Genomic DNA, 144179 nt, shown 5'->3' with positions numbered 1-144179 from the left:
GTAGAAATGTTTTAGCTTCGATTTCCTCATGACTTCAATATTTTATACACAAAATTATTTTAATAAAGGAAGTTTAGTAGCTCCAACAGAGGAAATAAAAAAAACTGTCTTCACAGGACACACTAACTGCCTGTATCCTTTCTACCTGCCACGCCTTTTAATCTTGAAACTGATTTCCACAGAAATTGCCAATGTTGTTAATGAGTCTGTCAAGCTTTCCCCCAAAACCATCACTAATTCAGAGACATTGAATCCAGATTTATGGTTGAAGACTGATATATGATGGCATAATTGGTTTTATCCCAGAAATGCAAAAAGTATTTCATTAAAGAATTATTAATATATCACATTACTTGATCAAAGGAAAAAATGATCATCATCTGATTCGTGAAGTCATTGTTACCTTTGATAAATCTCAGGAAATGAATAACACCTCCTTGTGGAAGGTCTCTTTGTCAGAATGAACACTCCCCAGAGTTCTGCATCTCACAGCTTCTTACTCTTGCATAACTATGGTGCAGGACCCAGAGTCCCGCTCTGAACATCACCTATCACTCACTGTTCTAGGTCCATTTAATCTAGGAGCAACTTAACTCGGGCTGCCCTTTCAGTTTCTAAGTATACAATATTTCAGCATAAAATGAAAAGGATATGATTTATTCCCTATCAGTAACAAATCTATACCTGGGGTTTTGTAGCTTGCTTTCTCTCTCTCTCTCTCAAATGCACTGTAACCTTCTCACCTCAACCATCTGACTCAGTAATTCTAGAAGCAATGAAACAGCTTTTGCTAGCACTTCTGCTTTGTGATTATATTTTTATTTTTAAAATATTCTTTCAGATCTCCTTCCTTCTTAAAAGCCCCTACACTTCAACATCTCTGCCTCTCTGTAACATCATGCCTTTACATTTTTTATTTATTTTTTAAACAATCTTTTCATATTTACATACCAATTTTCTTATTACATACCAATCCCAGTTCCCTCTCCTTCCTCTCCTCCAATTCCCCCCACCTTCCACCCACCCCATCCCCCATGCACCCTTAAAGAGGGTGAGGCTTCCCATGGGGAGTTAACAAAATTTGGCATATCACTCTGGGTCAGGATCAAGGCCCTCCCCCTTATAGCTGGGCTGAGCATGGTATCTCTCCAAAGAGAATGAGTTCCAAAAACCAAGTTCATGTACTAGCAATAAATCCTGGTCCCACTGCCAGTGGCCCCACAGACTGTCCCACCACACAACTGTCACCCACATTCAGAGGGCTTAGGCTGAACCTATGCAGGTTCCTCTATGTTAGTCCAGAGTCTGTGAGCTCCCACTAGCTCAGGTCAACTGTTTCTGTGGGTATCCCCATCGTGGTCTTGACCTCTTTGCTCATATTATTGCTCCTCCCTCTCTTGGACTAGACTCTGGGAGCTCAGCCCAGTGCTTAGCTGTGGATCTCTGCATCTGCTTCCATCAGTTGCTGGGTGAAATTGCTATGATGACAATTAAGGTAGTCATCAATCACTCTTGCTTGGAGTCTTAGCTGGAGTCATCCTTGTGGATTCCCAGGAATTTCATTAGTGCCAGGTTTCTTGCTAGCCCCATAACGGCTCCCTCAATCAAGATATCTCTTTCCTTGCTCTCCCTCTCTGTCCTTCCCCCATCTCAGCCATCCTGTTCCCTCAAGTTCTCCTCCCCCTTTCCCTTTTCCCCTGCCCCTCCTCTTCTGTCCTCCCTTCCCCCCACCACCCCCACATTCCCAATTTTCTCAGGAGTTCTTGTCTATTTTTCCTTCCCAAGGGGATCCATGTATGCCTCTCAGGGTTCTCTTTGTTACCTAGCTTCTCTGGAGTTGTGCCTTTACATTTTTAAAGTTATTGTTTATTCTATTTAATGAAAGAGGGCAAAGTAGTGAGTTACCAGCTAGTACATGCCATATTTATATTTCTGAAGACATGAATGAAAGAGAAGATCAGACTAGACAAAGGATTCACATTGGCACAAAAGTCCTTCAGTTGCTTTTCCAAGTCAATGTTTGCCAAGTCAAAACAAAACAAAAAGTCTTCCGTAGAGGCAAGGATCTTTTGGCTGCTCTCCTAGATGCTTTGTATATAAGCACAAAAACATATTCATGCTGAGAACACAAACTGCTCAACTCCTCTCTTCTAAACAGAAAAGCATCTTTGAAGCCTTGTGTTTTCTCTAACGAAAAGAATGTGGTTTAAGAACCAAAAGCCTCAGACATATAACTTCAGCTGCAACCGTATCCTAGAGCACTTTTGTCAAAGTAATTATACTCAAAACCCTATGGAAGCAGTTTACTATGCTTATTCTACTTAAACTAGACCTTGAGGGTGGGAGACCTGGGAAATCACTCAGACAGTGAAGTGCTTAGTACACAGCATAAAGACCTAAGTTCAAATATTCAATACCCACATAAACCACCAGACATGGTGGTACAGTCCCTGCAATCCTAGCACTAGTGAGAGGGGACAGATGGGTCCCTCAGAGCTCCCTGATCAGCTACTCCTGCCAAATCAATTATCCTCAGGTTCAAGGAGAAACTTTGTCTCAAAAAATAATATGGACTCATTAGCTCCACAGAACCAAGTCAGTTCAAGCCTCTGCCCCATCAGGCCCAGCTCTAATCACACAGCTCATGTATCTGGTTTGCCTAGTAAGCTCCCCAGAATCTTGCCTGACAGTACAATGCCTACAAACCCAGTTCCAGGCATGCTGTTCCTACATTGGTCCATCTTAAGGCAGAATAGACTCTCACAACAGACACACAGCCAATGAAAGGAGTTCACATGCCTGGCTCACATTGTAAAAGCACCAACAACATGAAAGGCAAAGATATTTGCCACGCCCTATAAAATCCGCACTGGTCCTATAGAAATATTCTCCAGTGAGAATTACCCTCATGATTCCAAGGACACAGAATTTAAAAGAACCATCACAAACTTCATCAAAGAACTCAAGGAGTTTAGGGAAAACACTAAGAAGCACCTTAATGAACTGAGAGGGTAACAGAAAACACCCGAGTGATGCCCACGAAAATCTAAACATGCACATGACTGAATGAAATGATGATGCAGGTTATGATCTGAAAACTTAAGATATAAAAATATTGAAGAGAACTCAAGCTGAAATTAAGATGGAGTTGAAAAACTCAATAACTTGATTAAGAAACTGACAGGAAAGACTCACCATTACAATGGATGAAATAGAAGCTAGAATATCAGGCCTCAAAGATATAGAAGAGTTACACCACTCAAGAAAATAATATTCAAAAAATTTAAACACAGGAAAGATACATTTGGTAGCTTTGGAACACTGTGAAAGAAGCAAATCTTCCAGTTACAGGCATTCACAAAAGAGAAGAACCGCATGTCAAAGTCATGACTGTATTTAAAACACAAAACTGTCCCTGGGAAAAGGAAACTGGAAAGACAAATGCCTAAGAACCCAGTTAACAGCAATTCTAGATGGAAAAATATATAAATTCTATTGACTTCCATGAAATTGGACAAAGAGAAAAATGTAAAGATCTACATTACATTCTTATGATATAAGTATAAATTCTTCTACAATTTATACATAAACTTGGTGCAATTTCAGTCAGAGACAATATACTATTTCAAGATTATACCGTATTCAGTTTTTATAGATCCTAATAGTCTACCCTGTGCTTTAACTTCGCACATATTATATAGTTATATACCTAAGATATATTGCCTTAATTTTACACAAAATTTCCATCCAAGTGAAGGGTATGCTATAATCTCAAATTCTTAGATACCTTCTTACCCCTTCTATATGGTTGGCGTCCACCGCAAAACTCTCATTCACTAAGAAAGACTGTGGAGAAGAATCTACTCTGCTGTGACTGATGGGAGACAGAGCAAGAGAGAGAGAGAGTGATGGAAGTGATAGGAAAACTATTTCCCTAACATTTCCAAAAGCCACTGTGCCCCTTATCATGGAAGCTCCATCAATTGCATGGTAAAGGTACAATAGTCCATCTTAACCACCTCCATGCCTTGTACATCCTCCCTTGACAATAAAGACTATCTTGTTCAAATGGCCTCTTTCTCATTCTTTTGGATGATGATTGTTTCACGGTGTGGCAGGATGTGAGGGTAGCTCATTTCTTTTAAGTATACAGCTTTAATAAAAGCCCGGTGATGGAATACATGGATATTTGTTGGTCTGGTTGTTCCCAGAGCCATTTAGAAAGACTGAGGCTCTATGCAGTCTGACACTGACTCCTTCATACCCAATCCCAGGTCGTTTTGATTACAGTTACTGAAGAATTGTTTTAACTCACAATAGCAATATATGTTTTTATTCTTAATTAAACTCATAATATGTTAAGCTCTATTTCCTTTTATAAAAACATTACTGAAAGGGCAGCTGAGTAGGTGAAATTGGGGGTGGATATGATATTTCATCCTAAACATGTACAAAATTCTGAAAATAAAGAAAAACTAGAATTAAAAAACACATAATGTAGAAATAGATATGGTGAATATGTAAAGTCAGAAAAGTGTCTCAAGTGTCGCTTTTATGTACTTGTGAAAATGTTTATATTTAGAAAGACTTAAAATTGTATCTAACAATTTCTCTTTCCCTTCTTCTTCTCTTTCCTTCCTTCACTCTTTCTTTCCTCCCCGTCTCTCTTCCTTATTCTTTTCCTTTAGTTGACAAATAAAAATTATATATGTTTATAGTATATAATACGTGCCAACATATATTATAGTCTGATGAAATAATGTACCCATTATTTCACATCCATGTTTTCTGATGAGAAGATATACAATCTACTCTCAAACAACACACCATGGAGGAGGCATAGGTTGACTCATGGTAGGACCCCTGGATGCACAGAGAGCCGCAGCATGTGGCAGAGTTGTAAAAACTGGCAGCACTCTGAAGCTGACTTGAATTAGGGCTCGCAGTGCAAGGGGACACACAGCACCTGGTGACAGAAGCGGGTAACGGGCAGTGTGGGTGTGCTGACCCTGTAGTATGACTGTTATTACAGACAGGGGTTGGTTCTTGGGAGGACGGCTGTGGTGTGACACCAATCCTCTTGTGATTTAGTCTTCTGAACATGGAAAGAAGAAAGTTAAGAGAGGGAAAGAAAGATAAGCAAGAAGCTAACTGAAGGTGTAAAAGTCCCACCATGGAAACAAACAAACAACAACAACAACACAAAAAAAAAACCACCACGTGTCTTCTCCCAAAATTCCCAAGCCCATCGGAGTGGCCTCCATGAGTGGCCACAGGTGCTTCCAGACCGGATGCCCTCTCAGCAGCTTTCAGGTACCCAGCACATTGTTTTTCCATGTTGTGTAATATGTTCCCTGACCTTATTCTTCCTATTTTATAAACTTCTACCAAGATCTCACCATTTACCCCTCTCCCTAACTCCTGGTAACCACCATTCTATTTTTTTGGAGAGGGTGATTTTGATATTTTTACATTACACAAAAATGTGAAATAATGACTTCACAAAAGGAGAAAATAACAATGTTTTATTTAAATATTTCACTGCTTTGAAACTTCAGTTTAAGGTTTTATAGGAGCCATGTGTAGTGTACACACCTGTAAACCCAGCACTTGGGATGCTGAGGTAGGAGAAGGGAAAGGTTGATGCCAGTCCAGGCTATATAGCAAGCTTGATCCACACAATGGGATCATCTCAAATACAGTATTGCAGAAAAAGCAATTATAATTATTTTAACATGATATTATTCATCTTCCTAAAGCCACAGATTCCATACCCCTAAACATCTTTGTTTTAATTATGGAGTTCTGGGAGGAGGAAATTTTAGCAGCTTCAAGAGTTTCTGTTGAAAAACACTCTGTGAAAAATCACCCATCCCCATAGAACAGCTAGATGGTAAGCAGACAGACACCTGAATCTGTCTGATCAACAACTTAAATCCTTTATCCCCAAACCCATAACACTTTCCAGCTCACTGACAGTTGTATCGCTCATGTATGAACAGCACCTGCTGATACCATAAAAAGTACAGCACAAAGTATCCTGTTTGGAATTGCTGTTGCCTGGGCAGTACTTCTATTTTGCTGTATTCAGTTATTGCAACAGAAGAAAATGTGGAGTATTTAACATGGCTCATCTAACAAGCAAACTTTACTTATTGAAACTCTAGCCAGAAACATTTTACAAAAATACAAACTTTATAGGTGGAACAATTTTACATCAGAAACATCAGTGGATAAAGAGGCTCCCTTTGTTGCTCAAGAACAATACTATTTTTCAGTTCCTTCGGCTCCTCAGATCTCACATTTTCAGCTGGAGTGATCGGCAGATGCCTAGTGTATGCCTGGTGCAACATCATTCTTGGAGGACCCATGCAGTATTTAGTGACTTCTATCTTTTTACATTTGAAAATATTTCATAACTGAAAGTTTTATATGAAATATATTAATCATGCTAGTCAGCAGTGCGCATGTTCTTTAAATTAGTGTCTACATTTAAAATCTAATTCCAGTTTTAAAAAAAAACATCCATGTTAAATACATCTGAATAAGCTTCTAGGCAATGGAAATTCAGATTTCCCTCTGGAGTCAGTGTCTCCTTGAATCCTGCATTCAAACCAACCCCAAACAAAGCTCAAAGCAATAAAAAAAAATCTTTTTGCCATTTCAAACATAATTTTGAAGCCCCAGAAGATAAAATGGAGCATGGGTAGTTAAAGTCTACAGAACATGCCAATAGCTTTATCAAAACCTGTGTGTTTGCCAGTTTCAGAAGGCAGCTGCTTACCTGTCTCCTGACTGATCTGCTGCGCTAGCAAGGTTACTGGAAAGGTCAGGGTGTTCGGCGATGACTTGAGCAGTACTGGGAGCGTGTAGGTTTGGAGTGGTTTCACAAAGAGCCATTAAAACTGTCTAAATCAGGCAGCAACTTAAGGAAAACAAGCCAGGAACACACTGGAGTCACTCACTTCTCTCCCCAGAGCCAGCCTTCATGTCTGGACTGCCTCATCATCCCCTCGACACAAGGGGAGAGCCTAAGTCATCCAGACACACTGGATCCAAGCAAAGCTCCAACGTGCTTGAAAGAAGACATTTTTCATCTGTGGAGGAACAGCAACTGCCTACAGAGGCTCATCCCAGCTCCTCTGGGTGTGTACATGTTGATATACTGTCCTGGTGTTCCAAAAGAATTGATGCTGCTTTAAAAAAAAATACTGCCCTAAGACAAAAACACCTATCCATGTTGGAAAAAGGTTTAAGAAATGATTGCTGCTTCTTTCCATTAGAAGTCGGACTATTATTTAAACCACAAGTTAAAGCTACAGGTAAATAAATTATGGCTAAAGCCCAGGTTACAGCAGTACTTCTTTAGACATGATTCTATCCTAACTATGCAGCTGAGTCCTAGAAAGATACTGAGAAAGAGGTATCACCAGTCCAAACTTGATTCTGCCACTACTGAGCCCTTGATTCAGAAAGAGCATTGTTAAAAGTGTGGTTATTGAAAGGGAGCTCACCCCTGAGGGCCAGGACCCAGGACAGGCTACCCCAGAGACCCAGAGCTCACCACTGAGGGCCAGGGCCCAGAGGCAGGACACCCCAGAGACCTAGGGTAGAACCAAACATGACTGGCAAAAAAAAATGATACTGAAATAATTTCTAGTAATACTCTGCTATACACATAGATTGGTGCCTAGTCCAACTGTCATCAGAGAGGCTTCATCCAGCAACAGATGGAGCCAGATGCAGAGACCCTCAGTCAAACATTAGGCGGAGCACGGAGAATCCTGTGGAGGAAGGAATGTAGGAGTCAAGGACTCCACAAGAAAACACACAGACCCAAACAACCTGGGCTGATAGGAGATCTCGGAGACTGAGCAAACAACCAGGGAGACTGCATAGGACTGACCTCGGCCCTGTACATAGAGGATACAGTTATATAACTTGGTCTTCGTGTAGGACTCCTAACAGCGAGAGCAGGGGCTGTCTCTGACTCTGTTGCCTGCTTTGAGGACCCATTCCTCACACTGCATTGCCTCATCCAGCCTTAATAGAAGAAGGAGGTACCTAGTCTCACTGTAGCTTGATATATCCTGGGTGACTGATATCCATAGGAGGCCCTTTCTGTATCTGAATCTGAAGAGAAACAGAGGAGAGAAGGTGGGGGAGACTGGGGGTCAGCTGGGAGGAAAGGGGAAAAACTTTGGTTGGGATGTACAATAAAGCCCAAATTTAATTAATTATTTAGGTATGGTCATGAAAGAACAGGAGTCTGTCCTTCAGTAGGTGGAATTGCAATGCAGTTATCCCTTGGTATCCACGTGTGATTGGTCCCAGGACCCCTATGAGTATCAATAGTGTTTGCACTTGTGCACAACATCCGTATGCTTTCAATCAACTTTAGATTGCTTAGAATAACTGATGTGCTGCCAATGCTATTTAGATAATTGTGATACTGTGTCATTTGAGGAATAATGACAGGGGAAAAGCTTATATATTTTTCAGTGCAGACTTTTAATAATATATTTGGGATACAATATTAATCAAATTCAAAGAGTGCCAGAGAGCCATCTGTTCTTAAAAGCTAAGACTCGGAGCACCAAAATGGGTGGAATAAAAGTATTATATATAATATGGGGAGGGGTGCATGTGCATGCATGCATGTAATCCATATCAGGCCCATCTTGGTATCCTTCTGTTACCGGAGACAATTCTATATGCAGAAGCCATACCATCACACCCCTGATGGAAATCGAGGGGAGGAGAGCTCATCCTGGAGCCCACCCTTACCTTTCCCATCCCTCTCTTTCCCTGGACTAGTTTTGGAAAAGTCAAAGCCAGTCTGCTGGATGATATTTAACTAGTAATATATTTCAGAAGCAGTCATTAACTCAGCTTTTTGGAATTTTGATAGTTAATCTTCTATGATCACTTGACTGAAGTACGGGGAGCCTATTAATCACTATTTTGTATATGTCTATTATGGTGACTCCATGCGAGATTTTTATTTAAATTAGTTTGCTCAGTAAAGGAGAATATCCTCTGTCGTGTGGATATCAACCACTCCAATGAGACATAAATAAAAGTTGAAGAAGGGGAAATAAATTTGTTCTCCTTGTCTGACTGCCTGGATTAGAACAGCTATCTCCTGCTGCCCTTGAATTGGATTTAGTCCCCACTGCGGCTCGCGGGCTAACCGCTGGTTTTCCCTGATATTTAAGTCACCATGGCAGATTCTGAAACTCCTCAGACACAATAACTGCATGGGCCAGTTTTTATATCTGCTATAGTTGTAAATATCCACATTATCAACTCCATTTTACCCAGGAACACTGATAAAAGGACAGCTGGCTTTGGGGAGGAAAAGGAAACCAACGGAGCAACACTCTGGTCCTTTCCGTGGCTCACCCAGGAGTACCAGAGGTCTACTTAAACTTCTTTTCCCCCCAAATACAGGTTGATGAAACCGACACGCATCTCACACCTAACAACCTAGAAGACAAATCGATGGTCTAGCCAAGACTTCCCATGGAGAGATTAGAAACAGTGTATGGATGTGGGGCTGGGATTAGGCCAAGGTTAAAATCCTAGGACAACATTTAGCCATGCCTTCACCCTGGTTTAACGATAGGTGTGCAGTGTGCAAGAGTTCCTCCATTACAACATCAAACCAGCAGAAAAGGGAAGTCCGGGTAGGGTAGAGGGCAATAGAGCTGATAGAAGAGTGGGAAAAAAAAACATGATTTATGTTATCCACAAAAGTGAGCGTAAGTGAGAATGGTCGTGGAAAAATCTACACTGTCACTAGCAAAAACCATAATGTTGCTGCCCGATCCCTGAATCTGAAAATCAAAACAGCTCAAACCAGGAAAGGAAAACTGTGTTCCATGGCATGAAGATCCTCTACTGATATCTCAAATATGCATATTTGATAAACCAGGCCAAGTGCTCATACAAGATTGGTGGGTGAGTCTGTCGGAGCCAAGGGCTTAACTGGTTTAAACATGATTTGGGTTTTATCATATTCATAGTGAGTGTTGTAAATCTATGATGAATGCTCATCCTGTGTCTCAGATATTCCCAAATGTATTGAAGAAGAAACTTTATCAACTCACAACAGAATTCCATAACACTATTCTAAGGCCTTACCAACCCATCTTTCCCTGGCTCTAAAGTCCTGTGCCAGACTTCTTAGACTCTTTAGGACTTGGTTCTACTTTAAATGTCTGAGAGGGTTTCCTAGCCCCAGCCTTTGCACCAAGCATAAAGGCCTCCTTACTACTGTCTAAGTATTGTCCTAGTTCTCTATTTCTCATCAGCCTCGTTCATGTCAAACCTCTAAATAGAATGATTCTGTCTCCTCTCTGCTGGGCCTACTTCACATGCTGATCTCTGGATCACAGGTGGCTGGACACTGACACAGATGTCTTAGGTAAAAATGGCAATGCATTGCTTCTATGACTAAAGGGTACAGAGTGACGTTGGTTCCAGCCAGAACTGGGTACAGCAGCTCACACAATGACACCTCCCCATACTAACTATTCCATGCTCGTTCATGTGACCCCCCATAAAGGAAAATGGATGCACTTAAGAGTTATCATCCATAACATAGAACGTGCTTTTTATCAATCTGGTCATCACTGAGTGACCTAAGTTAGGCCACAACAAAATGCGGCCAGAATAGACTCACTGATAGCTTAGTATTTGGTCTTATGACACCAAGAAGTAAAAACTTTCCAGCATAAAAAGATGACATGAGTGTTGAAGGCAGCACAATCATGATCTTCTCCATGCCTGTGCCCAAGAATGTTCGCCCTCTCCAAGGAGTTACAAGCCAAATGAGTTTTGGGTACAAACTGTTAACAACAAACACCAAATGATTAGTTCATATCACAGATGTTTACTCGTTAGCTGATGTGTGTGTGCCTGCTTCACTTCTGCAACCACACTGGCAAAGACAAGTCTTTCTCCCACTGGTACTTGATATGCCACCAGCTTTGTACTGGCACCATTTGAGGGCTTCAAACAAGTAGCCACATTTTCTTAAAATCTCACAGTCAAGATCTGGTTGCAATAAAATATATATAAAATAAAAAATTGACCTTAAATAAGAAGTCTTTTGGTTTAATTATCACTACCTCCATCTTTTCTATGTGACTTTGCTTAGCTTGTCAAAATCATAGCAAAAAACTGAAAAGACAAATGTCAGTGATGTGTGTGGACAAGGTTGCTCCAAACACTCTACAGGAAAATGGATCTAAAGTGGCCAAAATGTTAGTGATCCCAGGCCCACAATAACTCCTGAATACAGACTAGTCATGGTCTGTACTGATTGTCTAGTACCTACAAGCCACCAACAAACAACCCATTGAAACTGTAGAAACCCACAGGTCTGGATGTTTAAAGTTCTTATGTCAGTGTGCGTGTTGAGGTCAGAGGTCAGCTTCCAGGAGTCTGGCCTTTCCTTCAGTCATGTGTTACGGGGATTGAACTCAGGTCTTCAATCAAGGCAAGTATGCACAGCAGGTTTTTACCCTCTGAGCCATCCCAGCAGCCCTAAACTTGGGAACTGCTCTCCTTTTTAGATTCTCCTTCCGTGTTCCAAAGCCCAGAATATCTAGAACAGAAGCAATCCAGATGCTAGCTTCACCTTTTCTAATTTCCGCCTCTTCTTCAATTTCCCATCTCATTCCAAACTGCCACTGGGAGCTGCCATGTCCACATGCAGAGGACCAGGCTGTATAGACAACACAGCCTGGCCCCCTGCAGAGACACCACTGTCCACCCTTCCCAGTGGCCTGAATGCTGTGTCATTCTGTCTCCTGCATATTTCCAGTTCCTGGTGTTTCCATTAGAAGGGAAAGAGGCTACTGTGGTCAGCTTTGCTTTTCTCTCTCCTAAACTGCAATGTTTTGTTCTAACTTTTCCAAATTATGTTTCTGAAGCAACAGGAACAAAATGTTAAATTGGTAGAAGATGATCAAAAAAATTAAAAACGTCTTAATGGTCATAGTTATTTGGATGAGGGGTATATATATATATCCCAAACCTGTTGAATCTCCCTCAGGATCTGAAGAATACTATTTCAATCTAAACTTTTTTTTTTCTGTGTTAACCACAGAAACTAACCCAAACTACAGGCTAAAGAATGAACGATTTGGAGACTTAAAGATAAGAATAACCCCTCCTGTTTTCTCTATAATCATTCAGTGCGTACTTGGATTCCTCCTGGATGGTGGACACCTTGCTAAGTGCCGGTTGGATATCAGCACTTAGGACATGAGATTTCCCCGTGGCAAAAAGCTTCTACCCACATGTCTAAGCCAGGCTGCGGCTTCCTGCTCCTGCTGTGGGTTAGAGGTTGGTAAAATCACTAACTTATGATATTCTGGCCAATGCTGACTCTGAAGTGCTCAGTTATCTTTGACTCTAAACCCACAGTAAGATACTGTTGCAAAGGGGACTCCTCTGATACAGGAACAGTGTCACTGACCAAGGTCCTAGCCAACTTTTCAAGATCACAGCTTTGGTTTTAAACCATTCAAAGCCACCATCCCTTGAGAAATGTCGGGGGGGGGGGGGGGGGGGCGGCGCCTGGTTTACCGGACTGCAACTTTCCTAAAGACCTCTCTCTCTCTGTTTAGTAATATCCGAAAAATGTATTATTTCCTCCAGAGTAAAATATAAATGCCCAAATCCTGGGGGTGTTTTCACTGTTTGGGTTGCCTTCCTCTCAGTCCTTCAATGTACAGGAATGGAATCTACCCACTGATATGTCAGGAAAAGGAAATAATGGTGTATTTTACTCTTAGACTGACCCTGACTCTCTATGATGGGGATGAGGTCCATGATTCAGAAAGCTTCCTGTGATTAGAGTATTCTTTCATTACATCTGATCTCCCCGGTGGGAGGAACAAAGATGCAGCCTGTTGTTATCAGTGAGGCCCTGAGGTCCTGGCCAAAGGATACACAATGTGGCAATGCCCCGAGTGAGTTTAAATCCCACCCAAGAAGATGGATGGAAACCAAGAAAAGACAAGAAGATAAGTCTTAGGGGACTGGACGTTTATGAGGTACCCAGAGTACTTCAAGGAGACAAGGGTAGAAGGGTGTTGGAGGTCCGTGTGAAGGGGAAACCGGGGAAAGTAGTTTGATGATACCATTTTCAGATTTTCAAGATGAAAGTTATACACCATGTCAAAAAGTCCACACTTTCCTTCCTAAGGTTTACTCTGCCAGGAAAAAAAAAAACAACCAGTAGTTAACAGATGAACAAAGAAAAGGTTAAACCCTGACAAATTTATTGGATTATAGTTTATGTGACCGAGGAGCCTTCAGACTGATTTGAAAGGAATGATTCTAGTTCCTAGTCCTCCCTTAACAAAGTCTGGTTTCTGTGGCTTGCCTCTGAGGAAAATACAAGATGAGGCAGAAGGAGAGGACAGAGAAACGTTGCTTCTGGGGCCTTTATTCTGGGATGTCATGTGTGGGCTCCCAGCTGGTTGCATTACACTTACCCTACTGAACTGGATGCCTCAAGTCAGCTCGTACAGTAAATGTTGTGTTATATATAATGTACACGGTTACAATTATCATCCAGGCACAGCAACTCCCATCTGTAACCTCAGCACTTAGGAGGCTGAAGCAGGAGGATTGCGGTGCGTTTGAAGCCAGCCTGTCCTACGTCTATGTCAGCCTGGACTGGATTGAGACTCTGACCTATTTTTGAAAAATAAGTAATGTTGTAGTGGGCAAGATATCTTAGGAAAGGTATTTCCTTCAGAGCAATGTAAGCCCCGATGACCAGAGTCTGAGCCCCAAAATCCATGAAAAAGCAGAAGAGAACCACAAAGCTGTCTTCTGACCTCCACGCGTGCTGTGGTATGCACCACACAGACACACACAAAACTAGATAAACTTTTTCAATTTAATAAATAAAATATTGGAGCCTGGAGAAATGACTCAACAGTTAAAAGCACTGCTTGCTTTTCTAGATGGCCTGAGTCCCATTCCCAGCACCAGCATGGCAGCTCACAACTGTCTGTGACTCCAGTCCCCAGGGGATCCAATGCCTACACACACATACATGCAGGCAGAACACTTATGCATATAAAATAAGAATAAAAGCAGACACCTATACATATAAAATAAAAATAAAATACCGGTGCATGCCTTTAATCCCAGAACATGGGGGCAGAGTCAGGCAGAGCTCTGTGAGTTTGAGGCCAGCCTAATGTACATAGTGAGTTCCAGAATAGCCAGGGCTATGTAGAGAGATCCTGCCTCAGATAGATAGGTAGATAGATAGATAGATAGATAGATAGATAGATAGATAGATAGATAGATAGATAGATAGATTTAAAGGGGGTGTACATTTTTAAAATGAAAAAATGCTTATATCACTTTATATATTATACATTTATACACATATGTCTACATATGCATATAAAACAGAAAGAGAGTGCCCTTTTAAAGAACATGGAACCGGGTGGTAGTGGTGCACGCCTTTAATCCCAGCACTTGGGAGGCAGAGGCAGGCGGATCTCTGTGAGTTCGAGACCAGCCTGGTCTACAAGAGCTAGATAGATAGATAGTACACATATAATCCTAGCTGTGATGCTGCAGTACACACATATAATCCTAGCACCTACAACCTGAGGCAGAAGAATCAAGAGTCCAGAGTCATCCACTCGTTGGCTTTACTGAAAGTTTGAGGCCATCCTGGGATACATTGAAACCTTACCTCAAAAAGGGGTGAAATTAAAAGAGAAGAATCATGGCGTGAAGAACCACTTGATACAACTGTGCAGATTTTGCAAATGTGCAATGAAAGTATCTGTTTTGCAACACTCAAAAGAGACCTAAGTGTTGATAAATCAAAAATGCTTTCATGAGGGCAAAACCAGAAAGCAAAATCCCAAATAATTGGAAACAGGGAAGACAACGAAAGGGAGCAGACACTGAAATGGCAGACCAAGGGACAGGACTGTTTTCAATATGAGGGTTTTATATTCAAAACTTGCTTCTGTTGTGAGCTGATTGTGCAATGCCATACAGCCATCTAACCTAGAGGCAGTCATAATGGTGCAGATTTAGAGAGCAGCAGACACTGTTATTCTGCACCCTAGGTAGAGACACACCTTAGGGCATGCACACCTTAGGGCATGCGCATTGAACCTTTGAGTCCAACTTGAAAACAGAGTAAAACTTTTCAAATTGCCCTTAACATCTTGTTCCTTTGGACCTCGTGAAATTGGGCAGAGTCCCCGGGAAGAAAAACATTTCTTCCTTAATGTCCTTCAGGGAGCAGAGAGGAAAAGATTAAGATGACATGGAACAAAAGAATCAAGGAAAAATATTGAGTGTTATATTGCACCATAAAAATTTTACTACTTGTTTAGAAACTCTTTGTAATGTTCACAATGTCACAACTTAAAAATAATTTAGACACTGATTTGGAGCAATAAAGATCTTTCAAAACTATAACCCATGATATACCCATCTTCAGAGTAGCAGAAATGTGTTCTCTAGACTTCAAACTCAACATTAGCAAAACCAAATGCAGAACAACATGGTGTTGCTCCTCATGTTTTTTCCCAGCAGTGGCATAAGCATCCTAGCATCACCAATCCTGAGGCCCTGAAATCAGAGCTCCTTTCAACCCACAGTAACGTGGTTGCTAGACTCCTCCTGCTGAGACTCATGGTCACTGGTTACATCTGTCTCCTCTCCCTACTACATCAAGCCCTACTACAATCTAGCTCTTAGTATCGGTCTTTTGCCTGGTATATTCCACATGCTTACAAACTACTCCAAGATTTCATTATGGGTTTCTGTTCCAGTTTTTAAATAAGCACCTGATCTGAAGGCTTATAGTCACTCCTCGCATTGTTTCAATGACTTCCCGGAGTTCACCAGAGTAATAATGCCTCAGTCTCAATTTTGTGTTCCTGCAAAATCTTTTCAAGACCACCTCATAGCCCTCTTTGCCCACCAACCAATGGCCATTCCTAAGACATGCTGGGGAAATGTATGCAGCTGTGCCTCATTCATGCTTCCCTTCCTTTCTTACTCATCATCTCCCCATCCAGAAGTGTAGAAAACAGATCCATATTGCATACAAATTACCCAGATAATCTGTTACAATGCTCGGATGAGAAGACACTTTCCCTCATCCACTAATTATATGTATTATCTTGAACCTTGAATGGGAAGCTAGGGACACAAGAAAGAGAGGGACCGGTAGAGGGTTCTCCCTGGAGGAGATTTGGGGGCCTCCCTGTGACCCACCCGAAGAGGAGTGAAAGACTGGAGAAGCAGTCACCATGAGATGATTATGACAATTTCTCACCACACTCATTCCAAGAATATTACTAAGGAAATTTGTTATATTAACGAACATCACTCTTCCAACACCCACTGTCAACTAAACCACTTTAATGCACTAACAGATGATAGCCACACCAACAAAGAATAAGAAATATTTGTAAATGAAAGGTATACAATATAGTGATTAAGAGAACAAAGTCTACTTTGAGATCCTTTCTATATGTCTCAATTATTTGTGATAATTACTCAGCCTATCCATGGCTAATTTTCTTCATCTTTTAGATGTAAATAATAATAATGCCCATAATGGACTTCCCCACTATTTCAAATGTTATTTGTGTGTGTGAGAGAGGGAGAGAGAGAGCCAAAAAGTATGTGTTTAATTAGGTGTGTAAATAGACAAACAAGGAAGCAGGAAGACATATAGAAAGAAAGATGTGTACATGTGGATAGGTAGATAAATAGGTAGATAGATGATAGATAGATAGATAGATAGATAGATAGATAGATAGATGATAGATAGATAGATAAATAGATGATAGATATAACTACTTGCTAAAGTAAACAATATTGATTTTTATCATCAGCATTAATATAGTTTTAAACATTACAGAGGCATAAAATACATGATGGTTAAAACCAACCATATAAAAACAACATCACTCATATTTTCTTGGGAACATCTGATACATAATTATGAAGACTCAAAAGGAGTAATAAAGTCCAGATCAGTCAGCAGTCATCAAATTATTCTAAAATAAATTCCAGGTGTCTTTATTCACGAAAGCTAAGATACAGCATATCTTCTTACCGTGAAGGACTCAAAATTAATTAACCTAGTGTTTTTATCCTTTTCACAATCCGAGTCTACATGGCTTAATATGGCGCCAACTGTTAGCCTGGAACATTCTCCTCCATTTGCCAATGGCAGTTTCTGGAAGAGGAAGGCAGACCATCACAGCAGTAGTGGATAGAGAGAAAAGACAACAGCTTCCGACCAGACTAAACACCATAAAAACTGCTGCTCAAGCATCGAGCTATTTAAAAATGTGCATTGACTTTGGTAAGAAAAACAAAATGAAGATGTGTTTCAATTCTATTCTGAATTTGGAATAGTTGGTTCTTAAGATTAAATATCTATGTCTAGATGGTAAAATAATCAGCAGGCTTCACCAAATAGCATTAAGAGAAGTCATTTGATTTCTAGAAAAGACAAAAAAGTCTGGCTTCCACAGCGGTATTGGAAGATTGTTTTAGAATAAATTTTATTATCCTGAGGACGACAGTAAATGAAATCCCAGCTGTGACTCTGGAGGCCAGCAATGAGATGCCTTCCTTAGAGCTTTCTTCTGCCTCCTCCTCTTCTTCCTCCTCTCACTCACCCCCTCCTCTCTGCCCCCTCTCTTTCTCCCTCCCTCACCTCATCCTTATCCAAACTTGATTTTTTAAAATACATTAATTTTCTTTATTGTTTTTACTGAGCTATATATTTTTCTCCACTCCCCTCTCTTCCCCTCCACTCCCCTCCCTTCTTCTCCCTTCCCCTTCTACCCTCTCCCATGATCTCCACGTTCCCAAGTTACTCAGGAGATCTTGTCTTTTCTACCTCCCATGTAGATTAGATCCAAAAATACATTAACTTTCTAGAGATGGACATGAGGCGAAGGTGCTTATGTCCTAAAGGAATGAGGCACAAACTATGGCTTGTGCACACATTAGCATCATTGTTTTTCCGTTTTTGAAATATACATCAGAAATTGATCTTCTGTTGAAATTCTTTTTTTAATATTTATTTAAGATTTCTGTCTCTTCCCTGCCACCACCTCCCATATCCCTTTCCCTCCCCCAATCAACTCCTCCTGGATATTATCCTTCATCAGGCGATGAAAGGAGACAGTTAAACATTTGGTTATGTTGTTAATATAATTTAGGAGTCATGCAAATTTTAAGAGCAGCTAACTAAAAAAACCCAACCATAATCCCAATACATAGCTATCCATCTCAACACTATGAAATGTCACTTCTACTGATTTTTCTATATATATACAGATATAATTGCAAAGCCTTTTTAATTAACATGTTGCATCTACTTTTCTGCCATTAACTATTACCTTATGATCTTCTTAAATACTTGTGTGATATCTCATTGCATAGATGATACAGTGGTCACTCACTTGTTGCAATTTAGTATCACCCAGGAAGTGAACCTCTGGGAGGGTCTGGGAGGGTCTGTTTCTAGGTAATTTGATTGAGGTGAAAAAAACACACATTGGGTACAGGCAGACTGATCAATCCATGGGCTGGGATTCAAAGTGAAGAAATAAGAGAAAACAAGCTGAGCACTAGCCTTTGTCTCTCTCCCTTCCTGGCTGGAAGTATAGTGTGGACCACTGCCTCACACCCTCCCTTCCACAGCAAGATAGTTACTCCCTCAAAACTGAGGAAAAGCAAACTCTCTATAGTCTGTAACATGAGGGCCTGCTTGTCGGGGATTTTGTCCTGCCCAGTTCCCATGGTTGGTAAGCCACAAAGAAATCACACAGAGAGTCTACATAAGTTATAAACTGATTGGCCCATTAGCTCAGGCTTCTTATTAGCTCTTATAATTCATATTAGCCCATTATTCTAGTATATGTTAGCCACATGGCTCGGTACCTTTTTCAGTGGGGCAGATCACATCTTGTTTCTTCCGTGGTCTGGGCAGGACTGCGGAGGAATGGGCTTCCTCCTTCCCAGAATTCTCCTATTCTCATCGCCCCACCTCTACTTCCTGTCTGTTTGACCTGCCTATACTTCCTGCCTAGCCAGTCAGTGTTTATTTAAAAACATGATTGACAGAATACAGACAATTCTCCCGCACCAATAGTCTCTAAGCTGCTTGTGTTCAGGTTTCTGTGACAGCAGCATTAACCATTGAACTAGTGTTGCTTGCTTCATTTTTCAAAATAACACTGCATTTAACACCCTTAGGTTGGGGCTGGAGAAAGGGCTCAGTAGTTAGAGTACTTGCTACTTTTCCAGAGCACCCAAGTTCTGTTCCAAGCACCCATGTTGAGGGGACTCACAGGTACCTGTTGCTCTAACTCCAGGAGATCTGACACTTTCTTCAAGCCTCTGATAAAGGCACCTTCACATGTACACACACAAAAATAAATAGAAAGCAAAATAAATCATTAACATCCTTCTGTTCTTGTCACTATATCATTCCACAAAGCTGCAATTATTTCTTTGGGAAAACAAAACAAAAAATAAGCCAATAGAAGAAGATGGGCTGGATCAATAACCATTCAGACTCAGAGCATGTTTCAAACATGTTTCCAAGTTAAAATCCAGAATACACACCAGTTATAATCTGCCCCAGCTTCATGAATGGTCCATGTACCCAAAGACCTCCTGGAAAGTTATAACTGGCACAGTAAACTATGAATAACTTTGATGGCCCTTGGAAATACTACTTAAACTGGTACCGCCAATTTTCAACTAAAAATGACGTCAATGAAGAAAGCGTGCCTTCAGGTGCATCTTTCAGACACTCTGTCAATCAGCCAAGTGATAAAGGGATAGTGAATATGGTGTGTGTTGAAGTTGATGCCACCTCTGAACCTGAACTGCAAGTCTCCTCAACTCACTGAAACCTGCAGTGAGGCCCACAGATATTGAGCTTATCAACTCACCACAATTATGGGAGCTCCTCAAAATAAATCCCTCTATAAATGTGTACCAGCAAATAAATAATGAACAGTGTGTGGTAATTCAAAGTTCATTTGTCTCCAAATTCAAATCAAAATTCTGTTCCTGGCAGGTGTCGCTCCAGCTTAGGTGCAGCTGCGAACCACAGGGAAACCTGGTAAAGCACAGGTTAGCCTGAGAGTTTCCCTTTGAGTTCCAAGACAATGGGACCGTGATGGGTAAAGACCACACTGAACAATAAAGTCTTGATTTTCAGTAGCAGGCAAACCACTGTACCTCTAGCGTCCCTAGAAACATCTACTTCAACAAGATCCCAGTTCCCCCAAATAAGCAATATAAAATAGTATTTCTGATAACATTGTATCTATTTTACAAGGCTGGCTACCTATGTAATGTGCCAGAAAGGCAAACCCAAGACCTTAACAATATCTATTTTTAAAGTAATGTTATGCTAAATGATAAAGCCATGCTGTATCCAGTTTTTCTTATTGGTCCTATTTAGAGATTTCTACAACCACAGCAGAGCATAGAGAAATCAAAATGGGTGTGGGGATGAGTGGAATGGGATGTGTAAGTGTGGTGTGTGTGTGTGTGTGTGTGTGCATGGGTCTGTACGTGCATGTGTTTGTGTGTATATGTACGTGCGTGCATGTGTGAGTGTACACCAGGGAGTCAGAATATCAGATTTAATCCTTCAGTATCATTGTTTGCCAGTGGGCTAAGCTTAAGAAAGTCTGATCACTAGTCCCACCAGAATTCCACCCCCACAACCTGGCTGACAGCTTTATCAACAATCTGGAGAGAAAGCAGTTCCTGGCAGCTCTTCCCTCTCTGTAGTGCCAATTGTAGCCTGAATGTTTGGGCTTCAGCAATAAACAGAAGCAGACACGACCTAAATACCCAAAGTGAGTGTAAAAAATACTTCTACTAAAAATAAAAATAAGTAAAAAAAAAAAGTATGCCACGGGGATAGTCAGAATGTGAATCAACTTTTAAGTAAGTCATTAATGGCTTGAGTAATTAGCAAGTTTTATGCATGAATGATACCCTGCCGAACGCCGTGCTCAATTACCAATAACTGCATTGGCAAACACGTCACTTTCAACAAACAAAAATTTCTTTCATCTATCCAGCAGGTGAATCATACCAAAAAGAATAATTAGCAGAGCAATAGATTCTCAAGGCTGATGGGAAACAATACAGGAAAGCTAGATGAACTCATCATTGCTTGTTAACTCTTTTTATTGAATGAAGTAATATAGTCCCGAATTGTCCAACAAGCTGCAGGCTGCTTATCAACTTCCCAACAAGGATGGCTGAAAACAGCAAGAGGGGAAGCACAAAGCCAAGTCCTCCATGGTGGCAGACAAGTCACGACAACCGGAATGAGCCTTGAAGTGTGCTAAGCCAAATAAGCCAGACATATACAGATGGATGGTGGTGCCCATGATTCCACTACAGGAGGTGTCTTTGAAAATCAGAGCTAAGTTTAAAGTTTTTTTAAATTATGTGTATTGTGGGGAGGCAATGTGCACATGTGTCAGAATCTGAGGACCATCATTGGTCCCCTAGAGCTGTAGTTATAGACAGTAGTAAGCCACCTCTCATGGGTGCTAGCACAACACTTGGGAACTCTGCAAGAAGACTAGAAGCTCCTAATTATATCTTTCCAGGCAGCCCCATAGCTAAGTTTCAACATGAAGGAGTACTTCACGACAGAAAAAGTATTGCCACTAATTTTTCAGTTCATAAGGAAAATAGGAAGCAAATGTCACAAGCGCAACCTTAAAAGAGCAGAGGAAGGCATAAGCCTGATGGTGCCTCCACAAAGATTCATGCTACATAAGTCATTCATGTGGAAATAGAACATGACTTGACTTTAGCTACAAACTGTTTTCAAGAGCTACTGTGCTATAACGATGCCCAGTTTTTTAAATAATCTTTACATTTCAGGCTGTGAAGAAAGCAGATGACTTTTATTCCATTTCTATGCAGAGAGTAGAAGGCAACATTTTCATAGACTTCACTGTGGTGATGAATTTAATTGTGGCCATATATCTGATGTCAGCTCTGGACACAAGACAAACTGTCAAAGTTGGAATGGACAACGTATGTTCTAGCCAAATCTAGCCCATTAGTGATGACCATGTCTCTCCTACTCTTGAGTGTGCCCTACCAGTCTTGTGGGTGGTTTGTGACATATTTGAAAGGTTGGCCTTTCCTGTAGTCAGGCAGTCATGAGATTGTGGAGTAGCGCCCATGTTAGTTATTCCAAAATCAAACATGAAGAATGGTATGAAATCTCATTACTGTCAGCATGACCTTTCCATGTGCAAGCAAAGGAACTGTCAAAACGTGCAATATGTGCAGATAGCCCTCCCTCAAAGACGGAGCACAAAAGGAACCATCCCTTGCACTTCAAAAGGAACAGGGAAATGAGTTCTACCCTGCCTGAGCCCAGTTCTCTGTTCAAGTTCTAATTAAGTCACTTTGCACTACATTTCTCTCAATTTTGAATGTAGGTAAGAATTTAAACAACAATAACAAAATATCTACCTCAAAAAAAATCTTCCCATTATGGAAACAGTGACTCAAACTCAATAATAAGATCTAATACCGTTGATTATAAAAAATGAAATGCTCTTGGAAGTACAACCATCATAAAGGATGTTCTATTATTTGCATTTATTATCAAAGAAACATCTGAAAATTGATTTTCTTTGTGAAGAAGACAATAAAGACATGGTCTTTCCCCCAAAAAAGGAGAGTAAGTAAAAGACAAATAGTTAAGTGTATGCTCAAACATCAAGAAATGTGTAATGATTTCTATTAAGAGAAAAATGAGCTTGGTTGCCCACTTTTGCTGACTCCTTGATAGCATAAGGGGCAAAAGTGGGCAACCAAGCTCAAGTGGAGAGAAGAAAGGGCAATGGCCTTGGCTTCTTCAGGATTCAGTAATAGAAACTGCTCCATAAAAATGGCCAGCCCTCCATGGTTGGGATGAAGACTGCCAATGGAAAGGGTCGCAGAGGAAGTGATCTATAAACAATTAAACCAGAACCTCAAGGTCAAGGCTTGTTCTTGGCACAGTCTCCTCTAAGTGGACAAGAAAACAGCATATCATCCTAAGAAAAATGAATCCATCAATGCCCCAGGCTTTTACACTGCTGGCTGCGTTTGCAGTCACAGCTTCCTGTGCATCAAAGCAAACAGGGAGCCAGCCATGGGCTGGGGTGAGAACAGGGTGTAAAGGAGGTGTCCTTGCATCCACCCCCAACATGAAGGATGCATGCTTGCAGCCCGTGAGCACACTCCACATGGTGAGCCAGCACATACTTCTCTCAGCAGCTGCTCAGAGGCTGAGGGTGGGAACACCTCCAGAGCAGGAGGAGTATATAGCTCTGTCTGTCCAGATTTAGTAAAAGAATTCAAGAAGTATGACACTGATGGGCCAAGTGGATTAAACAGTGTACTAGAATCAAGGCGCTCTAAAAGGAAGAATTTTCCATTGACGTTGCTTATAAAAGATCTCTGGGACTCCAAATCTCCTTTTGTTCAAAATCTACTAAGGCTGACTTCACATCGCCTATCTAACAAATAGTAAATGTGAATGAAATCATTCTGAATTATCCTGTTGATGTCAGAGTTCTTTCTGCAAGCACAGTCACCTCGCTAAGCTGAATACGCAGAGACTTTGAGAGAATCTGTATATCAAGGGGGAAATGTGACCAAATAAAGGAGATATTTTACAAGGTAGCCTCATACACAACAATGCGAATGTTTGTGAGGCCCCTGAGCTCTGTGCTTAAAGGCAGCAAGCTTTATGCAATGTGCTTGTTGTAATATTTTTAAGGAGTTTTATCACATTTATTATTTAATGAGGGTGCACACACATGCTTGTTTGCCTATACATGCCACTGCCAGAAACAGCAGAGAACATTTAGGGGTTGGTTCATTCCCTCCACCATATGGGTCCTGGGAATCAAACTCAGGTCATCAGCCTTGGTGGCAAGTACCTTTACCCGTTGAGCCATCTCACCTGCCCAGGTATTTTTTGAAGCTTGAAATGACACTTGAGATTCTTCATTCATGATAAATAAGAGATGGAAACAATTGTAAATTGGTACTATCATCTCTCTATACAAGGACTTTGGTTCATGTTGCAAAAGCTTTTGAGCCAAAGGCTGGTATTTTTGATGAAATCTACTCTTGTTTTGGGCTTTGTTAGATTTCTGGTTCCTTTTTTTTTAACGATAAAAACAAAGAAAACAAAACCATTAATACATGTTGGTATGACCACACTTTATTTAGCTTTCATAGACTGAAATTTCCTCCAAGTTCACAAGTCTGAGCAGGTGCCATTGCCTCAAGATGTGAGACAGAAGAGGTGATGTGGCCTGTGAATCATTGTCTGCTTCTACAGAGGAGACTGCTCTTTCCTACAGCAGGGATTCCTGGAGTGCAGAGACCAGCTCACGGCTCTTGGAGCTGGTTTGCAATGGCTTTAGTAGCCTTGCCTCTTCTCTGTTCTTCTTATTGTATTCCTTCATCCATGTAATATATATCTGCAGCCCTTAATACAATTTTCTCTTCTCCTCTCTACAATTGCTTTGAAAGGCATACAAATGCCTTTACACAGTGAATCTTAATCATCACAAAACTCACCTTCCTTCCTCTCTAGACTCCACCAAGCCAACAGCCCTGTGTATGGGAAGTAATCTGTGCTTAGAAAGTTATGGGCCAATAGGAAGATCTAAAGTCCTTCTTCCACTGTAGAGTCAAAGCATCATCAAATGTGTTTGTTTAAGTGCTAAAAAAAATAAGGAGCCGGGCGGTGGTAGCGCACACCTTTAATCCCAGCACTTGGGAGGCAGAGACAGGCGGATCTTTGTGAGTTTGAGACCAGCCTGGTCTACAAGAGCTAGTTCCAGGACAGGCTCCAAAACCACAGAGAAACCCTGTCTCGAAAAACCAGAAAAAAAAAAAAAAAGAATAAGGAGGTATGTGGCAAAACTTGTTGGTGTTCTGTTCCCATCTAGGAAGCAAGAATTAAGTGTCAGCAGTGGTAAAAGACTATAAAGATAAAACATAACCACAATTCTCAATGTAACAACCTAGTTGAAAAGACAAAAAAAATACACAAAAGATTCTAGGCCAGCAGAATCAGGCACAGTGAGCGACAAGGTGCTATGTCCCCTGACGGCACAACAATGACTCCATCTGTGACTCAGCTGAACTTGTTTGCTCTTGGGGTTGGCTACACTGACTCCAAGTCGCCCTTGGGCAAGCTCTTGTTTCTGTTATTCCAAGAGTACCCGTTCATCTACTGTTGCTCCCAAACCCGAGAGGTCAAATACTCCATCGCCATTATGCAACTGTATAACAGAACCTCCCCACTGTCTCAGTTGCCCAGCTGACCTCAGCACTATGCTCTTCACTGTTCATCTTGGTGTACATTGTGAACTCTTCTCCCCTGGCTATGTGTTCTGGTAGAGCACTAAGTAACCCAAGAAAATATACTTCACAGGCTGGACCCGCCACAACTACTGATGTGGATGACCAAGTGTCAGTGACCTTGCTGTTGCAGGCTCAATCCCTGGATCTCAAAGTCATCAGTTAAGGCAGAACGAACATGGTCCCACCTCATTTCCCTAAGCGGGTGCTCAAGGCTGAAACTGCAGTGCAAAAACTTCTACTGTCATTGTATTATGAAATAAAAGGGAACTATGGGAAATTCCCTCTACACAAATGTTGCAGTAACCTTTGGATTAATTAAAGAGATATCTAATAATGAATGGAGATGGCCTTAATAAAAAGTCTAAGCCATCTTTTATATAAAATGTTTTCTCAGAGTCAAATGGCCTTGAATAGATATTTGCAAATTACCTTTTCTTTTCTTCTTGCATTGCAGCAGGAACTTTAGATAAATGCTGTCATTTGCATGCATTCTCTCAACCCATGACCTTCCTCATAAAATATAAAAGACCCAAGGTCTTCCAGGGCATGGCTTGCCCTGCTTCAGGGGAAGGCAGATGTCAGAGATGTCCTTAGGAGAAGAAACACAGCAGGGGCATTTCCTTCTGGCTTCCCTTGTTAGCGAAACATGAGTTGTACTATGACTAAGGGTATTAGATTAGGAGGATACTATAGAAGACATATTAGACACATTACTGAAACACAAAAATCTTCATGGAAATTTCCCTCTCTGAGCCATTCTTGAGCCAGTATATACCTGCCTCCTGTGTTTAATACAATCTCTTAAGGTTCTCCAGCCCAACAAATCATTGCTTCCTCTAAGTTATCCTGGAATCCTGAAGAGAATGGACAGTAAGTCCTTGTGGAAATAAGTGGGGGCACTCTTCCATTAGCCACCAAGACTGAGTATGGATACCAACCAAAGCTCTACACTTTCCATAGAAAGAACTCCACCTTCTTCCTCGTGCCTTCTTCTTGTCTGTCATGAATAGTGATACAGAAGAAAGACACAGGACCCCATTTGGATTCCCCCCTGCTGGGGAGCATGCTTCTGCAAAGTGAATTGATTCTTATTTTACACTTGGTCACAATCAGTTTGCAGAAATTAAGTCTCAAAAGACTCCTTTGTTCTTTCTCGCTCACTGATACAGGTATGCACAAGCTTACACTGCCTGCATTTGAGAACCAGAGGAGCACTCATTCAGTAAGTTATCACGAATTGGAAACCATTCCTAGGATAGAGGGGGAAGCCAAGACAGAGTGCTGGCCTGTTTGTGTGTCGAGGCATGGGATGCACAGAGCTCCATTGCTGCATCTGAGAGTCAGGCAGTGCCCACACAGGTGGGACTGGTGGGAGAGGATTGGACACAGGGCTTCATACCAGCACCACCTCCCTAGATCTCCCACACCTTCTGGCAAGCCACCCCTCAAAGACCCGCAGGGTTGTTCTTGTTGTTATTATTCGGGTTTTTTGTTTGTTTTGTTTTTTAGTCTCTACTGCCAACATTCCAGGTCTACAAATAGTTAGCACATTCCAAAATAGAAGCTTATGAATTGCAAAACACTTTAATCACTTGAAGGCTTTTGTTTCAAAGCCCAGGCCTGGAATCCCCTTCCCACTCCCCTTTCCCAAGATTTTAGTTTAATTGTCTGAGGAGTCAAGTCCCCCAGGAACTATAAAATGAGGCATAAATTGAGACAACCTGGAGGGAAGGGCTGGTCACAAGACCATCCCCTGCTCAAATGGCACAGCCTTATGCAAACACTGGTTTCCGAATGGATTAGGGAAGAAACTGAGACACTAATTCCTCACTATATCTCATCCCTAGTTCTGCTTACCTATTATGATTATTTGTGTTTCAACTTAAGCCCAAAAAACACTCAAACTTTTTGTGATAAACAATGTGGTTTTTCTCCACTTACTGCTTTGGTGGGAAGATGAATGCTGATGCAGCCAGCTGGAAAAGATACCACCCTGTGAACACCAGGGTGTGTTCATCAAAACCTTATCCCTAATTCATTAATTTTTCCAAAACCCAAAACAAGCACCCTTGATTTCTAACCTTGTATGGCCTCCAGTTATTATAACTATTAAAAAGTATAAATGGTTAGCTGAAAATTTTATTCTATTAAAAGAAATAAGCATATAATTTCTCCTAAAAATATTAGCGAATAACACCCTGACTCAAAGCCTGCTCCAAGTGAGGACAAGGCCATTTTATCAGATTTTCCTCTTCCTCATAAAACATTCTGCTCCTTCAGAGCCTGTGATTTCATTACAGAAACCATAAACTATCTCACAGAGTGCTAGAAGAAGAATTAGCCATCATCTTTATTTATGGTTGTTCTAGACAGAGAGGCTGGCAAGCATGGATATAGCCAAGGTCTGTCTGGGCACACCAGCCAGACGGTAAAAATAGGGCTACTATGGATCACAGGCAGAATTTGATGGTCTCCTTCTGCCAGGGCTCCAGATCCCTTAGATATGCTCAGAGAATTTTCTGAGCCTCTGAAGATCTAGAGCCTGTGCCTGGGTTTGCTTTTGCAGCTACAGAGCACAGACAAAACAGAGCTTGCTGCAGAAGATTACCAGCTGTGGACTTGTATTTTATCCCAATACCATCTCTTGACCTGCTCTGGACCCAAACCTAGAGGTTGCAGGCAGTCTCTATAATGTACATATCCCCAGAGCAGGTGGCTATTTCTGGGAGACAAGTTCTCTTGAAGATCCCTTGCCTAGAAGTTCATAGAGTCTGGGCTGAACAGCACACCTGAGAAGCATCTGTGCTTTACAAAAAAAGCATCCTTTCACATCCTCTTTCATGTTGTCAAGGTCTTCCAGAACCAAGCATTTTCCCTGATGAAAAATGTTATTGAAGTCTTAAAACTCACCTATTCTCATGGCCTCTGGGCTTTAAAATGTATTCACTCATTCATTCATTAACGGTGCTAGATATTGAGACAACAGAAATGTCCTAGACCAACAGAGGGCTCTTGTCACAGAGCAAGGACTATGAGAAAGTTCCCTTTGGTGAAGTTCAGGATGTTGTGGGAGAGCCAGGGCAAGACGGAGAGAGGGCTGGGGGAATGGGTAAAACCATCCATAATAAAAGCTCAGGGGTTAGGAGGGTCGAACCCATTCCACAGCAAACACTCACATCAAAAGTGTTGGCCTTTCCACGCCAACAACTTGTAGACATGAAGAGTTATGGTTGAGAGCCTTAATCCTTGCTCTCCTGAGTTTTTAAGACAATGTTTATTCAGTAGATACAGCGTGTCTTATCTGACAATACTACTTCTGCCCTCAGAAGACTAGATGTATGTAGTATTGTCAGATAAGACACGCAGCTAAACCTGAATTTTCATAACCAATGACAATCCTACAGCACAAATGTGTCTCCAATGTTGCATGGGATATACTTATAATAAAACTTTTCTGCTGTCTATCTGGAATTCTAATTTAACCAGGTGTACTGTATTTTTATTTGCTAAACCTGGCAGCCTTACATCGTGAATATGACCACAAACTTGATCACTCTCACTGGAAAATCAACTGAGAAAAGCAGAGATAAGATTACAAAAGCAGACATCAATGGTAAAAGCATAAAAAATGCAGCTCACAGGGAGAAGGAAATAAAACGGCTCCATCAGGCCAAGCCATGTCTCTCATTTGAATCTGAAATAATTAAATCCCTCTGTAACAACAACAATTAGAAAGTTCAGGATGGTAGAGTCAGGGTCCCTGGCACTGAGCCCCAGTGCAGCTAGTTTCCATCTCTTTGGACTATGATCCCAATAGTAAGAGAAAGGCGTCCAGCAGTCACGGAGCCTCAAGGCCACCGATTCCGGACTCACACGCAATGAGTTACTCACCACATCTGAAAATTCTATAGGGAATAACGAAGCAGGTAAGAAGCATGTGAGAACACACATGCCGGTGTTCCCGTATTCAATCACAGTGCAGTTCTGTGCTCTTATATCTAGACCAATCTCTGTCTGATTAAAAAGAAAAAAAATGGGTAAGATCAACACATTAACTAAGAAAGGTGTTGTAGGCAGAGGCTTGTTTGTTCCTGGCTGCTCAGCCCCAAAATAATCACTCAGAAACCATATTATTTGAATCACTGCTTGGCCAATCACTTAAGTATATCGCCTGCTATTTCCTAGATCTAATATTAACCCATTTCCAGTATTTTATATTTTATCATGAGGTGTGTGGCCTACCAGCATGGTTCCAGCTGGTAGCTCACGTCTTTCCTCTCTGGCAGCTACATGGCGTCTCCCTGATTCTGACTTCTTCCTCCCAGCATTCAGTTTAGTTTTCCCCACCTAGCTCTGTTCTGCCCTGCTATAGCACCAAAAAGTTTCTTTATTCATTAACCAATAAAAGCAACACATATACAGAAGGACTTCATACATCAGAAAGGGAGAGTAAGTTCACTGGAAACAACAACAACAGAAAAAAACCTGAGAATGCTGAGGAAAGATTTTTGCTGCTCTCTTAATCTTGATCTGAATAACAATGGTTGTTAATGAAGAAATTGAGGAGAGGATTTATAATTTTAATTTCTAGACAAGATTGTAGCTAATCCAAGCCATTAATATTGCCATAAGATTGGCTTTAAGGGTGTGTGTGTGTGTGTGTGTGTGTGTGTGTGTGTGTGTGTAAAAGAGAGAGATTGGAAGGGATGCAATGTTATGATGATGATGATGATGATGATGATGATGATGATGATGATAGGGGTAGGAGAAAGAGAAAGCTTAAAAGGTCAATACTAGACACACAAGCAAAAGATTAAGGAAAGAATATTTTTATTCTGTTGCAAAATGCCATAAATTATTGACTTTAAGTAGAAACACACTAAACTTGAGAGCAAAGGAAAGTAAAACCAATAAATTACCAAGGATTGTAGCAAATGCCAGATGTTAAAAAAGTTCCACAAACTAGTCATCTGCTTTCATCTGCAAGAAAAAAAGACATATACAAAATACAAAACACAAAAACAAGAAACACCAGAGACAAAGACGGCTTCCTCACACCCAAGTCTCCCTACACAGACCCTGGGGCATCCACAGAGACCCACTGAACACAGACCCTGGGCATCCACAGTGACCAACTGCACACAGACCCTGGGCATCCACAGTGACCAACTGGACACAGACTCTAGGCATCCACAGTGACCAACTGGACACAGACTCTGGGCATATGCAATGACCAACTGTACACAGACCCTGGGCATCCACAGTGACCAACTGGACACAGACTCTGGGCATCCACAGTGACCAACTGGACACAGACTCTGGGCATATGCAATGACCAACTGTACACAGACCCTGGGCATCCACAGTGACCAACTGGACACAGACTCTGGGCATATGCAATGACCAACTGTACACAGACCCTGGGCATCCACAGTGACCTACTGAACACAGACCCTGTGGCATCCACAGTGACCAACTGGACACAGACCCTTGGCATCCACAGTGGTCAGCTGGACACAGAACCTTGGGCATCCACAGTAATCCACTGGTCTTTGTTCTTTGCATTCGATCTAAACCCAAGATTATGGGGGTTTGACATCTATCTTTGAAACATCTAAAATCGAAATGCCCAGAAAACAACTGGATCTTGGTTTGTTTGAACTGCTATAACAAAACACTTCAGACTGAGTAAACGGAAAATGAGTATTCCCAGTTTGAGAATCTGGAAAGTTCAAGAGCAAGGCATCAGCAAATCTGGGATCCAGCAAGGGATCGTGTTCCATAGCAGAGACTTTTCAGATGGCGGAAACAGCAAACAAGTCTTCTTAGGTCTCTAGTTCTAGTATTCTATTATTTATTGATGTTATTGTTGCTTATGTGTTTTTGAGACAGAATATCATTATGGAGTCCAGTTTGACCACAAATTTGTAATCCTCCTTCATAAGACTCTCAAGTGCATAGTCCCAAACCTGCCTCCTCTGGCCTTTTATAAAGACACTAATCCCATTCGTGAGGACTCCATCTTCATGATCTTGGCACCTCCTAAAGAACCCACCTCTTCATATTATTGTATTAGCTATCCGGCATCAATATATACATTAGGGGAGATGAAAGTATTCAGAACATTGCATCCCTTCCAATCTCTCACTTGATTCAATGATTCAGTCTTTTCTGTCTCCAACAAACCTATTTCTATTCCCCCATTCCAGAATGAAACAGAGTAACAAGTGGACCATGCATGTTGATCTTTCTACCTCATTCTTTACTTTATACTACAATAAATATATTTTGCTCATGAAGTTCAAAATGTGTACCTGAACTTTTTGTGGCTTTAGTGGCAGAACTAGACAGTGAATGCAGCCACCTACACGTTAGGTTAAAATGTATATTTTTATAGATTTGAATACACAGTCATGCCACCTTTTTATAGCTGAATATCTGTGGATGAAAGCCCACAGATCAAAAGCATAGTTAGGAAGGGATAGGAAGATGATTCCACAGTAAAGTGCTTGGCACAGGAGTGCAAAGATTGGAGTTCAGATCCCGAGAATCCACACAGATACCAGGCAGACATGAATATTACAAATCCATATATAAGGAACTTTTATATGGATTCTTGTAGTTGATTCTGGAACACTTATATCTTGTAGATAATAAGGTACAGTTTTACATTATCTTTTTATGATTAAAAACTAGTATTTTTTCCAGAGAAAATGTAATCAAGAGAAAGAAAAGTGGAAGCTTCACCCCTGCCAACTAGTTTTCTTAGAGTTGTTTTTCCTTCGTAAAAATTATTTAGCAAAATCAAGTCAATTCATAATAACAATTTACATAATAAGCCAAAAGAAGAAACAATTTTTATTCCAAGTTGTACAGAGGACTCTGCTGTTTACTTTGAATGCCATGAGCCGCAGGTATGGACTATACCATGAATGAACTCCACAGTGCTAAGCAGGAAAAAGCCCAAGCTAAGGGCCATGTAATTATGATTGCATTTCTGTTAAGCTCAAGAACAAGCTACACTAATTGAGAACACCACGACAGCAATTACCTACAGGACCAGAAAAATAGCATTGACTGCAAACCAGCCTGAGAGAGGTGTCTGGGTCCTGGAGATCCTCGGCAATTAAGTCGGGCTCAGAAAGATGAATATCACATGTTTACCCTCATTTGCAGATCATACGTCTCGTCTAAATGCATAAGCTTGTGTATATATGACATAAAACTGGAGGAGAATCTGACTAGGGGAATCTAGGAGACTTTGGGCCAGAATGGGTAGGAATGAAAATGGGAGGGGATAGGAGGATAGGAAAAACCATTTTCAAAGTATGGTATGGAAAAATCTTTATGAAACCCAGCACTATGTCCAATGAATATCATCAGTAGAAAAACTGGTAATGCATAATGTAAACAGTGATGACTTACATTTTCATTTTCTAGGACTAGCATAAAAACATACCACAAAATAGGTATTTTTAAACACTTGTAATTTATCTAGAGGCTAGAAATCCAAAATCAAAGTACCAGCCAGGCCAGACCTCTAAACTGCTCATCCTCTGTGAGTTGCCAACGGTCTGATTCTTGGTGGAGAGCTGCAACATTGCAACCCCTCAGTCTTCATAGGGGTTCAGTTCCTGAGGACTCCAGACACATCCTGCTGGGGCTCTGTTGCTTCCACAGAACCTCACCTAATTCTGTGTTCACCAAAAAGGTCATAGTACAAAATACAGGGAGACAGAGACTTGCCGTATACTGTGGGGGAATAGAATTCAATCCATAATATTTTATAATCCTGTTCCTAAGTTTTCCCTCAAAACTTTGATTTCTACAAAGGAAACCAGAAAACAAATATCACTTTATTTTCCTAGACTTTAACAAATAGGGTATTGAAGTAGAAAGGGTCTATTTGGGAAACCGGAAAGGGGCCTGTTAAAGCGGGTGGAGGCAAGAGGGGGAAACGGGGTGGATATAATCCAAGCAAGTCTGTGAAAATCTCATCACTAAACTCATTTTGTACAATAAATACACATTAATAAAGGGTTCTAAGGCACACAAAAAGGCAGAAAGTGGTGTCTTGGGAGGCTTTTCTGTCTGGGTCAACACAGAATGGATTCTGCTTGCAAGGATTATCGTCAAGACTGCAGGCTAGTTCTTAGTTTCCAACGAGGAAAGAGGAGGAAAGACACTTGGAAAAACTGACGCAGTGGAAACTTAGGCGACCAACAGATAGCTCGCTCGAGCGGCAAGGTGGCGCGCGACTTCTCGCTCAGCTGTGCCATGCTTCCTGTTTTTCCAGTGTCCCGCCAGCTGGCCACCTAAGGAAAGCTTTTGGCGGGGCAGAAAGTAGAATTAAAAATGATCTTCCTAATTTTTGTGTTCCAAAGTGGGAAGATGAGGGACAGAGCTCCAGTGCCTTGGGCAAAAATTTGGAACGAGAATATTGCTTCTGCCTATTAAATGCAAGAAGGAATCCTTCTTCAGCCCTGGATGAATGGAAAACAAGAGCGAGGGCCTGCTTTCTAATCTACGGCAGAATTGCATGTGTACGGGAGATAATTGGAGTGGAAAGGAATACGACAGTCTCGTGAGTGTTCCTGTGTCATAGATACGGCCTGTGGCCACACGGAGCAGGCGGTGCTGAAGAACCCCGGGTGCCGTGTGAACAAGTCACCTAAGCAGAAACCCACAAAAAACAAGACCCACGAGCTCCTTACTCAGTTCACAACCCAAAAGAGAAATCTACGACTTATTAAACTAACAATCTCATCTTAAAATGTTTGTCCTATTTATTAAGCATTTCAAATAAGTAAATAAAGGCACAAATCAGAAAAAAAAATCAGCCCTTAACAGAAAAGGCTTTCTAAGTTTAGTCTTAAAGGCATCAAATGGGATCAAAATTGAATCTGTTTTGTGCTGAAACAAAGTGTCTGAAGTGGAATACTTTTTAAAGACGAGGGATTGATTAGCTGGGGGGGGGGGGGTTGGAGGTCAAAATTTCAGTATGGAATTTCTAACAAAAATTAGACAGTGCAAGCATGTGTGAATAGCACTTACACTAACTAATACTGTCCTTTGGAGACGGGGCTTCCCCGTGGCCATTTGTTTGGTTCGCCGTTAGCAGTTCCGCACCGTTAAGTATCTCAGCACCGTTAAATATTTCTGTCTCTCACCAGGCTTTGTAGAGCTGGGATCCAAAAGTTGGGAAATCTGACCTGACGAAGAAGGCTTTTCTCTGGTGTGTGAATGTATTCATTTCTACGATATTTATTGAGAATGCATATGAGGAAAACCAACGTGTCAGATTTTGTTACAGTTTCCATCCTACCGAGATGAGCAGAACTGGGCAGAGTCTATAAACGCCGGGACACACCGTCATCGGAGGAGGTTAAGGAGGCTTTGGCAAGCTGGGAGCAGCAGTCATCTGGAAACTGTCCTTGCTTCTGGCAGCATAGGAATCGGCTTCAGGAAAATTGATTGTTGTGTGAGTGCAGGTCCATCCTGAGCCAAGGAAGACCTCACTCATCTGCTGATGATAATGAGAGCGGAGTGATTCCCCGGGCTGGAGAGGAGCATTTCCTGGGATTCGGTTTCTTTTAGCTGCCCTCCTTACAGCGCGATTCGCTGTCCACAGCTCCCTGTGCTCCCTATGTGGCCCTCTCTGTCCGAAGCACACTTGTGCTATTCCCTAGTTGTCAAGATTAATTTCAATAGACAACCTTCTTTTTTTTTCATGTTTGTCGATTCTGTTAGTTCCATCTTGTGCCTTGCATCTTAAATTAATTCATCAGCAGACAAACATTTTGGCCAGAGTAAGAAGGGGAATATTCCATTTCTAAATAGCAGGAAATCGTTACAAAGAAATAAATGTGATTTCCATTTGCTGGGGACACTCCACCGTGCTCACAGCGCATTTAAAGTCCCCCACCCCATGCAATCAGTTTTGAAAATGAAAAATAAGTAAGCTGCTCTCTTAGTTGAGAATAGGTATGTGGGCCCCGTAACTTTGGTTGAAAGTAAATCATGAAAAAGCAATAGAAATTTAGTTTTTCAAGGTTTGTAAGACAATCTAATAAGATATGGATGTAGAAGAAGAGTAGGGGGTGAATCATATTCACGTATGAAATCCTCAAGGAATTAATAAAAAAAATATGCTTTTAACAAATTTCTTGATTATTCTATTTCTCACAAAAGAGAAATATGGTTTGGCGTGCGGCATAGGTTGAACAGTGTCTCCTCCCAAGTCGTTGTTGTAACTCTTACTCAATGTAATTGAATGAAGGGCCTGTAGAGAAGTTAAACAAAACAAAGCTAAATGAGACTAGAAGGCCCTCACCCTGTACTCACCACGAAGACGGCAGCCTAAAAGCAAAGCATGACACCACCAGAACCAGTGCTGTTGACACACTGATTCTGGACTCCGAGACTCCAGAATTAGGAGGGAAAAAACTCACTGTTGAAAACTTCACATCCATGGTATTTTATTAGGGCCGTCCTATCAGATCAATACCAGGTAATATTGAGCTCATGCTAAAAGGAGACCTGGCAATTCTCTTGGAGAACAAGTATCTTTACTTGTAACTTTTTATTAATAAAAATAATTTTTAATTAATTTTATTTTTTTTACATACCAATCCCAGTTCCCTCCCTCCTCTCCTCTCACTCCTTCCCATTCCCCCGCCCCACTCCCCATCTGCTCCTCAGACAGGGTAAGGCCTCCCCTAGGAAGTCAACTAAGTCTGTCCCATCACCTCTTTGAGGCAGGACCAAGCCGCCACCCCCACCCCATGTCTTCACTGAGCAAGGTATTTCTCTATAGAGAATGAGTTCCACAAAGTCAGTTCATGCATTAGAGTTATACCCTGGTCCCACTGCCAGTGGTCCCATGTACTTCCCAAGCCACACCACTGTCACCTGTATCCAGGGGTCCTAGTTCAGTCCTATGCAGGTTCCCCAGTTGTCAGTTCTGAGTCAGTGATCACCCACTAGCTCGTGTCAGCTGTTTCTGTGGACATCCCCCATCATGCTCTTGGCCCCTTTGTTCATATTATCACTCCTCCCTCACTCTGTTTGTGCTCTGAGAGCTTGGCCCAGTGGTTGGTTGTGGATCTCTGCATCTGCTTCCATCTGTTTCTGGAAGAGGGTTCTAGCTTCTCTGGGGTTGTGGACTGTAGGTTGGTTATCCTTTGCTTTATGTCTAAAAGCCACTTAGGAGTGAACACATGCTATATTTGTCTTTCTGAGTCTGGGTTACCTCACTCAGGATAGTTTTTTTTTCTAGTTCTGTCCATTTGCATGCAAATTTCAAAATGTCATTGATTTTTAAAGCTGTGTAGTACTCCATTGTGTAAATGTACCACATTTTCTTTATCCATTCTTCGACTGAGGGGCATCTAGGTTGTTTCCAGGTCCTGGCTATTATAAATATTGCTGCTATGAACATAGTTGAGAAAATGTCCTTGTGGTGTGAGTGTGCCTCCTTTGGGCATATGCCCAAAAGTACTATTTCTGGGTCTTGAGGTAGATTGATTCTGAAAAATTGTCATACTGATTTCCACAGCAGCTGTACAAGTTTGCATTCTCACCAACAGTGGCGGAGTGTTCTCCTTACTCTACATCCTCTCCAGCATAAGCAATCATCAGTGTTTTTGATCTTAGCCATTCTGTGAGATGTAAGATTATATCTCAGAGTTTTGATTCGCATTTCTCTGATGACTAAGGATGTTGAGCATTTCCTTAAATGTCTTTTGATCATTTGAGATTCTTCTGATGAGAATTCTCTGTCTAGATCTATACCTCATTTTTAATTGGATTATTTGGTAGTTTGATGTCTAGTTTCTTGAGTTCTTTCTATGTTTTAGAGATCAGCCCTCCCTCTGTCCAATGTGGGGTTGGTAAAGATCTTTTTCCATTCTGTAGACAGCCATTTTGCTTTGTTGACTGTGTTCTTTGCTTTACAGAAGCTTCTCAGTTTCAGGAGTTCCCATTTATTAATTGTAGCTCTCAGTATCTGTGTTATTACTGTTATATTTAGGAAGTGGCATTCTATACCAATCAGTTCAAGGTTACTTACCATTTTATCTTCTATGAGGTTCAATGTGGATGGATTTATGTGGAGGTCTTTAATCTATTTGGACTTGAATTTTGGATATGGTGATAGATATGCATTCTTCTACCTGTTGACATCAGCTATACCAGCACCATTTGTTGAAGATGTTTTCTTTTTTTCCATTTTGTATTTTTGGCTTTGTTGTCAAAAACCAGGTGTCCATAGGTGGGTGGGTTAATATCCGGGTCTTCAACTCGATTCCATTGGTCCATTTACTTATACCGTCTTGAACTCCAGTATAAAATTCAGAGCCTTTGAGCTGAGTGTTCAGAGACCCAAAGTTGATTTTAAAAGAAAAGAAAACAAGATTTTGTACCCTTAAGACACAAACATCCACAGCCAAGCCTACTACTGGCAGCCACGGTCTCGGTGTCACCACCCACTGCTTTCTAATACGAAAGGACGGGTGGGAGGAGAGGTTTTCAGAATCTGACGCCGCCTATAATAAATGAGTTAGCTTCTTTTTACCCCTTCATAGAAGGGAAAATACCTTGAGATGATGTTTGTAAAATACGAATTTATCCTTTCATGTTGGAGTCTTTATGCTGCGGTCTGTGGCACCCTGGGTATCTTCAAACACTTTCCAGTTGTGAACATCAAAACTAGTTCCTAATGAGTCTTAAGACACCATGAGGGAACAGAAGCAAGAAAGAATGTATCTTCCATGACTGGCCACAAACCAGGGATCAGCATCAAACTTATTAACAGTCACAGTGTTCTTCATTTCCACACTGCTGGAGAAGTGGGGAAGAGCCCAAAGAATTCCTTTATGAATTAGAATTAGCAAAAAAATAGTTAATTATGTTTAATCTTATTCATTAACCTTTACTCTACATTTCTAAAATTTGGTCTCTGAGAAAATGTATGTGAAGCCCCTGTAAGGTGCACGTGCTGTTTTTTAGGAAGTACCATGTTGTTATCAGGAAAAGAACTTTATGCTTGGGTTATGATGGGAGTAGCTATTTTCAAGAAATAGCATCTCTATTTTTTTGATATTATAACAAATCAATGCAAACACAATACCTTATACCAGCACAAGTTATTTTAAATATCTAATGGTCAGAAATCCAACCGGAGTCCCATTAGGCTAAAATTTAGCAGAGCTGTGTTCCTCTAAGACCTTTGGCATTTATCCCTTTGTTTTTTTCATGTTCAGGAGATTGCCTGCATTTTCTTGGCTCATAGCTACTTACTCTGTCTCTAAAGTAAAAAACGTGACACCCTAATTCCCCTGCCTCCTTGTTTTATTTATAAGAACCCCAGTGATTGCAATGGGCCAGCCAACCCCTTTAACTCAAGATAATCACACACTCTTACAGTTCTTAGCTGAAGTATATCTGCCATGTCCCTTTTGCTGCATGAGGAAATAGTAGCAGGTTCCAGCTAGAACAGAGTGATTATTTGGCTTACCATAAACACCATCTTGACTTAAGAGAATGAATAACAGACCGAAAGAAAAGATGGTTATTCAGTCTTGGTGTGCTGGCAAGATGTTTTCTCAAAATCAACAACACTGTAACTTTTAGGAAATCAGATCATAAATTTTGTTGTGAAAGATAAAGTTCAAGCTTTCACGTGGTAATTAGAATAGCGGAAAACTTGTGTCACCAAGATGAAGTGGAGAGTTTTCTCACCCTTAGAGACCTTTCTGATAAGACTGCAGTGCGAGACTTACAAATCATTGTGGAGGAATGAGATGTGTTCACATTCAGAGGATCTGAGCAACTAAATAAACCAATATTTTCTGATAATGCATGATGTTACAAAATCAGGCATGGGGAGAAGATGACTCAGGACCTAAGATGGATGAATAAGTTTTAATGCAATTATGTAAACATCAGAATATGGTTTTACATTCTATATTTGCATTCGACACCAACCCTTAGAAACAACCCTTCTTCACCAGGTGTGGTAGAAAATACCTATAATCCCCGAATTCGGGAGGCTAAAGCAGGAGCCTGGGAAGTTTGGAGTCAGAGGGAGTAACAAAGAAAGTTAAAGAAGTTGGGAAATCGGTATCAACTTTCTGCTGTTTCCTTTTCCTGCTTTTTATCTTGAAAGCTAGACTGAAACAATTGTTTGTGGGAAGCAGAGAATAAAATGTGACGAGCCCCGGAAGGCTCATTCAAGCAGATGTCTTAGGAGCTGAGCTACTTCTGGTGCTAATTTTTCTTAATAATGTCCAAAACTTCTGGAATTTCTCACGAACTATCCAGAAACTTCTCTAGTGATGATGACGTAGTAGCGTCTGCCTAGAGGACCACACTGGATCCTGAAGCTACACACTGGCTCTTTGGAAAGGTATAGCAACCCCTCAGGAAGGTCAGTTATGGCTTTAGGAGGAGAAACTCTCAGTCTGCCTGTCTCCCACTTCTTGTTCTGATCTTATCTCTGACCTCAGCACAGACACTGGAGGAGAGCTAAACCACTTAAGACCTTCAAACTCAAACAATGCATGCAATGATGAATGCATCAATATCACCCAAAATTTTATCCCTCGTGTGTATGTTCATACATGTACATGGGTTGTGTGCAAGTATACATGCTTGTGTATATTAATATGCCAGGAAGCCAGAATCATTTCTCAATTGTCATCTACCTTTTTTCTTTTTTTAAATTTTGCAATCTTTTTGATAATATTTTTATTGCTTTTATTGAGATATATATACTCCCCTTCTTTCCTCCCCCTGCCCCTTCTACCCTCTCCCATTATCCCCACGCTCCCAATTTACTCAGGAGATCTTGTCTTTTCCTACTTTCAATATAGATTAAATCCATGTATGTCTCTCTTAGGGTCCTCTTTGTTATCCAGGTTCTCTGGGGTTGTGAATTATAGGCTGGTTTTTCTTTGCTTTATGTCTAAAAGCAACTAATGAGGGAGTACATATTATTTTTGTCTTTCTAGGTCTGAGAATGTCATTATTTGTTTTCCACTGTGTAGTACTCATTTTGTAAATGTACCACATTTTCCTTATCCATTCTTTGTTCAAGGAGCATTTAGGTTGTTTCCAGGTTCTGGCTACTACAAATAATGCTTCTATGAACATAGTTCAGCACATGCCCTTGTTGTATGATTGAAAAAATGGTATTTCTGAGTCTTGAAGTAGGTTCTTTCCTAATTTTCTGAGAAATTGCCATACTGATTTCCAAAGGCTGTACAAGTTTCACTCCCACCAGCAATGGAGGAGTGTTCCCTTTTCCCCACATCCTCTCCAGCATAAGCTGTCATCAGTGTTTTTGATCTTTGCCATTGTGACAGGTCTAAGATGGAATCTCAGAGTTGTTTCGATTTGCAGTTCTCTGATGGTTAAGGCATTTCCTTAAGTGTCTTTCAGCCATTTTATATTCATCTGTTGAGAGTTCTCTGTTTAGGTCTATACATTATTTTCTTTTTTTAAGACAAGGTTTCTCACTGGTCTAGACTTGTCAAGTACAATGGATTGGCTGTCAAATGATTCCCAGGGACCCATACCTGTCTCTGTCTCCCCACCACTGGCATTTATGAAGGCAATGCCAATATTCTTGGTGGTGGTGGTGGCGGCGGTTCTCTACATGAGGTGTGTGAGACACACTCGGATCCTTTTGCTTCTGGCACTTTACCAACAGCTATCCTCTCAGCCCAAGAACCCTCTCTTGACAGCAACGTTTAACTCCTAGTGACCTAGAGACCATGCAGGATTTAACAAGCACCGCTAGACCCATAGGCAGTTGTAACAAGTGTTCCTTAACAGTTGTGCTTCATGCCAGTTCCCCCAAATGTTTTAAGCACACAGACCCCCAAAAGGAGATAACAAAAAGAGGATTCAGAGCAGCAGTACTATGAAAGGTATCTCTACTCCTGCTAACCCAGCAGTATTATAAATTTTCCAACAAAGATGCTGATGACATCACCAGCAACAGCACTAGTACTTGTGTGTGTGTGTGTGTGTGTGTGTGTGTGTGTGTGTGTGTGTGTGTGTGTGTGTGTGTTGTGTGCCAGACATTGTACCAGGCACTGTTAAAGGTCATGGTAGCTCTACAAGTTCAGTTATCTGTCCTGCTATAGGGAAAGAAACTAGAAGCCAAAAAGTTCAGGGACCTGCCAAAGTTAGTAAAACTGAGAGATGTGAGCCTAGAGGTTCTATTCTAAATAATGTACTAAAAAAGTACCACATACAGTATTGTTTTGTGTTTCTAATATATATAGAGATTACATCTGCTTTGTAATAAGCCTATAGAAATCACACTACTTCCAGAAAGCTTACTAAAGTTTTTTTGTTTTGTTTTGTTTTTTTTTTTTCGAGACAGGGTTTCTCTGTGGTTTTGGAGCCTGTCCTGGAACTAGCTCTTGTAGACCAGGCTGGTCTCGAACTCACAGAGATCCGCCTGCCTCTGCCTCCCAAGTGCGCTTACTAAAGTTGATACTCTCACGATACCTGGAAGCTTTGGTGCCCTCCCTTGGGGCACAAATACAAAGTCTTGGAGAAACTACATCATCAGATTTTACTCCACTGATAACCTGATAATAATCTCCACAAACTCAAGAAGCTTTTATGATCTTCCTCACATCTTGTCTATGTGAAAGACTGAACAATGGCACAGAAGGTATTAAATGGACAGGAAGGCTAGAATTCTAGGCCAAAAGGGGAAAAAAAAGCCCATCTGATATGTTTCTGTGTAAACAGCTGCTACAGTGTGAACATGTGTATTCTCTCCACGTTTCATGTACAAGCTTTATTGCCAATACGATGGTGTTAAGAAGAGGGGGGGGAGTTACAAGTCACTGGGAATTTCTCACACGTGAATGGGATTAAAAGAGCCATCAAACAGCATCCAGGCCCTTTTGGCCCCTCTGCTTTGACCATGACCTTCAGAGGACACAGAAGGAAAATGTCATCTTGGTACAGAGGGCAGCTCTCATCAAACAGCAAACCAGCTGCCACATCTATTTTAGACTTTCCAGCCCCCAGAACTGTGGGGAAGTGAATTATCTTTCATCTTAAGTTATTTAATCTTGATAATAGTTACGGAGGTCCTTGACTCCCCACAGGGCAGGGAACTCGGTCTGCTCTTCGGGCTGATGAGAGAGGGGGAGTTGATTGGGGGAGGGATATGGGAGGCGGTGGCGGGGAAGAGACAGAAATCTTTAATAAATAAATAAACAAAAAATAGTTATAGTATTGTAAACAGATTAAGACAGTGTTCTGGAAATAAGCACATCTTTTAAAGCAGTGGGCTCCAACTTTTTTCCAGTTCAAGCCCACAGGGTCATTGCCTAATTCCTTTCCTAATATCAGTGACATATTTCACATCTAAATGCTTAGAGGTAAATTCTCTGCTCTGTCAAAACCCAAAGGCAAAAATTTTCGTCTCAATAGAGGCCGTGCATGATACTGCAGGCCAATACAATCAGAAGCATGATATAGCATATGTCAGCAATATGTTCTCTACTGAAGCCAAATCTCTATGGGTAGCATATGCTATATCTAACGTATAATAAAACATTGCATATTTCTAGATATGCATCACCTCCTAAGGTATATAAGATTAACCTTCAATATTTGATGAGTGGCCTTCTGAAATGATATAATTAATCCTTAACGTATTACATGTGGGAAGCCGGGCCAATATAAACTCAAAACCTGAAGCACCCTTTTACTCAACTGTGACAGACGACATTCCACAGGCCAAGCAACTGCATAAAGAAATCATCTCAGTTAATTTTTCTGTTTCTTCAATAAAATATCTTGACAAAAGCAACTTGAGGAAGGGTTTATTTTGACTCTTGGTTCCGAAGCAGAGCCGTCATGCTGGGGAAGTCAAGGCAATGGGAGCTTGAAGGGAATGGTCATTTTACATTCCCAGTTGGGGAATACAGAGAAAGGAAAGTTTACACTCATGTAAGAGTAGAGTAAAATGGCATGTAGAAAATCTGCCCCTAGCCCATGACAAACTTTAGAGGCCAGGCTTGAATGCCAGCTAGCCATTGACTTTGCCCACTGTTTGTACTATCGCCTAAAGCGGCCAAGGCAGACCTCTGATCAGGGAGAGGAAGAATGGGGAGACACAACTCAATACTAACCAGGTCGGGCCCAGGCAGAAAGATAAACAGTGTAAGTCTCCTACCCAAACCTTCTCTTTCTTTCAGCCCCCTCTATTGCACCACTCCCCACTGTTGGTGACTGATGTCACTTATCAATCGATGACTGAGCATTTCTTGCTTACTAACATGACACATTGATGTGATGCTATCAAATAAAGTAGTATAGCACAGGATCACAGACAACAGGATTGTTGTCCTGTCATTTTGGAAGTAGAAGGCTAAAGATGAGTTGGTCCTTCTAGAAACTATGAAGGAACCTGTCTCATGCGTCTCTCCTGCTCTGATGATTTGCCAGTCAGACTTAGCACTTCTTGGTTTGTACATGTAACTCAGATATCTGCCTTCATCTTCCCATGGCATTCTCTCTGTGTGTATGTCTGTCCAAATTTACCCTTTTTATAAGGACACCGGTCAAACTGCATTAAAAGACAACCTTAATGGTGTCATTCCATTTGATTACCGGAGAGACCCTATTTCCAAATAGCCTTACTTAATTAAAATGTACACAACTTTGTGTATAGGTGGGAAAGACAAAAATGGAAATATGGAAACACAATAGCTCCATCAAATGTGGGGTTCCAAACTGGATGCCCGGATGCTTTTGCTATAAGTTACCCACAGGTCAATTGTCTGACATTAACAAATCCAGGAGGTACTGTTGTCAGGGGTAATGTTTCGATTGTAATGGCAACACTGCCCTTGTATTGGGAGAGTGCACTGTTTTCTAAAGGACACGCAGTGAAGTATCAGGAGTGACCCGGCTCATCTAGTAGCCTGCACTCTGTACTGTACTCTCATCTTTACTATGAAGGTTGTGATTGTTGTAATTTTTTAAAAATCCTTCTCTTGAGAGTTTTGGTTTCTTTTCCGTCTTATATATGACTCCTGATTTTTTTTTTTTACTTTTTTTTTAGTTAATAAGCCCTCATAGGCAGATGACCTTTTTTTATCTTCTACAGCTTAAGGAGACTGACATACAGATAGTTAATACCAAACACATACTTGCTGATTTAACCAATGTAAGAATCATTAATCTATTTTGGTAAATTAATGAAATTTGATGGGAAAAGACATCTACCCAACTGACTAAACTGCCTAAGGCAGCACAGCCATTGGTCCATCTTATGGCTGTGGTTGTATATGGAGCTCTGGCTTCAGCCTACCCTTAGCAGCGGTTTTATTTGTTTGCATTAGCTACTAGAAATCTTATTGTCATTGGACTGCTATCTGTCCTTCTCAGAAATCCTGTGAGATAAGCAAGGCAAATGTCTTACCTGTCTTGTAAATGAAGACAGTTTTGCTCAGTCAAGAGATTCATCCCAAGCCACCTATTTAGAAGATGGTAGAGCAGAGACCTGAACTCTTCCAATTTCAGACTTCCTACACACCTCTTTGAGCCTGGAAAGAAATAGGATTGGGGTGTACCTATAAGGGGAGTCACTTGGACACTTGTGTCAAAAGAGATGTAAGTCAACAGCATCATCCCCAGGTATCAAGAACCTCATGCATACATCATGTATAACAACTACATGCCAAAGGACAAAATCTGATGCAGATTTTGCCTATCAATTTAGCAACACAAATTTAATGGTCTCTAGGATAATGTGGGTCATGACGCATTTGTATATATCTCCACTATAAATATTCCTGGACATAAAAAGCACAAATCTGATCTGTGAAATTTGCAGAAACTTAAAGGGTTTTGCCATTTTTATAAATTTAAGGGGAACCGATCAAGAAACACAAACATTATACACTTGATAGTGAAAGATCATGGCTATATAAATGTTTGCATTTTATAGAAAAAAAAGCATTCGTGTATATAAATACTTGGACTAAATTAGATCCAAGTTTACATTCTGGCGAGCTCTCCAGAGTTTTACAGGGGGATCTATTTAACTAATTGCTTTGTCAGCGGTGTCTTCCCCACAGGAATTGGGTTCCCAGAAATCCTAGCTTCATTTCTGTTGCTGTTATAAAAATATCTCGACAACAAGCAGCTTAGGAGAGAAAGCTCATTTTAGCTCACAATTCCAGAATACAGTCCACCATTGAAAGGAAGACAGGCATCTAGTCACAGTCAACACACAGAGGGAATAAATGCTTGCACGTTTACTTGTGCTCCGCCCCTTCTCTACACATATACAGTCCAGGACCAAAGCAATGGGAATGGTGCTTCCCACAAGGGGCAGTTCCTCTCACTTCAGTTAAAGCAATGAAGACACTCCCCCACAGACATGTCCACAGGTCAACTCTATTTAGACGATTCCTCATTAAAACTCTCTTCCCAAAAATTAAAACCAAGATAAAAAAAATACTATCTTCCCTGGGAACTCCATATTGTATCAAATTCACACTGAAAATTAACTATCACACCAAGTGAACATTTAAGTAATAAACCAATAAATAATTTCAAAATAGAATTAAGTAAAAATGTATAGTCTATGTGTTACACCATGTTTTAATTTCACATACTTTTCTTCATTTTCAGTTTGAAAATCAATATTGGTTCAGACTATGACACTCTAACAAGAAATAGGAAATTACTAAAGTTATTATATTAATATTTAATGTGGCGTTGACTACCTTGACTCAAATTTTAAAAGTAGTAAATAAAAATCTGGTTAGTGAATATTAATGAATTCAAGTAGATCTCCAAATGTAAACCAGGGGGAGGGGAGAGAGAGAGGGGTGTTTATTTAGAATAAGACATCTACGCAGTGCCCTGACCCGACTTCCCTTTCTTTCCAGTGGAAATTGAGACCATTTCCAAGAATGTGTCAGCCTGACTCTAGGCCTCACTGATGGCCACAACCTGCCCAGTCCCAGTCCACAGCATTAAATCTGAAGGTGGGAAAAGAAGCACAGAAGAAGAGTATTTGGGAGATATTTAGGCAGCAGAAGAAAATTCAAAAATCAGTCTGCTAGCTGCATTGGAAGTCAGAGTTCAGTCTGTAAGGCCCTGTGTAAAGGAGAGCAGCCACAAGTACAGCCAGACCAAGTCAGGGAACTGGGAAACGCAAGAGCTCCATAAAGCAACTACTATGTCAACAACAAAGATAATCACAAAGTCATAGAGCCTGGAGTCTGGGAAGGACCACAGGTCCCGCCCCATGCAATGACAGCCGGCACTCCACACCATGTGCATTTACGGATGAGCTCATCCAGAGCTAGGGCTAGCTGTGCTCAGGAAAGAGCAATTCACGGCCTGGGACGAGCACACTAGTTACTAATAGAGCAGTCACTAGTACAGTACTTAATAGTACGGTAGTTACCAAATTCCCAATCCGGACTCTGTTTCCACATACTTTCCAATTTAAGTTTCAAACGCAGATGTGATACAGAACAAAGGTCTTTCTACAGAGCAGAAAAATAGTGTTTTAAAAAGCTTTAAATTTTGTAGCACGTATGGTTTCATGTAATCAAAACTACTGAATTCTGCCATTTTTTGCGTGAAAGCCACCATAGACAAAACATGAACAAATGAGTTTTGTTCTAATAAAGCTTTGTTTATAGCACTAGCAAGATGGCTCAGAGGACAAAGGTATTTGCCAACAAGCCCGAGTTCTATTCCCAGGACCCACACGGCAGAAGGAAAGACTCAAGTCGTTCAAAACACCCTCTGACTTTCATGTGTATACAATGGCACACATATATCTTCATACAAATAAATAAATAAATGCAATTATAAAAGCGATTTTTAAAAGCATTTTATAAAAACATGCAGCAGATCTGATCTGGCAAGTGAGCAATAATTGTACCCCTGGTCTACAGATGCAGCATTGTGCTTCCTTGAACTTTTGAATCAATCCCTTCAGCTTCATCCTTCGGGTTACGGGGAGGTGAAAGAAAGGGGCTAGTTTTCACCCATGTTCCTTAAGATCATATAAAAGTCAGAAAATGTTCTCCAATTAACGTAATAAATCTTTGAACTCACACAGGTACACACACACACACACACACACACTCCAGAGGGAGGAAGAGTGGACACAGATTATGGGTAAGCATTGTGCCTATCAATCTTTCTCCCACATTTAATGAAAAAGTTGACATCAGATGTTAAATATTATATATTTATTGGTATGTGGGGCACTCATTAGCTACCTATAAATCTCTGCTGCTCTCTGCTGGCAACACGAAACTCATAGAAGAGATTCCTGTAAGCTCTGAATAAGGGGAAACCAGAGTCTAGATTTCCACATTCTTTGGGATATGAAAAGAACTAAGAGAGGGTAAGAGTGTTTTTAAAAGTAATAGATAGAATCGTAAGACCCAACTCCATAAAATGTTTCTACAAATGGCTTCCCACCATACCAGAATCCTCCTTTCTCTTCCCATCAGACATAAGCATTAGTTTTTCTGCCATTTAAAGGTGTTTGTTTTCTGCACACACCATAAAGCAGGAACACTAGAATTGATGAACAGTGCCTCAAAGGAGGCTTTATTTATTTCTCCCAGAACTCTGGCACAAAAAGGTGAAACAGGGAGTCAACAGAATTTAAGTGTCCACCTGGCAGCAAGCTGACAGAAAAAGAATTTTGGATGCAAATTACAGTTCCAAGTGGTGCATGCAAAATGAACACCAGTAGACTTTACGGCAGTCTCCTCAGTGGTGAGAAGGGCTTCCTCTTTCTAAGGCTTCATTAACTAAAAATTCTGCAATATCTACTCTAGTGATAGTCACTAACCTCAGTAACACAACTCCAGAGTCTAAGGAGACATTTGTAATCTTAAGGGGGCGGGGAGAAGGCACATATAAAAGTAGAAAAATGGAACTCCAGAATGGCTCTGCCCTGTGAGTGGCCACTAAGCTGCCCATAGCTTTGGCCATTTGAACTGTATTTAGTCCTCATTGAGGTGGACGATGACTTTGGAAACAATATGAGAAGAAACGGGGGTGTAAATATCCATTTTTGTGGTGATTGCATGATAAAATCTTAACATATCCATTAAGCTAAATAAGATGTCATTAAAATTGTTAATAACCATTTCTTTTCATCTTTTTATTGTTGTTACTTGAATATGTGTGTGTGTGTGTGTGTGTGTGTGTGTGTTGTGTGTGTGTGTGTATTCAATATGTATTTATATATTAGGCCCCCACTGTAGAGCAAACCTGTAATCCTAGCCCTTAGGAGGCTGAGAAAGGTGGATCATGAATTTGAGGTCAGCCTGGGCTGGTAAGTTCTGGACCAGACTTGGACACATGACAAGACCCTGTCCCGAAATCAAAACAAAACAAATAAAACAAAAAAAATTATTAAAACAATCGTGTGTATTGTGTAATCTCACATTATCTTCCTACAGAATAGTTTTAGTGTTAAGAAACATGTTGTTTGTTTATTTTTTTTGCTTTCCCTCAATTTACCAAATCAATGTCTTGAGGAGAAACTGACATAGGAAAGTTGGTACACATCTGGGATGGAAATAAAAATCCTTTATTCTTGAATACTGTCAACTCTTTCGTGACGCTGTGTCTCTGTCTCTGTTCCTGGCTAGGAAACAAAACTAATATTTTCTTCTCTCTACTACCAGAGAACCACAGACTCATTATGAATCTGTCATAATAACAGCTCCTGTTGTCATGGAAACAGTATATACACAAAGACAGCCCTGAGGCTCGGGAGAGGTCATCTTGCTTGGATGCTTCCCCCAGAGAGCAGCAATCCCCACAACTTATGTTACATATATCAATCACAAGCAGTAACTCTTAGCTGGAAGCACCTGGGCCACTCGGGACAAATACCCTCCTGAGGTGACACAGTCACAATTCCATTCTTGAAAGTCCATCTGAGCATCACTTTGCATTTGTATCTGACCTTGACAAATCTGAGCCTTTTTAACTATTTGTTAAATTTTACTGTTTGATAGTTTCATATATTTATATAATAAATTTTAGCCATTTTGCTCCGTTTTCCTTTCCCTCACCCTTGTTTCTCTCCCCCAAAACCTGACTTCCTAACAAGCCCCCGTATTACTTTCATGTGTGTGACCCACCGACCTTCGCGGGAGTTTCTCGCTTGAGTGTGGGTAGGAGGTTACTTACTGGAGCAAAGGCAACAACTTATTTGTTGTGACATCACTGAGGAAAACAACAAAGCTCTCTGACCACTTGTCATGTTAAAAACAGAGCCTTCTCTGAGTGCGTTTGCATAAGAACTCCACCATTTAGTATAAGATTATTCCACAGGCCTGAACTAATCTAGCGCAGTGGTTCTCCAGCTTAGCAAGCATTGCAATTGCCCAGATAAGATGCTAAAATGCAAAGTATTTGAGTCCATGCCCTAGTTCCCAACCCTCATGCCTTGAGCGAGATCTGAGACTATGCATTTCTGGTGTAGACTGGATGCTGATGCTGCTGCTGCTGCTGCTGCTGCTGCTGCTGCTGCTGCTGCTGCTGCTGCTGCTGCTGCTGCTGCTGCTGCTGCTGCTGCTGCTGCTGGTGGTGGTGGTGGTGATGGTAGTGGTGATGGTGAGCCTAGAACCACATGTGGGAAAACTCTGATCTAGATGCAGATTGTTCTACTAGAGATAAACACAAGCAAGAGTTGTTCAAGCAGGTTGACTCCTCTCTTCTTAAAATCTGTTCAATCATTTTTTTGAGTAATTTTGATCATATTTACCCCTTTTTCCCTCCCAACCTCCTCATGAGCTTTTCAAACTGCCCCCTCCCAATGTCACGTGTTTTTGGTTTTGGTCCTGTAACCCACTTAGTCCAGTTAGAGCTACTCATATATTCCTGAGTGTGGGGTTATCACTGCAGCATGAGAAATCTACCAGTGGCCATTAGCTCCTCAGTAGGGGGTAGAGCCTGGAGCTCATGTACACCATCTCTGCCAGCATTTTAGCTGGCTTCATCGTGTGCAGTTATTGCGCAAGTACCCACAACTGCCAAGTTCATGAGTGCCGTCACCATCTCATAGCCACAGCACTGTTCCCCATCCTCCAGCTCTTACTCCTTTTTCCTTTCTACCTCCTCTTCTGCAATATTCCCTGAGCCTAGGTGAGGGGGAAAATCATCTGAAAATCTTTTCAAACCATTTATTGGGGTTATTTTGCAATATATTAAACCTAAACATGTGACTTGGGTTCAGAACGTCTCAGAAAGATGATGTTTCTGTGTCTAAATGATTCGATTGCAACCGTGAAGAGCAACATTGTCCATGGTGATCATTCCAGCTGGGAAAGCCCCAGATAGATGCACTCTCATCCTCAAAACATAATCGGAGTAAAATTCAATTCTCATTCAGTCATTTAGTACCTCTCTTTGTTCTCATTATACACTGTAGACTTAAATATACTTATCTCTAAGTAACTATAAGAAAATAATTTTATAGCAATATCAAATACACCTAGGGTTTATATTTGAAGTCAGGTTAACCTTGAAATCCAATAATTTCTTCTAAATTTTACACTGATATTTGGGACTAGGTATCTGTAAGACTCTGAACTCAGGACTTGTAATATCATGTCTTTTACTACAACGGGCAACAAAGTTTTCACGTTGTGAACCTCTAAAACATTTATATACCATAAAATTGTGCTGAAGTTACTAATGTCACCAAATAAAGCTCTAATTTGGAAATAAACAATCATTCTAAAATGATATTTGGAACACAGCTTTCATAGCATATGACCAAGATCTTCTACCAGCAAAACACAATCCAACATCCTTGAGGTTCTGTCCAGAAAAACAACTGGAACACAATGAGATGTCCTTCCTAACCACAGAAGACCTAATGCCAGGAATCATCTTGATGTCTGCTGTTAGACAAACACTAAAAATAGGTGTAGTTTTCAGTTGTCCATTACTAACACAAAATTCCTGCAATCAGACTGAGGAGATGGATCAGCAGGTAATGGTGCCTGCGGTGAATGTCGAGCTGTCTGAGTTTGATCCCCAGAATCCATTTTAAATACCATAGATAACCAATGTGTAAGGATGGAAGATTTATTTTGACTCTTGTTTTCCAATTTCTCTGTCAATGGTTGGCTGCCCGTTGGCTTTGGGCCTGTGACAAGACCGTACTTTATGATGGGAGATTGTGGTAGAGAGAGCTGCTCATCTCATAGTCAACCAGGAAGCAAAAGGGAAAAGAGGAAAAGGGAGGGCCAAGTATCAATATCCCCCTAAGAGCATGCTGGTGATCACCTAAGTCCCTCTAGACTCTGCCTCCTACCATCTGACTAAAGGCTGAATCTTCAGTAGACAGGCCTTTGGGAAACATGATCCAAACTATAGCAAAGATTAGGGGAAAGACTGTCCATAGCAACTGATCAGAAATCTGCCTCTCCAGGATGGACCTGCACAGCTTCTAGCCGTGTGCATTGTTTACTCTTTTCATTGTTGTAACAAAATATGATACTTGAGTTGGCTCAAAACTGAAGAAGAGACTAAGCATCCATCGTGGCAGGGAAGGCAGAGTGATACGCAGTTCCAGTACTGTGGGAGAATGAAGCAACTCCTTGCCCACATCTCAGTAACCCATGAAGCAAAAAGAGAACAGGAAAGGGGGACCAAATATAAGCCCCAAGGCCCATCTTCAAGTGCCTCCTGCAAGGTCTCTCTCTAAAGATCCCACGACCTCCCAAAAGAATGTCAAAACTAGGGACCAAATGTTACAACCTATGAGCTTACAAACATGCTTAATATCCAAACCACTACATTAAAATATTTCTGGGGGCTGTAAAGATGGATGGGTGGTGAAAAGCCCTGGCTACTCTTCCAGAGGACCTGGGTTTGATTTCTCAGCACCTACGTGGTACCTCCTAACCGTCTGCAACCTCATTCCAAAGGATCCACCTCTGATGGCCTCTGCAGGCACTGCACATACGTGGTGGTGCACAGACATATGTGCAGGCAAAATACCCATATGCGTAAAATAAAAACAATCTCAGAAGAAGAAAGTAGTCTTTCTGATCATATCTCCTATGAGGTATTATTTAATAATTGTGTTAGTTATAACTAAGGACAAAACCAACCTGCAAACTTTGCTGACAACAGACCAAGTGAGCCAAGAGTATATCTCAAATGCTGCTAAATATCTGATATTCACAGTCATCTTAGGCGACCCCTGTGAAAGGGCCGGTCAACCCAGGGGTCACGGCCCACAGGTTGAGAACCGCTGCTGTAGGCGAGCTAGGTAACCAAAATGGCCCCCTCACCTCACAAAACCTTCAGTGTTGTTAAACAGCACTGAATTTTCTCTTTCTTGTGCACACCACATTTGATTTATGCCGCTATTAGAGAATTTGTCACACTTTTTCACCTTCACTTAGGAACCTATCAGTCTTCCGTCTAGTATGAGCCAAACACCTCGTCAGTATTTGCTTCCCACGAACTTGCCCAGTGCCCACAGCAGGCAGTCCGTAAACACTTAACAAGTGCCTGAAGATGCCTGGGCTCTTGGCTAAGGCTAAGGAAGGTTAGAATGTTTGCAGCTGTGTTGGAGATACTTTTTCGTGTGCATCCATTTCAGGTTAACCAATGTCCCCGCTCTGCGGTGTCAGGCGCAGTGTGAATTTGTGAAGTTTGACCGAATTTGGGATGCCGGGATGTGAGCTCTCCTCCTCCGCGCAGGTCTTGGTTCTGAGTCGAGGTACACACACTCCAGCGCTGTTCTCCTGCTGATAAAATAGTGCGGTCCATACCCATGGCCATCTGCATGTGCATCTCCCTTTTCCTGGACGAGGAGTGTTTAGATGTAAGTGGCATCTCATAGTCCAGTCATTGTATTCAAATCCAACAAGACACCTGCTCTTCTACCAGAAAATAAAAATGCTTGCATAATGGCCAACCCCAATCCTTCCTGTGTCTAAGTTCTTTCCTGGATAAAACTGAGGCATCTTTCAAATCCCCAGACTTATTAACCTTTAATATGTTTGTTCAAGTACTTACCAAAATGTGAATGTTCCCTTGTCCATTCAATAAACACTTGATGAGTAATAACTACAGAATACCCCTCTGAAATAGTGGCCATAGGAAAGCAGCTTTCAGTATGCCTTAAATTACACCTCTGAAGTAGTCAATGCATTTAGAGAAATGGCTCAACTAAACTCAGTGCAGAAAAAAATAAATCTTTAATCCTTCGTCCTCTGAGTTGAATCTGTTTTTAAAGAACTGCACTCCTTGAACTACCTAAAAGTTAGAACGGAATCTGAGTGGAAACAGCAGTGACATACCAGTCCTGGTATGCACAGTGTGCTGCCTTGTGACTCTAAAGACACAGACAGGGAGTCTGCTCTGCACCCAGTGCCTCTGGGGTACGGTGGAGGGAGCATCTGAGAAAGAGCCAGTCTTGGCAGAACCCCGTCATTGCGTTCACATATTCCAAAGACGACAGGTTTGGGAGCACTCAAGTTCTTGACTCTGGGTGTGACTAAATTTGATTTTTGCCAACTTCAGAACTTACAATGGTACGTGCAGCTCTGAGAGCCCAGGACCTGCCTGAGCTACGAAAACAAGAAAGCGCATGCTCTCCCTCGGTACTGATTTCCTCAGCAGCAGGCTGAGATTTTTATGATGTTCTCTAAGATCTCTCTCCTATGAACGATACATAAGACTTTGAGTAGGGAGAATAAAGAGTGCTACAGACTTATCCATGTCGCTTCCTAACTGGCATTTGTCGCAGCAGTTACTTATGATTTTTGTGCTAATTGCGGTGTTGTCTGCCCCTACAAGAGTTCACACAGACACAGACAGCAGACAGACAGAGAGACAGCAGATGAGAGAGGAGAAGAGGGGAAGGCAGAGAGTCAGAGAAAACAGAGTCCACTAGTTTTGCCAAGAATGAATAAAAGGATTTAATAATTGGGACAATTACTAAAAGATCGAATGAGAAAATGTGAGACACTTCATTCAACATGAGTAGCCACCGCATTACTATTGACTCTTGTTTGCTCCTCTTCATCGATGCACGAGGTGACTGATGGGCAGTATGTCCCTTATGTCCCTGTTCAATACAGCCAATGTGAACCAAGTAATTACTGCAAAAGCCTAATGGACTTTCTTGGGCAACACTGTTAGTGAATTATCTTGTTTGCCAAGTCTATCAGTCACCACATATGTAATATCCCAAGGAAGAGTCAATACAATTTTTAGGGCACATAGAAGTTAAATGGAAAGTCATAACATAAATGCCACCCACAAAAGCCAGGTAAAGTGTTCTTGGGAATGATAGAGCATCTGTGGTGGTTTGAAAGAAAATGGCCCCCAAAGGGAGTGACACTATTAGGAGAGGTGTGGCCTTGCACACTTGTTGGAGGAAGTGTGTCACAGTGGATGTGGACTGATGTCCCTTTCCCGCAAGCTTCCCTCAGTGTGACTTTCAGTTGATGTCTTATTGCCTGCAAGATGTAGGACTCTCCATTACTACTCCAGCAGCAGGTCTGCCTGCACTCCACCGTGTTCCCCATCATGATGAAAACAGACTAAGCCCCTGAAACTGTAAGAGAGCCACCCAATGAAATGTTTTCTTTGTAAGAACTGCTGTGGTCATGATGTCTTTTCACAGCAATAGAAACCCTAACTAAGACAGCATCTGAAGATGAACTAAACAGCAGGAGCCTCCATTCAAATGGAACAAGGTCACCCAGTGGTCTGCTTACAAAGACAAGCACCTCTTCGCCAGGAAAAAAGGAGAGGGCTTTACTCTCTTAAGAGAACATCAAGAGACCAGGTGTGGTGGCATCTGTCTTCCATCCCAGCACTCAGGAGACAGGGACAGGGAGATTTCTAAGCTCAAAGCTAGCCTGATCTATGAAGCAGGTTCCACGCTAGTAAGGGCAGCATAGTGAGACTTTGTCTCTAAAGACAGAAAACAGACTATCTCAGCAACCATTGATTGTCTACAGCTCTTCGTCCCCAAGCAGAGACTGTTCAATGGGCATGGGAGGAGTTCAGGGAAGAGGAGTAAAAATGATGCAAAAATGGTACTCACATGTAAAATCCACAAAAAAAGAAAAAAATAATAATAAATGATAAATAATGTCAAGAATTTTCACAGCCCTCTACATGGTCATGAGTGACCTCGACTGCAGCTAAGCTGACTTCCCAGCAAGACACTGGGTTTGTACCAGCACTGTAAATGCCCAGGATAAAGCAGAAGTGACTGCAGCAGTGGCAAAATCGCACTAATATAGCTAACTTTCACAAAGCTCCTATCACGGAGCCCTGTGCCTCCTCAAGTTCACATGCCCCAAACCGGGGTGTTATCATACAATAGAATTTCCCCCAGAGGAAGGATATGTCTTAAGGGTGCTTTTTCTAATGAGAAACGGTTTGAAATGCTATGTAGATACCAATGGAGTCATTTATTAGCAGTAATAATGGTAATGAATTTCCCAAAGCATTCTAACAGGAAGCCCACACACTCAAAAGAAAGAAAAGAGATGACACAGTGAGGTATATATGTATTACTAACTACTAGGAGGCTGGAGTCAAAAGATCATTTGAGCTTATTAGTTCAAGATCAACCTGGAAATCATAGTGAGGCCATGCAATAAACATATATATATAATTTGATAACTATATATATAGTTGTAGTTATAGTTACAATATATAGTCGTAGTTATATATTATATATAATACATAATAATATAACATGTTATATCAATATATGGGAGGAAAATATATAATAAATATATTTTATTTATATATTTATCCATAAAATATTATATATATTTCATATTATATATTTATATTATGTGTAATAAAAATAAATAAGATATTTGTATATTTTATTTTGTGAATGATATAAAAGAATTTATTATATATAAAACTCATAATTAAATGTAAATAAATATATATGGGAGGAAAGTTGTCGGCTTGTTTTCTCTTCAACTTCTAATTTCCTTTTAAAGAATGATGAAAACATCCAACAACAAAGCCTGAACATCAGCTTTGGGTAGCTGAAGCTCACGCTGGCCACGTTATCAACAAATAAAGATGGTAAGCAACACTGAGGTGTGCTGCAGGAGCGAGCCCCTCGGGTGCCAGTGCCCTGCAGGAGCGAGCCCCTCGGGTACCAGTGCCCCGCAGGAGCGAGCCCCTCGGGTGCCAGTGCCCTGCAGGAGCGAGCCCCTCGGGTGCCAGTGCCCTGCAGAAGCGAGCCCCTCGGGTGCCAGTGCCCTGCAGGAGCGAGCCCCTCGGGTGCCAGTGCCCTGCAGAAGTGAGCCCCTCGGGTACCAGTGCACCGCAGGAGCGAGCCCCTCGGGTGCCAGTGCCCTGCAGGAGCGAGCCCCTCGGGTGCCAGTGCCCTGCAGGAGCGAGCCCCTCGGGTGCCAGTGCCCTGCAGGAGCGAGCCCCTCGGGTGCCAGTGCCCTGCAGGAGCGAGCCCCTCGGGTACCAGTGCAGCGCAAGAGTGAGCCCCTCGGGTGCCAGTGCACTGCAGGAGCGAGCCCCTCGGGTGCCAGTGCCCTGCAGGAGCGAGCCCCTCGGGTGCCAGTGCACCGCAGGAGCGAGCCCCTCGGGTGCCAGTGCCCTGCAGGAGCGAGCCCCTCGGGTACCAGTGCACCGCAGGAGCGAGCCCCTCGGGTGCCAGTGCACCGCAGGAGCGAGCCCCTCGGGTACCAGTGCACTGCAGGAGCGAGCCCCTCGGGTGCCAGTGCCCTGCAGGAGCGAGCCCCTCGGGTGCCAGTGCCCTGCAGGAGCGAGCCCCTCGGGTGCCAGTGCCCTGCAGGAGCGAGCCCCTCGGGTGCCAGTGCCCTGCAGGAGCGAGCCCCTCGGGTACCAGTGCCCTGCAGAAGTGAGCCCCTCGGGTACCAGTGCCCTGCAGAAGTGAGCCCCTCGGGTGCCAGTGCCCTGCAGAAGTGAGCCCCTCGGGTGCCAGTGCCCTGCAGAAGTGAGCCCCTCGGGTACCAGTGCACCGCAGGAGCGAGCCCCTCGGGTGCCAGTGCCCTGCAGAAGTGAGCCCCTCGGGTGCCAGTGCCCTGCAGAAGTGAGCCCCTCGGGTGCCAGTGCCCTGCAGAAGTGAGCCCCTCGGTTGCCAATGCATCGCAGGATCGAGCCCCTTAGGTGCCAGTGCCCTGCAGGAGCAAGCCCCTCGGGTGCCAGTGCACCGCAGGAGGGAGCCCCTCGGGTGCCAGTGCCCTGCAGGAGCGAGCCCCTCGGGTAGAGTATGTTCCCAATGCAGTAAATCTAGATTGTTCTTCTCAGGATCTTTGCAAAGCCTGACCATGTCAGATGACAAATAAAGGGAGTTGTGTTGAATAAACACGTCTTCCTTATTCTGTGAACAGTGTTCCCAGTCAAGGAATGCTCCCCTGGGAAATTATTTTCCTCTTCGAAACCCCATTGCTTTATACCATCCTCATTTTTCAGGATTCCAGATCTGTTAGTGAATAGTAGGTATTAATATACCACACATGCAGCTTACACAGCTAAGGGTGGATATACCATTATCCCCATTAGTAACAAAGGCATGCAGGTTCAGAGAGGTGACTTATCTTCCCCAGCAGAGCACAGTCTATGAAGAAACTAGAATTTGAATTCACAATTTTTTAGATTCTTGTGACCTTTTCTTTACACTGTGTTGTTCTCATTGATGATAATATTTGGGGCACTAGAGAGATTGCTCAGTGGTTAAGAGCACTGGCTGCTCTTCCAAGGGACCCAGATTCAGTTTCCAGCACCCACAAGGCAACTCAAAACCATCTGCAATTCTAGTACCAAGAAATCCAATGTCCTCTTTTGGCCTCCATGGCACCAAGCATGCATGTGGGGCATACACATACATGTAGACAAAACCCCACACACATGAAATAGAAATAAAGGAAGAAATTTAAAGATTTGTCAAGTTTTTAAGCAATCTTAAAATAGGCATACAATATTTTTCAATGCATTGAAGGTAAGATCACAACTCAGATTGCTGCGCTTATTCCTTGAGACAAACCAGTAGTTTCCAGACTTCTTGCTGTTGCTTTATTTCCACAATATCCTCTCTGCACAAACAGTAGCTATAGTCGGTCGCTATACCTAATGGGGAAAGCTAGGCCTGCAGGTCTGTGCCTGAGGAGAAAGTCCATCATGTCAAGTGAGTTATTGTTAATTCAAATTCTGCACCAGCACTTTCAGCATGAGAATAAATATCTATGTCTTACCACTGCCATTTTATCTAATAATACTGGAATTGAGCTCAATTCAAAATTCCAGCTGTCATGAGCAACTCACGCTTACGCCTCATGAATAACCTCTCATCAGAAAAAGCAGTGCAATCAGACTGATGGAGCAGTTCCTGTGGTTTTCATGGGAGGCAGGAACTGCCCAAACATCCTAGTATCAAATCTTGACAGTTCTCTCCTCGAGCTGTCGGTAGATTTCTTTTTTATAAACAGTAATCCATTCCCACCACGTTTGCTACCTTGTGGACTGTGCTGGAGCTTTCTGCGCAGAGCCCATGAATTTTTGCTCGCGTATAAACCTAGGATGTCAGAACTCATCGCTGCTGCCTTCCGTGTTGTCGTAGGAAGCAGTGTTGGATGTGCAGACTTATGTAGAGCCCTTAGGTGATCAGGGCTGACTAGTTCACGTCTTAAACTGAGACTGGTTGAAGACTCCAGTAGAAACCGTGACAGGGACTTAAGTTTTTCAAATATGAAACACAGCTCACCTGTTCCTTAAAGGTGTGAAAATGTTACACAGTTACCTAAAACACTATTGCTTGCAGTAGTAGGATCTTTCATGCAGACATATTTCTTTTAAATGATATGTGGAGACCTGACCATTGATTTATATACAAAAATATTCTAAATCACTAGGAAACATGAGGTCCATCACTGTAGTCTGTGAAACAGTCCGCATAAACTGGCAAAGTATGTCCATTCAAGAATGTGTTACTGGTTTGAAAAATCCTACCAGAGGAAGAAAATTCCTGTTGCTAAGATGCCTTAAAAATAGCTTGAAATGATCCTAGCTTGATTTTGTGGAACTATATAGAACATATCGCAGGCTTCTGGAATGAATGAGACTAGTGCTTTGCCCGACCTCTTTGAGTGAATGAAGGTGATGGTACAGCACACTTTTTATTTTTATGGGCATTCCTTTCATCTTCATGGATTACTTTAAACACATTCCAGGTAGGGGAGTGAGCGCGGGAAACTCTATGTGAGCCCCCACTCAGCCCAGCCAAATTCCCAGTCCTTCAGATTCCCTTATTTCCCATAAGGCATTCACAATCCAGAAAAGTAAGCTCGCCAGTGATGAGCTGGGTTATTTGGTGTCTGACTCATGACTCCAAGCTGAAAGTCTATTCCTAACTGCCCACTCTTCTCCAACGCTGCTTCCTCTCTGCTCTGTCTCAGGCGGTCAGGAACTTTATTCAATCTGTCACTGTTTTACCGTTCCATCGTCCGCAGTGCTGTTATGAACAAGTGGTGCAAAAGACCAAGGACGTCCTGACCAGAGAACATTCTGCCAAGAAAGTCTTTCCAAGCACGTCTCCATGCACAGCAACAGAAAGCAGCTCTGCAGACATGTAGAAGGCTCTTAGCTGTCTTCTAAAGATGGTAACAATGACCAAAATGCATGTTTTGGTTGGGTTTGGGTTTTAACTACTTTTTCTTTACTTTTTAAGGAAATAAATCAAAGCAGGGTCATTATTGATTTAGGGTGGAGTTTTTTCCAGTTTTATTGTCCATCTATTTTCTACATCAACCCAAACTAGACAACGCATAATTCTTCATCCAGTTATCAACAGGTCACAGCCACCCCTACTCTATAAACCCAGAGTCCTTCTGTTTTGTTCCAAACTTACTCTTGTTCCATTCTTAGTTCAGTTAAGTCTCGATCTATATCTTACTATTTGTACTCTGTGTAGTGGTGGCTAAAGTTCTAGTGTTTAGAATCATACATGGATTTTTCTCATCCTATATAAACTACTTTGATATCTTTGTTTTTGAAGGTACAAGCTTCCAGAAGCTTATTCTTGCTGGTTAGCTTTCATAATGCCAGAAGTGGCTATGCCAGAAGCTGGAGGAAAAGAAAAAGTTAACAATCAACTTCCTCAACTTTCGATTTTGCATGCTATAATGCTAGACAAGATAAGCCTACTGGTATAGTAATGACATGACTGTTGTTGGGATTTAACAATTCAATGTCAACTTATTTCTGATTGGATCTAAGTGAGGCCTTCTCCACAAGACGGAGTTCATGCTAAGAACTGGGGACCTGGTCAAAGGCCCAAGGCTAGGGAGGTCATAGACACCAAAGAGAATTACTGCTTTTGTTTTGTTAAATGAAGATGTTGTCAAACTGCCTCCTAAACATTTATGCCCATAGACTAGTGCTGCCCTCAACCTTGATCGATGAAACTTCTCATTGAACTGAACGGAAACAATAAAGAGATCCATGGCTTATCAAGGTGTTGAAAACAAGTGGCTGTTCTCAATTTTAAATAGTTCGCCTATATTACCCTCTCCAGGGTTCAGGAGCATTTCAGAGGAGGACATGTAAAGAATGTAAAAGCCACACTATGAAGAGAGCTGTAAAACACTGTGCTGTGCAGAGAACAAGGCTGTGGCCCTCATGAACTCACTTCGGTTGTCGTCACCTACCTAGGGTTTGCACAAGACTGAGCTCATAAACTTGCATAGATAGAGAAGGGACTCACAGGTCCCAGCCCCCCCTAGGGAGTCATTGGCAGTCTCAGACCGCTGGAGAAACGATGTCATTGTCCTCGGTGATGTGAGTTACTTAAGCTCCGGTGGATGGTTCCACACCCATGCCCATCCAGGAAGCCCTAGCTGAACAATGGGTCACAAAACAAAACTAAAAAAGACTAGGAGGTAAAGGGGGAGAGGGGTCAGTGGAGGTTAGAGGGAGCAAGAAGAGGCTGAAGAATGTGTGACCAGAATGTATTAGTTATGTCTATAAGAATATCAAAGAAAAAAGAAAGTAAAATAGTTAAGTGAAGTGTTTTTAACCTTTTATTAAAAAAGTGAATTTCCTCTCATCCTGACCCTTAGTGTCTGACTCACTCATTTGCTTGGCATTTTTTGGACCCCAAACCCTCACAGAAAGGGAATTAGGAATATGTTATCCATGGTCAATGCTGCAGACAGCAGTGTGTGGCAGTGCCAAGTTTATAAGCTATGAAGTCATCATCCCTCCCAGGGAAACTTGGCTGTGACTGCTGTTTAGTGATGTGTTTACACTTAGGCTAACCAAGAGCTTGCCTGCCCATAAAAGAGAAGAAAACTGTCTTCTTTTCCTGTCCTACAATTATTGAAGGTAATAGAGACATTGACATCTCCTACACTCAAGGATAGACTAGGAACAGCCTTGAAATGGATTCCAGTATGCTGATTAGTTTAAATTGCTCCTCTTATTCACTAAGACATTAAAATTAATAGTTTTGTTCCTCTTAAGTGTATGCAATAGTATGCTACTGTGGTTTTAAGTAATACTGTCCAGAATAATGCCAACAATAAAAGGATTGTTTACACTTACTTCCATAGCTACACCGGCTTTAAAACATTGACACATGAGCATACTTTATTTTTAGTCATTTCTTATCCCTTCATTGACATCTATTTTTAAAGATTGCATTAGTCAATGAAGAAATAGCATACTAAAAAGTATACTAATCCATTATGGTCCTGGGGCTCTGAAGGTATGCATGTACAGGCATTAGTGTTTAGAATCATACATGGATTTTTCTCATCCTATTCTTTCAGATCCCCAATCCTTGCCCCCACCCACAACAAGAACATGAATTGGTAGAGTGGTGAGCTCTCAATTAGAAGCAGAGTCTTTTGTCAAAGAATAGAGTGGGATAACTAACCCAGAGTGAAACAAAAGGAAATCGGAACCATGGTCTTTCTTTTAGTGGGAGCATGCCAACCAGCTAGCTAACTGGACAGAATGTAAGCAGTTAATTAATCTTAAAAGAAAACCTGATATCCTTTTAAACCAAACCAGTAGCCCACCATTCAGCTCTCATCTCACTCACAAACCTTCACATCTAGTATCCAAATATCAAGAAAATGAGCTGGGGAAGGAGAGATGGCTCAGCAGTTGACAGTGCTTGCTGCTCCTCCAGCGGCCCTGAGCTCAGTTCTTAAAACCCATGTCCCATACCTCCCAAACATCTGTAACTCCAGATCCAGGGATTTCTGATGCCCTCTCCTAGCCTCCACAAGTATGCACCCATGTCACACAGGCATGCACACATGTGCACAGAAATAAAATTTTTTACTATAAATCTATTTAAAAGAAAACAAAATTAAAATCAAGGAAAGAAGGGCCCATGAAAAAGCAGAGATCTCTTCTAAAACTAAGCGTACAACTCTTTCCACCATAAGTTAGGGCCCAATCTAGGCTTCCGTTTCTTGCTAAAGACTCTTTTATGATCTTTTAGTGCCTGTGATTTGAGCTATTTATTTTCTTTTCCCTCCTCTTCTTCAAATTTTGTCAGCTTTCCTCATAAAATTCCCTAAATGCATTCATTTCCCTAAAATCTTATGTTTGTGGATCTTCAGCACACAGTGCTAGGAATTATGACGACATTAACTGGTCTCCTTAGCTCCATTCCTTATCTACTCTAACGCTGCATATCACAGTACACAGAAGGAAAAATAGTCCAAGTTCTGCCCTTAGCAGGTTTCTCACCAACAAAAGCTCCTTCTTACCTATCAGAAGAAGCTGAACGTGCTATCTTATGAACACAGAAGGGCAAGTATTTGGGGACAGTGAGGGAGCCAGTTGGAGGAGAGGGCATGAGAGGACAAGGGGGCGTCAACAAAGTACATGATATGCATATGTGAAGATGTCATAATTATTATATCTTACGGTAACATATAAAGGTGGGTGTCTCTCTATGTAGTCTTTGCTGTCCAGGAACTCACTATTTAGATCAGCCTAGCCTCAAACTCACAGAGATATGCCTGTCTTTGTCTCCCAGTGCTGAGATTAAAGGCATGAGCCCCCATTTTGGGCATTTATGCCAATCTTAAAATTAAATAAAAAACAAAAGTTCTCTATTGCGCCTCATCTGACAGCCACGTCTGCTCCTCCCTGCTAAATCAATCCTTCCCACCACATTCTACCCTGTGAAATGAACACCCAGTCCAGTTACCTGCTGCAAACAACCCTTTCCTCCAACTTACCTACAATGCCTACTACAACCGCAGTTTGGGGCCATGTGTAGAACTATCTCCTTCATTTAACCTGTTGACTCTTGAGCAAGAAGGCAGTCTATTGCCCTGATCTAGTACTTAATTTTAGTATTGGAGTCATTTTGCATATTGGACCCCTTAATTCCAACTAGATCATCAACTCCTATTTTGTTTTTATTTTTGTAAGCGTGTGTATGAGCATAAAACGGGTAAGGAACATGCATGCTACTGCGTGCACAGGGTGGTCAGAGAGCAACTGTGTGAAGCTGGTTCTCTCTTCCACCTTTATGTGGGCCCCTGAGGTCAAATCCAGGTCACAAGGCTCACACACACACACAAAAAAAAAAAAAACTTTGCCAGAGTCATCTCATCATCCCTGAACTGCAAACTTGTAGAGCACAGGAATTGTGCTTCATCCATCTTTGACTTTCGACAACAAGATGCTCAGTTAGAAGTCAATTCTTTAGAAACAATGGTTTAAAAAATCTTCTCCATTGGGAGGGAAATGGAAGGTGAGGAGGAGGCAGAAATTTTTAATAATAATAAAAAATAAATAAATATTCTCAAAGCATTGAGTTACAAGAAAGTTCTAAAGAAACACAAAATTAAGATATGATCTAAATTAACAATGACAGAAACTAGGGATGCCTCTTCTATACAAATCATTTATACAATCCCGTCAAACTTTTCCTTTTCTATAGTGTGTATGATTGTAGTGATAAGAGCAGTGGGGCTGCGTCCCCAACACCCCAGCTGCCTGCTCAGCTAGCTTTTGCCCCGAAATAACAACACACAAACTGTATTCATTTAAACATTGCTTGGCCCTTTAGCTTTAGCCCTTACTGGCTAATTTTGATATACCAATCAACCCATCTCTAATCTGTGAGCACCAGTCTTACCGGGAAGATTCTAGGTCAGAGCTTCATCGTGTGTGTCTGCCTGGGAGCAGGGCATAGCATCTCTCTGAGGCGTCTGCTCCCGAGAGGAGAGCTGTTGAGTCTGAGCTCACTTCCTCTTCCTCCCAGCATTCTGTTCTGTTTACTCCACCTACCTATGTCCTAACCAATAAAATGGACCAAGGCAGTTCCTTTATTAGCCAATGACCTTCCTCCATCATATGATTGTTTTAATAATATTTGGCGAGTAATTTTTTAAAACATTTTATCCATAGAGCAAGGGAGAAAGTTGGCTACATCCCAACAATGGATTTGTTGTGTTTTGTTGAGCCTATTGTAAAGCATTTGAATTAGCTGCTAGTGTTTTAAAATAAGACTTCATGTTCCTAGCTTACCTTGTATATCTAGCTGGCAAGTCTGGGTCAAGGTGGATTATGTTTTGATAGTTATGGGAAATATGTACTAAAAGTGATATTAACCATTCACTTATTATGCATTATATTAATTTATTTACATTTTTAAATTGCCAGTGACAATTGTTAAAAACACCATAGCATTTCTGAATGTTCATTAGGAAGTACCTGTAAATAGGTTTATTATAGTTGGTTTTTTTTCTTTTTCTTTTTATCACACTTTGAATTTCACCTCAGATTATTCTTTCCATCTGGCCAATCTGCTTGTGTCAGAACACTGACTTTCAGATTCGCTGCAACTGCATCAACCAGAAGGGGTCTCTGGCTTGCCTGATATTGGAGGGGCTCTTGGCAGCAGCTTGAGAGGCCTAAGCTTTCTTTAATTTGTTATTTTAAAATCAAAAGTAAGTCAGGACAAATGAGTTTTGTATGTTTATTTGCTCTTTACTTATATATAATGCCATTTCAAAATGAGACATTAGAATCCTAAACATATACTCACAAGACTCTGGAGCAGCAAATTTTACAAAAAGCCTACTGTTGGCCTTCAAACCACAGACTTACCCCAATTCGATAATAGCAGGTGAAAAGTAACCTCCCTTTCTCAAATTGATGGTTTATAAAAACAAAAAATAAACAGAGAAGCACCAGAGTTAAAAAACATCATATATCAAGTGGATCTAACAGATATGTATAGAATATTAAACACCAAAAAAATACATTCTCAGCAACCATGAAAGTTTCTCTAAAATAGACCACATATTGAGACACAAAACAAACCTCAGCAAACATGAAAATATTGAAATAACTTCATGTATATTATCTGATCACAAACAGTAAAACTTGAAATCAATAGCAAACTCATAGAGATTAAAGAACACTGCTGAATGATGAGGAATACAAAAATAAATTAAAATTTCCTGGTAATAAATGAAAATGAAAATATAACATGAAGTAAATGAAAAGCCTCTGAGATGCATCAAAAGAGTCCTCAGAGAGATCGTTATAGCTCTAAATGCCTACATTTAAAAAGATCAGAATGAGCACAAATAAATAATGCTGCATTTCAATTTTTTAAAATATTTCTTTATTTATGTATACAATATTCTGTCTGTGTGTATGTCTGCAGGCCAGAAGAGGGCGCCAGACCTCATTACAGATGGTTAGGAGCCACCATGTGGTTGCCGGGAATTGAACTCAGGACCTTTGGAAGAGCAGACAATGCTCTTAACCACTGAGCCATCTCTCCAGCCCCATCTCAAAAATTTTTAAAAATAAGAACAAAGCAAACAAATCTAGTCAAAAGAAAGAAATCGTAAGACAAGGGTAAAAATTAATAAAAAAGAAACAAAAAAGTCACAAATCAGTTAATCTAATAGATAGTTGGTTGGAAAGATAAAAGGGATTGACAGACCCTTAACCAAATTAACAAAAAAAAAAAAGAAAGGAGGCCAAATTAATAAAATTAGAGATGAACAGGAAAACATTACAAGAGACACCAAAGAAATTCAGAAACTCACAAGGTAATACTCTAAAAACTGATAGATAGTCCATTAAACTGAAACCCTAAAACAAATGGATGGATTTCTGTATACATCCAAATAGCCAAAGTTAAAAGAAAAATCAACAACTTAAACATAGCCGCAGCAAATACAGAGAACGTGATAATAAAAAGTCATGGCTGGAAAGATGGCTTAGCAGTTGCTCTTTCAGAGGACCAGGCTTGATTCCCAGCACCCACATGGCAGCTCACAGCTGTCCATAACTCCAGTTTCAGGAAATCATATGCCCTCTTCTGGCTCACAGGCTTTGCATACATGTGGTACACAGACATACATGGAAGCAAAGGACCCTACATATAAAATAAAATAAATCTTTAAAAATAATAAAGTCTTCTGACAAAAATAATATAATATACAACAACAATAACAACAGGTCCACATAGATTCACTGTAGAATTCTACCAGACTTTCAAAGAACTATCAACAATAGTTCTCAAATTGATCCAAAAAGCAAAAACAAAAGTAGCACTTCCAAATTCTGACTACAAAGCCAGGCAAGATATCACAACAAAAGAGAGCTGTAGACCAATATTCTTGGTGATCATAGAAGCAATAACTCTTTTTTTTAATTTACTCTTTACTCATATATTGCATCCCAACTATGGATTTTCCTTTTTTTTCTCCTCCCATCTCTCCTTTCCCCACATCCCCTTTCTCCTCCCTCCTCCTTTTGACTCCTCTAACTTTCCCTTCAGAAAAGGCCAGGCCTCCAAGGGATATCAACCAAACATAGCATGTCAAGTTAAAATAAAACTAGGCCATTCTGGTGAGGATGTGGAGAGAGAGGAACACTCCTCCACTGCTGGTGGGAATACAAACTTGTACAGGCACTGTGGAAATCAATATACCTCAATATACCCAGGTATACCACTCCTGGGCATATGCCCAAAGGATACTCCATCCTACCACAAGACAAAAGCTCTTAATAAAATTCTTGCAAGCCAAAATGGGACTCAGACATGACCAAACTGATTTATCCTAGAGACACCATGATGGTTCAAAACACATTAGTTCAATAAATGTAGTAAATCATATAAATAAATTTAAAGACAAAAATCACATCATCGTCTCAACAGATGCAGAAAAGGTCTCTGACAAAATCCAACATGCTTTCATGATAACATTGTGTCAAGTGGGTGCCCCCCATGAACAAGCAAACACACAAAATAAATACATAATGAACAAATAAAATAAGAAAATGTATTATGGTGATAAATATGAAAAGTAAATTTTCGTATATTTTTAAGGTTATAGAAGAGTAGTTAACACAAAAGTAGCATAGAAGAACCTAAAGAGATGGGTAACTCTCATCTCTGTTTTTGTTAATGTTTGAATTGTGAGTCTACATTCGTATATAAAATAATCAACCCTTAATACCTGAGACTGTGAGCTTACTTGGACAGAAGATTTTAAGAGGGTGATTAACAAAGGCCTTTTTTACATGGAACTTATCCAACATGAGGGTGTCATATGACAGGTGCAACCAGAGCCTGAGGAACCCAAGGTGCCAATATTACTGCTCCTTTGAGCTTGGACTTCCAACCTCAGAGTTGAGAGAAAATAAAACCTTTGTTGTGTAAATCAATCAATCTATGGTATTTTACTATGACATTATAGACAAATTAATTCAATATTCAAGTGCAAAATGTCATCAGTGAATTAGCTATGGTGTATATACTTTGGTTAAGCAGTAACTTTATTTTTTATTTTGTTTTATTTTATTTTATTGAGGTATACATTTTTCTCTGTTCCCTTCTCTGCATCTCCCCTCACCTTAAAACCTCTCCCAAGGTCCCCATGCAAACAATTTACTCAGGAGATCTTGTCTTTTTCTATGTCTTATGTAGATTAGATCTATATATGTCTCTCTGAGCTGAAACCATTTGGTCAAGGGCTTTATTTTTTTGGTTGGGAGACTTTTGATGACTGTTTCTTATTTCTTTAGCAGTTACAGGTCTATTTAATTTGCTTATCTGGTCTTGATTTAATTTTGGTAAGTGATATTTATCCAGAAAATTGTCCATTTCCTCCTCTAAGTTTTCCAATTTTGTGGAGTACAGGTTTTCAAAATATGACCTGATGATTCTCTGGATTTCCTCTGCATCTATTGTTATGTCCCCCTTTTTATTTCTGATTTTGTTAATTTAGATATTCTCTCTGTGTGTGTTTTGGTTAGTTTGGATAAAGGTTTGTCTATTCTGTTGATTTTCTTGAAGAACCAACTCTTGGTGTCACTGATTCTTTGTATGATTTTATTTCTATTTTGTTGATTTCAGCTCTCAAATTGATTATTTCCTACTGTCTAGTTCTCTTGGGTAAGTTTGCTTCTTTTTGTTCTAAAGTTTTCAAATGATCTGTTAATTCACTAGTGTGGGATTTTTCCAACTTCTTTATGTAGACATTTAGTGCTATGAACTTTCCTCTTAACACTGCTTTCATTGTGTTCTATAAATTTGAGTATATTGTGTGGTCATTTTCATTGAATTTTAGGAAGCCTTTAATTTCTCTCTTCATTTCTTCCTTGACCCATTGATGATTCAGGTGAGCATTGTTTAATTCCCATGTGTTTGTGGGTTTGCTGGAATTAATATTGCTGTTGAATTCTAGTTTTAAGCCATGATGACCTGATAAGAAGATACATGGGGCTATTCCAATTTTTTTGTATTTGTTGATGTTTGTTTTGTTATCGAATATGTGGTCAATTTTTCAGAAACTGTGAGGTGCTGAGAACAAGGTATATTCTTTTATGTTTGGATGGAATATTCTATAGATGTCTTTTAAGTCCATTTGAGTCATAATATCTGTTAGTTCCTTATTTCTCTGTTAATTTTTAGTCTGATGGACCCTTCCAGTGGTGAGAGTGGAGTGTTGAAATCTCCCACTATTAGTGTGTGGGACTTAATGTATGATTTAAGCTTTAGAAGTGCTTCTTTTACATATGAGTGTACCCTTGTATTTGGGGCATAGATGTTCAATATTGAGATGTCCTATTGATAGATTTTTTTCTGTGACTAATATGAAATGTCCTTCTTTGTCTCTTTTGATTTGTTTTAGTTTGAAGTCTATTTTGTTAGATATTAGGATATTAGGTTAGATATTAGGATAGTTATACCAGCTTGTTCCTTATGTCCATTTGATTGGAAAATTTTTTTCCCAACCATTTACTCTGAGGTGATGTCTGTATTTGAGGTTGAGATGTGTTTCTTATGTGCAGAATAAGGATGGATTCTGTTTTAGTATCCAGCCTGTTAGCCTGTGTCTTTTTATAGGTAAGTTGAGTCCATTTATATTAAGGGATATTAATGACCAGTGATTGCTATCTCCTGTTAACTTAGTTTTTGTTGTTAGTGATGTTAATTTGTGTGGTTTTTTTCCCTTCCTTGGGATTTGCTGCTGTGAGATAACCAATTGTCTGTGTTTTTGTTGATGTAGCCAACTTCCTTGGGTTGGAGTTTTCCTTATAGTACTTTGTGTAGGGTTTGTGGCTAGGTATTGGTTCGATATGGTTCTGTCATAGAATATCTTGTTTTGTCCTTCTATGGTAATTGAAAGTTTTGCTGGGTATAGTGGTCTGGGCTGGCATCCGTGGTCTCTTAATGTCTTCATAACACTTGACCTAGACCTTTTGACTTTCATTATCTCCTCTGAGAAGTCAGGTGTGATTCTGATAGGCCTGCCTTTATATGTTACTTGGCCTTTTTCCTTTGCAGCTCTTAATAGTCTTTCTTTATTCTGTATTTTAGTGTTTTGATTATTATGTGGCAAGGGAACTTTTTTTTGATCTATTCTCTTTGGTGTTCTGTAAGCTTCTTGTATCTTCATAGGCATATCTTTCTTTAGGTTAGGAAAAATTTCTTCTATGATTTTTTTTCTTCTATGATTTTTTGTAAAACGTATTTTCTGTGCTTTTGAGTTGAACTTCCCCTTCTTCTATAACTATTATTCTTAGGTTTGGTCTTTCCACGGTGTCTCATATTTCCTGGGTATTTTGTGTTAAGCTTTTGTTAGATTTAATGTTTTCTTTGGCTGATGAATCTATTTCCTCTAATGTGTCTTCAGCACTTGAGATTCTCTCTTCTATCTCTCATATTCTGCTGTTTATGCTTGTGTTTGTGGTTCCTGATCATTTTCTCATGATTTTTTTCTATAATTCCTTCAGCTTATATTTTCTTTTTTTTTCTCTATTTCAGTTTTCAAGTCTTGAATAGTTTCTTTTGTATGTTTCATTGCTTTTTCTTGGTTTTCTTTTAGGGATTTATTGATGTTTTTCAATTTTTTTGTTTGTCTTTTCCTCCATTTCTTTGATGGAATTTCTCATTTTCTCTTTAAGGGCCTCAAACATTCTCCTGAAGTTACTTTTTAGGTCATTTTCTTCTTCATCATCCATATTTGGTTGTTCAAGTCTTTCTGTTGTAGGGTCACTAGATTTTACTGGTGTTGTGCTGTTCTTTGAGGAGTTGTAGGTGTTCTTACCTTGTCTACCCATCTTTTCTTCTAATTGGTGTAGTTAGGGCTGTGACTCTGGTGATCAATCTTCCAGGTGCCAGTGGATCCAAGGCTCAGATGGTTGTTCCTCATGGTGCAGTCAGTGCCACGGTTCCAATCACCCCATTGGTCCCTTCCTCTTCCTGTAGGTTGCTCGGTGCTCCCAGGGTTTGCTCTGCTACCATGGAGCTCACTGTCTCAGGCCTGCTCTGGCCTAGGTTGCCATCTCAGAACTGTTTCTGTAAATGTCTCTGGTCTGGATCCACTCCTGTAGATGTCCCTGGCTTGGGATTGGTCCTGCTGGAGTACTGGCTCAGGCCTACTCCCTTGAAGGTCCCAGACTCTTTCCTGGACCCACAGAGGTCTCTGGTTCCTACCTACATACTCATAGATCCCAGACTCATGCCTGAACCCAGAGAGGTCTCTGGCTCCAGCCCACTCCCTCAGGGCTTGTTCCCTTGTACCTGCTTCTGTGGAATTCACCGTGTCAGGTCTGCCCCAGCCTAGGTCAATCAATGGCTCAGTCCTGCTTCTGTGGAGCAAGCTGCCTCAGGCCTGCTCTGGCCTAGGTCACTAGACCAGTCCTGATTCCGCAAATGTCCCTCGTATGAATCTGCTCCTGCTCCTGTGGAGTTCTCTGCCTCAGACCTGCGCTGGCCCAGGTCACTGGCTCAGTCCTGTTTCTGTGGAGTCTGCTGCTTCTGCTTAGTTTGGGTTTCTATTGCTGTGAGGAGACACCACGACCACAGCAACTCATATGAAGGAAAACATTTCATTGGGGTGGCCTCACTTACCGTTCAGAGGTTCGATTCATTTTCATCATGGTAGGACATGGCAACATGTAGGCAGACATGGTGCTAGAGAAGGAGCTGAGACTCCTACATCTTGATCCATAGGCAAAAGGAAGTGAATTGTGTCACGGAGGCCTCAAAGACCACCTCTACAGTGACACCCATAGACCAACAAAACCATATCTATTCTAACAAAGTCATACCTCCTAATAGTGCACTTCCTTTGAGCTTCTGGGGGCCAATTACATTCAAACTACAGTAGTTACTTCATCTGAGTATTATAGTCCAATATATTCTCTTAGATCTTCCTAAGATGCTTACTCTGTTACAATAGTAAATTGTTCAATAAATCTAACAGATATAAACATGTAAATCTAATTCTCAAAATACTTTTAAAAGTGTTTTCTAAACTAGACCAGAATTTTAGTGGTTTCTAATTCATAAAACAGGTCTAACTAGTGAGCACCTTGAAAAAAAACTAGTAATTTGCTTGCTAGTCATAAAATGGGTATCTACCAATCTATCATTGAAATAATCATTGTAGACCAGTTCTGCATCAAGTGCTCTCCAGTCTTCAAGATAATAAGTAAGCCATGGCCCCAATGTCAAAGAATTCTGTTTAGTGGGACGACAATGGTGTAAGTTAAAAAATAGTCACAACCCAAAATGTGTAATAGCAGAGAAAGGCATGAAAGGAATTTGGGGTCTTGTTGCTGGCTCACTGAAAGGTCCATGTGCCAAAATGCTCTTGCCCAAATCTGCCAAGATAAAGTACCATATTGACAAAGAATTATTCTTTCAGGATAATGAAAATCTTTCCAGAAACCCACATGCATTTTGATATTACTTATAAAAGACTTATTCCTCAACTTTTTTTACATTAAAATAATCACTCATTCTAATAAAAAAGGGGGTGGGCATGATACAAGATGTGAGGTTTTGGTGACAAGTTCAATGTTATTTTATGAGCTCAGTCCATCAAAGACTAATTTGGATGGAAAATGAGGTCATAAAGCCCAGAAAGTAGGCCAGGTTGGTGAGGTCTGAGTTCAGAGTGCTGGGCTCTTCCAGACCTTCATCAGGACTCACAGCCAGCCTATCATTCACTATTCTAAAAATTGGGTCACAGATTAATCAACAGATGTTTATTGGGCCTACTTCTCTCATCTTGTGGGTTGTTTTTAAACATGGTTTTTGAAATCCAATCAAAACTACCTTCCTACCCTTTTACTAACATTTATTTAGAATTTTCTCCTGTCCTTTTGCCAGAAAGACAGCATACAAACACAAGAGAAAAAACCTGAAAGCTGAGGTTTCTGGCTACCAGCACATTAGAAATAAACCGCCCAGATAACTGTTTGCTGATTTTCTCCCTGCCGTCTCCCATGTGGCCATGTCTCCTCCGTTCTCTTTAGACAGGTCACCAAAGACTGGCACCAGCCAACCCACCCAATCTTCCTTTAATCACTCATCAGTCTTGGTTCCATTGATGAGTTAAGCATATGAGGAAAAAACGAAAGTGTTTAAAAGAGTAAAGCCAAATCATGACTCAGTGTCATTAACTATCAACAAAATTCAGACAGCAGCTAGGCTCCAGCTCCACGTCTGATTCTCCTAATCTCACTTCCTTAAGATCAAAGAGTCATTTTCATCTCCTCAAGGCATTCACATCTTGAATGGTGTCTGCAGTTCAGTTGTTGCTAAGAGATACCATTGTTTTTCTAATGGACAAGTGAAAGGCAAGTTCGTGAAAGACATGTTTATTACTAATGAATACAGCATGGTTATATACATGAGAATTGAAGGATCCTTATACATACAGAAAGTCTTAAATTTTATTTCTAATCAACTAATATTAAGACTATAAACATTCAAGAAAGTAGTATAGTAAATTGAATTTGAACACATGTTGGATAAACTGCCATAAATAAAATTAAAAAGAACAGTATGCCATTAACCATACTCAACATTAATTATGTATTAGGATATGCACATTACTATTTAGGAATCACCAAGTAGTTCAGACATATAATTATACCTGTCTCTTATAACATGATTTCTCTCCAACTATACCCTTAATTAATCCAAATATAAGAGAAAAAATTCAGGATTCATAATCATTTGGCCTAGGCTGTAGTACTAACTATGTAGTTGAGAGAAATGTTTTAGCCAGGGGCTTACTGTCATGGGGGAGTGGCTTTACTTGTCTTATTGACTTAAGAACAGTCACGTATTACAAAATGCATGAGTCAAAGAAATTTGCAGGCAAACTTTTACATCATCGACTATGCGATAAGACCCTCCCATCTCCCCACCTCCAGGAAGGGTACTTTGTGGGACACAATACTCTCAGTTTAAGGATTGTAACCTTTACATCATTCTTCTGTATTGACGGCACACTTGGGAACAGAATGAGCTAGAATACTGACTCACCGCAGCTGGGTTATTAATGAAGGCTGGCCCCACCTATTTCTACTGGGAATCATTGGAAACATTTTAAGGGGAAAAAACTGACCCATAATTTTTCTTGGCTAAAACCTCTCAATTTAATGAAGGTAAGTTAGTCTCCTAAGTCCCTGTTTTCTTATACTAAGTTGTTTATTCTTCCTATTCCAGTTTTTGCTGATCTCCTAATTAGTGAAACTTACAACAACCAATTTAAGAAAAATAAATGAACCAGGTATTTTATCTTGTGGCCATTGTATACCTGATCCAAAATAAATAATGAACTTTAGGACAGTTTTAGCAAACCTGAAGGTGTCCTCATAAATTGCTTGAATTAATGATGATCTTTTGCCTTTAAATTAATCATCATGATTATTTTGCCTTTACCTTCCCCACACTATTCATTCAAAATAACCATGGGTAAAAAGAGAAAAACTTCCATTTTTAATTGCAGTTTATAAAGTATGGACTTTTCCAAACTAGACAATTTTAAGAATATCTTAATTGCCCCAAAAGCATTATCCTGCTTGGGTAGGTGGGATTTCACCTAGACAACAGCATTACACAGAGAAGTAACAGATGAGCTCACTGGTGATGTGTGAGATCGGTAAGTGCTGTTTTCCAAATTCACACACCAGGAGCTACAGAAGATCCTAGGATTGCTTGAGACACAGTCCCACCTCGAAAGCCCTCAGGGAACATTAAGTAGTGGCTTTGTCTGGTCAGTCCATCTGCAAAGCATGTCTGTCGTGTCGTTTATCTAACACTCACCCCTTCAATGCCCACACGATTCCCTTTGTCTAAGACTAAACGTCATTCGTGGGTACTACTCCCGAAAGCTTAAAGAATAGGGTATCACAGTCCTCTGCTTCCTCTATTGAACACTAACTTAAACTAAAAGCAACTTTGGGAAGGAAAGAGTTAATTTGGCTTACAGGTTACAGTCTACCTTAAAGGGAAGCCAAGGCAAGAGCTTGAAGAAGAAGCACAAAGGAAAGTGCTTACTGGGTAGCTTCCTCTGGCTGCCTCCGCTACCTTTCCTGTGCCGCTTAACCCCACCCCCTGCCTAGGGATGCTATCGCCCACAGCGGGCTGGGCCTTCCTACATCAACTGGCAATCAAGTGGGCCAATCTGATGGATGTAGTTTCTTGATTTCACTCTTCTCAGGTGTGTCAAGTCAAAGACAAAACTGTAGCCCATATCAGCATAACTAACAACACTGTGGTCTCGATTGTTGTGCTCAGGGAGATACAAAACTAGGCCACACGCCAACAGCTAAAGATTGTTTAGTTCAGCAGTTTGCTCCAAAAGTCTAATTGTTATCTGTGTGATGATTAGGTCATCAGTTTGCTAATTTTTATCTAGTCTAATTTTTATCTAGGTGAATATTTGACTATATTAAACTATACTAAAATTACTTCATAGTCTCCTCCATCCCCATTTGACTTTAACAAACATGCCACAGCAGTGACTTACTAAGCTTGACTCCTTTTTGTAATAGTCTCACCCTACGTTCTTAAGAGAAAGCCTAGAGCATAGTTCTCAGAGAGGCACAGTCAGAACACTGCAGCCCCAGCTCATGGGTCTGGATTCAGGTTTTTGGTTTGACTCTGGTTTGTTTGTTTTAAAATACTTCCCAAAATCAGAATTCACACAGATTTAAAATTCTTTAGCTACATCTCTTGATCTTCATAGAAATGAAATCTATCACAATTTCTGCTACATTCCAAACCTTAAGCTGCGGCTGGCGGGGGGTGGGGGGGAAAGATGAACAAAAAAAAGTCCTTAAGCTGCAGTGGGGATAGGAAGTATGTCCCACATTTATTTATTCTTCTTCAATAAAAACTCTTCTTCCATCCGTGTTCAAACTCCGAGTTAATGATATAGCAGAGGTAACGAGCCTTCTCCATCTCCCCCAAGCATCTGATTGGTGTCAGTAAATGGGCATTTCAGTTAAAACTCCTCCCTGCCGTGAGAAAATAAAGAACAGTTCATTGGGAAAGCAATAATGTGCTGAAATATATTTCTACTGTAGTGTATCACCACTACATGACTCCTTCAGCAAACCACCCATGTTTCCTATGTTTTCTTAAAGGCTGTGTGTGTATGTGTGTGTGTGCGTACATGCTCTCTCTGCTAATTCTTTTTAAATTTCTACAAATGCCACAAGTTTTTACTGAATCCCAAATTAATCCCATGAACATATTGTGGGGCCACGTGCTTGGTATCTGGGAAAACAGAGAATGGAAATGCTGTTTGGAGCATGTGCCTGAATGTTTTCAAGGCCACCTACTCCCTACCAGCAACCCTGGTTTTTCTTTTCCTTTTTTATTATTCTTTTAGTCTTTGGCAATTCCACACATGGTACAATCTTTTGATCCTATTCACACACACACACACACACACACACACACACACACACACACACGCCACCCTCTCTTGCCCACCCCCACCATCCCCTTCTTCCCAACAGTGCCCCTCCCATTTTCATCCTTTCTTCTGTTTACGCGTGGGCCACTCGGTTGAGTTAGAATTGCTTGCGAGAGCATGAGTAGAAGGTTATTTACTGGAATGTGAGCAACTCTGCAGTGGTTAGATCACTAAAGTGAATGACACCCCTCCCAAGGCAATCCTTAACTGCCCATAGTCCCTTAGGGGTGGGTGGGACCTCGTGGGACCGTCCTCCCCTGTGGAGCATCCCTCTTAGGGCTGTAGAGCCTGGATCCATTGTCCTTAGTTTCCGAGGCTATTCTTGTTTCATGGGATTTTAAAATATACTTTAATGCTGTGCAGTCCACCAGAAGAAACCAAAGCCTGTAGTCATAATCCTTAATTATAATGAAACCTTTCTTTCACTATCTTAATCTAAATCTGATACATTTTATTTAGTTACTTACTTATTTATTTGATAGGTTTGTAGCACACAACCCAGGCTGGCCTCAGCCTTGCAAGTGCTGAAATTACAGGCATGTATTTTCATACCGTCGGTGCGATGCATTTTTTAATTCAGGAAACACACTCAGGCCAGTGTCTCTGAGGGACTTAGAGAAGGTCTTGGGAAATAATACAACACACACACTTGAATTCTTTCTTCTGGCTACTATTAAAACGGACTGATGAGCCTTGTTCTGCTCGGCGCTGCAGGAAGGAGTGGGTGTTCTGGTTTGAAAGGCAACTCCTGCTACTGTTGCTCTGACAGCATTTAGCGAGGTATCAGCACTTCTCAGAGAGACTTTTAGAAGCATTGCTACCATGAATATGAAATCTAAGAATCATCTCACTCAGTTTCTTTGTTGGCCATGTGTCCTATCGGAAAGAGGCTCTGAGTGTCTGCTCAAGGCCTCAGCTGTGATCCTCACCCTAATTTTTTACAAAGACATATCGATTGCTCTGGCTTGGAAGCCATCCATGAGGGACCGGAAGGAGCAAATACCAACATCAAAGTGCAATGTCACCCACCACAGTCAGCCACTGCCCATGGGGTCTCTTTACAGGCTGATTTATCTCTGTAAAGAGAGAATTACAGACACTTGCCCAAGAGATATGATTAAAACAAGTAGAAAGAGACAGAATGGAGCCTGAGGAAAGCAATGGGCATATTTAATAAAATGTAGTCCAGAGCCCACTGAAAGTTTCTGTAGAGGAGCAAATGGAAGATTATGTTTAAGCATGGGAGATTTATGGATACTCCATAGAAACCCCCTATGGAAGATACTGTATAGCATCAAATTCCTGGTGAGATCTATGGTGGCAAGAGAGAAATGATAACCTAGCTCAAGGCTCTAGGCCAACATCAATGTGAGCTGGTTTTTAATCTTCTCTGCTACTTACTGCCAATATCATCTCTTAAATAAAAATCATCTCTCCAAGGTTTCCTTTTTCACACGAGATAAATCTATCTCATGGAGCCATTTGAAGACTTAAATGAGATAATCTCTGTGGACAAGCAAAAACTCTGACGAATTTAATAAAGGTTAGTTATTACCAAGACCCCTGTCATGTGGGCAGTAATTACTTGCTTACACTGGCAGCATTAGTTTATAGCAAACCACTAAGGCCCAGCATCACAGGGCTGTTGCCATGCTTACATCTGATGCTCTCTCACGAAAGCCGCAAACTCAGGATCATTAGCATACAGTTCCAAAATCCTCATTCTCTCTTGAATTTCCTTGAATAAAGAAAAAAGGAAGGCTATGAATTGCATCAGAAAAACCCCAGCTGCCTTTTAAAGGGTATCTAATTATTATGAGGGATTGTGAATGTCTGGGATACCCAAGAAAGAGCTGAAGAAAGAATCCCCCCTTAGCAAAACAGAAGGCTCCACCTATAGAGTTCTAGATACTCTATGAACGAAGACTGGCCATGTACGACAGTGGTGAGCACTTGCTTAGCATGCACAAGGCCTTGGGTTTAAGTCCCAGCACCACTGAAAAGAAAGGAAAACTGTTTCTGCATAGATCCTATGTAAACCGCCCTAACTCTAGCATCTATTCCTAAGAGAGGAATGAAGAAAGCATAGAGAATTTTCTAATTGCGGAAAAATAAGTTACTGGGTAGGGAGTAAGGACCAGCTCAAAATTTCATACCCCCTGCATACTCTGGGAAACACCATCAGGTAATAACTAACCTAAATATTCTTCATCATCTCTTCAGGCCTGTGCATATGCACACCCACCCACACACATGCTCACACAGAGCAGCCCCATGCATATGCACACACGCCCACACACATGCGGTGATGGAAATGGAAGTCTCCTACCTCTTTGGAAAGGTCACTGCTCTCATACATCTGTCTGATTTCTTCTCTGCTCAGCCCCCCAAGCACCTCTTCACTAGCTGAGCTATAGAACGGTCGATGGCTACAGGGCCTCTCATACTGCTCACATCCAGCCAGGTGGCTTTCGTATGCAGGGTTGTACTTCATAGCATTCTCCACAGACGACAGGCTGTCGGGCTGGCTGCTGGAGCCACGGGAAGAAACACATGATTGATTCAAGAGCTCCCCTGGATGCTCAACTATGTGAAAGGCTATTTTTCTGGGACAAGGTTTCTGTTAGGGAAAAGACAGTGGACATAGATGTGGGCTCAGGGGAACTATGAGACAGGTCTAGATGAGTCTCAGGTGTCTCTACTACACCGTTTCACTCATGAGATTTCCCCACAGTATCTGACACATATTGGTTGGGAACTACATCTGCCAGTGAATAGTATTTCATTAAATAAACACAGCTCCATCATTTCCAGAGCAACATCTATGAGATAATCATATGTAACCACATAGAAAGTTCTCACAAAAACTCAAATACTGGAGGACCAAAAGCCCTGGGCCTCAATTGAATTCAATTCAATTCAGTTTGAATTTGCTGAGCAGAGACTATGTGCCATGACATCTCTAAATGCTGATGAGCCAAAGAATTCATTGGCCTTTGCCCTAAATAAGATCTCAGTCTGTTGAAAATTCAGCTTAAGAGTGATGGACGTCTGTCTTAGTGCTCTCGGAAGGGGTGTCCCTTAGCTAGGACAGAGGCAGGGGAGACTGACCTAAAATAACTCTTGTGGACTCTAGCAGTACACCAAGACATTCACATGGGCCTCTTTGACCTGGCTCATGTTCCCTCACTAGTACAAAGAGACCCACCCATTCCCTGCAAAGGGACTTTCTTCTCTCCCACTGTCACGAAAATCACCAAACTCTCAAGACTCTCTAGTTCAGTCCTCATCCAGGCCTCTCAGAATCTTATTCACAGACTACCTAGATGTCTTCAGGTGTTTCCTTGAACTTCGCAGCTCTCTGTCTCCACCCAGCTCTCTGCCCAGTATTTGGTACATAGTAAGCAATTAGTAAACAGGCATCCAGTCCCATTAGGAAGCTCTTTCCTTATTTACCTGGTGGGCCTCTGCCTTTCTCTCCTGATATTATGAGCCTGAAGTGTCTTCACAGTGAAGAAGACGACAGCAGAAACCACAAGGAGAAGGCTAACCACAGAGGCTATGGTGATGCCTATGACAAAGGGCTCAGATACAAACTCCTCACAGTGCTGGCCTCGATACCACCAGTTCGAACCAACCCGGCATCTGTAAAAAACAGTAACCAAACTCAAGATCTGAATCACTTTGCTCTAAATGACAGCAAACAGAATCTTCAATGGAATGGGAAAGGTAGATATATAAATTCTGATCATGTGCATCTTCATTAAAGACTTGAAGGAAGTGCTGGACTATAGGCCAGTAGTAGCGTGTTTGCCTACTGCACATAAAACCCTGGGTTCCATTCCCAGCAGACATACAAGTTAAATGAGCCTCTGATCAAAGTCAATGTGCAATGCTGGACATAGACCAGCAGATCCTGAACAAGTCTTTTTAAATGGCTGGTTAAAATATGAAAGGCTTAAAGAAATATCACATTCAACCTTCTCATTTACAGACGACAAAAGTACACACCCAGGAAGAAAGGTGACTGCCCCTCAATTACTAGTAGCTTCTAGAATGCAGTTTTAACACCTCACCTGTCCCTGACCACCCTAAGGAGATTCTCAAAGTTTTAAGTCAACAGACTTGCACTAAAATGTCTTCAATCCCCAAAACAGTAAAGAAATCACTGCTTTGTAAAATAATGTTAATTTTCCTGGCCATTAAGAAACTGTAATTGTCACTAGTCTCCTAGTTAAACCTTACACTTTTTGTATAAAAGCATTGAATCACCTCCAGCTATTTTCTCTATCTGTAGTGTCTATACCAATGTTTACATTCATACATTAGCATCTTATTTATGTTCCTCCTGATTATTCCCAGAATTCCCTCCTCTTTCAGCTGTGCATCTGTGGTTATGTGTGACTAGGAAGTCCGTATGTTTGGATTTTTTGTTTGTTTTTGTTTCTTTCCAAGCAGGGGTCAGAAAAGGGTCATTGATCTATTTGGGTTGTGTGTCTGTGGTTTCCTCAGAGGTTCTGCCTTTACAAACAGATCTCAAGCTTGATGTGGGAGTTCCCTCTGTGTGCTGTGATTATCATTAATGAATAAAGAAGCTGCTTTGGACCTATAGCAAGGCAGAACTTAGGTATCCAGTGAAAATTAGGCTGAATGTTGGGAGGAAGAAGGATAGAGTTAGAGAGAGATGCCATGGACCTGCCAGAGTCAGACCTGGCGAAAGTTTGCTGGTAAGCCACTGCTATGTGGCAGTACACAGATTAATGGAGATGGGTTAAACTAAGATATAAGAGTTAGCCAATTAGAAGTTAGAGCTAATAGGCCAAGCAGTGTTTTAATTAATACAGTTTCTGTGTGGTTATTTCAGGGCTAAGCTAGCTGGGCAGCCAGGAAACAACAAGCAGCCTCCTCCTACACAGACTCAAGGAAAATACATTTGCCGTCACTTTGAAAACCTTACTATCTGTGCTACTTTAGTCTTATTCAGTATGCTAAAAGGAACACAAAGTCATTAAGAGCTGGAAAGATGGCTCATGACCAGTTAAAAACACTTGACAGGTAAAAACTCTATGGAGGACTAGGATTTGGTTCCTAGAATCCACATGTCAGTTCATAACTACCTGTAACTCCAGTTCCAGGGGATGTAACACCTTTTGACTTACCTGGGCATCAGACATGTATACGATGCATATATTTGAAGGCAGGAAAACACTCATACACATAAAATAAACAAATCTTCAAAGAATAAATTATTTTGCACGCAGAGTGTTGATCTTACATATAAATCTTACCTAAAGAATGATGGTCTCATCATCATAGCAGCCTACAAAGATCTCCAGATAATCCAAGTACTCTCAGTAGGACACATTCAAAAAATAAGTTTACAACTTCCTAACAGTGTAAAAGCACCCTCATGAGTATGTGATTCAGGCCTATTGAATGACCCAGTCTTCATATGAAAATCAGACAGTGTCCATCTAATTGCCAGACATAATAAAGTGGTGGCACACGCCTTTAACCCCAGCACTTGGGAGGCAGAGGCAGGTGGATCTCTGTGAGTTCGAGACCAGCCTGGCCTACAAGAGCTAGTTCCAGGACAGGCTCCAAAACCACAGAGAAACCCTGTCTCGATAAACCAAAAAAAAAAACCATTATTGTGATTACCCCACAATTATTCTGTCAACCTATTTTCTTCAGAATTATATATATATATATATATATATATATATATATATATATATATATATATATCCTTGAAAGCCAAAATCTCTAATTGCAACATACCTACAAATGGCCCCATGCCCAGGCATAATGTCACACTTTCCATCATTCAAGCAGAAGTCGGGCTGTAGATCACAGAGACTTTGACAGGGCAGTTCATCCACACTCAGGTACCCAGGGTAGCATTTGCACTTTGCTTCTCCACTCCATGGATTTACCAAACATTCAGAAAATTCATTACAGGCTTGAAACTTGCAAGGGTTGGCATCATCACCTAAAGCATCGAAAGAATCAGAGAACACGAGGAAAATCAAAGTTCAGGAGCTAAGGTATGTGAAGAAAGTTCTTCCCTCAAACCACCATAGGAAAAATCCCAACCTGCATCATAATAATACACCATCACCTCTACACACACTGTTGTGTGCCTGCCCCATGCTGAGCTCATGGGATGAGAAGAGAGTCTAGAAAATATGGTGATATTCTAGGTGGGGATATCCTAGAGCAGCATTGGGAGTGGTTGAGATTTGCAGGAACTACTGATAGAAAAGGAAATCATCCCTCTGCCTCCTCAGACCATTCTAAACAATATTTTGTCTTCAGTAACTTATTCTTTCACTGACTGGGTAAGAGACGAGGACAAAAAATAATTAGGAAAATAAAACCAGTCAAAAGTGATGTAAGATATTAACTATGGATGGGTCTACTATGGTCCCTTCATATTTTCTTCCATAGTAAACAGCAAGGGGTAAACAGCAAATGGGGAAACAATAGCAGAGATATTGAAAATAGAGCTAATAGCTAGAAATGATCATAGACATATATGTGAGAAAGTATGAAGTTTATCTAGAAAGGATTGAAAATTTGTAGTCTCTTCATTTCCAGAAAAATTGATATCTTTTTTTAATCAGTAAATGTTTCCACTGTTCTGGAACTTATAGACGATATACAGAAAGCCTTATCTAACACACACAGGCAGTTTCTATAAGAGACTACACATCAGGATCCCACTGTGCATTCCCTGGGCACTCGCCTCAGAGCCTAGTAATTATCTAGTGACTCTGTAATCATAAAATAATCTAATTCTGAGCCATAATTAAAAATAGAAGCATATACAATAGGCGTTGCATATAGTCTCCTTTTATTAATAAAAGCAAATATTTTGGAGATACCAAGTGTGAAAAAGTTAGGTAAAATACAAGTTGCACTTACCTAAGCCAATGTTGACATAAAGCAACAATAATAATTTAAAATATACATGTAGTAGAGCAATTCTATCTGAAAATTTTAAACTTTGTGACTACTTTATGGGTGTAGGAGGAAGAAGATAATAGACTCTCTTTTCTATAGAGTAGACACTACGAGGCAATGTGCTTATCTATTGTAATCCTTTTTAAAAAGAAGTTGACTAGGAGTTAAACATATAGCTCAGTGGCTGGGCACCAGCCTTACATGTTTGAGGCCCAGGGTTTGAACTCCAGAACTTTGAAAGTGGAAGGAGAGCGCCATCACAATAACAACAATGAGTCATACTGCTCATATATAGAGAGCTAGTCAAATCCTCTTACCTATTTGTTTAGTCCTGGGGCACACCTTATTAGCTATATAGGCCGGGTAATAGAATGCCCATATAATACATGAGCAACTTAGAGTTCACATGGTTTGTTTAGGGCCATGCAAATGATAAACGATGAAGTGAAGGCAAACATTCTTGCCTTACAAATTATAATTAATTGCTTCTTCCACACACCACACAGCAAAGACTATGCAAACAGCCTCAGAGAGCTCATGTAACAAGAGGTTTGAATATTGGAAGATTAGCGAAATCATTTTCCCATTTGCAATGAATAATGATCCTTCAAAGATTTCAAGGGAAAGAAGGCTTGCATTTTCCCCCAGCTTAGAAAAAAGTAGGTCTCATTTTCAAACAAGTTTGGGAATAAAGGGGCGACAGAAATATGGTTCTAGACATTCCACCTGACTTCAACTCAAAAGCACCATCCCCTAGTGTGTAGAAGGAAAAAATAAAACAAAATTTCAGGTTCCAGTGGTATTCTCTGCATCAAGTTCTTTCAAACAAAAACAGTGGTTCCTTTTGAGAATATTCTCTCGGGTACTTAGAGTACTGTGCTATGTTTCGGCTAAGTGCTTACTACAACAGACACACATCCTCATGCAAATTTCAGCTGGGAAATGGTTGTTACGCACTGTCCACACAAGATAACACTATAAAAGTGTGCTACATTCTACAGAGAAATGACCATAGTGTTATAAGAAGACTAACTCCAGGGTGGAGCATGGGGATTTCTAGTAGAAACATTTGAACCAAGGCCTAAACTAATCGGGAAATATTTTGGCAAATGGGGTAGTAATAAGCAAAACCTTTAAGGCCACAGAAAGATCTGGGTGTCTGAGGACCTGAAACACACAGTCTGACTGGACTATGGTGGGCCAAAGGTTAGATCACTGAGTATACTAGGAAGAAAGATGGGGTTGAACCATGCAGCCATTGATACACATAAAGCAGCCATGTAAGATCATCTAAAAGCTGATTTACAGAGTGTTAGGGCTGCTATCTGGAGAAGAGGCAGGTGGAGGAGCTAAAGAAGTGAAAGAAGTGGTCAATTTGAGATATGGTGTTCATTTGGATAGGCTAGTAACCTTGGCAACAGAGATAAGAGCCTGGTTTGGGGATATTTTATAACTCAGTATTAGTGTAAGTTTGGTGAACAGCTGAATGTTGCGGTGATGGGAACTACCAAACCAAGAGTGACTTCCCAGATTTTCCTACGTTTCTGGTTGAGACTGAGAAGCATAGATTAAATGAATAGTAGAAGGATGCACAAAGTATGAATTCGCTCTTAAATACTTTCAATTTAGTATACGTAGAGTATGTCAAATACACTCCAGCAGGGATTGTCCAGCAATTAAATAATACATCTCAGAGAAGCCTGATCAGTACAGAGAAACATGGAGTTCAGTAAAGCAAGGCCTGGTGATTTGAGACTCAGGGCTGTAATCCCAACTGCTTAGAAGGATGAGACAAAGGGTTGCAAATTTATGGCCTGCTTATCCTGCAGAGGTAATTCAAAGCCAGCCTGGACAACTTCGGTGAGCTGTCTCAAAACAAAAACAGATGGCTGAGGACGTAGCTCAGTGGTGGTTTGTCTAGCATGTGGAAGCCCTAAGTTCAACAACCACACACAAAAATGCAGAGATACCGATACAAAACTTAAAAGGAATCAATATAGAAGCTTAAAGTGTTTATCTATATATCATCTATTGAAAGAAGAAAGGACATATTTAGGGTCATGGCAACACAGAGACAAAGCAAAAGCAGAGTAAGTGAAAGAGACCTGGAAAGAATGTGTAGAAAAAGGCCTGGGAGGTAAACACAATGGTTGTTTTGTAAATCTTTGTAAGCAACCATTGTCTCCTCGACATGTGAGAGTCCCTTGAAACACTTATTGCACTAATTTTCAAGACCGTGTCTGATGCAGTACTTTTTTCTTCCTGTAAGTATCAGATTTACTTTGACTCAATGAAAAAGAAAACACACAAGAACAGTTACTGGATTCTACTAAGAAGCCTCAGATAATAGGCACTATGGTTACCTGATTCCACATCCAGGGAGTACTTATCAATATCCAAGTTCATGGTTTGGTAGGCAGTAGTACAAAATTCTTCCAGAATCATATACATGGCATTGTTGACGTCTGGAGGGACAGACTCAGCGAACTTCACTCGGCTGTTCACCACGATGCTGCCATTTCTGAAGTTCAGGATTTCTAAGTTCCGGAACCCTGACAGATTGGACTGAAGATAGGGAACCAACTGGAAATGACAAAATGATCATGGTTACTGCCACTCCTTAACGTTTAGTTGAATGCACACCAGAAAGGCAATAAAACATACAAAAGCAAACATGTATGTATTCGACAAAATATAAAACCTCCTGTCCCTACAGGAGAAAGTATCCAATTTTCTTCATCTATATAACTGGATTTAACAGCATACACATGTTATATGTACATACATATCGTGCATGACTGCTCCCCATGTCCTATGCATATACAAATAAGACATACACACAGAAGAGGCCTATTGGGAAGATGAGGTAGACTAGTGAGAGGGGGATGAAAGACAGAGAATGGAATGTAAGATTGAGTGTGAGCAAAATATAATGATATGTATGCATAAAATGCCATAATGAAAACCTTTATTTTATAGAGCAACTAAAAACACAATAAATAGGAATGGTTTAATTGTATAAATTATGAATATCATGAGATCTTCATGATGCATTTATAAACTTTATGTAACTCATAAACCATTCTAGATGCTTAGAGTTTATTCCCTCTGTTTTGCTGAAGGGCCCCAACAATGAAGATATGAACAATATGAACACCACAAAAGATGGGTCTCACAGTGAGTTTGAGATTTCCTTTCATATTTTAGTTCGGTCACAGAATCCCTGCCACATAATCTTCAGCATCTAACCTCACATCACTCTAATGCCATGCTTCCAGCTCTTGAATTCACCTGTCTTATTGTTCGCCTATCAGCCAAAGCCATGGTGCTGCCTGGTAAGAGGAAATGAATGCCCACAGAAAAGCACTTCTCTGGACTCTGACTTAGTTTGCTGAGGATAGGAAGGGATTCACATAACATTCACTAATACTCATGTTTTACAATCTATGCTTACCAGTTCTAAGAACCTTTGCTCCAGGGCTTTATATTCCAAAGAGTTTTTATTAAACAAGTCTTCTGAAAACATCATGTTTGTCACTCGGAGGCTAAAGAACACCACCAATGTTCCTGTGGTCTGGGTGTGACTCAAGTCACCTCCTTTTGTGGGCTGAGCCACAATAGGCATCTCTGTGTAGCGAACATTTGTAGACATTTCCACATAGCTACCAACCTTGCCATTTTGTTCTGCTGTTAGCTCAGGCTGATAGTAATCTGTGCCTACCCGATCTAGTTCTAATGAAATATCCTGTACGCCCATTATTACTTCATCTTCTAGCTGGGTGGAGCTGGCTGTTGGAGGCAATTCAGTAGACTGTGTCATGGAAGCTTTCAACCAGAGCCTGTCAGTGCTCGCTCGGGTACTTGCCAATGTGCCTCTGGACAATTTCCCTGAGGACGAAGTTCGTGTCCAAACTATATCTGATTCTGGCAATACGGTCCACACAGGTTGCATATCTGGTTTCTCCACCGAAATTTCACCGCGAAGCCCTTCATGACTGGATGGCTCTGCTTGCACCATATCTTCCTTTGGAACGGTATTCTCTCCCTCTGTTTGCTCAGTGGAAGCAGAGGTTGTTAGAGCTGCCAGCAGAGAGGATGCTTTGGTAGCTGAGTAAGAATCAGTGTCTGGTGCATCTGATGTGTACTTGGGAAAAAACAGAGATGTGGCCTGAGTTGCAGACTCTACCAAGATGGGTAGAGTAAATCCACCAAGGGGTTCTTCCTCTGCAAAACTGGTGGATCTGTCACCATCTCTATGCTCTGAAGGTTCAGTAGTTTGTTCCGTGGAATCTACTCTACCATCTATATGTAATTTTTCTAAGCCTTCAGTTGGCAAGAGTACATATGCATCTTCAGGCCACGACTGTGGCAGTGTTTCAGTGGTCTTCTCTGGTGAAGTCTCACTCTGTGGCCAAGTGATCACATCCACATTTTTCCCAGACCCAGAGCCCAAACCACTTTCAAAACTGAACTCGTTTTCTTCAGAGGTGTCTGGAAACCATGGGCTCACATCCAGTCGGTCTGCGACTTTGGAAGTCAAGGAATCCAAGCTAGAAGGTGCAGTTGTGTCTTTAACAAGGTCTTCTATGACCGAAGAGGTCAGATGTGGTGAAGGTGTCAAGAGAGTCATGCCAGAGTCTTCCATGGGTGGTACTGTTTCTTTTGGCACAGGCTTAACTAATGAGCTTGAAGGCACTACATCCATAGAAGCATCTTCTGGTTCTTCAATATTAGCTAATCCTAAAAAAAAAAAAAAGGGTTTTCTGTTAGTTAATCTACAAAATGAAACCCTTGTTCTCCAATAAACCTAGTTACCTATTTTCTCCAGTTACCAGGGACAATTCTGACCTTTAATATCTATACTGCGGGAAGATGTGATCAAAAATTCATAGGGCAGGATAAGAATTCATGAACATAACCCACTTCTCTGAGCTGAAGATTTAATTATTGAAACAATCCTCAAGCACTTGCCTCTTTGGAAATAAATGGAAATAAAGCATTAACCATATTGAAAAACACAGATTGAATTCACTGGAAATTTATGGAGAATTTTTTCTGGATCTTGTATTTCTCTTTTATGTTTATTGTCTTTATCCTTTATATTTCCCTCATGTTCAAAATTCTAGACCCATTATTTATATCTTTATTCATTTTCTCTTTCACACATACAGTCTATCCCACAACATTCAGAGCAATTGTTCTCAACCTTCTTAATGCTGTGACCCTTTAATGTAGTTCCTGATATTGTGGTTGCCCCCAACCATAAAATTATTTTCATTGCTACTTCATAACTGCCATTTTGCTACAATTATGAACTGTAATGTAAATATCCATGCTTTTTAATGGTCTTAGGTGACCTCTGGGAAAGGATCATTGTCACAACCCTCATACTGAGAATCACTGATCTAGAGGATTAACTATTTTGTTTCCACCTCTATTGCTCTGTGACTTTCCTAGTTTATATTCTTCACAATATTACTATAACCTAAACTCCTTAGAGCTTCTCCCATAATCTCATTAGAACTGGAATAATCTTCTTTGATGTAGTTCACTATATTCAAGCAGGCAGAGTTCTTTGTTAGTAGTAGGAACAGTAATTTAATTACATATCCTTCAATATGACCTTCAAAATATCTTGCAATTGATCTCCACCCTACTTCCCCAAGTCCATTTCTTAAGATACAGTGATTGTTACTTTCCAGTCTTACTACTTAAATCTGTTTTTTCTTCTCAGGCACGTTTCCCAAGACATTTTCTCCCTAAGGGATGCTACCTTGTTTTCTGCTCCACTAGAATCTCTCTAAAGCCTTTGCCCCCCAAGTCAGAAGACAATTATGAAAAGTGATTCAAGTTTCTCACCATCTTCTAATATGGAGGCTCCAGAAGTCCTTCCCTCAGAAGCCACAGGCAAGCCCATCTCAAGCACTGCTGGGGTAACAGAATGAAGAGTCAAGCGGCTACCCTCTAAAACCTCCAGGGAAGAACTGAGGACCACCTTCGAGGGAGAGGCTAATTTAGATGTAGACCCTGAATCACCCAGAGCAGTTGCTGCCTGGAGTTCCCTGCCAGTGGCTGGGGGAGGACCAGAGCTGAAACCAGGTGGTGAGATACTGGTGGTGGTGGACTCATCTGCTGAGGGCCATTCAGCTTGAAGGGTGTTATCCTGGGGAGGAAGAAAAAGGCTACATCACATCAGAGAGAAAAGAACCACATGGAAAGGAAATACTGGGTGGGAGGAACACAAGAGTCCTTGATGGATGTAGTCTGGGATCGAATCCCAGTTCAGCAAGCTACTAGTCTGAAAATCTACAGAGAACCCAGATAGCCTCTTAAAATCACCTGCAACAGGGCCAGGTGAAACACCATAGTTAGAAGACTCAAAACAAAGTGAACACTTGAGAGAGAACTCTGTTTCTCCGGCTTTGGGTGTTTCGTTTCCTTCTATCTTTTTGGCATAAATTACTTTAAATACATAGAAGTTAGCAATATATATATATATATATATATATATATATATATATATATATATATATCTTGGCACAGACCTCAACATACTACCCACAACAGGAAGAAATAATTAACAGTTTTATTCATCATTTTGAAAGATGTTTAATTAGAGGCCTTTATTTTTTCTGAAAAATGTCACCATATCACAATGTGGGGTGTTGTCTCAAATAAAAAGACATACTTAAGAAGTTGCTGCATGCCACAAATGCACTTTTCTCTTTCTCCAAACTTTATATTAACATTTGGCTTTAGAAATAGAAAGTAGACAGAAATACAACCCTTAAATGTGCTAATTATTTAATCTTATGAAAGCTACTCTATATAAAAGAAATTAATTGATGAAATTGTTAATAGGTCAAAGAGTCATAATGCAGTGGTAATTTGTGTATTTTAATCTATGTTAGACATTAGCCTGGCATATAATATTCCTCTTTTTTAAGATTTCTTTGTTTTTAGTTTACGTGAATGAATATTTTGCACCACATGGATGCCTGGTCCCATAGAGGCCAGGAGAAGGCACTGGATACCCAAGAACTGGAGTTAGAGATGGTTGTAAGCAGCCATGTGGATGCTGGGACTTGAACCCAGGTCCCTGGGGAAGGTAGCAAGTGCTCTTAACTGCTAAACCATCTCTCCCATCTCCGGAGTCCAATATTCTAATAAGCTGAGTTAGCTGAAGTAAAATGTACGGTACAAGTGAAAATGCATGTGTGTGAAGGAGGAAGCGGAAGGCCATCCTCAAATGATGAGGTGCAACAGCAAACAAGGTAGGGAGGAAGTGAAAGATTCCAAGACAGGGAGAAAAACACCCTCCTAGGGGCTCTCCAACAGGTGTGAGCCTGAAGAGAGGAAGACTGGTCATAGAGCGGATGGATCTCATCAGACAGACAGCGTTCAGCACTCACATAGTCAACAGTAGCATTTTGGGAGTCTGGGACCATGGGTAGCACAGTTAGTCTTGTATAACTGTGCAGTGTAAGTGACTTGCAATTGCTGACCTGTTTGCAAGGTAACCTGTGTAACTCAGCACCACATAGACACACAAAGCTTCCCTGGATTTTGCCTTAAAATCTCTAAGTTATTCTGAATGGATTTGAAGGAGACAGTAAAAGTTTAATTAATAAACAATAGAATAATGAATTGCAATCCTGAATATGAAAGAAAAAGGAAGTCAAGGAACTATATTAACTTGTGAAAGGCTCAGGGAGTTTACCAACCCATTCTTCAGGAATGGGAGGAGAGCGGAATATGCACATGTATGTCAACATATAAATGTATCAATTTTAAACCTAGGAAGACTCTAGAATCAGGTAATTCAATCATGCCTTGTGTGTTACAGGTAAAGAGATGTTCATAGGAGTTAAATGGCCAAAACAATCACAAAAAAAAAAGAAGAAAAGAAGAAAAAAAGAGGAACCATCAGAATTTAAAGCCATGGCTCTGGGTTTCCCAGTACTGCTGTTTCTCCCACTCGAACTTAGATGGGTGACTTCTTTATTGTATCAATAGATGCTTCTAGTAACAAATTCAACTCACAAATTCTTTTTAATTCAGCATTTAATGTTCCACTGGTCAGTTTCACTGGTTCTAATTTCCATGTGAAAAACTTCCTAGTTCTGAAGAAATAGTGAAAAACAAGTGATTTTCATAACTGGGATGCCAGGAGCTTCCAAATTTAATCTTCCCACCTCTCAAGAAGTCTAAAATGTTAATCTTGCTAACAAATGTCACTTCTCTAACAAAGTAAAACATTACAGATAGGAAGCAAGCAATAACTTTATATTTGAAGTCAGTAATGGTTATGTCTTATTGCCACTCATCAACATTACAATGTCGAACTCTTTCATGTTCCCATAAATCCTAGAAGCTAACAAATCAACTGGGTTTTATAGATGTGGTGAATAAAATAGTGGCACCAGAGGCTGGGAAATGTAGGAGAAGCAGGGATCTAAAGATCGAGGTTCATGGTATAAAATCACAGTTAGAGGGGAAAAGATCTAGTACTCTATAGTATAGCAGAACGACTATAGTTAACCAATAACCTGTGGCCCATTTCAAATAGCTAAGGTCAATTATCTCCAACATATATAATGATGATAAATATTTGGTCATAGATGGCCAGTTACCCTTATTTGATCATGTCACATGTTGACAAAAACTCACATTTACTCCACACACATACATGATATTATGTATTAACAATTTTTTTACATACTCTAGCATTCTTAAATGGTTACTTAATTTCCTGCAGCTGTCACTCTCATAAAGAGTTTGGCCGCAGGGACAATGGAGCATCATAGCGTAACTGAATGATAAGCCCAGTTAGTCAGTGCCTGCCATCCTTGACAGCCACAGCAACACTCTAACAACTTTGGGACAGAGGGAAACGGGGACTTCATGGGATGAGTTAGTCCTAGTTCTCAAAAGAAGATAAAAATCTACATTCTTATGTAAAAAAAAAACTAATGTTTAGACACTAACTTTTTAAAATTAGTTTCAAAATATATGTCCCATTCTGAATCCAGCTAAATGGTACCAACTGGCAACCTCTGGCTGATAGAGAAAATCTTGTCTTTTCACTGTGTGTGTGTGTGTGTGTGTGTGTGTGTGTGTATATGTATGTTGTGTGTGTGTGTGTGTGTATGTGTGTGTGTGTGTATGTGTGTGTGTGTGTGTGTATGTGTGTGTGTGTGTTTGGGGCTGGGAGTATGTTAGATGTGAAGTCTGGAAGCTGATGCTACATATATTCTTCTTTCACTCTCTATCTGAGCTTGTAAGACAGGGTTTCTCATTGAATCTAGAGTTCAACAGTCTAGATTAACGAGCTCTGGGGACCCTGTTGCACCCCTGTTCTAGCACTAGTGTGGCAGATGAGCACAGCCACACCCACTTTTATGTGGATGCTGGGAATGTGAACCAAGTTTGTCATGTTTGAGTGGCAGGCCCTTTATAGACTGGCCTCTATGGTCATCCCCCAAATCTTTAATTCGTGCTTGTAAACTACCATCACAGCTCGCCTGTGGTTAGAGAGGTCCCGGGATGATGGGATTAGAAGCGGCGCTGTAGGTAGCCTTGCGTCTACATTCTGGATGGACTGCAGGTAAGGAGCTATTGAGATGGGGACAGATAGGGCAGAGGTTTCTCCATCTTGTGCTGTTGCTGAAGCTGTGTCCAGGTTTAACTAGACTCTGATCTTCTTGATGTAGAATCCCATGGAAAACTACCCAATGCCATTCTAAGAATCAATCGTAGGATGTCCTAGCTAACTTATCTTAGCCTTTGCTAAAACTGCCTGTTTGTGCAGAACCTCCTCTAGCTCACCGCTCATCTTAGCTGCCTGTTTGGGCAGAACTCCCTCCTGCTGAACTTAGCTTCTCCTTCAAACTGCTTATTCTGCAAAGTCCCCTGCAGCTGCTGAGCGAGACACCTGGACAAGATCTCTGCCTTCAAAACCCGGGAATTGTGGACACTCGGAGCCACACCTAGGTCCCCGAACACTTGGTGTGGCCCCAGCTGGCTGGAATAAAGACTCTTAATTGGCTCTCCTCTGTGTCTGAGTGGTCATCTCTGGTGACCGCCCGTAACACTGTGTCATCTTATTTGTTTGGAAATCTGTCTGCCACCCGTCTGCGAATGTCTCATGGGCAGGACCACACCTCATTCCGCTTAGTTTCCTTGGTACCTGGCACATAAAAAGCACAAAATAAATATATTTGAATGGAGAGGTAAGCAAACACTAATTAATGTGCCATCTGACGTCAATATCCGCAAACCGTTCTTCCTCTAATACAGCGCTTGTTTACGTCCATACCTCCCTGAATGTGCCCGTTCTTGTCTGATCTCATCTCTAATATGGTACTCAGTGAAAAGTATATTTCTGTGCTGCAGAGATGGCTCAGATATTAAGAGCACTGGCTGCTCTTACAAAGGTCCTGAGTTCAATTCCTAGCAACTACACGGTAGGAGAAAAAAAAAGTGTATTTCTCATGACTCCACACTTAAAATTAAGTTGCTCAGTAAAATAGATGGTTATATATATGAATGATCAAATAAATTTGCTTTCTAATATCTATTGTTGTCCTGAAAGAATACATATAAACAAGTAACATTATATAGACTGAGTAAGTTGTGTTTGTGCATTTAGGAGTGTGTGTGTGTGTGTATTGTGTGTATGTGTTTGTATATGTGTGTGTGTGTGCGAGCATGTGCACATGCACATAAAAGCAATTAAAGGTAAAGAGTCCATGAATTTGAAAGAAAGCAAGGGTAGTACACAGGAGGGTTTTGAGGGAGGAAAGAAAAGGGGTAATGATATAATTTTAATCTCAATTTTTTTTGAGTTTAATCTCAAATTTAATCTCAAATTTTTCCCATTTGAGTTCTAATTTCAAGAACTAATGATTTCAAACAGCTGGTACAAAGACATTTTAAGAAAGTAAGAACATGTGACTTGATCGGGGGAGGGGGAGGGAAATGGGAGGCGGTTGCGGGGAGGAGGCAGAAATCCTTAATAAATAAATAAATTTAAAAAAAATTAAAAAATCCAAAAAAAAAAGAAAGAACGTGACCTGTGGCTGTTGGATGTGAAGAGGCCCCCACCCCCACCTACGTGTCCCTGTGCTAACACTGAACCATCCCCACACAAGGAGTCCTTGTGTTGGCATTGGTGGTGTCAATTCGCAGCTTCACACACATGAGGAAGTATTCTTTTCCCCTCAATATCTCTGCATAAGTGAAATGGGGAATAGAGATGTGGTGGGGAAAGGGGATGGTAAGAACAAAAGGGAGGATTCATTCCGTTCTGCTTCTGCACAGAGGAAATGCTGCACTCCGACTTAAAGGAAGGCTGTGAGCAGGAGAGACAGCTCTCTGGGTAAAAGCTTGCTGCACAAGCCTGCAGCCCGAGTTCAGAGGCATGCCTGACCCCACAAAAACAGAGAAGAGAAGAACCACTGTGAGTGATGATCCAGGTACAGGCAGAAGAATGCATGAAATGGAGGCAGTGAGGTAAAATCTAGATGCCAAAGTGGCAGAGGCTGCGAAGAGGAGAGGTTTCGGGGATAGGGCTGGCCTAAGGCACAGTAGCTTACCAGAGCAGAGGGTGCTGTCACCTGAAGACTTGAACTTTCGGTGTTCCAAGAAGCTATGTCTTCTGTTTGGGGGAGCAAAACTCCTCTCACTGAGGAAAGACAATGTAAGGCATCATTTCTGAGCCACTGCTGTATCTGAGATCTGCAGCATACAGGCACACACTCGACCGTAGATGGAGGCTGTTTGAAAGGTGCTACAGCAAATTAACACGGTCTGAGCAAGCTGCTGTGCTCACGAAACTCGGTCCCTCCGACCCTGATCTGCAGTCTGATTTAATTAGTGTATAGACAAAATGTAAACCAAACTTGGAAATCTGTAACACAGCGCAAATGGTAAGCCAATCACAATAGCTGTGCTTCCATGAGACCACACTCACATGAGGCAAAAGCTAAGTTTCAAACAATCCCTCTCCATACCTCGGTCCTGTTTCTTATATGTCACTTCCAATTTTCTATTCATAAACATTCTGGAGAGTCATAGAATATGTCCTGGGTCTTGGGGATGCATTACTCACAAGTCATTCTTTGATAAATTAGAGTGTTACCCTCTTCCTTTAAGAATGAATCGTTAGGGCCAGCAAACGGCTTAGTGTGAAAGGTCCCTGCTACCACCAAGCCAGACAACCCAAGTTCAGCCCCCAGGATCCAAATAGTATAAGGAAATGACAGGCCCCCACATATCGGCCTAGGACCGCCACACAGACACTGTGATGTGCACACATCCATATAAATAAATAAACAATTTTAAGACATCGTTATAAGTATGTTTCTAGTTCTCCACTTTAGCAACTTACATTTTTTTCCCCTCTTTTCTCGCTTCAGTTAAATATGTTGTGCTGGAAGTTTTAAAGGTTAAAGGGCCCATACGTGACAGCATCGTGTCAAAGCAAACAGAATATAGGCAATATCGGCAAATAAGTTAGAACTCTGTCCCCCTCTCCTGTATGGTCCCAGCTCCATCTGCTCATTATGACCCATGACAGGATTGCCACAGTTATCGAAGGTCGAACTTAGTGTTGAGCTTTCTGGGCTCAGCATTTGGCTCCTTAAGCCAGCTTCCCTTAGCTTTCCTCCATGGTTCTTTTTTGCCAATTTTTAAGCCTTGGCCCACTGGCCTTTTCAACGGCTCACACTGCGGTTGCCATGTAGCGCTGCAGCCTACTGTGGTTCATATTTCCTTTTTCTTACACTCTGTTCCCCCCTCAAGCTGCTTCTAACTGCCACGCTGTTCTCCACTTCCCCCCTCTGTGACCTTCCTGGAAGACACATTCCAGGAAGCCCAGGACTAATCCATCCCAAATGACTGTAGGATGAAGCTCCATTTATCAGCATGGGTCCTGTCTTGTGCAGTCTAAGAAAGTAGAACCATATATATTAGTGAGGTGAATCTTCACCAGACGATATCGGAAAAGGAGGGAAATTACATATGGCTGTCAGGAGTGATATTCAACTCACCATTGACAAGCTGGAGAGACTTGGGATCTGGATTCAAAGAGGAATTTCCCATCAGAAAGTTTTGGTGCAGTGTCTCAGCAATATACTCTCTGAAGTTGCTAATTGTGTAAACAGCAGTGGGCTTATCATCCAGCTCGACAAGGCCGTGGTTTTCCACCTTATTGGAGTGAAGGCTTATGAGGTCCCAGGTGGTATTGCTGATGGCCTCACCATTGAAGGTAGCCTCATAGAGAACGTCAATCCCACTATGGATGATAGGGGAACAGATTAGGTCCAGCTAAAACATCACAAGAAAGCAGCTTTGGGTCTAGAGACAACATTAGGTCAAGAAGGGGATTCTATCAAAACGTGGCACCTCTTCCCCTCCCCAGAGAGTGGAGGGCCATAGCTCCAATACCAGGACAAGAATTCTAAGGAAGCCACAGAGTTAACCCTACCACAGCATCAGAGGCTCTTCATGCCCCACATTTTGAACCATTTCCCTTTCTTTCAAAGCCAACTCCCTTCTTTTCAATAATTCCCTTCCTCCTTCCTCCTCTATGTGAGCAACAGTTCCTGGGGAGAAAATTTAACTGTCGAGGCTGCCAAACTAATCAGAACTTCAGTGGTGTGGAGAGGCTGGGATGTTGCAAGGCCAGAGCCAAAGTAATAGCCATTTACTGCCCTCCTCTGTGGGTGACCTAGCGCCTGTGTTACTATTAGATAAATCCTTCAGAGTGTGCAAACAGAGCCCCAGCTCCCAACAACCCCAAAACTAAGATAATATCAGGGGTCTACAACAGAGATTTCTCCACTTTATCATGACCCACCTCCCTGATATCTCCACCACTGTATTTTAAAACTATGCTGACTTAGGACTTTCTTTGCTCTAATACCATGAAAAGTTCATGAAAGTACTCTCACGTTGGCACATGGATTTTGATGCAACCGAAACCTATGTTCCCAGGCATAGTCACTTTATATATGGCTCTAGAATGTATTATCTCTTCTCTTCTCTGGGAGATATTTCTTGCATCAAGATTCGTTACAATTTATACTTCTGTTAGAAAAGATATACTGGTCTGTTCAGATGACTTAGACAATGATGGAGTTTGCCAACAAGCCTGATGACCTGAGTTCAATCCCTGGACCCACAATAGTGTGAAGAAGAGAACCAACTCCCACAAGTTGACCCTAACCTCTGTTCACATTGTATGGTATGCATGTGTGCACATGTACACATGGATGTGCGCATGCTCATATACACATGTACCTTCTAACTCCTCCCCAAAAGAATATAAAAATTTTCTCGTATTTTCTTATTATTGCTATTAGAAAAGTTAGGTACTAAACCACAGATATTTATTGAGGAGAAAAAAATTTCAAACTTTTAGGTAAAAAGTTAAATGTTTTTGAAAAGAAAGCAACTTGTTTTTCCAAAATAGAAAAATGATAGATGATACACAGACAGGCAGACAGAGAGCAGGCTAGGATATTTTCTGAAATGACAGCTATGTGAATCTTTCAGGAGACCTACTTCTGAGTGACGGGCCAGAGAATTTAGAGTTCAATCAATTTAAGGCAAAACTGAAAAGTGTGTTATGACATGATTTTTTTCTTTGACCTGTTTACAACACTCTGACGCTTACTAATTCTATTTCTAACTTAGAAATCCTTATGGGTTTTTTGATTTTTCTCTTTTATCTCTTTTTCTTTCGATGATTCCTTCATTGATGAATGGAATGGAACAACAGGAAGTGCTAGCAAACAACTATTTCCAAAGTAAGCTTGTTCACTGACCCTTTGTACAAGCAAGTGAAAAGGAGGTGGGATAAAGGAGGGAGAACAAACAAGCAGTAGCTGGTGTGTTGTTTTGCATTTCCTTAGCCATTTGAAGAAATAACATGAGAAGATAAAGTTGGGAGCCGATGAGAACGTGTCTCCTGGACAGTCAGGCACCCACCCACTCAGGCATCTCCACAACTAAACGCTAATAGCTTTTATGTGCTCTCAACATGCCTTTACCTCAGTTAGTTTTCACAAAGGCTTATTCAAGGTTTTATATTTTCAGAATATTGTTAAGGAAACAATAATAAAGTTAGAAGAGAAGGCAAAAGGCTCCTTGGAATTTTGCAGGGAAGATGTGGTGAGGCCAGGCTTCCGCTTCCGCTCCAAGCAATCACCTGACAGAGTCATTATGAGGGCATCTCTGTGTCCGTCACCACCACACTGCCCCCAGCTTGCCTCTTCGCACAGCCTGCACATCTGGTACACAGGATGCCTCCAGGGCCAAGAACAAAAACAGCACTCAAGCCAGATGTGTAATGGAATATATCTATTTCAGACATTCCATGGCAGCAAGTGATTACCAACTCAAAACACAAAAACAGACAGCTTCTTCCCAGGAAATTAAATATTTGTGTGCACAGATGTCGATATATGCATGAGTATATCATATGTGTGTGAGTATATCATCCATAATTGAACGGGTACCTACTCGATTACAACTTTCATGTGCTTGTAAAAAGATTTTGTTATTGTGACTGCCTCTCCTTCCTCTTAAGTTTCCAGTGCCAATATTCATCTTGGCAATTCATACTGAGAGCTGCCCTGTGTCTATTACATAAGCAGAAATCTAGACATGAAATGAAGTTTCTTGAATGAATGTCATCTTGACTGAACCTTCAGGAAGGCTGATTAACTGATTAGGACTTCAATGATGGGAAAGTTTGGAATATTGCAAGACTAGAGGCAAATTATCTTAGGTCATCTTTAGTCCTATTCATAGACATGTACTAGCCTCCTCTGTGTGTGACCTAACATCTTTGTGACTAGGAGGTAAATTCCTCAGATTGTGCAAACAGACCCCTAGTTTCCACCACTGAAAGGCTAAGATGGCCATCAGATGCCATCTAAGGCCTACAGCTGACATTTCCTGTTTTTCTGTGCCCATCTGTCCATGTTTCTCTCACTGTATTTGAAAGAGCGTCTGTTACTGTTTATCCTGTTACTATAAATCTCCTTGAAATATTTACCGCATCAGAACATGGAACTTGGGTAACATGGAGTCTGTGTTTCTAGGACACAGCCACTCACATTTGACTCCAGAATTATCAATCCTATCCCCTTAGAGGTGAGAGCTGTGCTTTCACATGGGCACCAGTGTACTGGGGCTTCTTTAAAGGTATCCCCCATAGGTTAAAAACAAATATAACAAACTGCCCTGGTTTGATGATAGTGGTCATTCGCATCACCCAACTTCCTCTGAGTTTGAGCTTATGAAACAGACTTTTGATTGTAACTTCTCATGGGTTTTCCTATGGGGAAGGAATACATGAGCTAGACAATGCAAAACTCACACAGTTGGTGGTGCATTCCTCATTTGAAAAAGATCGATTGAAAAGAATTGTCTTTTGTGGTTTAGGGAGCATGCAGTGGTCTTTAGAAGTCTTCCTTTCCTTCCTGTAAGTACTGTCTAGTCCGGGCCTGTCCTGATAGACACAGTGCAGATGATACCCTAGTCTATAGAGGATGCCTGTAAGTACTGTCTAGTTCAGGCCTGTCCTGATGAACACAGTGCAGATGATACCCTAGTCTATAGAGGATGCCTGTAAGTACTGTCTAGTCCGGGCCTGTCCTGACGAACACAGTGCAGATGATACCCTAGTCTATAGAGGAGGCCTGTAAGTACTGTCTAGTCCCGGCCTGTCCTGATGAACACAGTGCAGATGATACCCTAGTCTATAGAGGAGGCCTGTAAGTACTGTCTAGTTCAGGCCTGTCCTGATGAACACAGTGCAGATGATACCCTAGTCTATAGAGGAGGCCTGTAAGTACTGTCTAGTCCGGGCCTGTCCTGATGAACACAGTGCAGATGATACCTAGTCTATAGAGGATGCCTGTAAGTACTGTCTAGTCCGGGCCTGTCCTGATGAACACAGTGCAGATGATACCCTAGTCTATAGAGGATGCCTGTAAGTACTGTCTAGTCCGGGCCTGTCCTGATAGACACAGTGCAGATGATACCCTAGTCTATAGAGGATGCCTGTAAGTACTGTCTAGTCCCGGCCTGTCCTGATAGACACAGTGCAGATGATACCCTAGTCTATAGAGGATGCCTGTAAGTACTGTCTAGTCCGGGCCTGTCCTGATGAACACAGTGCAGATGATACCCTAGTCTATAGAGGATGCCTGTAAGTACTGTCTAGTCCGGGCCTGTCCTGATGAACACAGTGCAGATGATACCCTAGTCTATAGAGGATGCCTGTAAGTACTGTCTAGTCCGGGCCTGTCCTGATGAACACAGTGCAGATGATACCCTAGTCTATAGAGGATGTCTGTAAGCAACCAGACCTCTCCAACCTTCCTCCCCACCCTGCCTGTTAACATACATAATTGATTACATTGAGAAAAAGAAATTCTGGATCCTTTCAATATTGATTTCCTCCCAGATCTGACAAGCATCCTATTCTAAAGGGTGACTTTGAGTGCTTAAAAAGTGATGACTGATACTCCAGTAAACAGACCCTCAGCCACATTCCAAATAGAAGAGGCATCAAGGTAGCAGGGGAGCTAGTTAGATAGCGTTAAGTAGAGAAAGGGCACTAGTGGGAATATGAGGGGGACAAAAGAGGGGAAGAGGGTGAACATGACTGAAAGCCGTTATGACATGTGAAGGGCATTTCCTCAACTCCTCAAGCAATCAAAGCCTTTCAATGTTTTAGGCTAAAAGGTTAGTCTGTGAGTCATTTTCGATCTTTCTCTTTAAGGAAAGGAACTATATGATGATTTCAAGGCATAAAACAATAAGAGGATACCTTCTCGTTCAAACGTACCATGCCACACTCCCCATTTCTCTTTGGAAACCTCTGGTCTTTTGATGTCCAGCCACACACCAATCCTCAGATCTTTGCATGCCCATTTATTTCCCCCAGTCCATTCATCCCGTTATACTCATGAACGGACATGCGCATGCCTCCTTCACCTTCCTATGCCTTTTATGCTTCAGCTTAACTGGCACCTCCTGGGGGAGTTTCTTTCTCACACTGACAACATGGGTCATGTTCTTTATCTCCCACCATCTGGACGGACACAGTTGTTATTCCAAACATCAGAATAATGCATTCCAAGCATCCAGAACAATGCCTAGCTCATGGTATCTCAATAAATACTTCCAAAAGTAATGGCAAAGTGATGGATGCTATCACTAATATAAACAGATCAGATCATTTTAAGTTTTGCCACTTAAAGGGTACTTCATCTTTAATATTTAGATATATTTAGAAATATTTTCTGTCCCGAAATATAAAAAGAACAACTTTTACCCTGAAGAGTATGTCTATTTTCTTCGTACATTTGTGTTCAGTACTCATTTAGAGACATTGTTTCCGGGTCACCCACAACTCAACACCACATTCTTTGAGAGCCTGGTGGGATAAATCACATTTGTATATTCACAAAGTTGGGCTCCTCCTCAAAGTATCCGTACAGCATATTATACTTTCTTGTGGTGTTAGCATGACTCTATGACAGGACAATGCAAAAATTAAGAAAAGGAGGAAGGGGAGAGGAAAAAGAGTAGGGGGAGGAAGAGGAAGAAGATGAGGCTGTGCCTAACAGAACTCCAATGGCTTCCTCATTATGTGAAATACTGGGCCAGGAAAGTCAAGCACAAATACTGACAGGCTAGCATGTGCCTTGCATGGCTTTTAAACATGAAGGAGAGAAGATCATGAGAAATGTTCTTGGATGAGAAGTCTATGCAAATCGGGAAGTCTGCGTTAGATTACCAACCTTGTTCTTTGCTGACAAAGTATCATTGTGCTTCCCAGTATTCGCCTTGCTCATCTAAAGAGAATATGTCTTCTATAACATACCTTCTCTAGTAAAGACAAATTCATTAAGAAAGATAAAATGACCCAGAAAGATACTCTAATTTATTATCATGTTTTTGTCTTGGAACAAGAGCTCAAAGAAATACTTGGAATACCAAGAAACCATGTATTCTCAAAGCCAAGAACTTCACTGTGACCCAGGAAAGCTGCATTTTGGCAAGCCATAAAGTGCAAAGACTGCTCTGGATGAAGGAAATTTTTTAAAATTTCAAGATGCCAAGGAAGTCCACAAGAGAGGTAGACAGAACATTTCTGATCGAAGAAAGCTGTGCTGGGCCCACACCCAGTAACCTGAGGTGCATTTCAGTGTGAATCACCCTGGCACCCATCAGTGATGCGTCAATCATATGGAGGAAAGATTCGCCCTTATTCTCTCACCCCAGATACCCCAATCAGTTATTTTGCTGTGCACATTTTACTTATCATCACTCAAGTTTAATAAGAGTAGGGTATTTCAGGGAGATTCAGACAATGCCTCTCTAGTAATGTTTCTCTTCTAGAAAGGAAGTGTATGCTTGCTTACAACGCCTGAAGCTGAAGTTAGGACATGTGTCTGCCAGATCAGCATACTATCTGTTCCTTTCAAATGGGTTCTGCTGAGTTTGCACATAGTAAAAAGCAAATCAAAAATTTCACACTCATCTAAAGGCTGGTGGCAAAGGAGGACAGAGTGTAGATTCTCTATTTCTGTTCTACACGGTTGCTCATGCACGACTCGGAACATCAGCATATCAAATTTATAATTCAGTTCGGCCAACTAGCTGACACTACCCAATAACACTACACGATTTTGGAAATCCTGTCTTGGCTAATGTTCTACACTAGTGTAGTAACTTCATATTTAATTGTTTTCTGTGTTCTACACAGGACTGTTAGCAGTCAGCAAATGGCTACTACCCATCCGTTCGATACTAGGGCTAACCTCAAGATTCAGGGCTGTTTCCACAGTCTGATCACCATAAGAAGGAACTAAACAGCTAGATCTCTTGAATGCATAGTGCAGAGCAGGTTACAATCACTAAAAGTAGAAACCCAAATTCTGATTGGTCAAGATATCTGATAGCTCCTAGTCATGTAACTTTCAACCTGACAATCTGTCTCTCTAAAACAAAATGTCCTCATTAGCCAAAAGATACAAATATAAATCCTCATTTTACTATTGTACAAGGGTACTAAGATGATAACATTTTAAGGGAAAAAAGGATTATCACCCTACACATTCCTAAAAGACAAAACACAAAAACTATTCATTTCTCTATGCATGGTGTTTGCCCAATAACAAAGCATTTCATAAATACTTGTTATAATAATGTAAATGAGATCAGAAAGACCTTTTCAAACCAAGGTGTCAACCCTAGATGTTTATTGGGGTTGGTTGCAGTGACCTCCCTTAATCCATGCACACCAAATCCCATAATATTCAAGCACCTTAAATGCAGTGGAATACACACTGCATGCATCTTTCAACTTACTTCAGGTTAGCAAGAAACTTGGCACTAGGAAAAGTCTCAGGAATCCACAAGGATGACCCTGGTTAAGATTCTAAGCAATGTGACATAACTGTATGTAGAAAAATAAAAATAGATCCATATCTATTACCATGCACAAAACTCAAGTCCAAATGGATCAAAGATCTCAACATAAAGCCAGCTACATTGAACCTCACAGAAGAGAAGGTGAGGAGTACACTTGAATGCATTGGCACAGGAGACCACTTCCTAAATGCCCCAGTAGCACAGACACTAAGAGAAACAATTAACAAATGGGACCTCCTAAAATTGAAAAGCTTCTGTAAAGCAAAGGATATGGTCAACAAGACAAAACAATAGCTTACAGAATGGGAAAAGATCTTCACTAACCCCACATCTGACATAAGTCTGATCTCCAAAATATACAAAGAACTCAAGAAATTGGTCATCAAAAGAACAAATCATCCAATAAAATAATGGAGTACACTTCTAAACAGAGAACTCTCAACAGAGGAATCTAAAATGGCTGAAAGACATTTAAGGAAATGTTCAACATCCTTAGTCATCAGAGAAATACAAATCAAAACAACTCTGAGACTCCATCTGACACCTGAAAGAATGGCCAAACCAAAAACACTGATGACAACTTATGCTGGAAAGGTTGTGGGGTACAGGGAACACTTCTGCATTGCTAGTGGGAGTGCAAGCTGGTACGGCCCCTTTGGATATCAGTATGGCGATTTCTCAGAAAATTAGGAAACAACCTTTCTCAAGACCCTACAGTACCACTTTTAGGTATATATCCAAAGGATGTTCAATCATACCACAAGGACACGTGCTCAAGTATGTTCATAGCAGCTTTGTTTGACATAGCCAGAACCTGGAAACAACCTAAATGCCCCTCGACCAAAGAATGGATAAGGAAAATATGGTACATTTACATAATGGAGTACTACACAGCAGAAACAAATAATGACACCTTGAAATTTGCAGGCAAATGGATGGATCTAGAAAACATCATATCAAGTGAGGTAACCAAGACCCAGAAAGACAAAGATCATATATACTGACTCATAAGTAGCTTTTAGACATAAATCAAAGAAAACTAGCCTACAATTCACAATCCCAGAGAGCTTAGACAACAATGAAGACCCTAAGAGAGACATACAGGGATCTAATCTACATGGCAAGTAGAAAAGGACAAGATCTCCTGAGTAAATTTGGAGCATGGGGACCATGGGAGAGGGTTGAAGGGGAGGGTAGAGAAGGAGGGGAGCAGAGAAAAATGTAGGGCTCCATAAAATTAGTAAAAAGAATAAAAAGAAAAAAAGAATCTAAGCAATAGTGGAGAGGGTGCCTGAATTGGCCTTCCCCTCTAAGCAGATTGATGACCTTAATTGTCATCATAGAACCTTCATCCAGTAACTGATGGAAGCTGATACAAAGCTCCCTAGAGTCCAGTCAGAGAGAGGTAGGAGTGATAATGTGAGCAGAGGGGTCAAGACTGTGATGGGGACACCCACAGAAACAGCTCACCCATGCTAGTGGGAGCTCACTGACTTCGTGCTGACAGCTGGGGACCAAACTAGGCCCTCTGAATGTAGGTGACAGTTGTGTAGCTTGGGAAATTTTGGGGGTCACTGGCAGTGGACATGCGACTTATCCCTGGTGCATGAACTGGCTTTTTGGAGCCCATTCCCTATGAAGGGATACCTTGTTCATCCTAGATACAAAGGGAAGGGCCTTGTTCCTGCCTCAAGTGATATGACAGATTTTGTTGACTGCCCATGGGAGGTCCTACCCTCTCCAAGGAGTAGATAGGGTGAGAAAGAAGGTGGGGAGACTGGTAGGAGGAGAGGAAGGGGAAATTGGGGTTGGTATGTAAAATTTTAAAAAAAACTGTTTAAAAAATTAAAAACAGTAGTCCTCAAGCTTCCTAATGCAACCTTTTAATACAACTCCTCATGTTGTAGTGACTCTAACCATAAAATTATTTCATTGCTGCTTCATAACTGTAGTCTTGCTACTGCTATGAACCATAATGTAAATATCTGGCATGTGACCCCTGTAGGTTAGATTGAGAACCAATATTTTAAATCCTCTCTAGAATGCTTCTCAATGTAAATGCTATCTGGGGCATAATGACAACCCAAAAAGGCCTGTATACATTCACTACAATATCTTTGTTTTTGAATTCTGCTCTATAGTGTTTTCATAAGCAGTATCTGAATACACAGATACACAGGTATGGAAGACAAAGATGCCGAGCTGACTGCAATGAAGAAACATTTCTGTAATCGCTGAACACTGCTATAGTTAGCCACGAATTTGCTTCCCGGACTCCATTTGTAGTTACCAGACTTTTAAGAGAAGTAAATTAAGAATCCATGGACAAAACCAGTAACTTTCAAAAAAGGGGTGACTGATTGTGTCTTTGCATTGTGCTTCCTAAAATTTCAAGAACAACTATCTTTACAAATAAGCTATCATCAAGTTCAATAATACCACCTTCATCAAATGCACCTTAAAGTTCATTTGATTGAATAGCACAGAGGACTTGAAAGCGTGTTTGCTAATGTGTTTTTTTCTTATTTTAAATTAACTTATTTAAAATAGTCAGTCAGCTCTCAGTCCTAGCCTATGAGTGAACTTCAGCCTAATGTCTCTGGAACTCCCATTTCAGTGTTCATAAAATGGTTTTCATTGGGCTGGAGAGATGGCTCAGCAGTTAAGAACATTGGCTGCTCTTCCAGAGGACCCAGATTCAATTCCCCAGCACCCACATGGCAGCTTATAACTGTCTGTAACTCCAGTTCCAGGGGATGTGACACCCTCACATAGATATACATACAGGCAAAACATCAATCACCGTTCATAAAATAAAAATCACTTAAATTATTTTTTTGAAAAAATGATTTTTGTCTTGGCAAGTTTTTTTTTTTTTTTGTGGACAGAGAATTTCACTATGCAACCCAGGCTGGTTTTGAATTGGCAATCAGCCTGCCTCGGGTCTAAGAACTAAGATTATGGGTGTGTACCACCACAGACAGTGACCAAATAAAGCTTCACTGGGGAACAGCTGTCCTCTCTAGTTAACAATGTATCTCCTGTGTCTATGGCATGAGAAGTTGCAATAGGGACTCTATGGCCTTCAAAGGTTAAAATGTTTATCATGGCTCTTTGTAGCTTGCCCACTTCTGGCCTATAAGGAGTAGCACAATGAGACTAGGAGAGACCAGAGACCTGAGCTGTGCTCTTCTGTGCCCTAGCACTAGATACTAACAGTGGACAACACAGAAATACCAAAAATACCAGGGACTTTTACCTGCCATTTTCCTGAGGAGACCTGGAAATAACAAAAGTATCGGTTAGAGTTCAATTATCTTTGTAATTGTCACATCATTCATTGTTATTTGAAATGTCTTCTTAAGGAAAATACGTAACCAAATCAGATCTACACTGTGCTAGAAGTTAAAACAGAAAGGGAGCTTGAGGCTAGCCTGTTGGTCTACATGCTAAGTTCCAAGACAGTCAGGCCTACATAGAAAGATTGTGTCTCAAAAAACAAAAGGAAATGAAGGTGAAGAAAAAAAGAAGTCATCTTAAAGCCAAGGATTTTACAGGTTTTTTTTTTAACTTACCCTAAAAATACTTCTTAAGTGTGTGATTCATCTCTGTAAATCAACTTACTGGCAGATCATCAGAAGATTTCAATTGCTGGTATTAAAATCAGGACTGGCAGGCTGGAGAGATGGCTCTGTAGTTAAGAGCACTTGTACTAAGACCATTGGTAAAGGTCTGACCAGCTAGCCTCCGGTACATTGCATGGTGTTTAGTCTTTGTTTATTTTATAAAACATGCATCAAACAGATGACCTTGGTCTGGAAAGATGCTTAGCAGTTCTGGAAGAGTACTGGCTGCTCTTCCAGAGGACCCATATTGGATCCCCAGCACCCACATGGCAGCTCACATGCTGTAACTCTAGTCCCTGGGGATCCTATATCCTCTTCTAGCCTCTGGGGGTGGGGGCTGCACACATGCAGTATATAGTTACACGCAGGTAAAACACCCATATACACAAAATAACAAAAATTAAAAAAAAATAGAACATCTCCTACAACTAAAACTGTACTAAGCGCTTTTCAAAAATTAGTTCACTTAATCCTCATGAAGATTCATTAAGGACTGCTAATATCCACCTTGCATGTGAAGAGACTAAAGAACAAAGACATCGTTAATTTCCCCAAAGTATTGCAGAAGCATTTTTAAAGTGGTACTCATAGATGAATTTATTTTATTCAGAGGAAAAGTTGAGATCAAGTACTCCACTCAAAACCATCAGCCCAAGGTGCACAGGCAGCATTCCCGGCAGACAAGCTAGACAAAATGACTCTAGAGGTCATGTGTGCCACAGGCTATCATATGAGTGTGATCGTCATTCTGGCCATGTGGAGGTGCTGCAGTGCTCAGCTGGAAGGGCTGTTGTGGCATAAGGTCAAGTAGATAGTGCAGCAGGCATTGCCTCCCTGAACTAGGTAGTTATGTGCCCTTGGGTTAGTGATTTCAATTTTCTCTGTTCTGGTTTCTTTACAGAAGGAAACTGGGCACCATACACACACACACACACACACAGAGAGAGAGAGAGAGAGAGAGAGAGAGAGAGAAACACGTGTGCATACACACACACACAGGCACACTATAAGTGCTACATAAATACTTGCTGTGATTGCTGCCAGCGCAAGTACTGCTGAGAACATGAAGCACAGCCCCAACTTGTGTCCCCGTATCCAACATCCAGGCAAAAGCAATTGCCCAGCTCCCAAATAGAAGACTCTCACGTGGAGGTAAAGAGAAAGCCCTGGAATATGAGCTACTTCATTTCAAAGTCTCTCCTCCACCCTCAGTGAGAGCTGCTTGTCCACAGTAGGCTAGTTGATTCCTTTAACCTGTTTGTCCCTCCGGAAAAGGAGGGTTGGAAGTGTCTGCCCTGAGGATTGACAGTTACCTCACTACAACACTGAGAAGCTTCAGAGAAAGCCTGAAGTCACTTCTAGTCTGACTACAGGGTCCAGTGCCTAATGAGAACTGTATAGCTGGTCTAAACAAAGCCTAGGTTCTTACTATAGTCCAGCCTCAGACCGAGCTACATCTCCATGGATACATTACTTTGACTCTCATTAACTCAGTTTCACTTGCACAAAACTAGTATTAATTAATTCACCAGAAGTAACATTATTGCAGCACTCCATTCATGTGCTGTTAGAATCTGTGTGGGGAACACCAGGCTAGTCCATTCAGACAAAGAGCAGCACGGCACACTCGCGTTATTAGAGTACATCTCTTTACCTGAATTCAAGAACACGCATGTCCTTGTATCCTGGCAACCCTGTGAATGCGTTTCCAACCTGTTCAGAACACAAATATAAAGAAGATAACTATGTAGACTATGCGAAAGAATATTTCAACGCTTTGAAGAACAGAAGAAAAAGTATTCTTGTGTCTGACAATTATCAGAGCTCATCCACATAGATCGAAGATTAGAATGTTAGAAAATGATGTTTACTGCAATATTATCATCATCTCTTTTGCATTTTAGCTTTCATGACTTCAGTGTGCCTTGATTTTATTTTTGTAACCTAAAAAAGCATACGTCTTATTAGTTAAAGCAACATTTTCCTCCTTTGTGTGAAACATTAAGAAAAAAACATCCATTTCAAAAGAAGCTATAATAGTATTTGTATAACAGCATTTTTAAATGTTATTATTCCAACTGGAAATCTGGCCCCAGCAGGCACCCTGGCAGAGTCAAGTGTCTGTTTTCTCTGAGTGTGAATGTGTCTGAGAGTCTGCTTCCTGTCCCCACATCACAAGAGAACTAGAAATACACTCAGCAGTCAACAAAAGTCTACAAGGCCCGAGTTATCCCCAACAGACTGGTCGTTACAGAATAGATGCAGAAGCAATGGTCAGATAACTCCGCTGGCTAAAGTATCAATATATGAGTGTCACATCCGTGAGAGCTGGTTTCAATACCAAGTCTTTAAAATGCAGCCACATCTGTCCATACAAGCTCAGCAACTGAAGAAAGGAAAAGAATATCACACTGGGAATGTAAAAATAATCTAATTATATAAAAAATATGTATTTAAACAAAATTTAATATTTAATCCATAATAATTCCAAAGGTGGCTCACCAGATGGATAGGGCAAACACAAGAAAAATGGAAATGTTAGGGAACTTTATAGACTTCTCTGGAGAGCTGCTTTTAACCACAGCCTCACTAAATCAGGGGAATAAAACTATTTGGAATCATGGTTCACTGCAGATCTTCTTGTTTGGTTTTGTTTTGTTTAATTTATTTATTTATTAAAGATTTCTGTCTCTTCCCCGCCACCGCCTCCCATTTCCCTCCCCCTCCCCCAATCAAGTTCCCCTCCCTCGTCAGCCCAAAGAGCAATCAGGGTTCCCTGCCCTGTGGGAAGTCCAAGGACCACCCACCTCCATCCAGGTCTAGTAAGGTGAGCATCCAAACTGCCTAGGCTCCCACAAAGCCAGTACGTGCAGTTGGATCAGAAACCCATTGCCATTGTTCTTGAGTTCTCAGTAGTCCTCATTGTCCACTATGTTCAGCGAGTCCGGTTTTATCCCAGGCTTTTTCAGACCCAGGCCAGCTGGCCTTGGTGAGTTCCCAATAGGACATCCCCATTGTCTCAGTGTGTGGGTGCACCCCTGCGGTCCTGAGTTCCTTGCTCGTGCTCTCTCTCCTTCTGCTCCTGATTTGGACCTTGAGATTTCTGTCCGGTGCTCCATGTGGGTCTCTGTCTCTGAGATGCCCTATCATACAACAAAAGTATATGCTCATTTATGTTCATAGCAGCATTGTTTGTAATAGCCAGAACCTGGAAGCAACCTAGATGCCCTTCAATGGAAGAATGAATGAAGAAAGTATGGAATATATACATATTAGAGTGCTACTCAGCAGTAAAAAACAAGGACTTCTTGAATTTTGCATGCAAATGGATGGAAATAGAAAACACTGTCCTGAGTGAGGTAAGCCAGACCCAAAAAGAGGAACATGGGATGTACTCACTCATATTTGGTTTCTAGCCATAAATAAAGGACATTGAGCCTATAATTAGTGATCCTAGAGAAGCTAAATAAGAAGGTGAACCCAAAGAAAGACATAGAGTCATCCTCCTGGAGATTAACTTTCATCAGGCGATGAAAGCAGACAGGGACAGAGACCCAAATTGGAACACCAGACTTAAATCCCAAGGTCCAAATCAGGAGCACAAGGAGAGAGAGCACGAGCAAGGAACTCAGGACTGCGAGGGGTGCACCCACATATTGAGACATTGGGGATGTTCTATCAGGAACTCACCAAGGCCAGCTGGCCTGGGTCTGAAAAAGCATGGGATAAAACCGGACTGTCTGAACATAGCAGACAATGAGGACTGCTGAGAAGTCAAGAACAATGACACTGGGTTTTGATCCTACTGCACATACTGGCTTTGTGGGAGCCTAGGCAGTTTGGATGCTCACCTTACTAGATCTGGAAGGAGGTGGGAGGTCCTTGGACTTCGCACAGGGCAGGGAACCCTGACTGCTCTTGGGGCTGATGAGGGAGGGGGACTTGATTGGGGAAGGGGGAGGGATATGGGAGGTGATGGAGGGGAGGAGGCAGAAATCTTTAATAAACAAATAAAAAAATAAAATTAAATAAATTTTAAAAAGAAAATAAGGAAAAATGCAATGAAAAAATAAAAATAAAATAATATGTGTATTTATATATCACATATAAATATATATAATATTTAAAAAAGAAAAGGAGGAGTAAGAAAACAAGAAGAGGATGACATAGCAGCCACAGAGTAAGAGTGAAAGCAAGACGTAGAGAAGTAAGAAAAGGAAAAGGCCCAGAGGCAAAAGGTAGATGGGATAGTTTGAGTTAGAAAAGCTGGCTAGAAACAAGGCAAGCTAAAGCGAGGCATTCATAAGAAAGCAATAAGCCTCTCTGTGATTTATTTGGGAGCTGGATGGTGGGCCCCAAAAGAGTCAAAGAGCAAAGAACAAATAGTAGATCTGGGATAAAAACAACAACAAGAATCAGAAGTCTAAGGTCATGCATTTGCTGGTCAACTGAATGAGCATCAGCTTTCCTCTTGGAACTAAGACTGCCCTGACTTCCACCATATCCGCCTTTGAACATTAAAATGAATGGAGCTGAAAGCATCCCATCAACTGCACAATGCCATTATTACCAAGGGGGCCCAGGCCTGGGATTGGGTCCAAACATATACAGGTGTTCTAAGTCACAGCATACAGTTAGCTACTGCACAGAGATTCACTGCAAGAAATCATTTCATTTTGTCAGCACCCATATTAGGAACAGGTACAACTTACTGAGCAACTGCTCTATCTGGGGCTCAGGAACTCTACTTCTAATCTTTGAAGTACCACCAAGACATACATACTACCCTGATTTTATAAATGACAGAACTGAGACACTAAGATGGCACTCACTTGGCCAGGATCACAGAAAAGCTTTTAACCAGTCCCTCATAATGTCAGGCTGTGGATTTTTTTTAATCTTGGTTTACTGAAGATCCTGTTTGAAGAATGAAGAATTGGAGGATGGCTGGCTCAGAAGTTACTTGCCAGTCAGCTTATCTCTAATGCTGCCGTTCACATTTGCCCATTGAACTATACTGCCCTTTCCTTTTTCTCCTGCCTCATAGTACATTTGAAATGGAGAAACTCATAGTTTCTGAAGGAGTCTCTGTACAGGAAACAAGGAAGGACCACTTTGAAAGGCAAATGGAGGCTGGAAGGATGGCCCAATGGGTGAAGGGTTTGCCATGCAAGTGTGAAGGTCTGGATTCAAATTCCTAGAAACTGACATAAGGCCAGATGCCATGAAGAGCATCTGTGATCCCAGTGCTTCAGACAGGAGGTAGAGACAGGAGGATGCCTGGGAGCTAGCATGCCAGATAGCCTGATACACACATCAGCAAACAACAGGGACCCTGTCTAAACAAGGCATAAAGCAAGAACCAAATACTGAGGCTGTCCTCTGACCTCCACATGCAGGTTGAGCCATATACGTGTACAAGAACACAAATGCACACACACGTGCATGAGCACACACACACACACACAACCTTCCACACAAAGAAATAGTCGTCAGAGCACATGTCACTCCAGGTCAGAAGGTGAAGGTGGTACAGAGGCTAATCAGAAGGAGAAGGGGTTGCTCATGGTTGGCCCAGACCATTCATCACCGTCAAACTACCTCAGCTCAATGGCCACATATTTCATAAAGTCGTTACTGAGGGGACACCTTTCAGAGTGTTTATTAGCTTTTTCTCTAAATCTCCAGTCACTTCTGCAGTTGTTTACTGAAACACTGAAGCTGGTTAAAGACTCCTTAATCCAGGCAGGAAGACCAGACAGCCAACTCAAGACAGATCTGATGCCAGGTGGCCACTGGCCTGGCTGACATTTCTCCCGCATACCATACAGCCTTGCAACTTGGCCGCACACTTAGGAAAAGAATCGTCTGGCCTAGCCTCCTCCCCATGTCTGAAGGCTGCAATGATGCTATTTGGCTGACAGACGCATATTTTTGTTTCTCATCTGGATACAATGACCGGGGAAGGAAATTAAGCCAAGGTAATGGAATTAACAAACTTGGTCAAGAAGAAGTCAATCAAGTAGAGATGGAAAAGAAACAAACAGGAAGAAATGGTGTGCCCGGTCATCACATAGATGAGCAGATGGCACCCAAGGCGATGCTACAGAAGAACAAAGACACTCTAGAAGGGTATTGGCTGATGTGTAATGGAAGAATTCTGAGTTCAAGCTCTATCCAGAATTCTTTCCCAAGGTAAGTAACAGCACGGTTTAGCACATGGTTATTTAGAAAATCCCCTTAAAAAAAAACCCTCTCACCAGAGCCAGAAGACAGAGGGATTTACTTTCCACATCCCTCTGGTGCTTCTCAACTTTGCACACTTGTACCTGTGAGTTAACTACTTAAAAGTGTCCAAACAAAAGAATAAAGATGAAATTTTAAAAATTAAAGCTAATGTTCTCTCCAGGAAAAAGATAAGCAGCACATAGCTATTCAGAGACATCCATTCCTCCAGACATTGACGAGTCGAAATTAAAGCACAGAGCCCGCGCATCCTCTGCTGCACTGAGTTGCAAAGAGCATTTGCTTGTTAACGGGCAGAAAGAGGTTTCTGTGAGAGAGCTGACCTTTCTCTGAACATTTCCCAACATTTTCTGAACCCTAAGAACCCAGCAGATGCTCAGCTTGAGTTCTCATCTTACCTTTACTGTCTCGAAAAAAACCAAAAAAAAGAAAAACTTAATCCCCAACAAACAATCATGTTAACCAGTCAAATAAACCACCTGCATGGTGATGTTTGTTTCCCATAATGCACAAGTTTAAATAAATAAATAAAAGTTTCTTTAAAAACATTAAAAAGAAAAATCACCCACCTCTGAAATAAACTCTTCAACAAGGAGCCGGTAGAGGGCACTGGCGGGGTCCCGCAGCTCTTCGCTGTATTGCTCCCCCAGAAGGTGGATGCTGAATTCAGCTATCTGTTCCACAGCAGGCTGTGTGGGCCCCTCTGTCACCTCCTCAATTTCATTGCTGATCTGGATTTAGAAAGAATAATAAATATCCGTATTTATTTATTCAGTCAATAAATATTTACTGATTACCCTCAGTGTTCCAGATACATTTAATGATAACTTTTTATGTAGTATTTAATTTTTACAATAAATTGAATAACTTTTAGGATATACATGAATGTTATAATCACTATACAATTGTATATTGTTTCAGCACACATTGATGAGGAAGAGCAAGCATATTTCCATAGGAAACTATCAAGATGAGTAAGAAAATAGTTGAACATTCTATAATTTCATCAAAACATGGCTTACAGAGATAGTTCTCAAATATTTTGATTCAAAAATCCATTTAGACTTTGAAAATAACTCAGCAACTCAGGAAAGTTTTATTGATAAGTATTGTAACTCTAAATATTTACCAACAAACTTTTCATTCAAAAGATAAATTTGAAAAACATATACTAATTCATTTAAAAACAACAGTGTAGTTGAGTATAGTGGTACATGCTTTTAGCTCCAACACTGAGAGGCAGAGGCAGGTAGATCACTCTGAGTTCAAGGACAGCCTGGTCTACATGGTGAGCTTCAAGCCAGCCAAGGCTGCATAGGGACACCCTGTCTCAAATATAATAATAATAGCAGAGTAAGCAAATTTCATGCAAAAGTCAACAACACATACTATAAAGCTGAAAATAGTGGGAAAGTGACATTGTTTATACTTCTGTAAATTCCTGAATGTCTGGCTTAATACAATATGGCTGAATTCTCATGTTTATTTCTGTATTAAATTAATCACAATGTACTATTCTAACAAAAGCAACATGAAGAAAATCTGGGCATATAAATATGTATTAGAGAAAAGGAAACAGAACAATAATCTTTTCTGATAACTGGGAATATTCTGTAATGATACTACACCAGCTTAAAAACAGGTCATTCCTTAAACAATAATTGCCGTTGATCAAAACCACGACAAATTTTGTGCTCCATTCTGTGATATTAAAACGTAAGTCTAGCATTTGACTAGCATGTTCAAGACCCTGGGTTCAATCACAGAAATCACACACACACACACACACACACACATACACACACACACAATCAGAAGCTGGTGTGGTAGTGTGCGTCTATATTCCCACAATCAGAAGGCTGAGTGAGGCTGGACAAACACCAACAGTTCAAGATCAGCCTGGGCCTCATAGTGAGTTACAAGAGCTACAGAGTGAAGACCCAAGATGCCATCTCAAAAAGAAAAAAAGAAAAGAAAATAATTCCAGTGGCCAAAGCTGATATAACATGGGCAAAAAAATTAATATTGAATTATAACACAAATAACAAACTATAAGTCTACTCATATGAATCAAGGACTGAATAAATGAAGGTATCAATAGTTTCTTTCACAAGTTTACTTAATAAATCTAGAAGGAATGAGGGAATTCTAGCATTACTACTAGAACACTACAGTAATAGTTGCTGTATGCAGTGCATTTAAATGAGCCCATTCAAGGCGAGTGCCTCCACTGTACATACAGAAACATGGGGAGGGTGCACAAGCAGCCTGAAGATGCTGAGCGAGCCCATGGCCTGGCTGAGACTAGACACACCGGGTGTGGTCTTTCCTTTGCCCTGTACACCTTTCATCTGATGGCTATCAGAAGCCTATCAAGTTTCAGAACAGGAAAGAACCTTGACGATCACCCCCATTCCCTCTGGTGACTGAATTCTCTCCACGACATCCCTGCAAAAAGGCTGCCCCTCTCCACTTAAAGAGCTGCCGTCAGAAACAGACATGCTTTTCAGAGCAGGCTCGCAAGCTTTCAAAACGCTGCCAAAGTTGGGAAAGTAAACCCAAACTGCCTCCCTATAAGTTCCATTATTGATAAAGGTTGTGTGCTCTGGCTCACAAGAAAACTACAATCACAGAGGGCCTTTCACAGATGCCAGGAAGCTATCAAACTTCCTCTGACTCGCCACTGGCTCCTCTCCTCCTGACATTTCCACTGACCTTAAATTTACCTCAGAGTGTGGCATCCATACATGAGTTCTAATTAAGATATGGTAGCACTATCACCTACTTAACAGAGAGTTTATATTTTTATTAATGCAATCTAATATTACATGACCATTTACTACATTTGGGTATTTTTCCAGTAAAGAACCTTCTATTTCCTGCTCAGTAATGTTGAGACGACTAATGACAAAACTTGTTATGTGTGTGGAGTTTTATACAGACTGCCTTTCTGTTTATTAAATTTCATCTTGGGGTTGGAGAGATGGATCAGCAGCTAAGGGCATTTACTACCTTGTAGAGGGCTGGGTTTAGTTCCTGGCACCCATGTGAAGCAACTCACAACCACTTGTAAGTCCAGTCCCAGGGGACCTGGTGCATTGCTCTGCTCCACAGGCCCCTTCACACACATGAATGTAAAGCACACACATACAAATTCACACACACACACACACACACACAATTTTTAAAATAAATATATCAGGCTGGAGAGATGGCTCAGCAGTTAGGAGCACTGCCTGCTCTTCCAGAGGTCCTGAGTTCAATTCCCAGAAACCACATGGTGGCTCACAACCATCTGTAATGAGATCTGGTGCCCTCTTCTGGTGTGCAGGCATATATGCAGACAGAATACTGCATATACATAATTAATAAATAAGTCTTTTATAAATAAATAAATTTATCTTTAAATTTCATCAGAGTAAACTGGACAGAGACTTCTACTTCTAATATTTTTATTTAAAATATACTTAGTAACCTTAACTCTGAAGAACACCTAAAATGCTGATTGCTTTAATGTTTTAAAAACCTAGGTGGTATTTAAGACAGTAAAAAACAGAAACAAAGATACCAAGATGTCAAGATGTTCAAACAGAAATTACAAGACACCAGAAAGACAATTTCATATAGATGGTGTCACCTTCCATGAAGCAGATACTATTCCTTCATGGCATAAGCTGTAATTTTAAAGACCACAAAAGGTTAAAGTACCAACTAGAAGCCCTGTCCTTGTTGAAAGTCAAATCCATAGCAGGGGTTCTTAAATCTCTGGAAACATTTGACAAAACATTAGAAAAGATTGAAGGAAGAACTGAAGAAGAGAAAAGAACTGGATAGATACAACATTGAGTTCCAACAAAGAAAAAAAAGTTACTGAAATAAAATGAAGACCCCTGGTGGGGAAATGAGGCAGTCAGGCTTACAACTGCTCATGAGAGGTAATAGCTAAGACAGTCTCGGAATTTATATTAAACATAATGCTTCACACTAAGTAGATATAACAAACTCAAAACACAATAAGTAACTCGTCTTTTCTGTACTCTGCTTTCTGGAACTCTGCAGGCTCGGGGTCTGTACAGATGGAAGGCAGTGTGAAGCGAGTCCACATGGGGCGTTGATCTAACAACGTGTGTTCACATTAGGGGTCTAGGCTATATTGTGGGAATCTGAAATTATTCTAAATGTTTTATCATCATTGTGTCTGATACGGTGACAACCTGAGGTCACTGGCGTTGTTACTCCAGCAGTTCTGCAGCACCGTGAGTGACACCCACATAAAGAGACTCTTTCCAGTAGACTTACTAACTAGACACATGTGTTCTGACTGTCCCACTAGCTTGCTCGTCCTCTCCCCGGTCTAATCCAGAAGAAGGCCTGAATTTTCTTCAAGTCTATGAGAGCTGAGAAGGGTAAGGAAGCAGTGCAAGAAGTCTGAAGCTAACCGAGGTTGATTTGTGAGCTTTAAGGCAAAAAGCCACACCTATAATATAGAAGGGCAGGTTATTTAACAGTATGGGAAGTCTCCGTCACTGAAATGAAGCAAAGGAAGGAAAGGAAAGGAATCCAAGCTGGAGGAGGGGGAGTTAAGACACGGTGTGCGTTTACAAACGATGTGGCTATATGTGTGTGCACAAACATGGAAGACACCTGCAGAATAACTGCTAGAGCTCACAATCAAAGTCAGTAAAGTTGCCGTCTACAAAATTAACCAACAAAAGCCAGCAGTACTTTAAAACGAATAATAACTTTGTTGCAGAAGGCAGCCTCATTCTTAACAGTTACCAAAAATTCAAATTCTTAGGAATATATTTACTTAAGGAAGTGAAGGAGCTCTACAATGAAATTATAAAACACCAAAGAGGATGATGCACACACAACGAGGAAAAATATCCAATGTTTATGGACTATGAGAATTAATATTGCTAAAATTCTGTACTCCCTAAAGAAATTTCAGGCTTAATATAATCTCCATCAAAATACTGGTGTTTTTCATAAAACCATAAAAAAATTTCAGAATCAAAAAATACCCTAAATAGCCACAGAAGTCTGGAGCAAAAAGACAAAAATTGGGTCACAGGACCAACTTTGAAACAAACTACAAAGGTGCAATAATCAGAAAGCATGGACCAAACACAAAAACAAACATATAAACCCATGGAACAAATACAAATTAGTCCATTCCTTTATGACCACTTGAATTTTGGCAAGTCCCAAAAACATATAAGAAAGAAAACTGCATCAATAAAGTGTTTCGGGGAAACTGCATGTCATTATGCCAAAGAACAAAACTCCATCATGCATAAAATCAATTCAAAATTGGGCAAAAGCCTAATGTAACTAGCCTGGACTAAGAAACTCCTAGGAGAAACTTGGAGAAAACCATTGGAGACATCTGTATAGACCAGTGTTTTTATGAGATCCTGAAGTGCAGGCTACAGATGTAGACTAATGGCCTTAACATCCAACAAAGGAGCTACCAGACAGCAAAGTAAGCAATGATGAGAACGAAGAAACAACCTACAGGATGCACTGACTACTGCCAAGCACTGGGCTGAGCTCCTGGAGCTTACTTAGTTGAAGAGAGGGAGGAGAGACCATACGAGCAAGAGGTGTCAAGATCATGATTGGAAAAACCACAGAGACAGCTGACCTGAGCTAGTGGGAGCTCATGGAGTCCAGACTGATAGCTGGGGTTCTTGCATGGAACCCAACTAAGCTCTCTGAATGTGGGTGATAGTTATCTATTGGAGGGCCACTGGAAGTGGGGCCAGGACTTATCCTGGGTGCATGAACTGACTTGTGGGAGCTCATTCACTATGGTAGGATACCTTGCTCAGCCTTGATACAGGGAGGAAGGGCTTGGTCCTGCCTCAATATGGATACTAGACTTTGTTGACTCTCCAAAGGAGGCCTTACCTCCTCTGAGGAGTGAAGGGGGTCGGGAGAAGGGGAGGAAGGGGAAACTGGGGCTAATATGTAAAACCAAAAATAAATAAATAAAAATAAATTAAGCAGAAAAAAAGAAAGAACATGCAGAATAGGAGAAAATATCCGCACTCCATACATTTGATTATGGATCGATATTTAAAGTTTATAAAGAGCTCAAGCAACTCCACAGCAACAAGACAAAATAGTCTGACTTTAAACAAGCCGAGCAACTGAACAGATGTTTCTTCAGGGAAAATACATAAATACTGACCAAGGAAGAGAAGGAGGCAAACGGAACTCCTCCCCCTGACTTCACATCAGTTATAATGTCCACACTAAGAAGGAAGAATGTAAGGTAACCAAACCTCACCTTTCTGAAGAATGTCTTCATCATTTGCTCCTTAATAAATAAGTCACAATACAATGAGTCCTTAAGTTTTTTTTTTAATTCAGAATTTAAGGGGGAAAAAGTTATGGTTGTGTGTGTGTGTGTGTGTGTGTGTGTGTGTGTGTGTGTGTGTGTGTGCGCGCGCAGTGGTATGTGTGTGCTGACGTGTGTGGGATATGTGCCTGTGTGTACACAGGTCTGCACGTGCATGTGCAGGGAAGCCAGAGGTTGACAGCAGGTGCCTTCCTCAACTGCTCACCGTTTCTCTCACTGAGGGAGAGTGTTTCACAAAACCCAGGACTCATAGATTCAGTTACTCTAGCCTGCCAGCTTTGGCTGAGGAGCCAGCTCTGGGATACAGGGGGCTGCGGTGGCTGCCTGCCTTTCTGTGAGGGTGATAAGGTCAGGCTGCCTGCCTTTCTATGTGGAAGATACAAGCAGGTTGCAAGGCTGCCTAGCTCTCTATGGGGGTGATGCAGGCGGGCTGTGTGACTGTCTGGCTTTCTATTGGGGTGATACAGGCAGACTCCCTGACAGCCTGCCTTTCTGTGATGATACACGAGGACTTCTGTGCCTGTCTAGCTTTCTGTGAGGGTGAAACAGCAGGCTGCCGTGCCTGCGTGGTTGTAGATGAGAGTGATACAGATGGACCGTGATGGCTGCCTGGCTTCCTAAGTGGGCACTGGGGATTTGAATTCATTTCTTACTTCTGCATCTCTAGTGTTCCCTCTACTGAGCCATCTCCCAACCCAGAACTGAACACACCTTTCAATAATTTGCTTCCATCTGCCTGGGCAGGGTACACTCCTTTATTCCCCCTGTACTCTTTGGTAGTGGACCCTCATCTCTAGGTGCCTTTAGTAGACAGGCTCCTGTTGATGGGGGTGCATTTAAAAGGCGCAAGCACTTTCAGAATTTTAAAGCGAATAAAATCTATTTCCTTTCTCTCAAAGGATGTTAAGGCCCAGTCTGCTAAGGGCTAGAAGGTCATTTGTTTATCAGCCTGAGAGGTTCTCAGAAATCCTCTATCAAAAATTTACCAATTAGACAGACTTATTCAGCTCTTCCAAGGGACATCAGACATCTGAATTGCTGGATTTAGAATTCATAATATTTTTCAGAGCCACGCACTGTGTGAAGTCCTGTGTAGTCTAGAAATGGAATAAACACTGTTAATAACCCACATCCTCCATGTTAGAAAGCAACAAAGCAGAGCTGGACTTACGCTCTCCTCTGGCGACACCACACTGCTCTCTGAGGCCACCCCTGGATACGAAGCACTGGGAACAGTACCTAAGCAGAGAACAAAACACACATGGCATTAGTCCTTGAGTAATCCAGAATTCACATCAGGAATTAAAGACTTACTTCAAAAGTCATTCTTAGAAGTCCTTTGCTTTCTTATACTGAGGGTTTTTTTAGTTATAAACTCAAGAGACATTTGTAGAGGCTTCCTAGAATCTTAATAATTATGATTCACTAAACGAGTAGGTTTTTTGTTTATTTAGTGTGTCAGGCTCTAATATAGATATGAAGATACAAAAAGAAAGTCTCTATTTCTCGGGATATCTAGTTAGCAAAGGAAACAGGCACCAAAGTTCATAAATATGCTTGACTTATGAAACTGTAGCTTGGCCATTATTTAACAACCATCAAAATGGAGCCGCATCATGCTATTCTATTTTTGTATCTGCTCAAAATTTCTAACAAAAAGAAGTTTATACTTTTTATTAAAAATAATAAAGGCTTGGCTGTATCCTTTGGTAGAGTACCTCCCTAGTATGAAAAATGCCTTTGGGTTCAATCCCTAGCAAAAAGAAAGAAGAAGGAAAGAGAAGAAAAGAAGAAAGGAATGGGGAAGGAGTGGTGAGAAAGGAGACAGGAAGAAACAGGGAGAGAAAGAGACTGACTAATTTACAAGAAATACAGAACTTGGGACTGGAGAGATGCATCAGCAGTTAGATTACTTCCTGTTCATCCAGAGGACCCTAGTTTGGTTCCTAACACCCACATCACACAGCCTGTAACTCCAGTTCCAGAGGATCTGACACTGCACTTGGTCCGATACCCTCTCTGACCTCCCCAGGCAATACATACACTTTGCATACAGACACACACACACACAGACCACACACACACGAGAGAGAGAGACAGAGACAGAGACAAAGACACACAAGAAACAAAATTAAATTTTAAAAAGTCTAAATTAAAAATTATGAAAATCTTTTAAACTTTAAAAAGAATACAGAGCTTAAAGGATGTTCTACACCCCCGGATGTGTCAGGAAACCCTTGTACTGGAACAGTCACACAAAGTTGAAGGTTCTACCTTCAACCTAAGTGTCTGTCTTAAAATAATTCATGCATCACACTCATGTTTTAAGGTATTTTCTGACTCTTAAAGTACACACAGCATAATATCATGAACCAAGTAAAAAATATTTTTTTCTTGAGCAATACAAAAATAGAGGGGGAACTGATATTTATAAAATGTGAGCCAAAAACCTATACTTGCTTAAAAAACCGTCTTAACTCATCAATAGCTAGGAAATAAAGGTGAATGAAAGCAAAAAAGCATACCTGTAAATGTTGAGGTATCACCAGCAGGAACCGGGGATGACAACTCAGGCCTAGAAGGGGAAAAATGCAGGTATTTAAAATTACAGAAACCTGGGAAAGTATTATAAAATTTGGAACTTGGGTTCTATGGTGGTTTGAAAGAAACTGGTCCCCAAAGAGAGTGGCACTGTATGGAGGTGCGGTTTTGTCGGAGTAGGGGTGGCCTTGTAAGATGAAGTATGTCACTGTAGGGGGGGGGTGGGCTTTGGGGTCTCCTTTTAGACTCAGTGTGGCAGACAGTTTGCCTCCTGCTGCCTATGGATCAAGATGTAGAACTCTCTGCTCCTTCAGTAGCGCCATGTCTGCCTGTGTGCTACCATGTTCCACCATCATGATGAACTAAACCGCTGAAACTGTGAGCTACCCCAATTAAACATTTTCCTTTATAAGAGGTGCAGGTCATGGGGTCTCTTCACAACAATAGAAACCGTAGCTAAGACAGGTTTCCAAAGGAATTCTTTAGCCAAATAAGGGTTCCCACGCCAACATACAAAGCTGTAAAGTAAAAAAAAAAAGTTATAACTTCATAACTTACTTATGTTGTATTTATTGATGCCTCATCAACATAGCCATCCTATATAAAGAACCTTCCTAGTTATAGCTCATTGCCCATTTTTTTTTCCTCCAGGTAAAATCATTATGTGAAACTATTCTGTTGCCTACGTTATCTTTGTCCCCACCCGCTTAATCCTCTAGAATGTATCATCGGTATAGAAGTCTTGCACTCATTCGACAGTTAGATTAAGTGATATTATACAGCTAGAAACTTTCCTTATTCCCAATGGCCACACTCCAGGTATTCAGTGTTCACATGTGGCTAATGGCCATCACATTAGACAAGACAATTAAGAGCATTTGCAGCATCACAGAAGGGTCTGTTTGAGAATCTAAACTCCAGGCTCAGAACACAGTTCAATGGAAGAGTATATGCCTAGCATGTTTATGGCTCCAGCCTTGATCCTAATCTCTACAATTAAAGGGATGGGAAGATAATAAGAAGAACTTCACAAGATTAAAAACTTGCCTACCATATCCCTTTCGTTTTCCAATGTCTAAAACTTTAAAAGGGTATTTTTATAGGGTTAAGGATGTAGTTCAGTTGGTCGAGAGCTTGCCTAGCACACATGAAGCCCTGTGCTCACTCACCAGTACCATATTAACTAGGTATGGGAGTTCTTGCCTGCAACCATAACTCTCAGTGTAAGATTTGAAGGAACATTAGTATAAACCATGGTAATAAAACATTTGTGATTGAAGGTAAAGCAGAGGCATGTTCTCCACACCCTCAGGAACACATAGAAAATCAGAGAAACTGATTTTTAAAGTATCTCACCAGAAAGATTATTCCAGTTTTAAAAACACCATCTGACAGAGTAACTTATTAAAATCATTATACGAAACCTATCCTTATTCGTTGGTTAGAACATTTCTACCTGACATCACTTACTAAATGAGTAATCACTAGAAGAACTTAAAGTCATATGACATCTGGACAAGTGATTTAGATAAGTACAGGAAGGCCTCGGTAACAGAAACCATCAAGAGGCATCTTGGGTTACAGGATGTGAAGGGAAAATAAAATGAGGTTCAGAGGCATTTAGAATACATATTAGCATAATCAAACCTGAAGAGGTCCCTCAGTTACCCACAGGCAATACCTTCGTGCACAGACAGAAATAATAACTGATTAGTAATTATTAATTATTACTATAGTAATAATTTGGGAGGCAAATTCACCAAAGTCAGTCCGAACTGCTCAATGCAGGAGAGCAATGTGTATGCTAACATGTGCAGTGCCAGTGTAGATGGATGTGTGTGCAGTGCCAGTGTAGACCTATGTGTGTGCAGTGCCAGTGTAGGCAGATTGTGTGTAGTGCCAGTGTAGACGGATGTGTATGTGCAGTGCCAGTGTAGACCGATGTGTGTGCAGTACCAGTGTAGACCAATGTATGTGCAGTGCCAGTGTAGATGGATGTGTGTGCAGTACCAGTGTAGACCTATGTGTGTGCAGTGCCAGTGTAGACAGATTGTGTGTAGTGCCAGTGTAGACGGATGTGTATGTGCAGTGCCAGTGTAGACCGATGTGTGTGCAGTACCAGTGTAGACCTATGTGTGTGCAGTGCCAGTGTAGACAGATGTTTGTGCAGTGCCAGTGTAGATGGATGTGTATGTGCAGTGCCAGTGTAGACAGATGTGTGTGCAGTACCAGTGTAGACCAATGTATGTGCAGTGCCAGTGTAGATGGATGTGTGTGCAGTACCAGTGTAGACAGATGTGTGTGCAGTACCAGTGTAGACCTATGTGTGTGCAGTACCAGTGTAGACAGATGTGTGTGCAGTGCCAGTGTAGACCTATGTGTGTGCAGTGCCAGTGTAGACAGATGTGTGTGTAGTGCCAGTGTAGATGGATGTGTATGTGCAGTGCCAGTGTAGACAGATGTGTGTGTAGTGCCAGTGTAGATGGATGTGTATGTGCAGTGCCAGTGTAGACAGATGTGTGTGCAGTGCCAGTATAGACTGATGTGTGTGCAGTGAACATGTGCAGTGCCAGTGTAGACCGATGTGTGTTGCTGCTGAGACAATTAAACAGTAGAATAAACACTTTACAGAGTGAAAGGTAATTTTACCAGAGATTATAATCTGAATATTGAGACTCAGATGGGTGTGGGTTTAAATCCTAAAATGCACTCCTTGCTCAGCTGGGTTGTCTAAAGTTATTTAAACTGATTTGTTGTATATTTTTTAAAATATATATATATATATATATATATATATATATATATATATATATATATATATAGTAAATGCTCCATAACTTGGAGACACAGCTTGATCTCGAGGGCTAAGCACAGGCTGATTATGAAGACTCGAGTGAGGCAGCTTAATCTTGGTCTTTGAAGAGCAGCAAGTAGCTAGTCACTTGTCTAGCAGAGAAGAGGGACACGGTCTAACTTTTTTATTCTGAAAGCTATTTGGCTGCTGCACAGCAAGTGGATCAGTGAGAGAGAGAGAGACCCACTAGCAAACTTTGTACTGAAAGAACTGCTTACTGGTTGTAGGAATTGGGGAACTATGAGAAGACAGGCAAAGAAAAAGGTAATTGGAAACAGAAGAGAAACTAAAAAGCAAGAGTGATGGTGGCTGTGGGGAGAGGGATATTCATTTTTCTTTGAGGGTGTGGCCATCAGCAGCTGCCCACGCTCCTGCAGAAGATAGCACACCCATGTGCATATGAGCAGCACTAACTGGACAGCGGGGAGGAACTGAACAAGAGCTGGAAAGGGGTGTGCTGGAGGGGATTCAGGGAGAGCTGGAGGCAGAAGTGGGAAGAGGATGTGATCAAGCTATGCGTGATACATCAGTGAAATTCTCAAAGAATAAATGTTTTAATGTTTTAAAAAAATAGAGGACATATTACTTTAAAAATCAAAAATAAAAGAGAGGGAGGAGGGAGCGAGAGAGTGTGTGTGCACTGGGCAATAGAACGAAGAAGAGAAGCAAAGTAAGGCACCTTGGGTCCAGCAGATTGTGGATGTGAAGAAGATGGTTTCTCCAGCTCTGTCATTAGGATGGAAGTTTCACAAATAGACTAATAGCCAACAGGCCAAGAGGGAAAATAGGTCCCCCACAATGCCTAATCTCAAATCTTAACACAGACTCTGTGGCATCATGAGACAGATAAATGAGGCCACAAAGTTCACTCTCCTCCTGCCTGCCTGTGTTCTATTCAAAAACTCCTGTGTATATATTCCAACTATGTCTTGACTTTGTTGTGGAAGCTGGATGTCTGGATCCTGGCATGTTAAGTTAATTTTTTAACCTACTAGTGATTTACTATGTAGTCTCCCACATGTTGGTATACTATTGATATTCTGAAGATGACTGGAATTTAAACTTCAGTCACTATCCTCACCTTGTGAAGTCTGCTTTACATAACCGCTGCTTAGAAGCCAGAAATCATCCTGGCCTATGCCTAATGGACCAGACGTGAAGTACACTAACAGATCAATCTACGGTGTACTGTTTTCCTTCAAGACCATACTCATAAAGTCAATAAAATAATCCAAACAACTACCAAGCGTCTAACAACCTAACCCTCTCTAAGATAAACCTTTTTAGTGTCGGTGTTAGCCCTAAGCTCAGTAGCAGCAGGTCATTCTCATGAAGGCAGACTTCCATTGAATTATCCAGGAAGAAACGAGTCGGCTCCTGGTAAAGTCAGACAGTGAGTGAGCCTGGTGGCTATGGTGGTGCTCTGGGAAGGGAGATGGCCTCAGAGGAACAGCATTTGGGACTTACCCACAGGCCTGGTGCTTGCAGGAGCTGAAAAGACATAAAAAAGGAACGGCAGTGTAAGTGTTGGCATTCATGTGACACCCCTATGTTGCCAGGCGTCAGATGAGGAGGAAAGACATACCTGCTTGCAGCTTCCTTCGTGTAAGCCAGCTTCTGAAGAAAACAAAGACACGATGGCTGAGTTAATAGCAGTGATTGCACGGTGGGTAATAAGATCTACTCCACAGAGGTCACCAATGCCCTAACGAGCCAAAAGCTAGGCCACTAATCTCTAAGGACAAGCAAATCATGAATGCAGGTGTTGTGATTTTTAAAAAGTGGTGCAGGAGAGAAAGATGCTATGAGACAGAGTTCAGTGGAGAGGTTATTTTTATTGGGGAAAAGTGAATGGGAAAAGGGGGAAGGGGAGAAGGGAGACCAGCCTCTGGGGACTGGAGTGGCAGAAGAGAAGAGAGGGAGAAAGACAGACAGACAGACAGACAGACAGACAGACAGACAGAGAAAGAGGGAGAGATAGGAGGTGGGCAGGGCGAATGTGCACGGGAGGTGCTCTTAGTGGCTACAGCTAAGGACGTATACTCCAAAATCAGGGCAGCACAGATGCCAGAATACTAACAGCAGGTACCGATGATGTCACGTTTGTTTCTATAACCGTGCAAACATCCTAGCATTCTCTCTGCTTACGTGCCCTGATGTTCCTGTGTACTCTTACTTCAAAAAAAAAAAAAAGTGTGTACAGAAGATTAAGATGGATCCAGAAGGTCTAGTTTAAAGTTCCCATTTCTCCTCCCAGTTACAAGCACACACCCCACGTCCTTTCTGATTCAAAGGATCAGTGTTCTCATCTGTTGATGTGGGCCCATATTTCGATATGGCACAAAAGCCATTAGCCCGGTCGGAGCTGACCACATAGCTCTGCAGACAAGCTGTCTCTGCCCTTAACAAAGGCCAGGATGCCTGCTCCTAGCTTCTTTTGTTAAGATGTGGATTACCTGAGAAGAGATGTTTGACTGAAGCTGATGACTTAAGAGTTCAGATATTTGGTGCTTCCTTTCTTTTGTAATTTGGAAGGATGTCTTATAGAGATGCTAATTCAGGGCCTACCTGACTGCTAGATGCGGATGTGACTTGAGCCCAGGCACTAGTTTGCCTAGGTGATGGCGTAATGTGTTTTTCCCCTTCCCCGCTCAATTTGGTGTGGGTATATAAAATGTTTGGAGAATAAACGGCAATCGTGCCATTTCCATGATGACGGTGTAAGCTGTGTCAGTTCTTTTCCTCGCGACTCCGTTCCAGCCGGTTTGAGGAATTAGGGAATTTATGTTGGACCCTCACGGGCCACGACAGTTGAATGGAAAGAAAATTACCTAAGTCACTCTGAGATATCATTAAGTAATTTGCTCCTTTTCTTCCTCTACGGTCCCTCCCAAAATAATCTGTCACCTCATGCATTCAGTCAGTACATCAAAGCCGGTGAATATTCCTATAATTAAAAACCCAGACCACCTCCTTTGCTTCATATGAAAACATCAAACCACGAACACTTCTTGTGAGCAGTTAAGATGAATGTTTCAAAATAACTTCACCCTTCTTGCCTCATCTGCAAGGAGCACAGTGACTTTCCTGCCTGAACTCTGATCTTGTTGAGTCCCATTAGGGACTGGGAGGCTCCCAGCACTATTATCCCACCCTGTTCCCACCTGATCTGCCACAGTCTGTTGTAGAATATTTGTTTTGTTTAAGTACGTAAATATATGTTCATTGTATTTGTTTAATAATGTAAAGAGGAGTTGCTGTTTTACCTTGCCTGCCTAAGGCACCTGCTTGGTCTAATAAAATTCTGAACAGCCAATAGCAAGGGAGGAGGTATAGACAGCACTTCTGAGCAGGGAGAGCAAGTGAGAAGAGGAATTTAGTCTGGGGAGGGGGTGAGAAAGAAAAAGGAAAGGCAGGGAGACACCAGGGACCAGACAGACAGACATAGAAGAAGCAGAAAAGTAGGACATACAGAGTGAAAGAAAGGTTTAAAAAAAAACCCTGAGGCAAAACATAGATGAATAGAAACAGGTTAAATTAAGATAAAAGAGCTAGTGAGACAATCTTAAGCTAAGGCCAAGCATTCATAATTAATAATAAGTCTCGGTGTCTTTATTTGGGAGCTGATTGGTGACCCAAAGAAAATGGCAACTACAAGACCCCACAAATCCTATTTCTTTACTTTTGTCCATCACGTTCTTTCTCTGTCCCATGATCTGGTTAGGAGTCTCAGTGGCTTCCTACCCGGTCTCTCTGTCAACTGACTCTCTGTAGTAACCCTTCAAACAACCTTTAAGAGTTCAAAATTGGGCCAGAGACTCAGCAGGTGAAGGCCCTTCCCCCCAAGCCTGACAGAGGTCAATCCTGGCAGCCCACAAAGCAGAAAGAGAGAACTGACTCCTACAGAAGTTCCATAGTTCCTCCCTTGTTCTCACTCTCACAGTTTATTAATTAATAAATAAATAAATAATAAATAAATAAATGTGAATTTTTAAGACCAAGCTTTTAAGCCAGCTCCTTTGTCTTATCCCCTTACAACCCTGAAGTTTCCCGTCACCCACAGAGCCAAATCCAAGCCTCTTAAAACTCTCCCCTCCTCCCGTCTGACCTGTCATTTCTAGCATATCCCTCTACTACACCGGCCTAAACCATACCCTACAAACACAGTTTGTGTTGTTCCCTGCATCTGCCTGTCCAACCTCGCCTTTTTTGCCAACTCACATTTACCCCTTTAGACTCAAGCCAGACAGCGCATCACCTGTCTAATCTACAAGCTCTAAGTATTCATTGAAGCATATTTCCTAGACTTTCAAGTTAAAACTAAAGTCCCACTTGTAAGCAACACATTTTAGTGTAACATCACAAAATTCTGTTATTAAGTTAATAACCCCTTGTATATATTTCTTGCTTTAGTTGCTGATCCACTATTGTGGACACAATTTGAAATACACGGGGATGATACAAATATGAATACATGATTCTTTTCTTTGTGGAAGTCTTTTGGATCAATAACAACTGGAATGGGAGCTCCATAACACAGGGGAAAACATGCTTTGAGAGTTTTGTTTTGTTTTTGCAGTGCTGCTAATCAAACACAGGGCCTTGCACAGGATACCACGCTCTGTGCTGCTGAACAATATTTATATCCAAAAATATAAATTTTGGGAAAAAATAGTTCTGGATTACAAATGATTTTGTAATAAAGGGCAAGCAATGTATTTATTGTCTTTATTTACAAAATGAATAACACCTTGCAAGGTTGCTGTCCGTTAGCTATAAAATATGGGCGGTAAGGTTGCTGTCCGTTAGCTATAAAATATGGGCGGCATGGATGATGCATCTATTTTCATAATTTCTAAAATGAAGCAGTTATAAATATGACAGGGAAAAGGCAGACACCGTGTCTTCACTTGAACTGTGACACACCATGGCAAATAGATGAGTTCATTTTAAACACATAAAAAATTTGCACGTCTGCAAAATGTTTATGACCCTATAAAATCTGTCTTTGGTCCACCCATGTTTAGTAAACTATCCGCCTACCCAACTTTCTCCCACGTAATGAGATCACCACTGTAAAACCAAATGTTAAAAGAATATGGTACATCTTCTTTACTAGAAATAAAATTTAAAAATGAAAAAACGTGATGATTCATCTTGTTTCTTTTAGATACACTCTTATTTCATAAGGATCAAACAAAAATAACTCAGAGCTATTTGTTTAATAATAATTTTTCAGACCTACTTAAACAACTGGTTTTAGCTATTCATCCAACAATTATTTTCAGTATGTAATACTTGCAGCCAGTACTTGAAAATGATATTCATAAACTTCAAAGATTGCAGGGAGTAGAAAAATACATGAGGCTATTACTTTTATAATTTTATTTCAACAAATATCCATTAAATAATTTCTATAATTTCTGATAATAAAACATAGCAAACATGGCTGGCAAGATGGCTCAACAGGTAAAATCATGTGTCCTGCAAACCAGATGACCTGATTTGGATCCTTGGAGCCTATGATAGCTAATCTTGGTTGTCAAGTTAGTTATGTCTAGAATTAATTAAAACCCATACAGCTGGACAAACCTGTGAGGGATTTTTCTTGTTTAGAAAAACTTCAGTTAGGAAGACTGACCTTAAATCCAGCTCATTTGAGGTCAGAAAATCCATCCTAACTCTGAGCCACACCCTCTGGTAATGGCCCATATAAGAGGACATGGAAGAAGGAAGGGCCTGGTTTCTTGCCTGTTTCCCCTCACTCTTGCTGGCAAGCTTATCTGTCCTGCTGCTGAAGCATTCTTTCACTGGTTTTAGAAACTCTTTCTTTGAGATTCTAACATAGAGACCAGCTGTAACATCCAGCCTCATGTTGAACAATTACGGGATTTTTGAACTTACTGGTGGCAGAGAACCATTGTTGGATTAGCCAGACCGCAGGCTGTAAATCACTCTAGGAATCCTCTTTTAATATATAGATCCATTCTAGAAGATCTGCTCCTCTAGAGAACCCTGACTAATACAGAACTCATGTTTGAAAAGCCACGTACAGTGGTCTGCCTCTGTAACCCCAAGATTCCTAAGGTGGGATGGGAGAAACAGAAGAATCAGTCGGGAGTTCATTTATTTTGTGCAGGAGCAAAAAATTAAAAGAGAGACCTTGCATCAAAAACAAGGTGGAAGGAGAAAACTGGCTTCCAAGCTCTGCCCTCTGTATGTCTGCCATGGCACACGTGTGTATATATGCATGCACGTCCACATACATACACACAAATAAAAACAAATTGAACTAAAACCACATTCATACTTCGCTACATGTGCTAAATAAACTATATCCTCTAACTTAGAATGACTAGGATCCATTCTGAATGAACATATAAAGCAATTTGGCAATAAAGTTTAACTCACACAGTCCTTATCTTTGAATTTTTGCATAACATTATTTTGATACATTTACATCTATAAACAAGGCTGCGGCTGTTTCTGCATTAACAGTGTTCATTATGAAAGGCGAGACCTAGGGATATAAGACTAAGCTATACCCTAGGGCAGCTCACTCGGAAACCTTAAACCATGTTATCTTCTCTTCCTTTAGCCATGTACAACGATGCCTACAACAATTTAACAATTTCTCTCTTCCTTGCGACACTTACCTTCGTGATTAAGCTTCTATGTTCCATAGACTGACTGAACTGTGTGCCCATTTCAAATACACTTGTGGTTCCAGCCTCACACAAGTCCATCCAGTAACGATATTCCTCATGCCCAGGAAGTCGATCCCAAAACGTCCTGAAGGCTTCCCAGATGGCTTCCTGGCACACTGGAAAGTAGAGAGAGATGTGTAGAAAAGGATAACATGTTCTGTGGCTCTCATGATGATCATGGGACAACTCACTCCCCTTTCTCTGAAACACTTTTGGCCATAATATCTTTTCTGGAGGGTCATGAGGATGGCATTCAGCTAAAAACATCCTGTTCAAACTTTTCAGTTCTGAAAAAAAAATGGTACTCCCCAACTATTCCTTTATAAGGGGCATTAACTCACCTCTTAATGAACATGTTCCTTGTTTATTTTTTATTTCATGTTTATGTCTTATGAAAATGAAAGTTAGATTTAATATACTGTGTTAATCTGATGAGGGTCTCTGTCCCTCATCAGAGCAACGGACTGAGTTCCCAAAGTCCAGTTGAAGAGCAGAAGGAGGGAGAAGATGAGCAAGGAAGTCAGGACCGCGAGGGGTTGGTTCACCCACTGAGACAGTGTGCCTGATCTAATGGTAGCTCACCAAATCCAGCTGTACTGGGACTGAATGAGCATGGGATCAAACTGGACTCTCTGAATGTGGCTGACAATGGGGGCTGACTGAGAAGCCATTGATAAAGGCACTGGGATTTGTTTCTATTGCATATACTGGCTTTTGGGGACCCTAGTCTATTTGGATGCAAAGCTTCCTAGGCCTGGATGTAGGGGGGAGGGCCTTGGACTTCCCACAGGGCAGGATTCCCTGCCCTCTCTTAAGGAGGGAGGGGGAGGGAGGAGGAGGAGGAGGGGGGAGCAAGAGAGGAATGGGAGGGGAGGAAATGTAAATTTTTTAATGGAAAAAAATTAAAAATATATACTGTGTTGAATCTGTTTTATTAATAGACACTGCAATTTTAAGCTCCTGTTTTTAAACTGAAGTCATGACTTCTCAGCTTTTCAAAAGATGATGCTTTTGGACACTGCAGTAAAAAGACGCCTGATGACTTAAAGCCGGAAGAGGTGGATGACTTCAAGAAAACTGCGTCCCAACACAACATGCAGATGCACATATGAACACATGGCTGTAATAACATGTATAAGACATGCACAAGCCAGACAAAACCCCAGCACAGAGAGGGAGATCAGACAAAGTCCTGCTTCTAGCTCAGAGCTATTGGCATTCATTTGCTGGTGTGAGGGGAAGTCAGTTTTCTTCAATAGAGTGCCATTTGGTATACCAACCTCATTCCAGGACAGGCCTCATAGCCAGGAGTAGTGAACTTGAGGGGTTTTGGTTTGGGTTTTCTTAAGAGAGAAGGAACATGAGATAGGGTAAATTGAGAGTTGGGGGGATTGGGGAGAAGCTGAGGAGGAATAATACGGTCAAAGTACATTTAATGAAGTTTTCAAAGAATACAAGCTTTTGAAAAATAAAAGAGAGAAAATGACATTTAAAAGAGCCAGGAGGTTTTTGGGTAAAATGCAGAAATGCAAATGAATGTGATCTATTCTTTGGAAAACTTATTGGACATTTTTAAAGGAGCATTTGGAACTCCTCAGGGCTTGTAGGTTGAGGGCACACTGAAGCCGGGGAGAAAATGTTCACTTTGAGTAGTCACTCTCCAGCAAACACAACTCATGCTTGAAAATGGGAGATAATAGTCATTCATTTTTATACAGAAAAAGAAACAAATCCAGTTCAGGTGCACTCCTTGGCATCCACGCAAGCAAAGAAAAAAAATATGATTGCGCAAAAACTTGTATGAACATGTTTGAAATGGCTTTATTTACACTTGCCAAAGCCTGGAGGTCATAAAGACAGCCTTCAGTAGAAGAATGGAAAATAAACTCTGGCAAATCCACACAATGGAATATTATTCAATTATTATTTCAAAATGAGATTTCAAAGCACTAAAATTATGCACACTGCCAAATCAACAAAACCAATCTGTATGAGCCCAATAAAATTTGTGGAACGGCAAAAGTATGGGGACCGTGAAAAGATGAGTGTTCCTCAGGGGTTGGGAAGGAGGGCAATGAATAGGTGGAGTTGTTCTGAAGAACGCTGTAATCGTTGGTAAACATCATCATACCTTCACCAAAACCCAATGAATACACACCACAGTGAACTCCAGTGTAAGCTATGATTTGTTAATAATGTGCCAATGTTGGACTATCGATTGTAGCAAATGTACTGTATTAATATGAGATGTTAATGCTAGGCAGTTTAAGGAACTTTGCACTAACTTTATGGACATCATGCTCAATTTTTCTCTGAACCTATAACTACTCTGAAAACTTCATTGGTTTTAGAAACACATTAAGTAAAAATTATATCCAGGAGGTTTGAGATAGCTCAGCTGTTAATAGCAGTGGCTGGCTGCTCTTGCAAAAGAATGTAATTCAGTTCCCAGCACCCATATGGTACCCACAGTCACACTTAACTACAGTTGCAGGGAATCCAGTGCCTTTTTCTGGTCTCCAAGGGCACTAGACACATGTTGTCCATACAGGCAAAAAGAACCCCTCATACATATAGGATAAAAATAAACATTTTCTAAAAAGATTACTTGCTGCTCCTAGAGGCCCTGAGTACTATTCCCAGCACCCATATCTGGCAGCTCATAACTGCCTGGAACTCCAGCTTTATGGGGTTAAACACCTTCTCCTAGCCACTGCATGCACCCACACACATGGCATGCACTCACACAAATACACACACATATAAATTTTTAAAAATTATATAATATTTGTAAAACTTTGCTGTGTGAAAATAAAAACTAATTAAACGTACTGGCCAACCATCCCAGAGCATAAAATCTGAAGGGCCATTAATATATCTGTTACTTTTGCATCACTGTGAGCACTGCACACTTAAAGGAGAAAAGATTGACACTGGGTCAATATTTCAGAGTTTCAGACCTCATGGGTGGCAGCATGGTGGTATGAACATAGACATCGCCACAGTATGAACATACATTGTTCAATGCCTATGCAGCTTTATTCAAAGTAAAAATTAAAACAATCTAAGTACTTACTGATATAAAATGAAGGAGAAATTGGCCATACAGTTAAGTCAGAAGAAAATTTGTTATCTTAAGTTAATATTTTGTGTCTAGAATCTATTGAAATGCAATACCCAGAGATTTATGTCCAGCATCAGAAACCATAAAACTATGCAAATCTACTTTCAATTCAGATGGGCCAAAGTCACTTTAAAGACAACTGTTGACAGTCTCTGGGAATGTTCCTGAGCCACACAACAGATGAAGACATGAGAAAATCCAACAAAAGTGGATAAGGAAAGTGAGTCAGCTGCTGTAGACAACAAGGAAAGGACAGAGCAGGCATCTAACCAGGAGAGAAGAAAAGCTTCCTTCACCTGCAGACAAGAGCTGTGTGCACAAGTCCTAAGGAAGCCACTTTAAGATGCTCTGAACTAGTAAGTAATTACAACTAGGTTTCAGAATACAATACTGTATTATAATTTAAAAATTATATAATATTTGTAAAACTTTTGGTCATGGTGTTTATGACAGCAATAGAGACCAAGCTAGGAGCTTCTTTTGTTAGATTTTGTTGTTGTGTGTGTGTGAATAGTTGTTTGATGTGTAATCTATGTCCCACGTGGATCTTACTACACATTTAATATAATCCTATCAGAATAATGGTTGACGTCTTTGTGTATATTAATGAGTTAATAGTAAAATTCATTTTTACTATAAGGATCCCAGCACCCGGGAAGCAGAGAGGCAGGCAGACCTCTGTGAGTTCAAAATTAGCCTGGTCTACAAGAGCTAGTTCCAGGACAGGCTCCAAAGCTACACAGAAACCCTGTCTTGGAAAAAAATACAAAATATAAGCAATACGTTCCTCCCACTCAATCAGCAATACTGTTGCTTTCTTAGGATCATCAAAGGCCCTACAAGTCTTAGTCAGTGTTTACTAAGACCCTTTGAAGATATTACTATTATTAATGTCACTCCCATTTCAATGGTAACAAAATAGAAGTTTGCTGCGCTTAATGGCTTGTGACAGTCATCCCAGTACCTGGGACACTGTGCCAGGAGGATTGTCACAAGTTCAAGGCCATCCTGAGGCACATGATGAGTTTCAGGTCAGCCTGAGATAAAAAGTGAGACATTTAAAAGTATTTTTGAGAAACAGTATAATTCTCCTGGAGGTTGGAAAGACGGCTCAGTGATTAAGAGTATTTACTGGTCTTGAAGAGGAGCCAGTTTTGGTTTTCAGCACTAACACAGTGGCTCACCACTGTTTGTAATTCCAGTTCCAGGGAATCTGATGTCCTCCTTTGACCTTCATGAGCATCTGTCACAAACATGGTACACATACTTACATGAACAAAACACTCAAACCCTGTGTGTGTGTGTGTGTGTGTGTGTGTGTGTGTGTGTGTGTGTGTGTGTGTGTTTGAAAAGAAAAGAATAACTTTCTTGGAGACACAGAGCCAGCAAACCTACAGATCAAATATCATATGGGTCCCACTAACACTAGAATAATCATTTGTTGTTCAGCTGAAATTCAAGTTTTAACCGACTGCCCTACATTTCTATTTCCTAACCTGGCAGTGCTATACATACTTCATGAAAGAGTTATGGAGGGCTTCAGCCCATCCTACATTACTCCTGCAAAGAAGCTTTAAGCAACTAGAACCACACCCAGCTTTTGAGTTCCCATACCCTCCATGGCCACCGGGAAGATGTCGACTTGTTCTTCCTAGTAGGTACGGATGGCTCGTCTGCGTGCTTCCTGCAGATGTACCTCGCTTCTTCGAGCTGTCTTTGCAGAACCCCGGTGATTCTGGGAAGCTGTGCCTTCATTTCATATCGTTCTAATTTACGGAGTTCTACCTGCCTCTGCCTCCTGACTTCTGGGATTAAAGTCATGTACCTCTTGGCCCAGCTCAGCTATTTGATTTCTTGCTTGAAGTTCTGAGTTCTTTATATATTTTAGATCTAAATTCTTTGTTACCTATCTATATGTAACTAGCTAATGTTTGTTCCATTCTGTAGATTCTTTACTTGAATAAAAAATTCCTTGGTATCTGCATATCTTATTCTTTGTGCCTTGTCAGTCGTGGGTCTCTGTGTTACCCACATATACTGCAGATAGAAGCTTGTCAGATGAGGGCTGAGAGATGGTATCTAGCTCTTAGTATCAAGGTGAGCCATCAGAAGTGGTCAACCACTGTGCCCATGGAGTAGCATGATAGTAATAGGTTCTCCCTGGGGCCTATAATGTGTCCGGCCATAGCTTAACCTTCTAATGGTGCCAAGTATGGATTTCATCTTGTGGTGTGAGATTTAAAGTCCATTAGAAAGTGATTGGCTAGGCCAGCCTGGTCTACAGAGCAAGATCCAGAACAGCCAGGGCTATGAAGGGAAACCCTGTCTCCAAACAAACAAAAAACAAGGAAACAAAAAGTAGTTGATTGCTCCCATGATGTTCATGCCACTACTGCACCAGTGGGGATGTCTGGGAACAGAGTTCCCACAGCAGGCTAGTGTAGGAAGTCTGTCGCATGGTGGCTAAGACTGATGATTCCTGTTTCTTCCGATAGTGTGCATAGCACCGTCCAGCACTATGAAAGCTGGATAGGAAGGGATGAAGAGTCCAGGTGGTACCAGCTTGATTCTGCCATGTTCTATGATTCAGTCGTGTGGTGTCTTCAGTAATAGGTGTGACCGTGGAGTCTGGAGGATAACCACGAGCAATGGCAATGCCAGCAGTGATTGCTTAGCCTAAAGGAACAGATGTATTGCAAAACTCCAAGGCTCAGGGATCATTATGGAAAAGGGGCCGAAGCCAGAGGTGGTAAAATGACTACAGGAGACGTTGGCAGAGCAGGGCAGCTGCACATGGGAGCTCACAGTGGTTGTGGCAGCATGCAGAAAACCTGTGCAGGCCCAAACCAGACCAAATGCCAGCATGGAATGTGTGCACCTCCTGTGTGCCTGGTGCCCAGGGAAACCAGAAGAGGGCACCAGATCTCCTGGGAATAGAGTTACAGTTGGTTGGGACCCACCACCTAGTGCTGTAAATCACTATGGTCCTTTGGAAGAGCAATCTGCACTCTTAACACTGGGCCTTATCCCCAGTCCTTCCCCAGTTTTCAAAAGCATAAGAGGTAAAATATATTTTTATACTATGATCATAATAACAACCACAGTGTAATGCCATAGTTTAACTTACTTTTCTGAGGTCCCTGTTCTTTCTTTTTTTTTAATCATTTCTTTTATTTATTGAGAGGGCAATATAATTATCATTTCCCCCTTCTTCCCTCTCCTCCCTCCAAATACTTCCATATTTCCATATACCCTTCCTTGCTCTCTTTAATTCAAGTTCATAGCCTTTTTTTTCATTAGTTGTTGTTACACACATACACAGAGGGGGGGGGGAGGGAGGGGAAGAGAGAGATGTATGTGTATATTCCTAAATACATAAGTACAATTGTTTAGTATGTATAATGTTACTTGTATGTATATTTTCAGGGTTCCTTTTCAATAACCCAAATCACAGCACCTGTATTTTTGAATTCATTATTTTAAGGATGTTTCATTTTTCTTTTTGTTGACCTCTTATTTTTAGCAGTACTTCATGACTTTATAAAAATGAGAGCAAAATAATCACAAAACAGAAGTAGATTCCTTAATGGTTGGCCCTTCCTCTTTACTGTGGAATGAACAGCTGAGACAGCTGGATATTCTGAGCCATTTAAAGTTAAAATCCAGGCAGTGTAAATCACCTTGATACATGACCCACTGCCGTTCTCTGGTCCTTCATGTCCTCAGTCACTTTGCAAGTTCACTTCCAACCTAGGGTCCTACACAATACTTCTAGGTCTACGATTCCCTTTTAACAAATGAAAGAAAAGCCAGGCCAAGAGTGGTGGTGCACACCTTTACTCCCAGCACTTGAGAGGCAGAACAGGCGGGTCTCTGAGTCTAGCCTGGTCTACAAAGTAAGATCCAGAACAGTCAGGGCTGTTACTCAGAGAAAAAAACTCCATCGTGTTAAAAAAAAAAAAAGAAAAAGGAAGAGAAGAGCCTTTTCCTGAGTAAATAACCTCAAATACAATCAAGACTAGCATATTCACAGGGGCTGCTAAAACACTGTGCCATGTTATATTAACATAAAACACTACATATATGATATGTTTTCACTGCCATTAAATTTTTATTTTTTTAAAAACTGTAGTGTAGAAGAGAATGTCGAGGGACAGAAAGCTAAGATAATGAAGTAGCAGCTGAGGAAGACAATTGTACAAACTGGTGTCGGGGGGAAATAGTGAGTGCTCAATAAACAAACGGATGAATGTTTAATAGGGCAGGCCTGATGTTTGCAATCATTTCATAATCAACCTCTACATTTAGCTTAGTAAGATCACATTCATATAATAGCACTTTTTATTGGCTGTTGAACACATAAAAAGCAAAATTTGATAAATCCTTCAAATGTCTAAGGCATATGGACAATGTCCAATTAAGCAACGTTAGCAAGTGTAAGAAACATAGTGTGAATTCACATGGCAGAAGATATGAATCCAGGATCATATTGCCTAATCAATGAGACAAAAGCCAGGTGAGACCCCTGAGAGAAGAGTCATCTCTGGCATGTCCAAAGTACACAGTCAAGAAGCCCGTTATAGGGGGCTGGAGAGATGGCTCAGAGGGTAAGAGCATTGCCTGCTCTTCCAAAGGTCCTGAGTTCAATTCCCAGCAACCATATGGTGGCTCACAACCATCTGTAATGGGGTCTGGTGCCCTCTTCTGGCCTGCACGCCTACATGGAAGGAATGCTGTATACATAATAAATAAATAAATATTAAAAAAAGAAGCCCATTATATATTCATCTATAAAATAAGTAGGAAAGCACGGGAGTCTTTGTTTCTAAATATGTGCTGTGGGTATATGTAGGTAAATTACCACAATGAAAAATAAAAAAATTATATTTAATATATCCAGTAACACAGTAGTGCTTTCAAATATACTAAAAAAAATTTAGATATTTTTTATTACAATAATTTACACTTTTCTCTCAATTTATATCAACATGATTAAGTCCTTTTCTCACTAATATTTGGTTCATTATCACCTTCTTACTATAAAAGCGCACAACAGATGTAATGGTTGAATGTCATGGAGTCCAAGGGTTTGGCTATCTGCTTACCTCGGGCTTTAAAATACTTCACGTGGTTGGCCACCGCCTCTGCAGCGCTTTCATTGGGGCAAACTTTGACCCCATTTGGGAACAGAATCGATCTCCGCCTTCTAAGCAGCCACCTGCTCTCTGCCTCTGTGGGCTCTAAAAGCTGCCTGTTCCTGGGAGGCAGGGAAGGGTCAATGGACTTCTCAGGCAAGAGCAGGGAGACTGCACGCGTGGGTTCTTGCATCACTTCTGCAGAAAAGATGGTCTGTTACTGCAGAGAAAGGCCTGGGAGCAGAACCCGGGGCTTCCCGGGAAGGAGAGGCAAGACAAAAGGCACAAATAGAGACAAGCAGACATCTGCTTCAGTTAAACCTTTAAGACAATGCTCGAAACACATGCATGCACATCGAAGGAAGACGGACTCAAGCTTCTTCCCATCTAGCTAGTAATCCTTTAATTCAAGATTGTTTTTAAATTTAAGTACACACCAAATTTCAACGCAAGGGTGTAAGGTTTGAACTAGGAATTATTACCCAAATCATGGGAGATGATTTCTAAATCTAAAGCAGTTCAATAAAGCAATGGTAAAGATTAATAGTCATATTGTCCAACAGCAACAATGTCAAATATTACTATTTTGACTATATTAAAGGTCCCCAAGAAAACAAGTATTAGCTTTGAATTACCTGAGAATGATACAAGATTTCCTCCTGCCAAAAAAAATAGCAAAATACCCAGAGAAATCTTCCCTAAAAGAAGAAACATAATCATTTAGGCCAAAACCAAAGAAATGAGACGACAAAATGAGCACCCGGAGTTTGGAGGTTTCCACTAACAAATGTTCACAAGAAAAAGGCTCGCAGTTAAAAGTTTATGTCTGAGAGTGAGCAACCACTCTAAAACCATTGTCAATTGACATAAGTTTAAAAAAATAAAATAATAGAATAAAACTCGTCCTTTCAGAGAAGCTCTGGCTTCTCTTCTGACTTAATAGGGACACTGTGGAAACAGGGAGGTAAGCTAATTAGGACAGATGGGAAGAGAGAATTCTAATCTAGCCACCTAAGCGCCTTAGTAAGCCCCGCCTCCCTCAACAAGCCCTGCATTTGCAGTGTGCTTCACGGGCCCCTTTCCTCCCAAGGCTCTGACTCCATGCTCAGGCATGGTAGACTTACATGTTCTCTGTGTTTTCCTAAGTCAGAGACCTGTAAGCCACAAATGCTCATTTTCCTGCATAGGAGAAAATCCTTTGTAACCACTTCCTTTGCCTTCTTCCTTGTGCATCGTCAAGAATAATAAAAGGGGGCCCATGGGGGAGCTGCCGAGAGAATTAACAGATCAACTCATTTCACCCACACAGCGTGACTTAAAATACCGCCTGGCAAATATTGAGCATACAGCATAAACTATGTTAAAAATAACTGTTGCCAAATTTTCTATCAAACATGAAGTCCCTGCCATCTGAGACGGTAGTGGCATTGCAGTGGAAGAGTTCACCGTGACAGAAACAGGCAGAAAGACAACTTTTTTCGAAGCATTATGGAAAAGCCAGAACGAGCAAAATAGCAGGGAGAAAGTATCTACCAAGAATAGATACTTTAGGGGCTGTTTTTATGGGGTTCTGTGGACAGTGAGGTGTTTCCATGGCCTTGTGCCCTAGAACAACTGTCGTCAAGTTGGTTAGAGCTGACTACTTCTGATGGAAGTTTTTCTTAGTGGCCTTCCCATTGTGCCCTGAGGAAATAACAGCATATTCTTGGGATAAAAGAGTTCAACAGAGCCTAGATCGGCATTCGCAGGATATTCATCAAAGCATGAAGAACTCTTAGTCGACAAATGGTGTCTTCCACCAAATGGAATCATATAGAATTCTTTACTAGTAAAGATTTTCATCTACCTAAGCAAATAGAAAGCAAAGTTAACAAAAAAAATCCCTGTGGGAATTTGGGGTTACTAGTTTTAAAAAATTAATTTAGTTTTACATATTCTGGTGAAATTTTTGAAAAAAAAATACTATCTAAAGCACGTGTCCGTTAGAATCCTTAACGGTGTCACTGTCAATGTTCTCATGGCACGGGAAGAGCTTATCAATTATGTGACAGCCTCAAATAAATATTTCCGGCCCTTCTAAGAAGCTGGATTGCACAGTGATACCTGTAAAATATTAGTAGGGCTAAGAAACGTGAACACTTGAATCAAAGGGGAGAAGTTATGTCTTAAATATTTGTTGATGATTGCGAACACAGGAACACATCTCAGTTAACAAATACTGGTGGGAATTATTGTTTTTGTTATCCTACTCCAAAGAATGAAAAGCTCCTGAGAACCAAGGCAGTCTGGAAAACACTGCTGTACTTAAACTGAGAAAAACCTCCTCAAATGCAGAATGTTTCCAGCATTCGACGGCCTTGTAGTCCATGTGTACGTGGGATAAACATAATCAAATTTTTATACAAATTTCTAGGAACAGAAGGATGAATTATTCTGTATGATTATTCTTTGAGAGTAAGTGTTACAAACGGCGTTTTAGAAACAGGAGTAGCAATGTAAGTGTTACTAGGAAATGAGTAATCACCAGAATACTAGCATGAATGGGGACAGACCCCTGAGCAGTTGGTGGCTGGCTGCTGGGGGAAATGTCACTCTCCTTTGGGGTATGGCCACTAGTCGACTGTCAATGCCCCAGTAGAAGGCCCCCATATCCATGCTGACATGGGAAACACTAAATTAGACCAGGGAGCTATCAATCAACAACAACAACATAAAAAGAGGTCATGAAGCGAGATGAGAGGGAGGGTACTGGGGTGTTAGGAAGAGATGAAGTGTTTGCTTTCAAAAGAGGAAAGAGTTCATTTGTGTGTGTGTGTGTGTGTGTGTGTGTGTGTGTGTGTGTGTGTGTGTGTGTGTGTATTGGTGCGAGAAGTCCTTCTGTATGTGTTGCTTTTATTGGTTAATGAATAAAGAAGCTGCTTTCAGCCAATGGCTAGATAGAGTACAGCCAGGCTGAAAGAGATATAGAGAGAGTAGGCAAAGTTAGGGAGAAGCCATGGAGCCACCAGGTGGAACCTTAGCATGAGGTTTGTGGCCTACCAGCAAGGCTCCAGCTGTTGGCTCACCTCTTTCTCCTCTGGGAGCTCCATGGCTTCTGACTCCGCCTATTTTCAGTTTAATTTTCCCACCTTGCTCTACTCTGCCCTATCACAAGCCAAAGCAGCTTATTTCTTCATTAACCAATAAAAGCAACACATATACAGAAAGACCTCCCACACCAGGGTGTGTAGTAATATGGGCGGCAGGGCTGTGTCCCCGCCACCCGGCTGCCTGCCCGGCTAGCTTTACCCGAAATAATTACACAGACACTGTATTCATTTAAACACTGCTTTGGCCCATTCCTATCTAGCCTCTTCTAGG

The 144179-nt window shown here is 41.0% G+C and overlaps 1 protein-coding gene across 1 annotated transcript; it reads right to left on the bottom strand.

Moving 5' to 3' along the window:
* Positions 1–72895: 72895 nt before the first annotated feature.
* On the bottom strand, positions 72896–141539 carry Impg2 (interphotoreceptor matrix proteoglycan 2). Its single transcript, XM_075954401.1, has 20 exons — positions 141455–141539; positions 140790–141017; positions 132510–132676; positions 127439–127470; positions 127321–127344; positions 122984–123033; positions 121630–121697; positions 114661–114822; positions 109500–109558; positions 107479–107499; positions 96812–97056; positions 95357–95445; positions 89619–89922; positions 87214–88499; positions 86123–86342; positions 82575–82785; positions 80250–80438; positions 79123–79324; positions 78452–78531; positions 72896–73028 (listed from the first exon to the last, which is right to left on the bottom strand). Exons 1-20 carry the CDS (start codon positions 141537–141539, stop codon positions 72896–72898), a joined length of 3855 nt encoding a protein of 1284 aa, XP_075810516.1.
* Between the last annotated feature and the right edge of the window lie 2640 nt (positions 141540–144179).

Source organism: Microtus pennsylvanicus, chromosome 1 (assembly GCF_037038515.1).
Source record: "Microtus pennsylvanicus isolate mMicPen1 chromosome 1, mMicPen1.hap1, whole genome shotgun sequence".
In the NCBI taxonomy this organism is placed as follows: domain Eukaryota; kingdom Metazoa; phylum Chordata; class Mammalia; order Rodentia; family Cricetidae; genus Microtus; species Microtus pennsylvanicus.
This window is presented reverse-complemented; position numbering and strand designations above follow the sequence as displayed.

Excerpts from the sequence above, each read along its gene's own strand:
- Impg2 (XM_075954401.1), bottom strand. The coding sequence starts at position 141,539 with ATGATTATGTTTCTTCTTTTAGGGAAGATTTCTCTGGGTATTTTGCTA. Across the intron at positions 109,559-114,660 it reads TTGAAGAGTTTATTTCAGAG|GTTGGAAACGCATTCACAGG; the intron begins GTGGGTGATTTT and ends TGTTCTGAACAG. Across the intron at positions 89,923-95,356 it reads TGACAGCACCCTCTGCTCTG|GATAACACCCTTCAAGCTGA; the intron begins GTAAGCTACTGT and ends CTTCCTCCCCAG.